Source organism: Cupressus sempervirens, chromosome 6, assembly GCF_028749045.1.
Source record: "Cupressus sempervirens isolate cs-2001-9-10 chromosome 6, ASM2874904v1, whole genome shotgun sequence".
In the NCBI taxonomy this organism is placed as follows: domain Eukaryota; kingdom Viridiplantae; phylum Streptophyta; class Pinopsida; order Cupressales; family Cupressaceae; genus Cupressus; species Cupressus sempervirens.
This window is the reverse complement of record NC_143123.1, coordinates 342,052,251-342,196,429: the sequence shown is the minus strand read 5'-3', so window position 1 is coordinate 342,196,429 and position 144,179 is coordinate 342,052,251. Positions and strand designations below refer to the sequence as shown.

Genomic DNA, 144,179 nt, shown 5'->3' with positions numbered 1-144,179 from the left:
GAGGCCTTGAAAAAGGTGTTTGAAGGCTTGAAAAGCTAGAGGAGGTTGTTTTTGGTCTATCAAACACCACTTACTTATTTTGTGCCACTATTGAGTAGCGATGAAGAAGTGTGATGGATATCTGCGACAATCTAAATGGTGTTTGGATTACCAACATGTCCTTACTTTTCATTACTTGATCAAAATTCTCGTTGTTTTAGGTCTTGACAATTTTAGAGTATCTACAGTGATATCATGGGAAGCACATGTTTCTGATTGCCAAATACAAAACAAATAAGAGAAAAAGGGTGGGATGGTGAAAGAAGTACCCCTACAGTAACAAACTAAACTTGAGCACTTCGGGGAAAGAAACTTGTATTGCCTCCCATACCTTTAAAATACCAAAAATCTAAATATTGGAGGAGAGGGATTTCTAGTCCCTGGAATTTCACAATAGAGAAAAGATGAAATCTTGAGCAAGCATGGTTCCTTTATTTCTTGCTAAATGAAATGATATACCCCTCTAAAGCACACGCTTCATAACTTGGTGAGTAAAAGGAATATGGATCATAGTGAGTTAGGATTTCTAGACCCTAAAAAACTCTTGAAAAATATCTCATAAAGGTTACGCACTACTTTTCTTAATGGTAAGTTCTGGAGTTCTCAAATGCATGAGGAATTTATCCCATTGAGCTTCAAGTTGTTGTATCCTGCATACCCATCCCCTTTTTTTAAAGAAAAAAGTTGGGTCTCCTCTTTTTTGCTTTTTTCCTTCTCTTTGAAGGCATCTTTGTGTGTTTCTGTTCTTCGACCTTTGGGTCTCTATTTCCTTTTTCCTTAATTCAAGGACATCGTCATTTTGTCTTAGTGACAAGGAAAGAAAATCTTTGGCCCCGTGACTAGGATGCCCCTAATATTTTTTGAAAGAAATGGTTGGATTTCAAGTTCCATAGAGCCTCTTCCACTTGTGTTACTCATGGTGGGAAGGAGTTTATGTGGTCTCAAGTGTGACATGTGGTACCTAAACTTTGAGAGGAGGCAAGTACATTTAGTGTGTTTTAACTGATATAATTACTAGGATATTTAAGACAATAGAAGGTTCTAATTGTTAATTTTTTCTTAGGACATCACTCATGCTCTAAAAGTGCATGCTTCTAGTAAACACCTCATTCACGTGTGTTCATGTCCCCACAGCTCCACTTTTGTGGCTCTGGTTCTTGGTCATGGGCATATTCAGATACAAGGTCACCTCCATCTTCATACTTTTAGGTTGGTAGTTCTCTCTTTCTTTTTGAGTGCTCTTGGTATTTTTTCCTTTTCCTTTCTGATGCTAGAGTGGTTGCCCTCATTTTGCTTTATTTTGGTGTTGGCCACATTTTTTGTTTGCGTTCATGTTTTTTTCTCCTTGTAGGGTAGGGACTTCAATTCTATTCTTGTTCTATAGGCGTGGATAAGCTTTGTCTTGTTAAATACCTTTAATATTGTGAATTTAGGTTACCATGGTGACCAAAATTCACATCGTTGATAACATTTTGCAAGGATGGGTTCCTATCATTTTCTTTTTTGGGTCATGTAGGTTCATCCTTCTAGGTGGTTTTGAGCTTCAACTCTACTAGAAAGCTTGGCTCATTCCTTGTGTATGTGTCGATGACATCTTAGGGATGCCCCTGGGCATACGTTATGGGTGTCCATTTATGTTCGATCGAATGTGATTTTTCTCCATCTCTATTGGTTTTCATCCCTAGTTTTGGCATGGGGTGGGATCCCATATGTCTGATGTTACTTTTTCAATTTGGCCAAGAATTCACAAGCATTCTTTCATGTGTTCCTTGGTCTCAAATTCTTCAATTTGGGTTAAGTCAAGACAAGTTGTTCGAATCGCCTCTCTACATGTGGCCTCGACTCTGGCCAAGTGGTGGTGTCCTATTGACATTGCAATAATGATGCCTCCATGGTCTTTGGTGGTTAAGCGCAATGGCTTACCCCTCCACCACTTGCCAAAAAGGCCTAACGCTTCCCCTAGTTGGGCACCCTGTGTCACCATAGTAAATATGTTGTTTTTAAATGCTTGACACATCATAAGTACACAACATTAGATGGTCCTATGTGTCACATGAGTTAATATTAAATAATCATCTTTTTTATGACATTAGTACAACTTGAAATTTATCATCAACATTGCCATAAATTTTTTTGAGAAACATGATTGAAGTTTCTAGAAATAATATGATTCAAAATTCTCTAAGTATAAAATCTGTTTTTATGCTTAATATTGATGTTGTTGAAGTTGATGAAAGATCAACCCCACAGCTTCCAAGATTCACCTGTTGAATATAATTGATTAATTGTGTATTGTCTTTGATGTTACATAAAATTTTATATCATTGCTAGTTAGTGTATACCGAGCACACTCAAGCATTGAAAATAGTTTCGTATGTCTACTAAGCATTCTAGAGTTTTCCTAGTGTAGAAGATAGTATCTACCAAGTTCACTCGATTACCAAAGGAACTTTGCAAATATGCAATGTTAATAGAGTTCACTTGGTTAACATAGGAAAATCATTCCTAAGCTAGTTTCTATCGAGCAAGGTTAGCTAATGAAGGATTTTCTTATTTTGGCATATTGAGTTCAATTGAATTGTCTAGTTTCTACTGAGCAGGGTCAGCTAATGAAGGATTTTCTTATTTTGGCATATTGAGTTCAATTGAATTGTCTATTGGTTCTAGCCAACTAAGAAGATGAATATTAATTATTCTAAGTTATATTCAAGGTGACTTGATAATATGAAAGATATAAATATAAGTTCAAGTTGAGGATTAGAAAGTGAAGCATAGTGGGACATAATTGAAGATTTTAAGATGCTAAGAGGAAGCAAATTATAAGGATAAGGAGGTTATCCTTATTGTGATGCAAAGATACATTCGATCAAGAAGGATCAAGTATACAAGCCAGAATTGAGATTTTTAATCAGCAATTTAGTTGCATCAGGAATCAGGTCATCTCATTGTTACTCTCTAACCATTGTAATAGGGGCTTAACAATTATTTATAAATCCTTTAATAAGGTGAAATTTCTATTGAATTTTATAAAGACCTCTAACAAGCCACTCCTAATAGGGTGACCCCTAACAATGTATTTTGTAACCTTTAACAAGGTTGGCTCCTAATAGGGCTTACTTCAGAAGAGTGAAAATCAGTAACTAGTTAGAATTGGTGGTTTTTCCCAAATTGAGTTTCCATGTTAAATCTTGGTGTCAAGTGTGTTCATGCTATTTATTTTATGTGTTTGGAACTAAGTTAAAGTAATATTAATCATAGATAATAGCTTAAGATTTTCATGTTAAACATTTACTGAGCTATTTCAGTATTTACCGAGTTACAACATTTTGTCTATGTGTTTGCTGAGCTTCAGTAGAGTTCAATTTTTAGAGAGTTTGTTCTGTACTGACATCTAAGGGATCTGGAATTTATTTTAGTGGTAACCAATTCACCCCTCCCCTCTCAGTTACTCCTCTTATATTTCCAACAATTGGTATTAGAGTGTTTGGAGCTTGCAAAGAAGGTTTTTAGGACCAAAGCTAATGATTAGGATGTCTTACAAAAGAGAGATTCCCACGTTGAACTGAGACAACTTTGCAGCATGGCAAGGACTTATGAAGCTATATTCGGCATATCAGTGATTTAGGTTGTAAGTATCTTGATAATGTATACAAGAATCCTACTAGAACATTATCAGTTGAAGATATTGCTAAAAAGAAAAATTATAACATTATGATGATTGACATTGCTTCTGCTCTTTAATATGTTGAATTTGATGAAGTCAAAAATTGTACTACAACTTATGATATCTGGATTAACCTGAAAGACATCTATGGAGGTGATGATAATGTAAGAAGAGCTAAAGCTAAAAGTCTCAGACGACAATTTGATAAGATGAAGATGAAAACATTGCAAAATATGTTGAGAGAATTAAAGCAAGTGGGAGCACAATCAAAGCATCTAGAGGAGATATTGAGGGCAAAATAGTTGTAAGCAAGGTACTTAGAACCCTTCTTCCTATCTATGCAATTATAGTGTTTGTTATTTAAGAGATGAGATGTGATCCAAATAGAAAAATAACTTTGGATGCTCTAGTTGGAAGATTGATGGATTTTGAGTTGGATAACTATAATAACTATGTCCCTAGTTCCAAAGGTATTAAGTCTACATTTGAAGCCAAACTTTCACTCAAGAAAAGGGGTAAGAAATCAAAGGCCAATCAATCCAAAAAAGAAGAAGAAGAAGAAAGTTTAGACAGTGATCTTGAATTTGTTGAAGCCCTACTTGCAAGAAAATATTCCAAAAGCAAAGGAAAGTACAAAGATAAGATTCCTCTAATCTATTTTTCCTATGAAGAAGTTAGTTGCATTGTTGCAAGGTGCCCAAACAAAGAAGAAAAGGATGAAAAATAAAAGTAATAAGTACAAAGGCAAGAATGAATCCAAAAACTACAAGGACTACAAGGACAAAGGTAATAAATCTTGTTTTATGGCTAAAGATTCTATTAACAATGAAGATGAAATGGTATATATTATTGTAAAAGATGAATCTAATGATGAATGAGATAAAAGGACATTTATCTCTCATGTTAACAAAAATGATACATGGATTATTGATAGTGGCTTCTCACATCATATGACTATAGAAAAAACAAAGTTTGAACACATGGAACATTATGATGGTGGTAGTGTGAGATTTGGAAACAATGAACCTTGTTGCATAAAGGGAAAAGGATGTATCTCATTAACTAATGAACTTAAATGTGACAATGCTTATTGGGTTGAACGACTAAAGCATAATCTATGGAGTGTGGCATAGTTGAATAACACTGGATTCAAGGTAGATTTTATGAAAGGGAAGGCCAAACTACTAGATGGAAAAGGAAATCTATTTGGATCTGGCAAACAGACAAAAGGTAATCTATTCTATCTTGATCTCAGTGAAAGTTCATGTTGTATTCTCAAGTAGAAGAAAGCTAGTTATGGAAAAAAATATTATGTCATATAAACTTTGATAACCTGGTCAAGATAAGAAAATACAGAAGAGTAAGAGCTATTCCTAGCTTGAGGGAACTTGATATGGGTCCAAGCAAAAATTGTCAAATTGGTAAGATGGGAAAAATTAGTTTCAAAAGCAAGAACTATCATTCTAAAGAAGTCTTAGAGCTTGTATATAAAGACTTATGTGGACATATTGGAATAGAGAGTTACAATAGAGATAAGTTTTTCATTCCTTTTTGTTGATGATTATTCTAGAATGATGATAGTAATGCATCTAAAAGAAAAGTCTGAAGCTTTTCAAAAATTCAAGTGGTATCTAGCAAGAGTAGAAAAAGAAACGAGAAAGAAGCTAAAATGTTTGAGATCAGACAGAGGTGGTGAATTCATTTATTGAAAAAGGAATTAAGAGATAGGTACTAGCCCTTGGAATACCTTAGTGGAATGGTATAACTAGAAGAAAGAACAAATCTGTCATGGATTGTGCAAGAACATTAATGATAGAAAAGAATGTTGCAATAAAATACTCAAAGGAAGCAATTAGTACTGCAGTGCATACCTTGAATAGAGTGTAGTTGAAGAAAGGCTCAAATCAAACTCCTTATGAACTATGGTATGGATACAAACCCAATGTAAGTTACTTGAAAGTATTTGGCAACAAATGTTATATCTTGAAAGAATCTAGGAAAGGTAAATTTGATGTCAAAGGTGATGAAGGCATATTCCTAGGATATCCTATAGAATTAAAGCATAGAAATGTTTGAATTTGTCTACTTATAAAATCATAGAAAGTGCACATGTGAGAATTGATGAGTTTGCAGAAAAGAGTGAAGAAGAAAGCAACAAAGAGCCTGAGGATTACAAAAGATTTGTTTACTATGAACTTGATACTCTGTCAAATCTATATGGAAGAAAGGAGGCCTCACCTCTTGAGTCCCCAAAATCTCCAAAATCTATTGAGTTGCAATCAGCACAACCCAAGTCATAGTCTAAAGGACTCGAGTCATAGTCAGAAGCTACCAAGTTGTTACTAGAACAAACCGAGTCTGATGGATCCGAGTCACAAACAGTGGGACCTGAGCTTATCGTAGAAGATCATGAAGAAATTAGTGAAACAAACTCCAAATCCAAAGTACCTATGCTAGCAAGGTATGTTAAAAGGCATCATGCACCTAATCAAATCATTGAAGACAAGTCAGATGGAACAATGACAAGAAACAAATTGAAAGGTACATGTTTACTTGTTTAATTTGAACCTAGAAATGTTAAAGATGCTTTGGATAATGAAATTTGGATTGAAGAAATGAATGAAGAAATAGAACAAATAGAGAAGAACAAAACTTGGACTCTTGTTCCTAGAGCTAAGGATAAAAATGTAATTGGCACAATGTGGGTTTTCAAAAATAAGCTAAATGAAGATGGACAAGTTTCTAGAAACCAAGCAAGGTTAGTGTGTAAAGGTTATTCTCAAGAAGAAGGTATTGATTATGGTGAAACTTTTGCTCTTGTTGCAAGATTAGAAGGTGTTAAAACTTTACTAGCATATGCAGCATACACAGGATTTAAGGTTTATCAAATGGATGTAAAATTTGCATTCTCGAATGGAATTCTTGATGAGGACGTCTACATAGAACAAAGTGAAGGTTTTGTAGATCCTAGAAAAAGAGATATGATCTGCAAATTACACAAAGTATTATATGGTCTCAAGAAAGTTCCTAGAGCTTCGTATGAAAGACTTCATAACTTCTTAATACATATTGGTTTTCAAAGAACAAATGATAACAATATTCTATATATCAAAGAAGGACCAAATAAGAAGATTGTGTTGGCAAAAATATTCGTGGATGACACTTTATTCACAGGAAATGATGACTTGTGCAATGCATTTTTAGAAGAAATGAGTCAATAATTTGAGATGTCTATGTTTGGAGAAATAAAATTCTTTGTTGGATCGTAGATCCAACAAAAGAAAGATGGTATCTACATTACTCAATCTAAATATATAAAGGAGATACTAAAGAAATTTGGAATGGAAGACTCAAGACCAGTTGGAACCCTTATGTCTACTAGACATGAGCTTTCCAAAAATGATGATTCCAAAGAGGTAGATCAAACCACATACAAATCATTGATTGGAAAATTGCAGTACGTAGTGCATACAAGGCCTGATATTGCGTTAGCAATCGGTATGGTGGCAAGATTCTCAACGAATCCCAAAGAAAATCACATGATGGCAATTAAAAGAATCATGAGATATTTGAAAGGTACTGAAGACTATGATTTATGGTACAAAATAGGAGGTAATATGGATTTAAAAGTAATCATAGATGCTGATCGGACAGGAAGTATTAATGACAAAAAGGGCATTAGTGGTGGAGCATTCTTTCTTGATAAAAGACTAGTGTCTTGGACAAGCAAGAAACATAATTGTGTTTCTCAGTCCATAGCAGAGGCAAAATATGTGTCAACAACAGTTAATTGTTCTAATATTATTTGGTTCAAATAATTGTTGGCAGGTATCAAGATAAAGATCAAGGATCCAGTGGTTATATACTATGATAACACCAGTGCAATTAATATATCAAAAAATTCAGTGATGCATACCAAAACAAAACACATTGCTATAAAATATCATTTTTTGATAGAATTGGTACAAGATAAAGAAGATTGGAATATGTGAATACTAAAGAAAAAATTACAGACATATTCACCAAGTCATTACCTAAGGATGCATCCTTGTATCTAAGAGGTAAGCTAGGGGTCATTCCCTTATTTGAAGCTCACTAAATAAAGTATACTGATGCATCAACCAAAACATGTTGAAGATCAATCAGTTGGTGGAGTATTGACAAAGGGCATATTGCAAATGAATCAATACATGAGGTACATTGATATTCACTAAATATTGTCTTTGGCATGAGATGTCAAAGATGGAGAAGTTTGATGTCATATCTCATATCTTATAGAAATTTTATAAAGAAAAAGAGAGAGATGTCAATTAGGGAGAATGAACTTGGTCTAATATCAAAGACAAAGTTTGCAATTAGAAGAAGATATTGAAGACAAAAGTTTTTTGACAAAGGGAGAAATTGGAGGCAGAAGGAGTTCACATTGATAGAGGGAGTTCTCATGGATGAGAATAAGAATGAAACTAAGATATATTCCTTACTTTATTCTTGCTCTAAAAAATTCATTGCATTATGACATGTTGTGTTACCATCAATGCCAAAGAGGGAGATTGTTGAACACAATTGATTAATTGTGTATTATCTTTGATGTTACACAAATGTCATATCATTGCCAATTAGTGTATGTTGAGCTCACTCGGGCATTGAAGATAGTTTCCTGTGTCTACTGAGCATTCCAAAGTTTACCTAGTTTAGAAGATAGTGTCTACTGAGTTCACTCAGTTTCCAAAGGAACTTTGTGAATATGCAGCGTTAACCGAGTTCACCTGGTTAACATAGGAAAATCATTCCTAAGTTAGTGTCTATCGAGCAAGGTCAGCTAACAAATAATTTTTTTATTTTGGCATATTGAGTTTAATTGAATTGTCTATTGGTTCTAGCCGACTAAGAAGATGAATATTAATTATTCTAAGTTGTATTCAAGTTGACTTGACAATATGAAAGATATAAATATAAGGTCAAGTTGAGGATTAGAAAATGAAGCATACTAGAACATAATTTAAGATTTGATGATGCCAAGAGGAAGTGAATTAGAAGGATAAGCAGGTTATCCTTGCTGTGATGCAAAAATACATTCGATCAAGAAGGATCAAGTATACAATCTAGAATTAAGATCTGTAATTAGCAATTCAATTGCATTAGGAATCAAGTCATCTCATTGTTACTCTCTAACCATTGTAGCAGTGATTGAATCTCTTAATAGAGTTGGCTTAACAATTATTTATAAATCCTCTAACAAGGTGGCATTTCTATCGAATTGTCTAAAGACCTCTAACAAGGCCACTCCTAACAAGGTGATTAAATCCTCTAATAGGGTCACACCTAACAGTGTGTTTTATAACCTTTAGTAGGGTTAGCTCCTAACAGGGCTCACTTTAGATGAGTGAAAATTAGTGACTAGTTGCAATTGGTGGTTTTTCCCAAATTGGGTTTCCACGTTAAATCTTGGTGTCAAGTGTGTTCATGCTATTTCTCTTATGTGTTTGCAAATAAGTTAAAGTAATATTAATCATAGATAATATCTTAAGATTTTCATGTTAAGTATTTACCAAGCTATTTCAGTATTTACCAAGTCACTACATTTTGTCTGTGTTTATTGAGCTTCAGTAGAGTTCAATTTTGATAAAGTTTATTTGGTACTGACATCTAAGGGATCTGGGATTTATTTTAGTGGTAACTGATTCACCCCTCCCCTCTTAATTACTCCTTTTATATTTCCAACATCACCTACATGCAAACACCCATCACAAAAAGATAGAAGCAAAAGCTATGTGGGCTGAAATTTCGAGATCCATAGATGAGACATTCTTGATGAGCAAAAAGAGAAATTGTTATTTATCAAAAGTGAATGAATTATTACAAAGAGATCAAAATCTTAAAATTAAAACTTAGATTGCATGACAATAATTAATAAAAGAATTAATTATTATATGCCCAAAGTTTAGCTTAAGTAAGCTAGAGATAATAAGTGACTTAATAATTAAATCAATATGATTTAATTAATAATAAAATACTTTATTACTACAACATCTCCCCTTAAGATAAACTTAAGAAGTAGCTAAAAACCTAAAAATTACTTTTAAAAATAAATTTGGGTCCTAAGAATGAGGCTTGATGAGATACCCAAGCACAACCAGATCTCTGAAAATAAGAGAAATAGAGATAAAATAATGAATACATAACTCACTCCATCAAACCAAGAAACCAACACAACCAACACAACCCCTCTATAATGCTAAGAGGTAAGACATGAACACAAAAATTGAATGCAATATATCCTCTACAAAGAAGAACCATGAACATCGATAGTGCAAAAGAAGTGCAAACACCTATAATGGCATGTGTCATCGACACATCATGAGGTTAATGTCATGGAAGGAACACTCAGTTGATAAAGGAAGATGGTAAATATGGACAACATGAAACCCCCCAAAGCACTTTATAATGTAGTGTGAGTACAACAAAACACAAAGATGTGCAAGATCCTAAAATGTAATAGAGTGGCACTTTATCTTAGTGCATTTGCAAGAATGTATACAATAGATGTCTAATTAGACCAGAAGAGACATAAGAATTATAGAATAGATAGTACAACCCATAATGAATCATCTGAAGCAAAAAAATCAATCCTCAAACCTTTCCAATGATATAAAGAACTCCCAAATCAGAGTTCGAATGCTCAAGATATGTCTCCCAAAGTGCAAAATAGAACCCCTAACTTTGAGAGCATTAAAAGCCATCAAAATTGAATAATACCTAAACTACTGTGATAGGAAAAAACCAACTTTTCGATGATATCTTGTTTGCAAACAAAAAACCCCTTATGCCTCAGATATGAGAAAAAATGTGAAGGTAGGTCCAAACAAATTCTGAATGGAAAGTAGAGGTGAAATGCCTCAGTTTCTGTGCTAACATGCATCAATTTTCATGCGAAAGTACATTGGTTTCTATGCAAAAGTGCCTCAGTTCCTATGCTAATATACCTCAATTTCTATACCAACTCGTCAAAGTTCTTGTGCAAACATGTCTTGGTTTCTATGCCAACATGCACAAATTGCCTCAATTTTTATGCCAAAAATCTAAGTTTTTGTGCAAATGTGCCTTGATTTCTATGCCAACATCCACATATCACCTTGATTTTTATGCCAAAAAGCTTGATTTTTTGTACAAATATACCTCAATTACTATGCCAATATGCATAGATTGCCTTAATTTTTGTATGAGAAATCTCGATTTCCATGCTAAAATATATAGATCACAACCTCAAGAAACATGCCCAATTTGAGAGTTTTTTTTTGCCTTAGATTCCCATAGTATTCAAATTGTATGCAACTTATATGAAAATAGGGTTTTTGGGCACTACAAGCTCAACAGTGAGGTCCATTTTTTTCTCAAACTGCACTGAAAATCAATGACCCCCTAAATTCAATACAAAAAACCTCTGAAAAATGAAACCCTTTGAAATAAAAAATATTGATCTGAAAGCCAAGCCAGACCTCTCATAAAAAGAATAGGGGAATGAAGATTCAGAGCTCTGATACCATGTTGAAGTTGATGAAAGATTAACCCCATAGCTCCCTATAATCACCTACATGCAAACACTTATCCCAGAAAGAGAGAAATAAAAGTTGTGGAGGTTGGAATTTCTAGATCCACAAATGAGACATTCTTAATAAGCAAAAAGAAAAATTGATATTTATCAGAAGTGAATGAATTATTACAAAGAGATCAATCCTTATAAAGGAGATAAAAACCCTAAAAAGTGAAGCCTAGGTTGCATGATAATAAGTAATAAAAAAATAAATTATTATATGCCCGAAGTTTAGCTTAAGTAAGCTAGAGATAATAAGTGATTTAATTAATAAGAAAATACTTTATTACTCTAACAGATGCAATATTATAGATTTTTTGAACATCAGCTCACCCTTGCCAAGTATGCTTTCACTTGATTTCGAGCCTCAAGTTTTTGGATTCTCCCATATGATTGCTCATCCTATGAATACGACAGGAGGATCCAAAACCCCAAGCCTGATAGACACATCTTGATACTTGGTAAGATTATGAAATACTTAGATACTAATACATGTCTTGCTCATGTAGGTAGTCATGAAATCATCTAGTGAGTTTGCAAGAGCATGGAATATAGAGACCTCCATGAGAGGGATCAAAGTAGAGGAAGACTATGAAGGTGTTGGAGTTACAAATGGGAAACATATACTTCCGAGAGGGGGGTGGGGAGTGAATCAGAAGTATTAATCTTTAGCCAATAAAACTTTTAATTTAAAACAATGCATACCTTAACACATTGAAATAACATGTAAAGTAAATGCATCCACGTAAACACTTGACACTAGACATGATTACCCAGAAACCCTCCAAATGAGAACGTAAAACTTTGGTGGGGATGACACCCACAATTCTCCACTACTGCAACAATAAAGTGTCACCTATTAAGGTTACATATTTTGACCATTTTCATGATCTACCCTATGAAAGGCCTGCATTGTTAAAGGCTTACAAAGGATTGTTAGATCCCACCCTGTTAAACTATTTTGAAACACTCTATTAGAAGTGTGCCTGGTTAAAAGACTTTTAGAACATTCACTTGGAATGTCACCCTATTAAAGGATTTTACAATGATTGTTAAATCAACCTTATTCTAAAGGATTTCACCCTAATGATAAAGTTGTTAGAAAGTAATAGTAGAATGTTTGATCTAATAACTTACAACTTTGCCTTGATGATTTCCTATTACAGTTCTATCCATCTTGATCCTCTTGATTTGTTATAACAATGCTGAATCACTTTTCCTATGTTCTGCGAACTGATTTTGCAATTCTTTTACACTTCTAAGTCACCTTGAACACTTTCAAATAAATTCACTCCTTTTATCCCTTCAATTCTTCACTTGCATCACTTCCTCATACATACATACATACATAATTATGGGGCTTCATCTTCCTTATAAAAAAAATTGGTGGCTTAGGGTTAGGTATGAATTTATGACCGAGATTCATTCATTTTCCCACTTAATCCCGTCTAATTTTTTGATTGGTTGCATGTTGATTGCATAAGAAAATCAAATAGATTCAATCTTATCTTCAAAGCTTCAAGATCTATCCATAAGTTAGCATAAAAATGGTTTACAAAGTTGTTTGTGCCATTACAAACAACTAGGTCCATTCTGTGTTACTCAGCACTTGATAATATTGGTGCTTGACACTTATTATAATTCTATTTGACTCAGCACCTGAACTTGCTTGGCATCAACTATATGCTTAGCACTTGAATTACTTAGCACATGAGTGACTCAGTACTCATTGCAACTCGGCATCTATACATATTATACTCGGCATGTGTTACTAGCTCGACATGAAATTAGTAAATATCTTAAGTGTGTTGACACTTAATTGTCAAAACCAAACTAAGATCAACAATCTCCCCTTTGACATGAGTGCCTAAAATACTTAACTATATATAAAAAAACTAATTTCTTTGAGTATAATATATACACAGTTTGACATATATACAACACTTCAAAATTTTCAAAACTCTGTAATAGACTCACATACCTCAAAATTTTGCTCAAATTTTTGTAACTCCCTTTGAGTTAATGTGTCTGCTTTGTATTGAAAATCTCTTCTCTTCTCTAAGTAGATTTGCTTCATGTTGATACTCTTTGTCTTCAAAAACACTGACACTCTGTTTCTATCTGATACACTCTATTTCTACTCTTTTGTTGTTTGCTCCCCCTTTATTTTCTCTCCCCCTTTCAAGTTGTCTCCCCCTGTATACTAATACTCTTTATCTATCCCCTTGCATACTTATCTCCCCCTTTATTTGTTATTATCTCCCCCTTTTTTGACACTGATGTCAAAGGGTCTATACACTGATTGTGTATTTGTCCACAAAGTTCTTGTGAACTTCCATTATAATCTGTAGAGTAGCATCCTAGTTGTCTAATGCAACATCTAAGGACTTTATTTGGATAGTTGTCTCTACTGCAATGTGAACTAGTTCGTCTAAAGTTGAAAGATTAGGATCTTTCTTTAACACTATTCCTATATAAGCTAGTTCCTTTTGGAGTATTCCCATATGAGGGGTAAGGGAGGCTTGTATATTAATCAACTTGGCTCTTATATTAGCCTCTTCTGCTATTAACATAGCTAGTTGATTTTATGTTTGAAGCATTGAATGAAAATGTTTCTCACTCTAAGTTGGGTTCTTAGGTAATTGCATACCTAAGAGTTTTAAATTGGTCTCCAGGATCAGAATCCTATGGCTTGTTTCTTGTGTGAAAAGTGTGGGATCACACAATTTTGTGTACAATGAGAATATGTTCTCAAGTACTTTCTTCACTTTCTCAATTTTGGTAGCCAATTCAACTTGTGGTAGTGTTATTTCACTAGATATTTTCTCACTAACTTTCCCTTGAAATTTCTTCTTAGACCATTCCATAAGTTTAGTATTAGTATCCTTGTCTTCATTAGTCACCTATTCCATAATTTTTTATAGTTGTTCTAATATGGGCTTGGATTCTTCAGGTTTTTGCAAGCTAAAGGCATCCAAAAAGATGTCCTTAATCTCTTGTAATACTTGCCTTTGTTTATACTCTTTTTTGAGTATTTCTTGGGTTTTCTTTCTCTCCAAGGCTTCTTGCATTATACTTATCTGTTCTAATGTCATGGTTGCATAGTCATATTTAGGTATCACTATCTTTTCATCTAAAATTTCATCACCATAGTGAAATACCTTGGCAACCTTGGATGAGCTGGAGCCTGGTGCTGAAATCTGCAGTGGTATTGCATCAATGCTCGGCCTTTGAAGGACTTTTTTTGGAGAGCCAAATGTTGGTAAATTTACCAGTGTTTATATGGCTTCTTGCTCCTTCTCCTTGGGTGTGTCCTTTTCTTCATTCTTGTCTTGATTAATTGTTAATATTTGATCCACTCCTTATATTTGTGTATCAGGTACATATATCTCTATCTATCTTGTTTGTGCTTCTAAAGTTTTCTCCTCTTGAGCAGTCTATGTCTATTGTTCAACTATGACAACTTGTGCAGTAGTATCAACCTTTGTAGATGTATCATCTAATGTTTGCACTAAAGTTGACCACTAGTAGTTGAAGGGATGACATAAGGTGGTTCTTGTGTATTCACCTTGTCCCTTGTTATATCAGCTACTACTTTTTGAAGTTCATCCACACTAACCAACACTGGGTTCTCACATAATCTAGCTTGTAGTGTGGTTTGGTCAAGGATCTTCTTTAGATCCTCTATAGTGAATGGGTTGATTTTTTGAGGTGAACTATCAAGAACATCCTTTACTTTTATAGTTTTTTTAGGTGTTTTTGTGTCATGTGGAGGGCTCATAGCTAGAATTTGTGTGTCTTACACACTCTATTATGTTTGCTGCTCTTCAGCTATTGCCATTTCATCTTACCTCTTTGGTGTATCCTCTACAGTGGTGTTTTACTTTTCTTTTGCTATCTCTTCTTCCTTGTCCTCATCCTCCTCATTATTTCTACCCTCAAAGGGATCTGTTTCTCCTACTTTAATTGTAGTCAAGCCATATATCAATTTCTACATTTGTGTAGATTTCTTAGCAACATCCTCAATTTTGTTTTGTAGAATGTTGAACGCCCTGTATTTTGGTGCAAATCTGCTACCATATTTCTTATTGGCCTTGGTAATTTGTCCCTTTGACAACTCTGGCATCACTTGTGCTAATGTTGATTCCCTCATTTCTTCCTCCATGTTTAGGAAATAATTCCACTTATTCTCAATAATTATATACAATTCCTTTGACATTGTATTATCCAATTCAAGAGGAGTGTTCTTGAATTTTGCCATCATGGCATACAATGACTCTTCTATCATATTCTGGTCTTCTCTACCAAGTTTTTCAAAATTAATACCTTTTAATCCTGTTAAGTTTGCATTATCTCTAATATTATCACAAATATTTTCAAGATCAGATTTAGGTGCATGACTTACCGCTCTAAATTGACTTGTATCCTTAGACTCTATCTTCTCATCACCTGTCTCTGGTTGTGCTACATACTTTCTTCTTGGATTCTTCTACACTGGACTAGTCTATTTAGTAACCTTAGTTTTCTCTTTTGCTTGCTCCTTGGCTTTTTGAGTAGTTTTTCTTGTAGTGGCTCTTGTTGCTAGAGCTGTAGGCTTTGTTGCACTTGGTTTGACAACCCTTTTTGCCTTTGGTTTAGCTGCAGGTTGTGCCTTAGCTTTCCTCTTCTTTGGTTCAGGCTTTGTTGGTGCTTCCTTGGCTTCTTCTTCCTGATCTTCACCCATGCCTTGGGTTAAAGCAAGAGGTCCTTGACCTTGCACTTCTTCTTCCTCTTCATCATCTTCATCATCTTCTTCATTATTATCTCCTACACCTTCTCCAAACTTAGCCTTCAGTTTCCTCACCATTTTGTCCTTCTTTTTCAAAGTTGAGGTTGTCTTCAATTCTATTTCAACCTTTGACTTCACAACATCATAATTACCAAAATTTTTGGCACTTTTGTCAATTTCTTCTACAAGGAGTGTAGTGATAGCAACCGAGGCTTCATCAACGTTAATTTCATATCCTAGAGGCCTTAGCCATTTAACTCTAGGTACAATAGCCTGGATGAAAGTGTAGTCAATGTCTACAAGGAAACAAATATCATTGTAGTGTTGCTCAACTAAGGAAATAGGAATCCTCAACCTTTGTTTCATAGACTTCTTAAAGTCTTCAAAATAACTTGTCATTACTAATTCAAAATTTTCTTCTGGCATTTGTTCAATATACTCATTAATTTGAACTACAACTGACCTATTGGTCTTCCATCCTATTTTTCCAAAAGATGGAAACTCATTTTGTACATAGAAAAATATACATACTAGTATTGAACCAAATTTACATTAAGCACTCTTTGACTTTCTTATTGCTCCTAAGTTTTCCATTATCTTCTGCATTTGGAGTTCTGCGAGATCATAGGTATGATCTTTCTTGACAATCTTATAGCCGACATCAACTACTATACAGGGAACACTATTTAGTCTGCTTGACTGATAGAATTTATGTGAAATGACCCTGATGGAAAAGTCAAGAAGTGGATCTGTAACAATGTCAATAGTCAGTCCATGCTTGTTCCACTTAGCCACTATGTTTCTCTCAATTACCTCTTTGGACTCGCTCCTCAATGTCTTGGGCTGATCTAGGGTTGGGTATCTAGTAACCCTATGTACAATTCTCTTCAAAATTTTGATAGGTCCACCCTCTAACCATAAAAATCCATCATGTATTATACTCAGAACTATTTTGATCCACTCGATTTTGAAAATTGTTGGGAAATCTAGGGCACGGGTTAAGCCCTTTCTCTCTACAATCTTGAATTCCTCCTTTAATACACCATTTTCACACAATTCATCATATGCTTGTTTGATTTCCATGTCTCCAATGCCTCCTACCTTGCAATTATAGCACTTTCTTACATCTTGTACCATTACAACCTTAGGCGGAATCATAGATAACACTTCGGCTGGGTCATTTTTATAAGCGACTTCTGGTATAGCCTTGAAATTTGGTTGTTTAACCTCATTGCTAACTAATTGAGCGTCAAACACCTCTTTCTCTTTCACAGTTCTTAAACTTGATGCCATTTTGACAATCTAGGGTTTTAACAAATATGAAACTACATAGCTCAACAAATGAAGAATACCTTTAAAATTGATGGACTGATGCTTGATCTTCACTGTGATCTATGTAAATGCTTTAATCTTGCTTGTGAATCACTTCTTCACTCTACTTGCTCTTGCTCTGAATTCATAATGATGAAAAATATGTGAAATTTGACCTTATACCTTTTCAAAATATAACATTTATTGCATGATGCATGTATAGTTGTAAACTCGACTTCAATACAATTTCTGTTTCCGTAGGCATTCATTGATTTTTACCATCACTCGATAGCTACTATTGACTTGACTCCAACTGACTTTGGCTGACAGCTTGGCACATACTAGTATTTTACTTGGCAATTGAAGATGACTTTTCTCACTTGGTAGTAATGTGAAAACTTAAAGAGTTGACCTTGGATTTTCCTTATTATCTTGCATCTTTCTTCACGCTAATATACCTTTTTCAGTACTAACTTCTTTTGGAACTAATCTATGATGAAACATTTTAAATATTAGTCCCTCATACCTCTTTTTAGCTTAATTTGATGAGGTGTGACCACTTGACCTATTAGGTGAAGTGATCCCTTCATTTGATGTGCTACATCCATCTTTCTTCTTCCATGTTTTTTTCATCTTTCCTCTGGTGTGTTCAACATCTACCTTGCCTTTTCCTTTGTTGAACTTTGAATTAGGTGCCTTTGAACTTGTTGGACAATGCTTGCTAATGTGACTAGTCTTTAAATAGCTAAAGCATGTAATTTGACTCAACCATTTGTTGTACTTACCACTAAAGTGTGTTCTTATGCAATTCTCAGGGATGTGTCCATACTCTTGACAATAATGATAGCTATGTCTTTTATTGTAATCCTAGTTATAGGAGTTTTCACAACTTCTTACCTTTATTGGCTTACTTAATGACCATGTGGACTTGGATCTGCATTCAAAGGCTCTGTGTCCAAACTTTTGACAATTGTAGTAGTGTCCTTCAAATTTTGGTGCATGCATGGTTCTAGTTCTACATTCATGTGCTTGATGACCTTGTTTGTTGCACATGTGACAATGAGTCATGTTCTTTGGCTTAGCATTCTAACTAGCATTCTTACTCCTACAAACATTGGTTGTATGTCCTTTCTTACCACAATGATGGCAAGTAGGTTTAGAGTTCTTACCTTTATTGTTCCTTTCCTCGGTAGGTTTGGATGATTCTCCTTCTTTAATGCTTATGTAGCCCAATCTTGATGTATCTTTATTGGATCTAGGGGATTTTAGTAGTTGCTCAAAGTACTTGATGGCTTCATTTGGCTTGTTGAAACTTTTAGCAAACTCCTTTTCTCTTTTCAAGTCATTCTGCAATTTTAGTGTGGTTATTTCAAGATCTTTGACATTCAACTCATGATGAGCATTCATCATTTAGCTTAAGGTGTCCAATTGCATGTTTGAGATCCTAGATAGCTCTGCTGACTTTTCCTCCAATATGTTTGCCAAAATTCTTTTGTCTTCTTCAATCATGGCCCTGTCTTCTATAGCTTTCTTCTTTTGTTTAGTCACCTCACATAGTAGTATAGTTTGTGATTCTTGTTCCAACTTGAGATTTTTGATTTCTTCAGCTTGTGTTCTATTCTTTTCCATCAGATCTGCAATTGCTGCATCGAATTCACTAGAGTTACCATTTGCAAATAATTTTGTGTTGTCAATCTCTTTGTATTGTGTGTCATTTTCTACTATAGCAATCTCTTTCCTTCTCTTTAGAAAACTCCTCAAAGCAACTCTGGCTTTATTCAGTTGTTGTAGTATGATATGTATCTCAATCTCCTGGTTTTCAATGGTCTTTCCCAACTTGCAAAATTCCATTTCAAGATCTTTTCTCCAAGCTGTAAAGCTTCTTCTCTTGAGAACTCAGCTTTGATACCAATTGTTGGAGTTACAAATGGGAAACATATACTTCTGAGAGAAGGGGGGGGGGGAGTGAATTAGAAGTATTAATCTTTAACCAATAAAATTTTTAATTTTAAACAATGCATGCCTTAACACATTGAAATAACATGTAAAGTAAATGCATCCACATAAACACTTGACACTAGATATGATTACCCAAAAACTCTCCAAATGAGAAGGTAAAACTGGGGTGGGGATGACACCCACAATTCTCCACTACTACAACAATAAAGTGTCACCTGTTAAGGTTACATAGTTTGACCATTTTCATGATCTGCCTTGTGAAAGGCCTGCCTTGTTAAAGGCTTACAAAGGATTGTTAGATCCCACCTTGTTAAAGGATTCTGAAACACCCTGTTAGAAGTGTGCCTGGTTAAATGACTTTCAGAACATTCACTTGGAATGTCACCATGTTAAAGGATTTTACAATGACTGTTAAATCAACCTTAGTCCAAAGGATTTCACTTTGATGATACAGTTGTTAGAAAGTAACAGTAGAATGTTTGATCTGATAACTTACAACTTCACCTTACTAATTTCATATCATAGTTCTGTCTATCTTGATCCTCTTGATCTATTATAACAATGTTGTATCACTTTTCCTTTGTTCTACGAACTGATTCTACAATTCTTTTACATTTCTAAGTCACCTTGAACACATCCACATCAATTCACCCCTTTTCTCCTTTCAGTTCTTCACTCGCATCACTTCCTCATATATACATACATATTGAATTATGGGGATTCATCTTCCTTAAAAAAACTTTTGGTAGCTTAGGGCTAGGTATGAATCTATGACTAAGATTCATTCATTCTCCCACTTAATCCCTTCCAATTTTTTGATTGGTTACATGTTGATTGCATAGGAAAACCAAATAGATTCGATCTTATCTTCAAATCTTCAAGACCTATCCATAAGTCGACATAAAAATGGTTTACAAAGTTGTTTGTGCCATCACAAACAACTAGGTCCATTATGTGTTACTCGACACTTGATAATACTAATGCTCGACACTTATTATAATTCTATCTGACTCGACACCTAAAATTGCTCGACATCAATTGTATGCTCAACACTTGAATTACTCGGCACATGAGTGACTCAACACTCATTGCAACTCAACATCTATACATATTATACTTAGCATGTGTTACTAGCTCGACATGAACTTAGTAAATATCTTAAGTGTGTTGACACTCAATTGTCAAAACCAAACTAAGATCATGAGGAAAGGAGGGAAGTATGATGTGTTGCTAGAATTAACATACCCTCTTGGAAAATGATTAATGCGAACATCAAAAGGTGGACAAAATTATAGGCACTATACAAAGCTCTTAGGTAGGAAAAGAAAGGCAACAATTTGATAGACTTAGTCCAGAGATGTTCTAGGTGCTTAATGTTGGAATGTATAGATGGATGGGATGTTCAAGGTGGGGGAGGGGGGGGTGGGTGAATCAATATCCACAAAATTTTACCTTATACCAATTTTCTGTGAATTCCTTTCTTCCTTTGTCACTTGATAGATACTAAACACATATCACATTGCTTGAAAAATAAAGTAACATGAACTAATCTAATGATCTTCAATCATAACCACATAAACATAATTCGTCACACATGACACAATCTTTATGGTATCATAGAAACCCTTGGCCAGAGGAAAAACTGTGGTGGGGATGAAACCCACAAATCCATTACTACTACAGTAAGAGGTTGCTTGGTTAGGGCTACAATGTTTAGTCACTTCTGGTGTCTTACTCTGTTAGGAGTATACAATAAGATTAGTTAGCTCTACCTTTTAAAAGGATTTTTACAACACTCTTTAAGTGTGTACTTGGTTAAGAGATTCATAGTAGAATGTTAGGTCTACCTCTTTCAAGGATTTTTAACCACTACAATGATAAGAAAGTAGCAGTATCTGATATGTGAAAATAACAACTTACTTTGCTTGATTAGACCTCTCTTCTGCTCAATATCATGTATCACCTCTTGTGACTGATATTTCTAATCCTCTTTTACTCCATACAATTTTTGACCTTTGTTGCGTTCATCTCTATCCTCTATCATACAAGTCTTCTCTCTTCTACTTACCTCTCTATCTCAACTAACAACAACATAAATCTATTCTAGATTGGTCATTTCATAGTTTTCATTTATCTTTTCGATCTCTAAGCTAATTAGGGTTTTGGAACCCTCTAGAATTCATCACAAGTTAAAATCAATGCTTCTAGAATCACCCAACCTTTCCCTCCTTTTCATCCTTATTGTCATTGGTTGGCTCTACCTTGTAGTCATCAAAAATAAATTCACATACTTCAAGAAATCTTCTCAAATCTTTTTCTTGAACAATGTAAATCATTTTTATCACTCAGTAAGATCATGCCACATTAGATTTTGTGCCAAATCAAACTCTTAAGTAGTCTATGTTTCACTTGGTAGGTATTTTATTCATCATGTTGTAGCTTGGTGAAAACTTTTCTTGTGTATAACTATTCTTGCTTAGTAGTCTTTATTTGACTTGATGAGTTTTCAGTTGCTCGGGAATCACATAACTCAGTTTTAGATTACAGTAAAAGTAGGTTTTGAAGGGACCCCAAAACCCTTTAACAAAAAGCAGAAAGATAAAGTATTATAGCCCAACCAGGTAAAACCTGCAAGAAACTGTAGAACAATATCAAAATCAGGTTTTACAGGGACCTAAAACCACTAGAAGAGTCCAAGAACAAACTAACCTAGGTTTTTACAGGGACCTGGAACCACAAACAGTCAAAATGAAAAAAACCAAAAACCAGGACCAAAGACCCCAACCAGTAACCAGACCAGACAGAAACTAATCCAGGGAACCCGACCCAGAGCCACTATTGCAGCTCCAAGATCATTTTAATAGCTTCCTTACCAATTGATGCAGTCTCTTGAATGATGTCAGCAGCTGAAGCATCAGCAACTTTCATTGCACTCTTCCTCGAGCTCTGCCTTGTTCTTTTGCTCGGACCCTCAGCTGAAGTGATATCTTCATTAACCCGTCCAAATTAGAGCTTAAATCCCCGGCGTCAATATCTTCCTCAACCTCAGGGTTAATATTCTCATGGCTTTCTGATTTCTTAGTCTCAGACTCGTCATCCTCATGTTTTTGAGAAGCCGAGGGTTTCAAATTCAGGGCTTTATCTTTACCTTTAATAGAGTCACCCTTCTTACTCTTAATGGAGTCCTTCTTCTTGTCCTTAGAGGGAGTAGAGGCAATGTGTTTATTTTTACAATACCTCTCAATAAGAAGAATCAACCCTTCATGTAAAATGGGTCTGGACTCCTTCTTCTTATGAGCTTCTAAACTATAAAGCAAAGAAAACCGCAAAAAGAAGGGGAAAGATATTCTATCTTTGTGTCTGAAGTGATTTAAAAAAACAAAGTGGCATTTATGAACTCTTTTACTTCTTCCATCAAGTATGAAATACTCATGGATACAACAAAGAACATCCCTCTAGATCTCCTTTATCTGATGCACATCGAAGAAATCACCACTCTTTTCTAGTTGCTTCTCCTCGTCTTCCATTTTCGAAAACTTTTTGTAGGTTGCATTTGAAATACTAGTTTGCTTGGTGAATTTTATGCCCGCCATGGAGAGGCCCGTGATCTCTACAATAAAATCCTCCGTAAGTTTCACAGTAACACCATGGAGAGTGACTTTGTCATTGGACTAGTTCTTAAAGAAAGTCGTAGTGATGTGTGGCTTAAAACCATTGAGTTGCTCCATATAACAAGTCACATTTCCTTTCTGTAGAATTTTCCAAACATCCTCATGAGCCTTCCAAGCATCACATTTTTTTGGTTCCTGCTTGCGTAGTTCGCCCCCCATCTACAGAGAATTGAGAACGCACTCAAACCAGAGTAACCAGACGTAGAGAGTGAAAGGGTTAAAATGAGAACTATTTTTCATCCCATCAAAAGAGACTTCCTTTTTCGGAGATACGTGCGAAAACCACATCGCATTCATTTGAGTGTACTTCCTTGGGGAAGAAAATCTGGCAATAATATGCTCACTCCACGAAATCATTAACTTTCTAATCTTTACAAATCTTTCCCACTTGCGCATGGATGGCTTCATAATGAATAATTGCTTTGAGATCAACTTGGTTAGTTAATTCATCAGTCCACCTCACCTTTTGCCCTGTTAGGATAGCATAGTTGACAATCCAATCAGCAACACCGTTGGCCTCCCGAAAGGTATGGGATATGACAACTTTTTCAAATTTTTGAATAAGGTAGTTGATCTCCTTGATTGTGGCCTCTATCGACCATGAGATATAACTTTTATTATTCAAGATATTCACAATATTTAGAGAGTCACCTTCCAACCATAAATTCAGACATCCCAAATCCACGGCAATTTTCATAGTATAAAGGGCAGCCGTTGCTTCAACAATGTGACTATTAGTCCTGCCTATGGGGATTGCTATAGCATCTTTAACATTTCCCCGATGATCTCTCAACACACCTCCACAACCCGCACTTCCCGGGTTTCCCTTAGCAGCACCATCAAAGTTTCCTTTAATCCAACCATAATATGCATATTAACTAACTTTTTCTCACTAAATTGAAACACATTTCTTATGAATATTAATAAGAATAACACCTAAGGCTTAGAGGATTGGTTGCACCCATAGAGCAAGAAAAGTTAAGACAAAACAAGGTAATAGAGAAGTTAGTTTAGAGACACAATTCCATGATCATTAGCTAAGATGATCTTGTGGGAGATCATGAAATACCTTTTACTTAGCCTGTGGAAGGTTTCCTTTTCTATATCTATGCCTCCCTATTGATTACATAGAACACTAACACTTGAGAAACTACACTACAAGTGTAAATCTTCATTTAAGAAGATCTAAGGCCTACTTGAGATGTTAGTCTAGGGAAGATCACTATTCTCTCTCTAATCACACCACAACATTCTACAATGTAAAAACCTTGGGTCGGGGACTCCTCTTCTCTATACCCAACTCTACAAGTTTTTGCTTCACAACAACTAGTATCGAAAACATCAGACCCCAAATCACACTCTTTAATTCCTTGTTTTCTTATGATGGGGAGTGTTGAAGATCCTCTAGAACCAACCACCAATCATTATAAAGAGGTGTCAGACCTTTTAAGTTGATATGTGTAGGAAATGGACAACTACGAAAGGCCTTTCACTTGCACATTTCCCTACACATCTACAATGCATGCAAGGTCATCAAAGATGATGGAGTGCTCTTATCATCCGGCTGGTGCCCCAAGGAGATAACTGATAGGATCCTAATAGAGGAAGCACGTGGAGATCACCTTTGGGATTCAATATCCTTGGAAGATCCCCTCTTTCTTTCCTTGTCTCTTTCTATCCCTTTCATAGTTATGGAATAAATATAATATATGTCATAGGTAGCTCCTGCATGTAAATGATTATAAATATCTATAATTAAGGTAGTCGATAGATAAGTTAGGGTTAGGGTTTTGTCTTCTTCCCTAAGCTATAAATATTTGTCTATAAGTAGGAAGAAGGCTGACTTTTGAAGGGTAGGTAGAATTGATGATTTTATTGCCCATTTACTACTATTATACTATTTGATGGAATTAATGGAAGCATGCATTATGTTTGAAGTATTATGTGTTTTACCTAGTGTTTATTAGTTTTTTTAAGTTGTATTTTTAATAAGAAAATCTTAGAGTAATGCTGTGAGATTCATTTATCTTCAAAAATAGTGTGATCTTTTCTACTTTGTTATTATTACCTTCCTTAGCTTGGATAAAATTTGAATGACTTCATTTACTTCAATATTAGCTTCATTTGCAACACTTGTTAATGTGAGATTGATTGATTGAGCATATATTCAAGTAGTTCTGCTATTTAAGCATGCATTGTTGATAATAGTGATAGCAAAGGTAGATTATAGATAGATTAAATATCTAACACTTAGGCTCTTTATTTTCTTGTTTTTTGGTTTTTATTTTTCCTAGTTCCTTTTGAGATAATTATATAATGATGTTCAGTGACCCAATGCTTAACCAAACCCCGATGGAAGTAAACAACCAACATATTGCCATAATATAAATAACGATCACCTCCTCATCCAAATTTGCCTATTCTTGCATGACCATGATCCAATTTCCAAGAGCTTGGATATGGGAATGTCTTCATCTCCACTCTTTTAGGCGATATTGACTGAACACTCAATGTTCGATGACGATTGTTACTCTATTGGTAGGGTATGAAGCAAAGTCCCAAAAACACATCTGTCATCTTGTTGAGGTATGATATGATACTTTTATGTAATAGAAACATGCATAATTAAGAGGTTTTATGTGGAGAATTCCAAGTATCCCTTGACACAACATTATCCTTGTTGAACATGGACTATCACAAATCATTTAGAAAATCGACCCTTTTTTACAACTTGTACTAATTGATGTGTAATATTGTAATAGTTTTGAAGCCCAATCACTGTCTCTATTTAGTAACTATCATCTCTTTGTACTATAGAATCATTTCATCTTCTGTATTGACTTGTGATGGTTAAGAAGTGTTTTGAGCCTCTTTGGACAATGAGTATGAATATTGAATGGCGTTGTGCATTGCAATTACTTGAATAAAAGAGAACCCCCTGCTTGCAAACTGGATGTCGTTTATTTGGATGAACTACTATAAATCTTTGTTTTTCTATTTGAGTATTAAGTGTGTGTGTGTTTATTTTTTGGTTTTGTTTTTAATCCACAACTTTCAAACTCAACAATTGACATCATAGCCGATTTGGCTTGAGCAAAGATGGAGGAAGAAGATGATGAAGCTGATTTTTTTATTAAAGAATTTATTGAAAATTTAGACTTGACTAAAGAGGAGGATGCTGAAGCAGGTGAGGATGAAGTTGAGGAGGTTGAAGCCAATACTCAAGAGGATTATGAAAAGGAAAAAAATTGTGAGGTTGAAGGAAGAAAATTTCCTACTCACAAACCAACTATTTTGTATAGACCAAAAGTTGGAGGTTTTGTGTCATATAATGAATATTGAAAAAGAAACTTTGAGAAAGAGTGGGATTTTTTTGAACAAACTTTGTTTCAAGAAGAGGAAGGTGATATGATTTTGACACAAGACAATTTTCTCACAAAAATGTACGTCTTGTTGATAGAGATGTTTCCCCTTGGTGGAATGAAACCATAAGAGGATTCAATGTGCTAGGCGGTCGTAGATATCAGAAGCATAGGGACTGTAGAGCTCAAGAAGGTCAGAAAGAGCCCTAGGTTCAAGGGTGTGCATGACCCAAAAGCCTTTGACAAGTATAAGAATAAGGTCTTTGATGATTTATTATTGTAGATTCTAGAAGTAGAGGCATAGTGGAATTTATTGATTGTAGGTTCTTCTCCCACACCTTCAAATCAAGGAGTTGGGTGTCATTGTGTTGTGAATGATGGGCATTGTGGTGGGTAGGTATTAAGGTTCTATGGGGAGCAATTATTCAATACCTTGGTAGAGGAGCTACATGAACTTCCTAATGAAGAGAAATGGGACTACAACAAGCTGAAATGGGTGAAAGTTGGAGAAGATTGTCATGATTTACAAAGTTCCCATGTGGCAACAATCATATTGGTCATAAATCTTGATTGGAATAATGTGTTGGAGGAGTTCCATGACATTGGAAGTGTACCATGAAGGAGGATTTTCATGATATAGAATTTACAAGGTATGAAGAAGAGGGCAACGAAGACAATGAAGATTATAGAAATCAAAATGAAAGAGATGTTGAGGCAGGTGTAAATGTTGTTGCTCGGGAGAAAAATGAAGATTTGGATTTGTTAAGCAATGTGAGGGCTATCCATCCTTATTCCACCAAGGTTTGCAAGTTGAGCCTTGGGAGTTCATTATTTGTTTGGTACTAAAGGGGAGCTTGGTGTTTGTGGTGATTGACTCGAGGACATCCTTCTTTGCTAAAGATAGTACTTTACATCATATGGTAAAGATAAATGCTTATGATAGTTTAAGTCCTCCACAACTTGTTTGTATATTTGGGTGGTTTGGTCGCCTCCAGGGTCTGAGTGAGGAAACTTCACAATTAGGAGAATTTATTCATGATCTACGTAGGGTTGTAGAGAAAGGGAGGACAAGAGAGTGTTGTTTGAAGGACTATTCTATGGATGGAGGAAAGTATTTTGAGTCTATAGAAAGTAGTAAATTTTAATATGGACTAATGTGCTAGATTGTGCTTGAGTTTCTTGTAAGAGAAGATATTTTTGCCTTTGAGTTGAGTTGGAGAAGATTCATTCAGAGTGTGCTGGAACAAAGCCTGGAAATGTTGAGATCTTCTCAAGACCTACTTGCATGTGATCAATTTTTTTAAAAAGTGGAGGATATTTTTGTGCAACTCTTCTCGTAGCATTGATTGAACTTCAAGTGGAAAATTGTAATGGTTCTTAAACCCAATCATTGTCTTTATTTTGTAATTGCCACTCCTTTGTATTATAGAATCATTTTATCCTCCATATTGAATAACAATGATTAAGAAGTGTTTTGTGCTTCTTTAGTCGGTGAATAGTTAGTATAAATATTAAAATACAAATATTAAATAATATTGTGCATTATAATTAATTGAATAAATACAATCCCTTACTTGAAAAATGAATGTAGTTCATTTGACTGAACATATTTTTTAAGATTTTTTTTTTCATTTCAGCTTTTAGACAACATATAACTTCCTACGTACCCAAAAGAAGAAGAAAGACGTGCCACTAAACATCCTACATACAAAAGGGGTTTCTAAAAGATAGAAATCTACATAGACACACGTGGTAGTCCAGATGACAATAAAAACCATAATCTACTTGTATTTGAGCGTAGCAGGGTGCCCAGAACTACTTGAAGGTTTGCCAAGTACGCTGGCTCTAAATGGCGATCTCAAGCTTTTCGTCTACGGGCAGGTCTCTTGCAACCCATATTTCCAATCACTCCATGTCATCACCACACACAACAACTTCAAAATTTCATAGCAGTCTTCCGTTCGCCCGGACAACTCCTTTCACCATACAGAAAATTACTGTAAATTGTAAAGCTACAACCCAGACGGGACCGATAGAGGGGAAGTATGCCGTTGCAGATACACAAATTGTTCAGCTCCAGCCCTCGGCAACGCAAGTTGTGAAGGAATTCTACGCTAAGATTAATAACCATGAAGTGGAATCGTTAGAAGATCTTATAGCAGAGAATTGCGTGTATGAGGACCTCGTATTTCCCCAGCCTTTCATGGGCAGGAAGGTAATTTTCTGTCCTTAATGTATTAAATTAACTTTCAGTCTCATGGGAAGTTAATCTAATGAGCTGGGTTTTGATCATATTAGTGGATTTCATGTCTTATGTATGCAATTAGTATTATGACATTTTACTTTAGGGCTTTGAAGAACTTATTCATGGTGACGTTTTATGAATTTACTAATTTTAGACCTTCTAGTGAACTCCAAGACGACTGGAATAGCCTTATTCCTTCCGTCGTTTCTTGCTTTCACCTTCCCATCTTGTTCTATTACCTAGTGCTTTATTTGCTTGAATTGCAATTCCTGCCACTTAGCACTCTCTGTTCCACTATACCTATTGCTTAGAACCTTTGAAATCTATAAAAAATATCTTTTTCCAAGGATCTTACGCTATTGATAGTTGAGAATTGCTCTATTTGTCAAATACATTGCTTCCCACAATGGGGAAAATAGGAGTGGGAAGTCGTTTCTATGTTTAGAAAATAATGACCGAATCTCTACGATTTGTAAGTAGGTTGTTTTAATAGAAGTTGGCTAACAGTTTTGGAAATATTTACCTTTTGGCAATCGATTTATGAAAAAACCCCCAAAAGTAGCTAGCAAATTAGTGAACGAAGAAATCAGTAAGATATTTTTCTGTCACATTAGTAGTGTTTGAAAAAACAAGCTGCTAATAAGCAATGAAATCTTATATAGGTAACCGTAATAGTAATATTCCATTAGTCGTGGAGTGTGTCTTCTAAAAACCCTCCTCTGGGAAAACATTGCTTCACAGTGGTGGTGTTCGAGAAAGCAAGCTGCTCGCAAGCAATTCAATTTATAGCATTAAATATTAATTTGCAAAAGCCTTGTGGAGTGGGTCACCAAGAAATCCTCCTTTGTGATTTTGATGCATGAGCATTCTTGGTGAGGTGGTAATGTTGCAAATGTGGTAATGTTGCATTGCTGAAAAAACACAGCAAATAGTAATCAAAACAAAAAGACGGTTCTTCTATTTCTTGTTGTTCCTTTCTTCCTTGATATGGAATTGTGAGTTTGTGAGAAGTCAACTCTAAGGCTTCTATGATCGCCACTACTTTAGCAATCAAGAAACCTCCTTTTGATGAACTTTGCTAAACACTTTTACCTGTGCTGATATTTTGTCAAACAATTGGTCTAGCCAAGTCAAGGTTAGAAGCTGAGAGGAACTTTTTCTTGAGTCCAAGTGCATCGTCCACGCTACTTGGATACCTTCATCTGGTCATCAACAAGTAAATATATTCCCATCACTAAACCCCATGTAATGTCCTACTTGGGAGCCCTTGGAAAACAAGGATAAAACATACGCTAACATATTTTTTGTTTGTTAAATAAAGTATAGATATAGGCATAAACCAATCATAATGATCGCATGTAGAAGACTTAACCAACTAACCAACCATTCCCAAATGTACCATTACTTTCAAATGCATATACAAGTTCCTAGATGACTAACCATTCAAGTTCATTTTTGGCTAAAACACACAAACACCGTGACAACTTTCCTAACCATCTCAAAAGTTTCCAATAGTTGTTTTGTTCTAGGATGGGAAGATACAACTTCCAATGGGTATCCCAAAAACAAAATCGAAAACTTCAAAAAAGTCTGGAAGTGCTCATTGTCGAATGTGCGCTAATGTCAAAACAATATCGTGCGATAAAACTCCAGAAGGAGTGTGGTAAAATACTTTATTGCACGTTATGATGCTCCAAAAGGTGAGAAACTTCACTAGTAAGTGAGGCAATAAAATACACCACTATGCACGATAGAATGCACTCCAACATTTCATTGTCCGATAAGATGTCCTAACTGTGCGCAATAGAATGTTATCTTGCATTTCATCATTCAATACAAAGCACCTAATGAGTGCGATACAATGTCTTGACAATCGAGGAAACAAGCACGAAAGCCAAAAGTGAAAAGAAACCTCCACATCAATGAGTACCAAATATGCACAAATCGATGAGATAAGCACTCGATCATACCTTAAATAGCTATACAATGTATAATCAGCTAAATCATCTAACTAACAAGATACATGAAAATCTTAGTACAATAAGGATCCACACCAAGAGTGCAAGTATAAAAGTGAAATCAAGAGGATAAGAGGAGGGATAAGTCAACTAGATCCTGCATCTGGAAGAGGGCCATCCCTATTGTCGATCCTTAGTAGTGGTACAGGTAGCAACGCCTTCCAACCATGTGGAACCCGTAGGCCCACCCTACGGTGCACATGGAGATAATGACCCAACCACAATCACAAAAGACAAAGGTATCCAAGGCTAATACACACGCCAAACAGTGCATGACACAAATACTCAATGATCATGAATGCAATGCAATACATCAAGTCACTAGCAATACACACTAGAGGATAACTGTGTAGGGACTCTAGTGGAGTGTAATCGCTTGGCTCATACAGCCCAAGTTGCATATAGTGGTATGGCAAATCAACTCTCTCGGAGGCTACAAACCACATGATGGAACTCAAAGTTTTGGCAAAATTTAGAGTCCCAAGTACCATGAATAGGGAAAAATCTTCATATTCACTCTATGTAATCCTTGTCTTCAAATGTGTTCCTGCCATTCTAAATCCTAGAAGCCAATTTGATGTATGCACACGGTGGTCAATTTTCAGATCTTACCCACTACTTATGTTCAAACAATAAAAGTCATGATCAGAAGGATGTGGAAAAGGAAGTTGGTTTATTTATGCATGCATTCCGGCACTATACAGAAGTACTTGATATCACATGATGAGGATATTACCATCAATGTCTAAGCTACAATGAAAGGTATGTTAGCAAGTTTAATGATAAGGTATTTATAGACAGGAATGTTATATAAATGATTGACCAAGGTGAAATCAGAGAAGATAAAGTCTATGACATGGAAGTATAATCCATAATACAGTGAAACTAATACAACAGAGATGATGACAATAAGATGAGTACAGCTCTTATATTGGCAATCATGAGGATCCAAGATAACGGACAGACCACTCAGTTCTTAATCTATTTACTAAATATATGACTCTGGAATCAAGTACAGCATTAGATGCAGCAGGGCTCATCAAGCAACAGATTGTTGAAACAGAACACCAAATGAGATCCCTGTTTGAGCAAACGAATTTTTCACCAAAGCCAGAATGGGTAATATAACTGCTCTTCAAATTACAGATCAATTTATTTTCTACAACCAAAGAAAAGGAGTGACTGAATCTAGAAGGACATAAAAATTATGTTTGATGTGGGGCTGCTTGTCTTTCAAGCATTAATCTACGGGCTACAGCGATAACAGTAATATTAAGGTCAATTCTCCATTGGAGGTTGTCAAGACAAAATGCACACTTATGAACATAAACCAGTACGTCTCAATGGAAGAGGATTGTAGGAGACCTGAAATGAACATGCTCACTCAGCATTGACATGCCTACGTCAATTCCTTAATACTGAATATTTTGGTGGATAATGTCAAAGAATGAAATGAAAGAGTTAGAAAATAATGATACGCGGAGGAAGAAAACATTGATTGCAGATTATAGATATGTGCCTACTGTCAAAATGAACGTGCATAGAGAATGAAAAGAATTTGTTTGAGATTGTATACAAACTATTGAAAGCATGGGGGAGAATGTTGAAATGAGACAGCATCCTCTATTTTTGTATATGTCATCTTTGGTGCATAAAAGCTGAAAAAGCCATAAGGAAAACGATGCAGCAATGACTAAAAAACAAATGAGCAGCCTACAAGAGTTCTCCGTAATCCACAATAGAACAGCAGCATGTCTGAATTATATGACTTGTTTCAAAGGGATGAGATCTCAATGAAAGATCAAGTTAGACACAATCAATTGAATGATTAATCTGTCATAAAGAAAATGGTTGAACAATAGCAAACGTAAAGAATATGTCAATAGCGAACATGGTTCATGTAAATAGATGAAGGCAATAATGACAACAATCTTCATGGCAAATGATGACCATCCACATCAGAACATCTGTAGGAAAAGAAAGGAAGAATATCGACCAAGGAATTATGATGAAGGACCACGCAGCACTACCACACAGAATGTTATTCAAACAAGCATCCACGTCCCATAGAATGGAACGCACAGGTCATTGGGAGTCTCGACTCTCTATACTTTGTAAAACAATTGACAAATTGCGAAGTCACCATTGTTTCCCAGTGAAGCGATAACAATAGTTTATTATCAAACACACCCGACAATTATTTTCAAAGGGGTATGATTTTAGAATTTATAAGGTATGATCTTCTATATTCAAAATATAAATAGAAGATGGTCTTCTGAGAAAAAACAAGACATATTTAAAAAAAAAAGGTTTTTGAAGAAAAAGTATTTTACATTTACTTGTAAGGAGGAATAATGAGTGAAAATATGACTTTGTAATATAAATTTATTTATTATATTTTAATGATAAATAAAAGCCTTTTTGCCTTTTTTATTTAAAAGGCATGGAGACTTAAATTGTAGTTGATTCATCCTCTGTAATCATCTTTAAATTCTATAAGCAATTTAAATGTCAAATAAGTGGACTAGATCATTTATGGCATATTAAACTCGATCATCCTAGATATAGTGAAATATCAAATTGTTTCCATATCTAGGTCCAATTTGTCTCCCTACCATAGGAGTCAAAGTTCAATTTGGACTATTCTAAAATTGTGTACATATGTTTGATCTGTTGCATTTGGATTATTAAATTGTTGACAGTATAAGTGTGTAGAATTTTATATAGTTGTACGTAAAAATCTTCATTGTAGTGGATTTTGTTGCTTGAATAAGCAAAGGCACCGATCTTTTTGAATTATTGAAGATCGGGTTTATAAATGAAGTCAAAAAATCTATATGTTCCTTCTTACAAGCATCAAATCCATTATTGACTAATATTATACAAAAATTCATTCAATTCAAACATTCAGCATTCAACATGTAATTGATCGAGTTGTAGGGCTTTGCCAACCGAAGAACTCACCAAAGCTTAAATTCTCTATAGAAAAGCCTTGAACGAAGCAGTTAGTGTTTGAGGTGAAGGTCTACCTGCTTGGGTGTAGTGGAGCCTGAAGTGCAGGGGAATCAAGGTCATTCCTCTTCCTTGGCTAGAACTGATTGAGGAATCCTATTGGAGAATTGGCAAGCTGTTGGATTTCTAATCTGTGGTTTTGGGAACCAACAGATTGGCAACTCTGTTGGGGAGAGTTGCTTGCAACAAGCGTTGTGAAGTTACCTAGAATATTAGATTTTGCAGACTGGGATTAGTAAGTAGTTGTATTAGTTTTGTTTCGAATTGTACTCTATTGGAAGGAAGGACCCGGAAGATCAACTCAATCAATACATTCCTTGAAAGAGGTGGCGACTCTATTCAATAAAGTTTTCAGTTGGTAGCTCTGCTGAGGGAGAAGACTCAGAAGGAGATGATGGATAGTTTTTCCAAATGTACCGATCATTTCAAAGAAAGCCTTTTATTCTAGATGGCATCAGGCCATTGGATTTCAGCAAGTTTGGTTATGAGCCTAGCAGGTTATCCCCAAAACTTTCACAACTTGTACCAAAGTTCCATGGAGACTGGGATGAATTGGCAATTTGGCATTTGGATGCGTTGTTATACATTCATAGAGGACTATGAGATTTGCGCAGAGGATTAAGTGATGAAGTTGTTTGTTAGAACATTGAGGGCCCGTTTGGTAATAGGAATATGAGTGGAATAGGCATATGTAAATTCTTAAAATTTTGAATTCTTTGTTTGGGTGCACTAAAACGGAATTGCGAATAGGAATACGTATTCCAATTTTGGCCCAAAAATGAGCATTTGTTATTCCACCAAAATAGGTGGAATTGGAATACATATTCCTATTCCATTTTTATCTATTTTAGAAAACATAAATTTTTGGGTCCGTGAATTCCCCATCAAATTCTGTATAACAAACGAATTTTCTTAATAGAAAAAGAAATAACTAATAACTGATTTCAAGTAGAAATGAAATTAATCACTCAATTAACTTTCGAACATAAGATCCATTTTATGAGATATTAACAGAAATAACGATTAATTGAATAATGACTAACTGAATAATGAATAACTGAAATAACGATTAACTGAAATAGCAATTAACTAAAATAACGTTTAACTGAAATAATGATTAATTGAAATAACGTTTAATTGAAATAACGATTAATTGAAATAACGATTTCCTAACATTCCTTGTAAACAATTAAAGTAGATTACTGCCATTTTACTATACTATAAGAGGAAACAAAAACATAGCAAGGATATAGAAAGAACATATTAAAAAGTAGCTGGTGAGTCTTTAACTAGTTGTGCAAGCCTTGGCATTCGGGTAAGAGGAGAAATATTGACTTAGGCTTCACCTCCCAACCTCGGATTGTTGCAAGATTGTTGGAAGCATTAATGCTGATGATATTCCTATAGGGGAGTATTGTAGATATGTTACTATGATGGTATGTTACATTCATGACTGAGTTTGTCATTGATGTCAACATAGTAGTTTTCTATGGTATCTGACAGAAGAACAACGGAAAGATCAAGTTGGTACGGACTACTAATTGAGTATTCTAACTATCCGAGGTTATGGGAGATACTTTTGAGTATCTAGTATATGCAGTTAATGTGAGAAGAAGAAATGATAAGTCTGAAAGAAGTTATGTAAGTTTTGGTGATGTTTGCTCTGAGATAGAGTTTACAGAGGCATGTTCTGGTAAACTTGTTATATCTCTTAGTAGAATTGTTATTCTGAGAATTGAGGTTGAGGATATGAAGAGAACATATTGATGATGACGTGGTTAAGTTCGCTCGTCATAATATTGTGTGTACGAAAAGATATTCAAGTTGCAAGGCGGAAGATTAATGTTATCACTAAGTGTAATGTGTTCTTAATGTGGTCCTATAATGATTAATTGAGAAAGTCTAACAATCGACTCAAGGAATTGTTTTGAGGACGTGGTATAAAGGAAGGACATTTTCCTTTATCATGGATACAAGGAAATGATATGAAAAGTAATTGTGTAAGTAGTACAAGTGCGGAATGCGAAGTTGAGCAGAGTAGAGTAGAAGTGAAGGAAACTTCATTTGCGAGGTTTTGTTGAGTGATCCAAGGTTTGATATTTGGAGACAAGGTCTGACAGTGATTGATTCGGTTAACATAACAAAGGAAAGAAGAACATAATAGTAAATTGCATGTTTGAGTAGTGAGCTCTTCTTGTAGTTGAAATTGCATGTTTGAGCAGTGGGCTTATCTTGCATACATTGTACTACAACTCCTAACAGGGATTCAAAGTCTCCTAATAGAGACTCTATGTACTAAATGTTGTAATAGACTCCTAATAGGGTCCATCCTCTAATAAGGAATATTTATATTAGTACATCATCTTCACTGGGGTTTTCTCTCTAATCAAGGGTTTCCCTAGTTAAGATATCCAGTGTAATTGTCTATGTGCATCTTATTATGGTTGCTGTTTACTTTGGTTGAATGGTTAAGTTTGTTTACAAAAGATAAATGTATTAATTGTTGGATAACTGATTCACCCCCCCACCTCTCAATTATCTTGGTGGACTATTGTTTCTAACAATTGGTATTAGAGCATCAGGTCCTTGAAGATAAAGTTTAACAACTTTGGGAGATCTATGGTGAACATATTTAGGAAAGATAGTCCTACATCTGACAGAAGAAATTTCGACACCAGACTGATGGAAATTCTTGGCGAATTATCAAATTTGTGTAACGAGTAGAATATTGAGTTTTTAGATCCAGAATCCTTCTGTTGTATACAAGGGAATAGTAGCACAAGCGAAGATAGATCCAGATTAGAAGAAGACATAGAGATAGAAGGTGGTATTGATCTACTTACAAAGAGAGAACCAGAAGGAATGAAATTTTTTGTTTTTTATACATGTAAAGAGTTTGGTCATTTTTCAAGTAAATGTCCTAAGAGATTGAGAAAAGCTAGAAAGAGTTTACTTTCGAATAAAGTTGAAGAATTTAGAGAAAGTATGGAAAGATCCTTGAAAGACTGTGTAAATGAGTCTAGACTGGTTAATGAAAAGCAAGTATCAGAAGAAACAACTTTGGTAACCATTATGAAAGGTGTAAATGTGAGAATTGATGAGAAATTCAGGATACAAGAGAGAATAGTTGATTACAATTAAGATGATGATGTTGCTACTAAGCCAAGGGATGATGAGGTATTTCTTGAGACTAATAATGATTTGCAGAATGAAGGAGAGCCAAGGTAGGAACAAAGCTTGGAACCTTCAGTAGAGCCAAGAGTTGAGATAGCAACTCCTACTTCAGGAAAGAACATGATAAAGAATCACCCATCCGAGCAGATCATCAGAAGTAAAGATAAAGGTGTGATGACAAGAAGCAGAGTCAATGAAGAACTATGTTTGATATCTCAAGTTGAACCTAAAAATGTAGATGAAGCATGTAAAGATGATTATTGGAAACAAGCCATGAAAGAGGAATTGGATTAGATAGTAAAGAATGAGACATGGGAATTGGTTCCTAGACTAACAGACAGGAATGTGATAGGAACTAAATGGGTATTTAGGAAAAAGATGAATGAACAAGGTGAAGTTGTAAGGAACAAAGCAAGATTGGTATGTAAAAGTTACTCACAGTAAGAAGGAATAGATTATGAGAAGACCTATGCTCTAGTGGCTAGAATAAAAGTAGTAAGATAATTCTTAGCCTATGCAACACGAAAGAAATTCAAAGTGTATCAGATGGATGTCAAGTTAACATTTCTTAATGGAGAACTTGAAGAAGATTGAGCAGTCTGAAGGTTATCCTTTGATAGATGACAAGGACATAGTATGTAGATTGAGGAAAGCATTGTATGGCTTGAAGCAAGCACCTAGAACTTGGTATGCAAGGTTGGACAAGCATTTGACAAAGCTTGGATATAGCAAAAGTATGGTAGATAGTAATCTCTGTTGGAAAGAAATTGATGATGGTTTGATGATTTTGGTAATATTTGTTGATGATATCATATTTGGAGGAAATGATGAAGAAAGTGAGAAGTTTGCAGAAGAGATGAAGAAAGAATTTGAAATGAGTATGATAGGAGAGATGAAATAGTTTCTAGGATTACAGATTGTACAAAATAAAGAAGGAATCTTTATTTCTTAGACTAAGTACTTGAAGGATTTACTGAAAAGGTTTGGCTTGAAAACATGCAAATCCGTTGGAACACCTATGGTAACTGAACACAAGTTATCTACAAAGGATGAGACACTTAGTGTTGAGTAGAAGAAGTACAGATCTATGATTTGAGGATTGCAATCTTTGACTCACACAAGGCCGGATATAGCAAATGCAGTTGGAATTGTTGCAAGATTCCAAGTTGATCCCAAAGAAGCACATTATGCAGTAGTTAAAAGGATATTTAGATATCTGAAGGGAACATTTAAGTTTAGTTTATGGTATGAGAGATCTAATGATTTTAATTTAAGTGCTTATACTGATGCTGATTGGGTAGACAGTATGGATGATAGAAAGAGCACCAGTGGTGGAGCCTTCTTTCTTGGAGGAAGATTGGTTTCTTGTTAAAGCAAGAAGTAGGATTGTACATCACAAAGTACAGCGGAAGCAGAATATGTTGTAGCAACAAACAATTGTAACTAAGTTGTTTGGATGAAGTAGATGCCGAAGGATATAAGGATAGAAATCAATGAACCTGTTGTCATACATTGTGACAACACAAGCACGGTAAATATGTCTAAGAATCCATTGTTGCATTCAAGGACTAAGCACATTTCTATTAAGTATCACATGTTGAGAGAGAAAGTTACAGAAAAGGAAATCAGGTTGGAGTATGTGAGCACTAAAGAGCAGATTGTAGATATATTCACTAAGCCTCTTCCCAAAGAGACTTTTGAGTATTTGCGAGGTATGCTTGGGGTTATGCCCCTTCCTACATCAGAGTAGAAGATGCACGAATGCATCAGTCCACTGTAATAGAGCACCATTGTTGTCTGGACTGAATGTTGATGCTTTTGTATGGGGGAGTATTTGTGATGGACAGTCATCTAGGGCTCTTGTTAGATATTGTTTTGAACGGTGTCTTTGGACACTTGAGCTAAGTAAGAATCAATTGTTGCAGAGTTTGATGTAGTAAAGTTAGTTGCTGAAACCTTTGACATTGATGTCAATGGGGGAGAAGTTAGGCATGAAAAACAACATGTACAACATGATAGTTGGAGAAGTTCGGCATAAGTATAGTATGATCGGAAGAAGTACAACATATAATGACAATTTGACAGAAAGCACATTGAGGTATATCAATGAGTGAGAATGATTGATGAAAAGGATTTGAAAAGAAAGATGAATAGTCTTTTTGTTGGTATTCTTGGAACTAGATGTTTTTCATTTATGTTGCCATCAATGCCAAAGGGGGAGATTGTTGCAAGCATGAATGTTGATGATATTCCTATGGGGGAGTATTGTAGATATTTTACTATGATGGTATGTTACATTCATGACTGAGTTTGTCATTGATGTCAACATAGCAGTTTTTTGTGTTATCTGACAGAAGAATAACAGAAAGATCAAGTTAGTACGAATGACTAGTTGAGTATTCCAACTATCGGAGGTTATGGGAGATACTTCTGAGTATGTAGTATATGCAGTTAACGTCGGAAGAAGAAATGATAAGTCTGGAAGAAGTTATGTAAGTTCTGGTGATGTCTGTTATGAGATAGAGTTTACAGAGGCATGTTCTGGTAAACCTTTTATATCTATTAGTAGAATTGTTATTTTGAGAATCGAGGTTGAGGATATGAAGAGAACATATTGGTGATGACGTGGCTAAGTTCACTCATCATAATATTGCGTGTACGGAAAGATATTCAAGTTGCAAGGCAGAAGATTAATGTTATCGCTAAGTGTAATGTGTTCTTAATGTAGTCCTATAATGATTAATTGAGAAGGTCTAATAGCTGACTTAGGGAATTGTTTTGAGTACACAGTATAAAGGAAGGGCATTTTCCTTTATCATGGATACATGGAAATGACATGAAAAGTAATTGTGTAAGCAGTACGAGTGCGGAATGCGAAGCTGAGCAGAGTAGAGTGGAAGTGAAGGAAACTTCATTGGCGAGGTTTTGTCGAGTGATCCGAGGTTTGATATTAGGATCCGAGGTTCGTGACTTGGCCTACAAGGTCTGACAGTGATTGGTTCGATTGATAGAACAAAGGAAATAAGAATATAATAGTAAATTGCATGTTTGAGCAGTAAACTCTTCTTGTAGTTGAAATTGCATGTTTGAGCAGTGGTCTCATCTTGCATACATTGTACCACAACTCCTAACAGGGTTGGCACAACTCCTAATAAGGTTGGAATCTCCTAACAAGGATTCAAAGTCTCCTAATAGGGACTCTATGAACTAAATGTTGTAATAGACTCCTAACATGGTCCATCATCTAACAAGAAATATTTATATTAGTACATCATTTTGTGGGCATCATCCTCAATGGGGTTTGCCCTCTGATCAAGGGTTTCCCTAGTTAACATATCTAGTGTAATTGTCTATGTGCATCTTATTATGGTTGCTGTTTACTTCGGTTGAATGGTTAAGTTTGTTTAAAGAAGATAAATGTATTCATTGTTGGATAACTGATTCATCCCCCCCTTCAGTTATCTTGGTGGACTATTGTTTCTAACACAAACCATATCCATCCCCACACAATTTTTTGACAAGAAAGACCCTCCCTACCCCGGCCGGGATCAGGCTTGGGGCACTACTACTCTAGCCTCCTGAGCAATACTGGTGTTTAGAATGTCCGCACAATTATGGACGGACATGTCTGAATAACTGGCACTACTGACATCATGTGATCTTAAGAAGACAAACGTGCCTTTAACGACCTTGGCCAAGGGTTTGAGATGGGTTTCTATTACCTGATCACCACTGCTCGACCTGACAATAGGAAACGATATAAATGGACATGTGTGAGCTATCATATGATTCATTTAAAAAAAATTATATAAGTATGTTATGTCATAACTAAATTTATTTTCATGTTATTACAAATTTCTCTCTCACCTCTTCACCCTTTTCCTTGGCCATACAACCGGGTGAGTCCCAGGTGTATATAATCTTAGAGTATCCAACTCTTTTGCAAAGCCCCAATAGGGGTAGAAACCTTGCAATTTTCAGTATATCAAATAATAGAGAATGATCTTAATAAGCTTGCAAGGATATACATTCTGATATACTAGAGTAGAACAAAGATGTATAACTTATCATGTACAATTGGTCTTGACTCAATACGAAAATATTAGACTCATTGATAATACAATACAAAATTTCATGGATGTACTTCCTTCTGCTATAGTCTTGAATGTAGGATTAAAAGGATGAACGTGTATCATTCGAAAAGGAAGATGACCACTTAACTTGGTCTGATTCAATCAAAGTAATGTGAATCGGAATCGGATCGGAATCGGCAAGGCCGAATTGAATTGTGAATCGGCAATGAATCGGCAATGAATTGGCAAATTTGAAAAAACCCTTACATTTAAAGATTTTAACAATTTAAAACTTATTTCATGCTCCCTTTATTGAATATAACTTAAACACACTATAACATCATCAAATAGAAGTTAAAACTTTACATAAACATAGAAGTTTGGAACATAAAATCCATCACATACATAAGTATGTTATCTAAAATGTAAATTGTAGGCTAGCTGAAGTAAATAGAAATCAAATGATCATAATGATTTAAATCATAGAATGTATGTAAGATGATCCATAAGACATCAAATCATAAATGTATGTAAGAATCTAAGATGAAGATCCATGAAAGTTTGAAACATATGTCTATCAATGATTTAGTATCAATATTTGTAAACAAAATATAAAAACAAGGCTCCAGCTCAAGCCTCAGGCTCATAGTCATCATCATCCTCAACATTATCCTCAAGCTCAGCCTCAGCCTCAGCGTCAGCCTCAGAGTATCCAGTTTGCCTAGTAGCAAGGCGTCTAATGTAGGTCCTAGAGGACTGCCGAGCCATATCTCCCGCATGTAAGATGGGCTCATGAACGTCGCTAGGGCCTGTGTTTGTGTGTGCACGTGTGCGTCTACCAATGCCTGAAGAACGTGCTCTAGCTGCCTCAACCTCCATATCCACCTGGTCGACCCACACAGGGTCTTCCTCAGTGAAGACTAGATCCACAACCTCTGTGAGCCACTCTGATTCTGGATCAATCTCCTCCAGAATGATTGGAGAGGAGTCAGTGCCCAAAATCTGTCTGATCCTACGGAGGTTGTAATGAACAAAGACAAGATCATTCAACCTCTGCACTGTCAACCTGTTTGTCCTCTTTGAATGGATGTGCTCGAACATGGACCAACTGCACTCACATCCAGAAGCGCTGCTTGGCTGACTCAGAATACGGATGGCAATTTTTTGAAGTGTTGGGGTTGTGGCCTCAAACATTTGCCACCATCTATCTGAAATAAGGGAAAATAAAAACAATTAGTCTCATTTGCAAATTACAAGTCAACTCTAAAATTACATAATCAACTTTAAGTTTAAAATCTAGATTCATGAACATTGAATATATTATTTAATTTTTACCTGGCTGTAGTGTTATCTGAGCATTTATGGCCATCCTGCTAGAGAAAAGTGGCCCCTCTTTATTGTTGAACTGGTCTAGCTCACCAATCACAGCAGCGCTATCTTCATCGCTACTCAACCTTTGAATCACTGTGTATAAGCCAGTGAGAACCTCCGCATCTGCCTTGAACTTAGGACGGAAATGAAATGCTGGATTCAGATAGTAAGCTGCTGCATGGATGGGTTGATGGAGCTGATTCTGTCATCTCCTCTCGATGATGTCCCAAATAGGGCCATACCTCTCCTACACTCCTGCATATTGGGCTCTGATGGCCTCTTTGGCCCTATCCATGCCCTCATAAATGTAGCCCATAGAGGGCTTCTCCCCATCAGCAGTTCGTAGCAAAGCTACAAGGGGCTCAGTGACCTACATTTAAAGTAAAACAAAAAATTTGAGTGAAAACTTAAATATAAAATAATATAACTTAAAGTAAAAGTAAAATACTAAATGTTAAATTGCAATAAATTTACCTTAAGGATTTCTCTAGTGGGTTTCCAAAAACCATCATTATCAAATATGCAATCCGCCACATCTATCCCTACAGTGGTCGTAGCATAGGAAGAGGAAATCCACTCCCGCCCAATAAACATGCTCCTCAATTCATCCCTTAATGTCAACAAGGACCGCAGGGTGATGAAATTCGAGGCAAACCTCGTGATACCTGGGCGAGCTAACTCCTTGCCTTCTGTGTACTTCCTCATTGTGCTAAGGACAAATGAATGATTATAAATGAATTTACATATTTTTTTTCCCTTTCCACACATGACTTGACAAACTCAAGTTTGCCAATTTCCTCCAACATGAGGTTAATGCAGTGTGCCGCACAAGGGGACTAAAATATGGTGGGGTGCCTCTCCATCAAATGTTTACCTACAACAATTTTAAGTCAACTAGAAATTCAAATTTCAAAATTCAAATAAATTTATTTTCAAAACTTGAAAAGTTAAAAGTTTACCTTCAGCAATATAACTTGTTGCATTATCCGTCACCACCTGGATCACATTTTGTTCTCCCACTTCTGCTATGACTTCTTCAATAGCCTCACATAAGTATGTGGCATTTTTTATATGTGCGGAAGCATCAATGGATTTGATGAACATGGTATATCCTACAAGTAACAAAACAACGAATTATAATATTAAATGGATCATTAACAAATTAGCATTCAACAAATCAAAATTTACAATTATGTATGTAAGAAAGTAGAATGATCAATCACCTCCACAGGATACAAGAAAATTGAGGAGTGTTCTATTCCTCCTATCTATCCAACCATCAAACATGATGGTGCAACCCTTTGCAATCCACTCCTTTCGGTTCTCCTCGAGCTCAACCCTCATGTCCTCTACCATCTCATCCAAGAGGTATCCGCTCAACTTAGCCTCAGTTGGGGCTTTAAACCCCGGACCACAAATAGCAACTGCATCTATCATGTTCTGCCAATAAGGAGCCCTGTCACAAATAAAAATTTAGATGTCAAAGACTCAAATTATAAAACAAGTAGATATAATTAAAGTTTTACTTTTACTTTTAATTTTAACTTTAAAAAAAACAAAGAAAAAATAATCAATTACTTGGCTGCAATAAATGGAATGTTGCAAAAGTACCAAAATTTGCATATCTCCTTTCTGGCAGCATCATGAATCTCCTTGTTCAAACCCATGCCCTCAAGCGTGGGTTGGAACCAGGAGTAGTGCGGGGCACAAAGTAACTATTTATTTTGTTTTTCCGTACTCTAGGCTGCAATAGGTTGGTGTGGGACTTTGTCTTAGTATGTGACCGACTAGCAGTAGCACTAGCATGAGTAGAAGAACTAGGATAAAAAGGAGGCCTAGAAGAAGCCTCTCCAACACAACCTACGGATGCGGAAGCTGATGCAGATGTAGATGTGAATGTGGTTGCGGATGCGGGAACATGGGAGCCAATACCCCTTAACCCTTCAAGTTGCATTTTCCTATTCGCTTTGCCTTTTTCAATTTTTTCTAATGCCATTAAGCAAGTGCATTTTGCCTCAGGAGTTTGGTGAGTGCAAATTGTAACATTGTGTCCAGGTATAGCAGCAATGTGGTATTTCAATCTATAAATACCTCTAGAAGTTATTTTTTCTTTACAAAACATACATTTTGTTTGATATTTGGTTCTTCCAGGAAACTCTTCGTTATATTTCCAACATTCATCTTTTTTGCCCATTGCGAATTTGCGAAAAATGGAAGCAAAGGCTGCTGCAATAATTTTTTTAATGTAAAATATCAAAGTTTGAAGTTAATAAAAGCTACAAAACAACAAACCCTAGTTTGCAACTTAGTAAAAATAAAGAACATTCAAGATCTAAACTAAAAATCTTGAAAACTATAAAAATTTAACAAAAAATGCATTACACTAAAAATTTAACAAAAAATGCATAATACACTAACATGCAAAAAAAAAAAAGAGCACTTACCTCTTGCAAATGAGTTGAGGAGTGTTGATATTGGCTCCTTAATGCTCCCAATGCAATTGATGGCCTCCCCAAATGGACTGCTAATCTCTTTGGTGCTCTTCCTTCTTGCCGGTTAGAAACTTATGGCTTTTCGTTTCTCTTCTTCTCTCTCACTTTTTCTCTCTTCTACTCATGCTTAACAAATAGAAGGCCTTTCAGGGTTATAACAAAGAGAATAGGTAAAAAAGAAAGTAAAAAAAAGAAGTTATTTTTTTTAAATTTACAAGTCCATACTTTTCATGCTGCGGCTGATTTCTTGGCGATTTAGGCGATTTTTTTGGTGAATCGCCGATACAAGCGATTCGGGCAATTCACTCGATGAAATTGGCGATGGTGATTCCCGACACCAAAAAAATTGCCATCTACGAATCTGATCGCTGAATCGGCGATTCACGTGATTTCAGCACGATTCTCGTTACTATGGATTGAATGGAAATGTGAGCCTTGGCTTGACAACCGGTTCCCTCACAGAAGTAATCCGTATGCAATTTCCAGAATAAATATGATTTTCCACCTTCAGCAAGGGGTAAGAACATGAAAGAAGTAATGTAGAAAATGCAGAGGTAAATCGTGTGGAGAACAAAATTCATGTCTTTGGCTTCTCTCGACTTCCAAATATATAGAGGCATTCGATATATCAAAGGCTTCCAAGAACCGGTTCCCTCACAGAAGTAATCCGTGAAGTAATCCGTATATAGAGGCATTCGATATACAGAAGTAATTCATGTCTTTGGCTTCTCTCGACTTCCAAATATATAGAGGCATTCGATATATCAAAGGCTTCCAAGAACCGGTTCCCTCACAGAAGTAATGCTAAACAACCGGTTCCCTCGCAAAAGTAATCCGTATGCAATTTCCAGAATAAATATGATTTCCCACCTTCAGCAAGGGGGTCGAACATGAAAGAAGTAATGTAGAAAATGCAGAGGTAAATCGTGTGGAGAACAAAATTCATGTCTTTGGCTTCTCTCGACTTCCAAATATATAGAGGCATTCGATATATCAAAGGCTTCCAAGAAGTCATAACTCTTAGAGAGTTAAAACATTTGTCTTCTTGAAACACCGATATCATATGCCAAGTTTACATTTCGGCCTCTTATAAAGAAATGAATAAATATGGAAAAGAACTTGAAGGTTATAAATCAAAGGATAATTTACAAACGTAATTATCTACTTGCACTTAAATGTATTTTATTAAGATGACATCATATTATATGTTTATCCAAAGTCGTATCTTTTAAATATGTATATCTAAATACATGCTTCATTTGGAAGACTATTTTATTTTCTTGTACACACATTTAAATGTACATATTAATTAGATAGAATCTTGTATAAAATAATACTATGGTGTCACCTTTATTTCTATAGCTATGTGTACGTACATAAATATGTATTGTAATAAAGTGATGGAAATGTCAGCCATAAGCCGTTAAAGGTATGTACTTTAATTAAATTAAAATCATTAATGTTTTTAATGTTTATCTGATAGCTCATACGTGTCCAAATGATTGTACCTTGCTATACAAGTCGCTAGGTCCTTACCAAGATAGTTAGAGGTCATACCTATCGATCAGATAAATGGACTAAGGTAGTACCCCATTCCGTAGATCCCGTTAAGCAATGCTTCTCCCTTTTGTCTATTGAGTGCTCTTGCAATCACCCGTGCAACAATTTTCTACAATATTACCAAGTTCCATGATAAATCCACAATGACATTTAACATTGATATTTAACACGGAATTTAGTTAATAACCATAATTCCAAGACCAAGCAACTGCTAACTACTATCATCATCATATGAAAAATAATGGATAATGACCATCCTCATTAAAAGTTAAACCATTTCATAGGATACAACGGTTATATTTAACTACCCTTTTCACATGAATAGAAAAGAAAACCATTCAACTTAACGGCTATAATAATTTAAATTAGGTCAAAATTTGGGATGTAACATTCCAACTGAACCAAACAAGAATAGGAATACGTATTCTTAGTTTCTATTCTAGAATACATATTCCTATTCCCATATTCTTATTCTCGCAGCCAAATGGACCTTGAGAAGGACAATGCAAGATAGGCGTATGAATCATTGTCCACACAATGTATCTCATCCTGGAAACAATTTGAACAATGGTTCCTATATGAATTTCATGATGCAAGCGAAGAAGATAACATGTGTTATGAACGATATGAAGGCCAAAATTGCAGCATGGAAGAAAATCTTGACATGTCTCTGCTTGATGCCTTTTTCGGTTTAGAGAGATTTGAAGGGGAGTCTTCGACGCATTTGTGCATGAGGATGACAAACACTTATCATAAGATACAATTAGACATCATGCCCCCATACATGGAATTTATAAAGATTTTTTTTGAGTTGGGAGCCTCACCAAGTGACCCCGATTTGAAGCTTCTTTTTCAGATATTGGAAGAAGGTGATGGAGATAAAGAAAGATACATTGAAGTGTTGCAAGAACATAATAATCTTTCAGATTTGAATGTAGAAGAAGTTATTGGTTAGTCTAAAAGAGAATCTGCCCATGATGATACGACAGTGAATGTAAAAATGAGGAAGAAGATTCTCTGAGTGTGGAAGAAATTTCAGCCTTGTTAGATATAGAGTATTAGAAACATATTGAGAAAAGTTGTCCAATATTTTTCTCAATTCACTATGGTGAGCAAGCTGATGGATCAGTTCATTCTCAAGGGGTACTGGATGAAGGAGATGGTAATTTACAGCAATCGTATAGTGAAGATGAAATATAAATGCATACAACATGTGAATAGGAGGAAGTTTCAGATGAAAGCTCTCATGAAAGTATGCTTGAATTCTCTATGTTCCTGAATCCGTTGTTTGAAGAGGAAGCAAATGAAGCTACATCTGATTTCTCTGTGTTGTTGAATCCATTGTTTGAAGAAGAGTCCTAATTTGGAAGTTGATGAAATTCATTCAGAAGATGAGACATCTTTTGATTCATCCTATGAGCCAGAAGTACAACAAACATGTGAAGATGGGATTGAATCAGCCAAGCACAATGAGGTAATCATATGAGCATGATTCTGAAAATTATCTAAGTAGATGTGATTTATCTTCAAATTCTTTTTGTGAAGAGAAACAATGTCTACAGTATGAAGACAGGGCAGAATGTGTGCAAATGGAAAATCAAACAAAGGAGACTCATTTTGATGTCGGTATGACTTATCAAATACATAAGGATCTTCTATTCAGCAAAGACAAGAGTGCACCTGGTGACTTCTCAAAGGAAAGACATAAATCAGATCCTAAAGACTATATTGATAAAGTAAAGCCAATAAGTATTATTTGTAAGGATGATACACCTGATACAAGTCTGAAATGTGGGCAGCAGATTGAAATGATGAAGGGAAAGTATACCATGATCAGGAGGAAGGAGTTGTTACATGATCAGAATCAGGTGTTTAATAGAGGAAAGAATCAATGTTCATTTTGGGGGGCCTGGGGCCACCCAATTTTACCGTGCATCATGTTAAGCATGGATGCAGGGTCTGCTTCTCCAGAGATAGCTGGAGTCTCATTATGCCCACAAGGGGCATATGTCCCAAAAAGAGCTACTGTCCCAAGTGCCATGAATAGGGGAGAATGTTCAAATTCTCTATTTGCAATCCTCGTCTTCAAATTTGTTCCTGCCATCCTAAATCCTTGAAGCCAATTTGATGTATGCACACGGTAATGTTTTTAGGATCCCTGATAGAGTTATACAGAAGATTCAGGTATTATCTGGTTGAAGAAATAATGCTCTGAATATTTGATATGTATTGTTGTGAATAGTTCAACACACACACACACACATATATGACTGTATTTCAGAATTCCTTGTAACTGGTATGTAGCAGATCTTCCTTGTAATAGGTAGGCAGCAGATTATATAAATTTGCTGCAGGAGGTACTAAACATGTTGAAGACTTGGTATTGTTCACTCCGCAGCAACTCATACTAAGTATATGGGCAGGAGTCATGTCTATGTAGATATATGACTCTATGTGGCTAGGGTCATGACCCTAAGTGGACACAACCCGACATAATTGTGCCTTTTCAAATACTCTGCTGATATGTAATCGCAGATCAGAATTTATGCCTGATAGGTATTAAGGAAAATACTTCATTTGTTATATGAGTTTATAATAAATATATATATGAAAGAATTTCTAATACATATATAATATGTACTTCACTTCTACTGAAGCTACATTTTAATGCACACAGTGGTCAATTTTCAGATCTTACCCACTACTTATGTTCAAACAATAAAAGTCACGATGAGAAGGATGTGGAAAAGGAAGTTGGTTCATTTATGCATGCATTCTGGCACTATACAGAAGTATCCGATATCAAATGATGAGGATATTACCATCAATGTCTAAGCTACAATGAAAGGTATGTTAGCAAGTTTAATGATAAGGTATTTATAGTCAGGAATGTTATATAGATGATTAACCAAGGTGAAATCAGAGAAGATAAAGTCTATGACATGTAAGTCATGAATACACAATACAATGAAACTAATTCATTAGAGATGATGACAATAAGATGAGTATAGCTCTTATATTGGCAATCACGAGGATTCAAGATACCGGACAGACCAATCAGCTCTTAATCTATTTACTAAATATATGACTCTGGAATCAAGCACAGCAGTAGATGCAGCAGGGCTTATCAAGCAACAGATTGTTGAAACAGAACACCAAATGAGATCCCTGTTTGAGCAAAAGAATTTTTCACCAAAGCTAGAATGGTTAATATAACTGCTCTTCAAATTACAGATCAATTTATTTTCTACAGCAAAAGAAAAGGAGTGACTGAATCTAAGAGGACATAAAAATTATGTTCAATGTGGGGCTGCTTGTTTTTCAAGCATTAATCTATGGGCTACAGCGATAACAGTAATATTAAGGTCAATTCTCCATTGGAGGTTGTCAAGACAAAATGCACACTTATGACCATAAACAAATACGTCTCAATGGAAGATGATTGTAGGAGACCTGAAATCAACATGCTTACTCGTCATTGACATGCCTATGTCAATTCCTTAATACTTAATATTTTGGTGGATAATGTCAAATAATGAAATGAAAGAGTTAGAAAATAATAATACACGGAGGAAGAAAACATTGATCGCAGATTATAGATATGTGCCTAGTGTCAAAATGAACGTGCATAGAGAATGAAAAGAATTTGTTTGAGATTGTATACAAACTATCGAAAGCATGGGGAAGAATGTTGAAATGAGACAGCATCCTCTATTTTTGTATATGTCATCTTTGGTGCGTAAAAGCTGAAAAAGCCATAAGGAAAACGATGCAGCAATGACTAAAAAACAAATGAGCAGCCTACAAGAGTTCTGCGTAATCCATAATAGAGCAGCAGCATGTCTGAATTATAGGACTTGTTTCAAAGGGATGAGATCTCGATGAAAGATCAAGTCAGACACAATCTTGAATGATTAATCTGTCAGAAAGAAAATGGTGGAACAATAGTGAATGTAAAAAACACATCAATAGTGAACATGGTTCATGTAAATAGATGAAGGCAATAACGACAACAATCTTCATGGAAAACGATGACCATCCACGTCATAACATCCATAGGAAAAGAAACAAAGGATATCGACCAGGGAATTATGAAGGAACACGCAGCACTACCACACAGAATGTTATTTGAAGCAGCATCCACGTTACATAGAATGGAACACACAGGTCATTGGGGGTCTCTATACTTTGTAAAATAATGAACAAATTGTCAAGTCACCGTCGTTTCTCAGTGAAGCGGCAACAATAGTTTTTTATCAAGTAGACCCAACAATTATTTTCAGAGGGTGCAATTATTTTCAAAGGGGTATCATTTTAGAATTTATAAGGTCATGATCTTCTATATTCAAAATATAAATAGAAGATGGGTATTTTGAGAAAAACAAGACATACTTAAAAAAAAGCATTTGAAGAAAAAGTATTTTACATTTACATATAAAAAGGAATAAGGAGTGAAATGATGACTTTGTAATATAAATTTATCTATCATATTTTAATGATAAATAAAAGCCTTTTTGCTTTTTGTTTATTTAAAAGACATGGAGATTTAAACCATAGTTGATTCATCCTTAATAATCATCTTGAAATTCCGTAAGCAATGTAAATGTTAGATAAGCGGACTGGGTCATTTATGGCATTTTAAACTCAATCATCTTAGATATAGTGAAATATCAAATTGTTTCCATATCTATGGCCAGTTTGACTCCCTACAATAGGAGCTAAAGTTCAATCTTCACTAGTTTTAAATTGCATATATATATATATATATATTTGATCTAGCGCGTCTGGATTATTAAATTCTTGACAATATAAGTGCGTAGCAATTTATAAAATTGTACATAAAAATCTTCATTGTAGTTGACTCTATTGCCCGAATAAGCAAAGGCATTGGTCTTTTGAATCATTGAAGTATTATTATTGGGTTTATATTTGAAGTCAAAAAATCTATATCTTCCTTATTACAAGCTTCAAATCCATTATTGACAAATATTATACAAAACATTCATCATTCAACTTGTAATTGATGGAGTTGAAGGAATTTGCCAACCTAAGAACTCACCAAAGTTTAAATTCGCTATAGAAAAGCCTTGAACGAAGCAGTCAACGTTTGAGGTGAAGGTCTACCCATCTGGGTGTAGGAGCCTAAAGTACAAGGGAATCAAGGTCATTCCTGTTTGTTGGCCAGAACTGATTGAAAAATCCTGTTGGAGAATTGTCAAGCTCTTGGATTTCCAATTTGTGGTTTTGGGAACCAACACTGCGCACCAACTTTTGAAGAAGAATGACTACTGTCTAGAGATACCATCTTTTCATCAACTCCATCGAGATGCACAACTACCAGTTGGATGGGTAAATCTCATATTTTAAATTAAAATTTATTATTATCCCATTTTTATTAATTGGTTATCACTTTCTAGAACCTCTCCACGTTACCTTGTTGATCACTTCTAGGCTGGGGAACCCTAGAGTAGCTACTCTATGCGTCTACCCATACATACCCTTTCTTGTTATACAATGAGTGCCATAAGGCAATGCGAATTCCCAACCCAACCCCCAAATAAATAATCACTCTATTGGTCCAAATCCAGGAGCTCGGGGCTTGCAAGATCCTACCATAGGCACACTCAGAAAGTACTTCAAACTTCTAAGCTCCGCCAATTTCAAGGGAGAAAGATTTGAAATGAATTATTAGGATTTGTTTCATGTGGCTTAAAAAGAAAAATGCTCTAGTAATTAAAGCATTTATCATTACAAGTACTGGTATTAAACTCAAAATAACAGTAGTTCTCCAGTCTGTTCAATTTTAATATTCAACATTTTACTGTTTCTGGGTGCTTCTGTCATGTTTTTTTTTTGGAAAACTTGTTGTGAAAACTGATCAAATGGGGAAAAAAAGGAAATTAGAGTCGGAAAGATTGGAATTGAGTAGAGAATTGGAATAGTGGTTGCAGCGAGTAGGATGGCTAAATTTTCTCAAAATGTATGAGGGTTTTGATGAAGAATTGGTAAATGAATTTTTGCAGAAATTTCATGTTAGTGCTACCAAATTCTGTGGTCGAATCATTCATGTTACCATGGAAATTATAAGTGGACTCTTTGGTATTCTAGTAGAAGGAGAAATAATTACCAAGCGGACCACAAATTTGGAAGAGTTGGTTGACCAATTCTATAATGCTCAGGGGAATGATAAAATGCCAGAATTGGTCAAGAGCAATGGTAATACTAAAGGGGTCAATAGAGTATCATTGTATGAACCATTGCAAGCTCTACTAATGGTGCTAATGCAATACTTCACTTGTGAAGGCCAGTATGCAATGTTGCTTCGCCCTAGTTTGAAAATGTTGTACCATTACAGTTTGGTGAACATAGGCCTGAATTAAGGGTGAACATAGGCCTGAATTAAGGGTGAACCTACCAGAATTTCTCTTTCATCAATTGTCAACTATAATTCCTAAAGCCAAGATAAAACAAAAAGAGGTAAGATATCAATCCCTCGTTCATTTGATTCTAAAGTATTAGTTTGTAAAAAATGGCGTGGGAGAAGAATCTTGGTATAAATTCTTAATAGGGGAAGGTAGTGGTAGTATTCTTGAGGTCAAGAAAGTAAAACGGGAATCCAAAGTTCAGTTGAAACAAAAACCTAGGGTTCAAGAAACAAAAACCTAAAACCCAAGTAAAATGCAAATCTAGGGTTGAAGGATTGAAGGTGCCTAAATTTAGAAAGAATCATAAGCAAAATTTGAAGAAAGAAATACCTATTGTAACTTGGCATTCTCCTAGGTTTCTTTCTACTGAAGCAAAGCCTACAAAGGTGGATACCCTATCTAGGAAGAAATAGAAAACTCCTAGTAAAAAGAAGAAACTTGTTGAGGATAGAGCTGGGCAAGAACAAAAAGGAACAAAAAAACTTGAGCAAAATTATCCAACCATGGAGCAATTCAATGAAACAATAGGAGTCACACAAGAACCTCCTACTGAGGGAAATATTCTTGAAAAAAAGCATTCGAAAAAGGGAACGAAAGAATCTTTTCAAGAATCCCCACATGTAGTTGGAAGTCTTCAGACGAATCCACAAAAACCATCTGAAGACAAAATACATGAAATTCATGACTGTAATATTAATCAAATAGATGATTAGGAACCTTCTGGCTCTATCCTTGATTTTCCAATTCATGATAATTCAAATGAGAATGAAATTCATGTTGATGAAAATTTGAGTTCTGGAGAAGAAAGTGCAGAAGTAGAATTTGAAGCACCAAAAGAAGTTGAAGATGAGGAGTTGTTTCAGCGAAGAGAAGGTAAAGAGATATTGCAAGATGAGGAAATATTGCAAATGCCAGTGAGAAAATTTTTGAATGAGGAAGAAATGCAGTTAAGAGAATCCATTCTTCTCTCACAAAAAGAGAAAGAAATTGAGGAAGAAAGAAGAATAAGAGATATCATGCATGCTCAGATGCTTGAAAAGAACATCAACTTCAACAACAAATTGAAAATTTGGAGAACCAAGATAAATTGAAGGATGAACAATTGAACACATTGAAAGGAGTTGCTTTTGTTAAACATGAACTTGCAGATATCAAGTTAGGATACGATTATCAAGTACAAGTGTTGAGACAAGAATTGCAAACTGCTTGGGAATTGATTGATCAACAACCATCTACCTCTACAACTCCACCTAGATATAGGCACCAAAATGAGGAATTACAACAATAATTGGAGCAGACCATTAAAGAAAGGGATAAAGCTAAACGTAGGGTAGAACAGGTAATACAAATTGCTTTACATATGAATTGTTTAAAGAAACCTTCAAGAATGTGTTATGTTTTTCTCAGAGAGCAATTCCTGCTTTGGCAAATTAATCAGACCAGCCTAAAAAGGAAATTGGACTATGAAGGCTGACTATACTAACAATTTTCCAACAATTCGCCATTCTATGTGAATTTTATTTGCATGTGTTTTTGCTGGGTCATCATCATTGTTCTTTTCTCAATTTATATGTTGGTGAGTTACAACTTCGAGCATTCATTTCTTTTATGCAAAATCAAAAAGAATTGGATGGCAAAAATGATAGATTTCTTCAAATGCAAGGATGAGTCTTCTTGTACAACATGAATACCCAAAAACACTCCCTTTCAAAATGGACTTCAATGAAATTGCATAAATTGGTGATACAACTAAAATGTGTAGGCATATTCTACAACAATTTGTTCCGGATTACAGAGATGTAGTCAATTGTCTCACATTCCAAGCTTGTAGTGGTATAAGAGAGAGGTATGACTCTATTCCACCTAGAATCAGACGAAGAGAACCAATGTCCCCTCACAATTTCATTTGGTCACAAACAAGAGCGAGGGAGATTTGTAGTATTATTGGAGTACAACAGACTAGATGGGTTGGAATGCTATTCAAACCCCCTTTGATCATTTGTCTTGCTCCCAGATTTAATTCACCAAACAGGTTAGATGGAGACAACTTGAGAGACTGGAGAAATGATATTATCATAACCAATGGTTATCAACATGACAAAGCATATCTTGCATATAATTTCAGGGAAATGTGTCTGAGTTTCTATATGGAAGAAGAGAATAGGAACTTGCCAGATCCACTATTTTGGGGACATTGTTTAGCTCAGGGCGGGGAGAAAATGATGAGCATTAGTTAATACATCTTTTATTCCTATTTTCAGTAACCCAAAAAACATCTTTTGAATATTAATATGTGTAAATAATAAGACTTATATGCATTTATACTTAGATTATTGACTCTTAAAGTTAATTTTGAATCAATGAACTAATGTTGATATTCGAGTGATAATGCATATTTTGTTCTTATCGATTTAAATAGATTTTGTGAATTTGTGGCATTATTATGCATTTTACCATTTATGAGATGCTCACATATTTGAAGACAAGATATTTAGAAAGATGCTGAACTTTATGCACAAGAAGTTCTACATAAGTGATGTTTGAATGACAGAACTAGAAGAATACAATAAGATTGACTAAAGAAGAATTGCCCATTTCATGGGTAATTGACATGTATTTGATATATTCGGTCCACTTGTTTCTTCTACTTCATTATTGTAAATAACAAAACTCATAGTTTTGTTTTGTTTTGTTTTGGTCAATTTCAAACATTTGGATTGTTGTTTTGTTTTTCAAATAAGGAATACTATATATATTCCATCACTACTATGTTTTTGAATATGCACGTCTGTAATGGTCTACTTAGTAACAAGGAGCTGTTTAAAAGTATGATAGTTTAGGAAGCTAGTTGGTAGTTTTGTTAGTATTTTACAGCCAGTAAGTTGTTTTCAGATTCAACATTAAAGCTTGGATAATTGAAGGAATTACTTGGATCTTATTTGTGTTTGAATTCATTGAATCTGGGAGTCATTATGCTCATATGAATCTGGATGTCAATTTAGATTCTATCACCGTGATTTTTAGAAAGTTTGTTATTTTCAATTGTAGAAATCATTTCAATTCTTGTTAATTCAAGATGTGTTAAAAGTAGGGATACTATTTGTTTGAACAGTTTTTAGTAGATAAAGACATAGTTAAGAGTTTAAAAGAAATTGTTTAGATTAGATTATTCGTTGCATTTGTTAAAGTAAAAGCATTTTGCTTATTAACTAGTTAAGTTATACCATCTTTAGTAAAATGTTGTTTTGGATAGATTAAATTGAATTCTTGTTGTTATTCTCTGATTGCTAAATAGGAAAGGAACATGTTATAAATCTATTCTAGGATTCGAATTGGGAGTAAGTGAGAACTTAAATTTTTTTGTTAGATTAGATTAGAACAAAAGAGTTCCGGATTACTCCAGATAACTTCAAAATAACAAGTTAGTCACTATTTATAGTGCAAAAATCCCCCAATCATTGAGTCTCTCTTCGGATGATCCTTATAGTAGACAGCCTTGTACACACCTTGGTCGAGATTTGAATTAAAAATTAAATGATGCAATTTGACAATGCAATGATATTCCAAATCAATAGGAATGATATTGGCTTAGTATGCAAGGGCGAAAATCAATCTCTTGGTGCCCATTGCTGAGGATATAGGTACACAATTAGATCCTGTAATCAAGGTGAACGTAGTTGGTACTTGTTTAGTAAACAACGAACAAGAAGTGTGGATGCTCAATATATAAATAGCCTAAGCACAAATAGGCAAAAGTCACATGAAGGAGAACATGACACCATGTAGATCTTGCAAACAAGTGACTATGACTTTGTTTCCACTTCGTACTAGCACCAACAGGCAATCCACACATAGCAGTGGTGCAATACAACATAACAACATATAATCATATTATAAAGCATTTAAACTAATTCATTCTCAGGCATTTGAGCATATATCTACTAAAGGTAAAAGACAAATATCCATAACATAAAAGCATAATAAAAATGAAACCAAATGAACATCTTCCACATTCAAATATAATCTATAATCCTAAACTGGAATACAGATAACCATTTCTCGATTATTCTAAGTATTTGTTAATCGAAATGAATTACTAAACTACTCAACAACATACATGGCATAATACTTTGTAAAACCCTAGGCAGTCATCCTGAAGCAACATCAATAACCTCAAATGTAAAATACACCAGATAACATCATAAGGCACCATTATACAAATATGGTCAAAAACCACTAACAAGATGATCAAACATATAAGTCGACACTACTGCAGGACCTAGAATCAGGTGTAGTAGTCCAATGTGTCACACAATGCAACGACTATATATACCTAAAGGGCAATCATGGAATAATATCATGACACCATGCAAATCCAAGTAACCACTGACACACATCTCAGTGGAACCATAGAATACATCATAAGCCTTGTTAGACATAAAGAATAATTAGTCATTGTTAGACAACGTAATAACACTCAAATCACCCCAAGGGTGTAGGCCACTCACAGGTCCCAAAATGATCACTCTGAAAGCAAGAAGATCAAGGTCACATCCATCAAGATGGCATGAAAAATGTAAACAAGAGAGGCACTACGCCCCATGTGCAAAATTTATTTGAAAGTATATAGTGCACTTTGGCTTTGATAAAGTAGAAAAAACAGGAAATTGCTTTTCTTGATGTTACTCTTGTTGGGAGACAGAAAAGGGGGCAGAGAAGAATATAGGGCACACATAAGAGCAATTAAAGGCAGTTTTTGGGTGCAAATTGAGGAAAAAATTGCCATAAAAGGGACCTGTTAGCATTCTTAAAATGAAGAGGGATATTGTAGAGGGGGATATATGGAAGTAAGAGGAGGAGCCAATGATCAATTTTCAGTTGAAAAACCATGAATAGTTGCAGTGAAAATGAAGGAAAAATAAAAAATTTCTCTTCACAAGGGTGTTTTAGGACAAATTCTTGAACATGAAGGATATAGGGTGTGGCAAACATCCAAAAAAAAAAAATTCCATCTGAGTTTTTTGTTTTATAGGAGAATCAAATTAGTTCAATGTTTCAAACAACGATAATGCCTAAAGTTGAGGTTAGCTATTCAATGAAATGCCTGAAAATTAGTTATTTCTTTCTCACTCACTGAATGACTGCATTCCAGTTGGAGTAGTTTGACATCTACAGGTTCAGAGAGTTGTCAGTAACAGTTACAAGATCTTTTTTTTGTTCTTACATGATTCCAGGTGTTGTTTGTATGGCTTTTAAAGGTGAAAATTGTCCTTATCTTTGTAAATGAATGAAAAGCATCTCAATTATTTTTAATTGCTTTTGTTAAGTTGTTTTAGCTGCAAAGTAAGGCTGTCATTTATTTGATAACCCCACCTTTACTTCCCCAGAGAGTAATCGACACAACTTTATACCCAATGGTTATAGGTTGTGAAGAATACAATGAAAGAGTAATTTCCACTAATAAAAGTTCGGTAGAGAAGGAAAAAAACAGAAAAGGAGATTGGGGAGAATGCAGGCCTTGGTGGTGATATTATTTTAGAAAGAATTTAAGGATGAAGTGGGGGCACACAAAACTCCATTTTTGGGAATTTAGATCCCATAGAGAATCTAATGTTTTAGTACTAGAATGTAGCAGTTTGTTCTTGCACTATATTTAGTGCCTAGCTGTAGATAGGAATGCATGGATTTGTGAGCGAAGAATACAATGAAAGAGTATTTTCCAGTAATAAAAGTTGGGTAGAGAAGGGAAAAAACAGAAAAAGAGATTGGGGAGAATGCAGGCCTTGGTGATATTATTTTAGGAAGAATTTAAGGATGAAGTGGAGGCACAATTTAGATCCCATAGAGAATCTAATGTTTTAGTACTACAATGTAGCAGTTTGTTCTTGCACTATATTTAGTGCCTAGCTGTAGATAGGAATGGATGGATTTGTGAGCATGTATGGGAATAGTTATAATCATGCATTAGTTGTATTTAGAATAGAATGGACATGCAATTGGCTGTTAGTTTACAAGCAATATTGCTTTACTTATAATTTACGCATGATTTTATTTATAGTTTATATGGTGGTAGGGGATAGGTGCCTATATTGGGCTCAATTATAGAGTTGTAAACATAGATAGTACAGTGTAGAGGGTGGTTGCATAAAGATAGGGTAAGATAGAGTACATGTATGTAGAGATGTTTGATTGATAGATGTTCATGCTTTGAGTGTATGGATCAAAATCTTCACAAACACAATATATCTGAGTGTAGGTCAGTAGAGAATTGAGACTATTGGACTCATCATATTTTGGGTGAGTGATGTAGGAGCACCCACACTAAATGATGAATCACTAAGGTCCTAAGAACACCTAGATTAGGTTAGATCAATCAAATAGGCATCTAGACCAAATTGTAAGACCTAGTACCTGTTAGAAACAATAGTCCACCAAGATAATTGAGAGAGGTGGGGCAGTGAATCAGTTATCCAACAATTAAAATATTTATCTTCTTTAAACAAACTTAACCATTCAACCAAAGTAAACAACAATCATAATAAGATGTACATAGACAATTACACCAGATATGTTAACTAGGGAAACCCTTGATCAAAGGGAAAACCTTGGTGGAAATGATGCCCGAAGATGATGTACTAATATAAATATTCCTTGTTAGAGGATGGACCCTGTTAGGAGTCTATTACAACATTTCGTACATAGGAGTCTTTGTTAGGAGACTTCGAATCCCCTGTTAGGAGATTCCAACCTTGTTAGGAGTTGTGGTACAATGTGCAAGAAGAGCCCACTGCCCAAACATGCAATTTCAACTATAAGAAGAGCTCACTGCTCAAACATGCAATTTATTGTTATGTTCTTCTTTCCTTTGTTTTGTCAACCGAACCAATCACTGTCAGACCTTGTAGATTAGGTCAGGAACCTTAGATCCAAATATCAAACCTCAGATCACTCAGCAAAACCTCGGCAATGAATTTTCCTTCACTTTCGCTCTGCTCTGCTCAACTTCGCATTTCGCTCTCTCTGCTGCTTATAATTACTTCTTGTTAATCCAAATCCATCATGTATGATAAAGGAAAATGTCCTTCCTTTATACCTAGTCCATAAAACAATTCCTTGAGTCGGCTGTTTGACCTTCTCAATTAATAATTATAGGACCACATTAAGAACACGTTACACTTAGTGATAACATTAATCTTCTGCCTTGCAACTTAAATATCTTTCCATACACATAATATCATGACGAGCGAACTTAGCCATGTCATCACTAACATGTCTTCTTAACATCCTCAACCTCGATTCTCAGAATAACAACCTCGATTCTGCTAAGAGATATAACAAGGTTACCAAAGCATGCCTCTGTAAACTCTATCTCAGAACATACATCACCGGAACTTACATAACTTCTTCCAGACTTATCATTTCTCCATTCGACGTTAAATGTATATACTAGATACTCAGAAGTATCTCCCATAACCTTGGATAGTTAGAATACTCAACTAGCCGTCCGTACCAACTTGATCTTTCCGCTATTCTTTTGTCAGATACCATAGAAGACTGCTATGTTGACATCAATGACAAACTCAGTCATGAATGTCATCATAGTAGCACATCTACAATACTCCCTCAATAGGAATATCGTCAACATTCATGCTTCCAGCAGTACCAAGATTGGCAATGTTATAAGCCCTTGGTCAATTATGGTCAGACATGGTCAAAAGGGCCTAGAATCTTAGGATTTTGATTTATTTCTTGTTTTATCATGTTTAGGACCTATTTGGGTCAGTTGGACTAAGTTTTATTAGTTCTAGTTGCAAGTTTGCAAAAATTGCACAAATTGCAAAAAGTGCTAAGAAGTTGTCAAGCAACCTTAGCAACTTTTTGCAAAATAATGTAAAACCTTCCCGAAAGGCCATAACAAGTCTGAAATGTTGTTATGACCATTGGAAGGCCTATAGTAAGCCCTTTTAGGCAGGTGATAGGCAGAGATAATGTACTTTTCAACTTTCAACCAATAAAATACGCTGTTTTTACTGCAATCAGCCTGCTGTCCTGCATTGTACGGATTCATCTGGTGTTCAAACTTACATTTTTGGATAGGTGGATGAAGTAGCTGTCCAATACATTTGGTTTAAAGCCTCCCTCTATCTCCTAACTCAAGTTATTGTCATTTTTGTATAGGTGGGTTCGGATTTCTTGCTAACCTAGGGTTTTGAAGGATTTTCAAGCATAGAGAAGGATTTCACCATTGAAATCCAATGGCCATTGGTGAAATCCTAGCATTTGTAATGTACTTTAAGATGAAAGTGGTTTAGGAATGTACGTGCAGGGTTCCATTAGAAATTTGATGCCCTAGGCATGCAAGTCCCATGTGCATGCTAGGAAAAGGATGCAACATCTCCCACAACTTCAACTAGACTTGGCATCAAGGCTTGAAATCAAGTTTTAACTTGTCTAGGGTTGCCCTCACATGTTCCTATCATTGGTTTGCAGGATGGAGTCCTAGAACTTGTACTCCCTTTGTAAATGAAGGCCTAATTGCCCTAATTGCCTAAGTGAGAAAGTGGACAAAAATCCATTTGTTTGTGTCATCAAAACTTGGCGCCTTAGTATGTTTTGTAAGTCCCAAAAGGGTGTCCAAAACAATAATTTGTATTCTGGGTTGTGTGGAGATGTTTCCTTCTAAGTTTGATTTACATCTAAAAGGGCTACTAGCCTTTTGAGTGATTCAACAAAGCAACCATATGCTAGAAGTTGCATAGTTGGCTTTTAACCATTGGATCATTCCATCATTGACCTAAATAGACCGTTTCCATGGGTATGGGTCTCCCTTGGTCATTTCATGAAGTTTAGGGTTGTTTTACCAAATTGTGTCAATTTGTGCATTGTGGACAACTTGTGATAAGTTGTCTCGTTCATAGGGCTCCCTAATGATTAGGGTTTTCCTTGTTTGGATGCAGGGTTGTGATCATCTTACCAAGATATTTGGTTGAAGGACTTCTGTGAAGAGGGTTTTTGGACCAGTTGATCATCCATTGATCAATCCCACTAGGCTTCATTGCATCAGTGAGACAGAAGAAGATGCTAGTACATTAACAATCCAATTGCTTAGCCTTTGGAATTTAGCATGCAACCAAAAATAACCGCTAACATTTTGGTTCTATTTGCTAGGACCCTCTCGACGGTTGCATAGTATTATGTAAGAGAAAACCAATAGAGCTTGAGTCAACATTCTTGAGAAGTGCTATATTTAGTCAATATTTTACAAAGATTGTTTTTGGTCTTTAAGTTTGGAGTAGTTACATCTTGCATAAGATGTGCGATGAAAGGACAATGGTTCGGTCCCATATTAAAGAGCAAACAAGGAGGCCAATAGTTCGAATGTAGAATGAATGGAGCACAAAAAGAAGTGGAATGAAAGGAAAGGAGTTACTCTTGCAAATGTTTTGGAAGAACAATCCTAAAGGCGTAGAGCGCACCCAGCAAGTGACAGATTGTTAGTAGTTGGGATGGAGAAGATCACATTTTCATGTTCAAATTTGTGTTGGGAGATTTGTGGAACTTGGTACAAGAGGATGACATAATAGACTGAGAGATGAAGTACATTGTGCACCAATGGTTTGACTCTAAGTTTATAGTTCTCATCAAAGGGGATGAGGCAATCCAGGACTTGCTACTACCATTCAGTATGAATCTTTTATCTAGGACATAGTTTAGCAATAATCAAGAAACACTATCATTTGAAAGACATAGGTTAAGATAATACATAAAAGAAATGAAGGTACAAGTGGATCCATAGTAGGTGGTATTTCCCAAAACCACAGGTTGAAATGCTATGAGTCTTGCAAACTCAATGCTGGGATTTCAACTGGTTATGGCCAACTTGACAGAAGTAATCAATCTGATCCAAGTCCTTTGCACTTCTAGCTCTGCAAGGCCAAGGCGGGTGTGCCTACTCCTGAACCAATCTCTTAAGTCCAAGGAGTTTTATAGCAGATAATCTGATCGCAAGTGCAACAAACTTCTTCCGAATGGGAAGAGATCCAGATGACCTTTAGTATGACAACTTAAACAATATGTATGAATACTTGTAATTGTCTTTGTCGAAGGTATAAATGCCTGGATATAACAGAATTTAATAGTTTGTAACATTAAATGAATACTTTTTTGAAAAGGAAACCCAAAAATAAATCAGTAACTCCAAGCTGTAAATCAAAGAGTATATACTTATGGTTATAAAGATCAGTGCCTTATTTTCCTTAAGGCAATAGAGTCAACAGCAATGCAGGTTTTCAAATACAACTTTGTAGGATGGTGTGCAGTGACATATATCATCAATTGTTTCAAATTCCAGAATGTAGAAAACTTGATTGTATATGCAATTTAAAGTTAGTATGTCTGAATTTTAACATCCATGGAGGGAAGATCAGTCAAACCAGAATAGGGAAACACAAATATTTCACCATAAACCAGATATTTGAACTCCAAATGCCACAAGAGATCTACAGTTTCTGATATTTCAATAACAATCTGCCAGTTCCTAGCAATTTCAAAGGATTGACCTGTTTTGTATTATAATTCTATGCTATGAAATAATAAAAAATACTACACCCTATGTATATAATGCCACGATAGTATATACGCTTCAGTTAAAAAAAGTTGTTCCCTTGAAGATCATCCCATGTCTCCTGTTTCTCCAATTTGCTTGTTTATATAAAAATATTTGCTGATAACAATATATTAAATGTATTTTGTTTTTAAAATATGTTTTTTCAAAATTATTGGCGTCTTGTTTATCTTTTGCATCTTATATTTATATGACACCAATGAGTCACTCGGTTATATCCAACTGACGTGACTTTTCAAAATAGAAAACTAATCAGTTTATTATATCCGTAGTATGATTGTTTAATATAATCAAGAATCTTAGTTGCCAATGGCTTCAGAATTAGCATGTGCAGATGCATTTAGGATTATGGACTCAGAAAAGGTGATGATTGAATATTGAATTGTAACTATTATTCCTCCTCCTCCACCATAACTCACTTGTGCTACTCTTGCATGACACTTGGCAACATGATTATTATATGGAAGTGCTCAGTATCATTTTTTGCTGGATGACACTTGCAAGTATGAAAGACTTCTCAATGAATGCTCATTTTGAGATTCTTTGCAGATTTTGCGTGCTGAAGATGTGCTCTGGTTTGCTTATGTATATTTCTGATGAAATATCTTCATTTGCATCACATATGTTAGTATTTTCTGTGGATTACATCTTGCAGATACATCCTCATACAATGCCTAGGCTATCTTCCCAATATTTTCTTGACTTGCGTGGCCCTGTTATATTCACTCTTTCAATACTATGATATTTTCCTGGTTTCTTTGCATGTCTTTCCAAGCTATAAATTTTGGATAGCATGTTAGAATGGCTAAAGCCTAATAGTAGTCATCTCCGAACACAATATTGCATAGAAAGAGGAATACTTCCCATCTGGGCACAACTTCATTCATAGACTGATTAATATTAATCAAACCTTTAGTGATTCAGGAAAATTTCAGTGATTGCATAACAGGCTTCTAGTATGCACACAACACCCCTTGTATTTTGTAAATTATAGGATCGGATATTAATCTTTAAGTTCTTAATGACATGTCTGATATCAGGCCACTCTGTAATAATATTCATTTTCAACATTATTGCCTACAAAATAAAAACAAAAAGATGTTAAGTAGAGTAAAATGTTTGAACGTAAGGAGAAAATAATGTCATTTAATGATTGGGAAATAATGGTTTATGTTGAGTCCCTGATTTATCTGATGTGAAAATAAGACCTAAGGATATGGAAAATAGATATCAAAAACTTGTCCAAATGCAAAATAAAAAATATAAGTTATAGGAAGAGGATTAGAGATGACGCTTAAATGGAGATCGTAATTTGCCAAAATTAGGACTCCACCAGTGGCTCTTGTTGGGGACATGTGCTCCTTGTGGGCACGACAAGCTTCCCAATTTTCTCTAGGTGAAACAGACCTACACAAAGACAAAACAAAACCAACAATCAGTTCATTTAGTAATGTTAGATTTATGAAATAAAAATATGTAAAGGAAAAAGAACAAGTGAAAAGAAAACATCCGGAGTATCTTTATGAGAAAAATGGCTTTAAATATTGCCCATGGATAGGAAACTCTTGCATGTTTCTATCCATATCCTGCAGAAAATATGAGTACTCTCTTGCCTTTTCCAGAATGATGATTGGCCCTAACCATAAGGCCTCAAACTTACTGTGTTTACCCTCTCTTGATCTTCATAGAAACTTAATCATAACTTTGCTTGTGGATGTCCTAGTAGGTATAGCTTCTACCCATTTAGTAAAATAATTCATTGCTACCAAGATCCAGCTAAGTCCCCCACTTGACTTGCCGTTTATTTCTCCTATAAAGTCAATCCCCCACATCTGAAAATGTTCTTCCATTTGCAAAGTTCTTAGGGGAAGGGCACCATCATACTTCAATTTTCTGAAGAACTTTTGACAAGCCTCACTTTTTCTTACATAAGAATGACAATCTTTGAAGAGCTGTGGCCAATAATATCCTGCATGTAAAATTTTGTGTGCCATTGTTTTGGCTGAGATGTGACCACTGCAAACTCCTTCGTGCATCTCTTTAAGATTGGTTTCAGCTTGATATGTATCTAAGCAAAAAAGCAAAGCCCCATCTCTATTTCTCCAATAAAGGTCACCCTGAATTAAGACATGTTTTGCAGCTTGAAGCTTAATGGTTCTCTTGTGGTTATCATTCAAGTTATCATTACATTTCATGTCTTAAATAAAAAATTATATCACAATACTAGGGGCGCCTTTCAATACTGACTTTTGTGTGCTCAAGATTGACCTGGTTTACTGCGCTGCCTTGAGATTTGCATTCGCCATGAGTTTGGCTAGGCCCTGTCCTCTTACCAAATTTGTGATTTGGATATCACTGTTAAACTCCTGAATTTGATTTACCCATCTGCACCTTCCATTAGTTTCTGATTGTCTGAAGATGTCTTTGATGGCCGCTTTAGGTACATATGTGACTACTTTTTCTCTAACTAGGTAAGGCCTGAACGATTTAATTGCCTTAATGAGTGTGTAGGCTTGTCTTTCAGTAATATCATAATTTAGTTCGACTGCTTACAAACACTTGCTGAAGAAAGCAATTGGTTGTTCATGGCCCTCTTGATTCTTCTGAAGCATAATTGCTGCTATGTTATGGTAAAATGCGAAATAAAAAATCTGAAATGGTTTTTTGAAGTTAGGAGATTTAAGAATTGGAGCCTCTTTGATGACTTTCTTTATTGTTGCAAATGCCTTTATGACTTCATTTTCCGTGTTAGCTTAGCCCCCATTTTTCAGCATCTTAGCAATTAGCTTAATGATTTCTGCAAAATTAGAGACACCTTCTCACAAAATTGATTTGACCGAAGAAGGACTGGATAGCTTTTACTGTCTTGGGTATATGAATATTATCAATAGCAGCCACTGTTTCTGGGTCAATCCTAACACCTTCCTTAGACATGATGGCTTTCTTTATTGCTGCAAATGCCTCTATGGCTTCATTGTTCCATGTTAGCTTAGCCGCTTTTTTAAGGATCTTAGCAATTGGCTTAATGATTTCTTCAAAGTTAGAGACACCTCCTCACAAAATTGATTTGCTGAAGAAAGACTGGATAGCTTTTACTGTCTTGGGTATTTGAATATTATCAATTGTAGCCACTCTTTCTGGGTCAATTCTAACACCTTCCTTAGACACAAAATGTTATATAAGTTTCCCTTATGTAACTCCAAAATGACACTTTTTGGGATTAAGAGATATTCCATACTCGAGGGCTCTTATAAAGATTTTCTCTAAGTGTCCACAATGGTCCTTTGCTTTCTTGGAGTAAGCAGTAAGGTCATCCTGATATACAACCAAGATAAAATCTATTAACCCTTCAAAGGCTACATCCATCGCTCTTTGAAAAGTAGCCCTTGTGTTAGTCAAAACAAAAGGCATCCTGGCATAAACACAAGTACACCTAGGAGTAGTGAATGCTTTGTTATATTGCTTAGACTCCTTGACTTTGACTTGGTTGTATCCCGAGAAACCATCCATCATGGATAGTAACTCATTTCCAATTATCTTTTGCAACAAATCACCATATTGGGTAATGCATAGTTATCCTTTAGAGATGACACATTAAGGTTTCTAAAATCAAAGCATAATCTAATGTCACCATTTTTCTTGCTAACAGGGATGAGATTAGACACCCAAGTTGAATGCCTAATAGGCTTAATAATTCCTACATCTCTTAGCTTATGAAATATCCCAGATGGATATTGACCCGATTTCTTCCTCACGATAACATTCAGAACATAAACATATGAAGTTGCATTATAAAAACCCAGTAATATTAACCATAGGAAATATTCCAATAGATGTTAATAGATATTTAACCCGTTCTCTCTCAAAATAATATTAAGAATTCAAGCATATGAAAACGCGTTAGAAAACAACAGTATAAAACCAGTAAACTCATAAAATTCCTTAAAACATGTGATTGCATTATACAACAACAATACAATAACCAACCTTCAAAATCCAATCTTAAGTTTTACAATCAGATTGGAACACTAAGAGAAGAACTTGTACGCACATGTGAGACGCTTGAGGTGATGTCTCCACGGACAATGGGTTTGCATCCACTGTCTACCGGCACGAGGGGTTACATCCTCACACTGGCTGAAAGCTAAAGCTTTTTGAATAACTCTCGCAAGAGAGAAACTGAAATCTGAATCATAAATCAAGCATGCCAAATGAATGAGTCTCTTCTCCTTTTATCTTCACAGCTGTGACTCTTTGACTCCCTTCCTGGCTTTTCGTCTTATCTCTCTTTGTCACTTTTAGCCCACTTTATAATATTAAATTTACCTTTTATAATTTGAATCCACACTCTCAAAGTCAATTTTAATATTATATGAATATGTCTTTAACTTTTATAATCTCCCAATAAGGGGACATTACAGCTTAACTAACTCTTCCTTCATCTTAGGAGCTAAGGTTGGATTAATAGGCCTTTGTCTTTGCCTAAAGGGTTTAGCATCAGGCTTTAAAGGTGTTTCATGTCGAAACAAATCCTCTCTATAGGCCTTCAATTCATCACAACTCTAAGCAAAGACATGCCTATATTTTTTTAACAAAGAAATTAGAGTGGACCTTATTTTAGAGGATAACTTCTTACCAATGAAAGCATCCTTAGGAGTATGCTCAATTCCAAGCTTAATTTTCTTAACATCACTTTGAATTTAGTGGGTTTGCTAGGCTTCAAACTTTCTTGCTCATAGAAAATCCTTTCTAATGCTACCAAATCTTTAGGTATCTTATTTGTTTTGAGCTGAACCACCTCTTTGCCAAATAAGATTTCTTCACCCTCTTTGCCAATCTATATTTAATCATTAATCATAAAAAGTTCTTTATATATATTTGTGTGTGTGTGTGTGTGTAGAAATATCCTTTAAATTAAATAATTTGACATTATTAAATGTAAGAGGATTAGTTAATGTGTAACAAGATAGTGAATATAGATTAAAGTGTATCTTTGAACTAGATATCTATCTATATTGCATTGGAATGATCTTATATTATGTAGAATTATTTATTAGTCTTGAGTATTTTATTGAACTAATCAATGAAGTCTCTCTCTTATTTGTTTTCTTATTGTTTTTTTGTATAAACTATAAGAGCTATGTGCTTGATCTTTTCCTCTAAGAATGTTATTACAGAAAGAGGGAGATTGAGATCTAGAGGGCTGAAAATTCATTAGAGGCAACTCTGAAAGAGGGAGCAATTAGAGGATGTGATTCAGTCAACTCTCGGTGATCTCAGTCATATTGATTCAAAAAGTGAGGATGCTTAAATTTTCAGTCATTGGAGAAGATTAATGTGTTGGAAGATGGATATAGAATAGTGTTCCAGGACTCTACGAGTCCGAGGCAGAGGCAACCTTTCCGAGGCAAATGGCCTCTGGAATCTGACTCGGCCGAGTCCTAGCAAAGTCCATGTGGACTCGCTGAGTCCAAGGACTCTGCCAAGTCCCAACCCCAGGACTCCCCAATTTTTTAAATTTAAAAAGATAGAAGTTTCTGGAAGGTGTTTTTTTTCAATGTATATGAATTTTGAAAATGATGTTGTGGTATGTCAGGAATTTATTAAGTATTGAATCGTAAATCGTAAACTGTCAACTTTATATTATGTTATTCAGTTTTTTTCCTTCAAAAATTCGCTGTTATACTTATATGGTCTATGCAAAATTGTGTATGAGTGTTATGTGGCTTCCATTTATCTCAATTATTGTGTATTTGATGTTAGTTGACTAAATGATGCATGAAAAAATCGTTAAATCCTTAAAAATCTTTGAATTTCATGGGTTTTTCGGTTTTGCTGAGTCCTTGCCGAGCCTTGGCTAAGTCCGAGTCCGATTTGACTTTCCGAGTCAAAGGTAAGTCCGAGTCCCATAACCATGGTATAGAACTAGAGTAGAAACACAAGGATCATTACGAGAGGACTGAATAGGAATATAATTCATCTATAAATGGAAGTGTTCTTTTCAAAGCTATTGAACTAGAGTATTTTGATAGTTCAAATTAAGCATGTGGGAATTCTACATTGTGGGGGTTGAATGATACCTTAACCAATGTTTCATTCTCCATTGGAGGCATTTTCTGATTTGATGTATATGGACCTTCATTGAAACAACTTGTATCAAGGATGTTAATGTACATATAAGTATCAAAGAAGTTGTAATCAGACTGCATAACGTGAGTCTCTTGAAGAAAATATCTTTGATGATTGAGATTATGAGTATCCTTCTATATTAAGAGGGAGTATGACACTTTTTCAAAGACAACAGAGGAGCTTAGAAGATTAATACTCAGAGGGAGTCTAGAAATACATATGTATGACTATATGACTTTGATGGGCCTACTTTTGAGTGCATCATGAGGAAGTATTTACTTATCATCAGAAAGTCAGAAGATTGATATCAGATTTAGAGAGAGTCCAAGAGGCATCCTTGGGTGAAGAAAGTCTCAAAGGGAGTAACTACAAGACCTGACTTCCAAGGATCATTGTTTAGAAGGATAAATTTTGAGATGCAATCCTTTGTGGATGATATCTTCTCTATAAGGGGAAATTCTACATGAACTTCCTTGTAATGTGCTCTCCTCTATGAAAGAGAAGTCTGAGGTGAAAATCCTTGTTCCACCCTCTAGTAGTAGCTATGGTGGTTCATGATGGATATCATGTAAGTTACTACATGATGTTGTTATGATATGTAATGGAAGGTGACGATCTTTCATTGACATATATAAACAAAAGGTAACCATTGTAAGGTAACGATCTTATAAATGGTAGACCTATTATCATGACAGACTTCATTAAATTATTGTCCGAGAGTGGTGGAAATCATGATAACGAATAGATAGAAGGTAACCATTGTAAGGTGGCGATCTTATAAATGGTAGACTTGTTATAATGGCTCTTTGGGCTGGATTTTGCCGGACACCATGATAAACAACTTGTTATGGTTTTTTTGGGCCAGATCTTGTCGGACACCATATAGACCACACTTAAGGTGGTGTTTTTAAAGTTATGAAAATTGCTTCAATTGTGTGTTATGAAAGGTGAGAAATTTAGTCTCATAGTGAATTGAATATCATACTGAGATGATATCTTTTTTTATTCTTGAGAGCATAATATGTTCTATAGGGAGTATTGAGGTTGTAGCTTCTGTTGGATTGATTTTATCATGAGTTACCTTGTTGATGGTAAAGATAAATATCTTATATATATTATATATGTAACATAATATATATTATATATGTAATATAATATATATTATATATATTATGTACATTACATATTATTATATAATAATATATAACATATTACATATATTATTAAAGATGAGTTAATACATATGGTTATTTATAGTATATTAACTAATGATGATTAACTATAGAGACATGTCTCATGTCTCTTCATGAGACATGTCTCCTCTCATATTTATGAGTATTGAAATCTGCATTTGGAAGACATCAATCTCATTGGCAATGTTAGTACATTTGTAGAAAATGATCCATGTTACTGAACACTTGGTTCTCTTTCAATTTGAACATCTTTCCCACCATCTGGTATAGTGGCATAGGATAAGTCAAGTTGGACCTGTCCTCCAACCAGATTTGACCATTGTCTAGATAACTTAATACCAACAACAGGAACTGATCTATTATCCATTGGATAACAGTTTCCATAGGGTGTATCAACTTTTAAACCAATTTCTTTTATTACATTAGAAGACATAATATTTACCGTTGCTCTAGAATCGATCATGCAATTCTTAACTAATTTATTGTTAATCAATGAAGTTAAATAAAAGGGATCAACTTGATTTGGATCTTTATTTAATGTGGTCCCTAAATATACAGTAAGAGGTTCCTTGTTATACCTTTTATCATTTTCATCAATCAAATTTTCTATACTAGACAGAGTCTTCATAGTCTCCTTATAATCAAGCAATTTCATTATTTCCATTAGCGGGACAAAAAACTAAACTTGAGATAATGCATGACTCCTAAAAGAGTGACAATTGGAAACTTGCTTACCTGAGTTCTACTTGATTAATGGCTTGGTTAACTTGGGAGGCTGAAATGTGTCTACCTATTTGCCTTGAATTTGGTTACTAATCTTGCTATGGAATTTTGGCAAATATACCAGTAGGATTGCCCTGATTTGCTTCTGTAATCTTGTTCCTTTGTTGATATGTGTGTTTAGCCTACTCAATGACTGCAATAGTATAGGCTCTCTTTTCTTCGTTGGTCAGCCTTCTTAAAGTAGGTATCTCATCTTCATCTGAAAACACTTGTTGTACATGATGTTGCTGATCCATCCTCCTTTAGTAAGAATCCGAGATATGTTGTTCATCTGAATAATCTTCATCATCTCTACCCTATATAGGCTCAGAAGACAAAGCAGTTATAGTATGTTGATCTTCCATCTCTTGATTTTTCTTCTTCTAAAATAGACTGGGCAAGAACGCAATGATCAAATGCATGAGGTAATCTACAAACTTTACACCATGACCCATCTTCAATCATGTTGACCCCTTTTAAAGGATCAAGAGTATCCTTAACATAACTAAGCCTTTTTGGTTTCCTATCTTTCCAATTTGTGTGATAGGGCATATCTTGTAATCTCGGTGTATCATTTCTCTGGAATGGTGGTCTTTCATTATTGTTTTGCCTCATTTTCAAATCTTTCATCATATCCATGATTTCCTTTAGTTCATCCTTTTTTTGGGGCTCTAGGGCCATACAACTGCACATCATCCCTTTTGCTTACCTTGCCAGCTGCCTTTCTATCGTTATCTATTGTCATGACTATCTTGAAAGCTTGCTGTAGAGAACTAGGTCTATGAGATCTTATCTCGTAGTGACTCTTGCTATCAAAGGCTTAGAGATAAAAATCAATTAGGAAAAGATCAACCGGCCTTACCTATCTTAGGATTATGTTTGATACGTTACTGAACCTTTTGTTGAATTCTGAAACTGATTCGTTCATATTCTTTTTAATACTTGTTAGTTCATGTGAAGCAAATGATGTATTGTTATGATCCCCAAACTGCTCTATAAATTGCTCGAAGAAATCACACCATCCAGTTATAGATATATTGGGAAGATTCCTATACCACTCAACCACATCTTGTGTTAAGAATTGCACAAAAAAGTTTCATGAAGACATCTTCATGATCTTCTTCCATTTCTTCAATGATACTTTTTAGATTGATGACATGCTGTTCTGCAGATGCAGTTCCATAATTGGCGAACTTCGGACTAGCGGTTCTTAACTCATTAGAAATTGAATTTGGGCATCCTCTTATCCCATTGAAATCCAATTGTCTATATCTTTTGATAACCACGGGTTGTCTTATGATATGATTTCTTACCCCTTGATTTTGCATTTCATAGCCTAGGTTATTGTGATTAATATTCCACATGCCACTATTGGTTATATTCCCACCATAAGGCTGCCTTAAGTTTTTATAATGAGAATAGCCCACATTGTGTGGAATACCTCCATTTCGCTGTCCTGAATTTCCAGTGTGTTGGTTGTTATCATGATATCTTCCAAAACTCTCATTTTGATTGGCTCTTTCATTCCTATTATCCCCATGATAAAATAAAGGATTCGCATGGCTAGTGGCAAAGAGTGTGTCTAAATTTTTCTTATGAGGAGGATTATACTTAGGTGTTTAAGTTGCCCCCTCTTGATTAAGTTCTCTTCTTTCTTCTCTCCATTTTTGTTGTTCACCATTATTTGTTTTTCTTTGAGGGGATACAAATTTGATTCCTTGATATTCCCATCTTCTCAAGGATATAATCAAGTTGTCTTATAAGTATCGTTGCCATCTTATCTTCTTGATTTGAAAAATCAGCCATTTAAAAAAAAGATTGCATCCCATTGTTGCAAATCCTCATCCTTTTCCTCTTCCATCCTTGTTATCTCACATTGAGGTTCGTGCTCAGCAATAGGAATTTGGAACATCTTCCTTTTGAGGACTATTATGATCTGAATTAATTCGTTCATTATGGCTTCTAACATGCTAATTTCCAGCAGCCAATTAATCCATTACTAAATGTAATACATTTACAATCTTAACCGAATGAAAGGAGTGACAGTTATAACAGTTACTCTACACATTCACAAGAGGGGGAATTACGAGTTTAACTATAACTTACAACTCATAAACTGAAAATTAAAATAACATTTCTAATTTAGGCTCACATGAAATAAAGTTAAAACTACCACATCTATTTTGTTTCCAACTTATGATTATTTAGTGTAACAAAATCCTGATATCTAATGTAAAGAAATAACAGAATTTAATTACATATCTACTTATATCAAATGAAATGCAAGAACATGACGTAAGTACCTAAGAAACTGTAGATAATGTCCCTATGTTGTGCAAGCCTTGGCATCTAGAAGAGAAGACAAGCATTGCCATGGGCTTAACCTCCCAACTGTGGATTCAATATACCTACACAATCTCTCTACCAAGAAATACCCTCCCTACCCATGGGATTAGACTTGGGACACCATTGTCCTGCCACTAAGCATCTTGGTGTTAAGTGTCGGCTAGTCAGCTAACAAGGCTGTGAAAATCTTCCATCAACCTATCTTCTAACTGCTAGCACTTTGACCTCTAGTGATCACAACGACAATCATGCCACTAACCTACCTTAGCCAAGGATTTAGATGGGCAATATATATAAGCCCGATCTCCCACCGCTCGACTTGACAACAAGAATTATACAAGGACTACCATGAGCTGACCTAGTTATTTAAATATAATTATTTTTACTGATTTATGTTTACTTTTTCATGCAAGAGTATTTCCATTCTCACCCTTCATCTTGACCATGCTGCTCCTCATGGATGAATTCCTGGGTAATTCCATAAGTGAAAATTGGTTATTGAATATAAACACCACCATCTCATTATGCCCAATTTGGCCTATGGCATTACAGATGAAACATATAATTCTTTTCAGATTGTTCCAACATCATACAGGTGATGCACTCATCTTAGAGGTATAACAATACCTCTTTATGAACTGACACTCTTTGGCAGAGATTAATTAAAAATGCACAATCATACTTGGAATTGTCTTCATTGACATATCCTTTCCATCAGCATGATGGTACATTCTTATATTGATACAGGGGAAAACCAAAAGAATATATGCACAGGTTGTGAATCATTCCAAACATTGGATTAATGAAAGATATCGATGCCTTCTTTTGATAGGCCAATCAGATAAATCTATTGCTTGAATTCTAAAAAGCACAAATATAAACAGAGTATAAATCATGACCTGAAAATTGTAAAGTTTGACATGAGCACTGTATGTAATTAATCAAGGCTGGATATGGTTGTGGCACTCCTGTGCAATTGCAAGGCTTCATCCTGTAGATGAACATTGGTAGTCTAGCCAATAAATCGGCTCACTTAGAGCAATCGATGGAATTTGAATATACACTAGCTTTGGAATAAGAGTAGAAGCTATGGAAGAACAAATGAATCACGACAAGAAGTAGAGTGTAGAAATCGAACTGTAGATGGAAATTGGAGAGGTAATAATAAACCCATTGTGAGTGGTGAGCATAGAATGTAAAGGCTTATCAAATGCATGCCCAATTACGCTAGAAGTTTGAGGTGGCAAGGTGTTCAACAAAGCCATTGGTTCAAAAGTATAATAAATTATAAGGAACCATTTAACAATTATAAGGCCCCATGGAATATGAATTATGAAAGGTGGCCACACATGAAATAATATTAATCCATAGCCAAGATGAAAGAATAATAATAGCTTCACCCTCTTAATGTTTTAATATAAAGACATCGTCATAGTTACCTATACTCATATGTGTATGTAGTAATGTACGCATATATGCCTGAAACCTAAACATATTATTTTATGTTTACGTTCAAAATAAGCGTAAACATTTTAATTGACTTATGCAAATATACATATTTATGTACGTCCATGTATGAGTATATATAGGTTTCATGGTGTCGTTATATTAAAACATGCTTTACACAACAAAAGGTTCTCAACTTATAAAGGGAACAAATTTTGTTAATGCTTAGAGATTTTTCCTTAATTATTTAATGCTATATGATAACTAGTTAGGTCATGGTAGTCCAAGGTTTACTCTTGCTTGCCAAGCTATCTATCCTTAGTCAAGGTAGTTAGATTCCATACCTAATGGTCCGTCAGTGGATTTGGTGCCCCATTCCTAACTCTTGTTTTGGCAATACTTCCCCCCATTCTTCGTGCTCCTGCAAAAAGGAAAGGTCCTAGAGTAATAACATATTTCCATGATTTCAAAATATCAAAATATCACAATCATTTTTGATTTCCATAGTATTCATATTCAATTTCAAGCATAACGATTAACTAACATGTCATATGAAATTCAAGAATAACGATTAACTAACATGTCATATGAAATAATAACGAACAAGCAAAATTCCATTTCAGATGATCAAATATTTCAACAACTTTAACGATCAATTGACTTTACTTCAATTCTCAACGGCTATGAGATTATTTTAATTTAGGGGAACATTTGGGATGTAACATATCCTCCCCCTTGTGTTTCGTCTTCCTTGATGGACTTTGCAAGACAAAGCAAACATTGTAACTAAAACATACATAAATCCATAGCGCATTTAATTTAGAGTGCATAGTTAAGGTACTTAGAAAAAATATGTGGGAACTTCTGTATGAGTTGATGGTCGTCATCATTAAAAGAACAGATAAATGGGTAGAATGGACGAAAGCAGGGCATAAGAGAACTAGTGCCCCACCCTTGGCCTCCAAGCCCACATAGGCTTCCCTTGTTATTGCTCCTAGTTTTTCTTCCATTACCTGTATCTCAACAGGCCCCACATAAACTACTAGCAAAGGGGACCAACCTCCAGAGAAACACATCTCCATTCAGTCTACTTGCGGAGGTGGTCTTGATCCGAACATCAGAGCAACAAAGGAAGCAAAGAAAGACAAATATGCAGGAGAAGAGGAGCAGGATGTTGAGAAAGAGAAAGGTGCAAGTGTGGAGGTAATGAACCTCGATGGACCCGATGGGAACCAACCTTATGAGGGGCTCGATGGAGACTCACGACAACAAGAGACCTCTCAAAGCCAAGAAGGCCAAGGTAAGGCCCTAATGTTGGAACTTCTATTGCTAAAAGTGATTTTTTCCCTTTCTCTTCGAAGCAAAAACATTCCCTCCATAGCGAGGAAGCTTTTCGATGTGGACTCCCTCTTGTCTTCACTCAATGTCCTGGTTGCTGAATCATGGATTGAGAATACCCTAGAAAAGAAGAAGAGAAGGGTAGAAGAGAGTGCCCCCTCCAAGGATCTAATCACTCAGGCGACCAATCCACCTTCCCAACTCAAAAAGCCTAGAAGGCTTGCACCCTGGCAGCTTTAGGGAGAGATGATACTATAGGGCATATTGTTATGGAGATAGTCTAAGTCCAAGGGGAGGGAGAACTAGCATCCCTTGCTCCCACAAATGTTATATTCAAACACATGATATGGGTCCTCCTCGACAGGACACTATGGTGGGAATGTGGAAATTCACCAATCAACAGGTGGAAGAGAAGTTGGGAGAATTGAAGCTATCCAAAACCTACGTAAAGACATCCAACAAGGAGCTCTCTGAGTACATGAGGCAATTACTCATGCAACTCGCGATCTTGCAAGGAAAGCCTTCTACTTCTAGGTCCTTCGATCCATTGATAGAGGAAAGTAAGGCCTTGATCGCTAGATTACAAGAGGAGAGACACTTTGGATAGATTGGATGAGGATGGATTGAGGACACAAAGATAAGGGGATTGCCAATAATCGAGAAGCTTGACGGTCTTTGTAAAGAAGCTTTGACGCTGGGAGAGGTTATCTTTACTGACCTTGAGGCATTGAAAACGGATGCCAATAAATACAAGGAATGCACATCATTACTACAAGAGGTCATAAGTTTCAAGGTCGAAAATGCCGTCAATTTGGGGATATTGAAAACAGGTCAAGAGCACATGATGCAGTCGCTCGAATTCAAGAGGGAAAACACCCTTAGGGTTGAGAAGCATTTGAGGAATGTGTATGAAATTGTGAAGAAGGAAGAAGAAATAGCCTACAAATATCTTAGCAGTTTGCATACAGTCTCATGTAAGCAAGAGTAGAGAGGTTGTGGATATTTAACATATGAAGACCTCGTATGAAGACTACATCGATGAGGTAGTCCTTCCCTCCAATTTCCAAGTTTCCGAACTTCACATGTTAATTGCCTTGGATGGAATGTTGGCTAAAGCTTCAGAGAAAATGCAAGCATGGTCCGGCGTGCTAAAAAAATTAGCAAAAGACCATGAATGATGGATGATATGTTCAGAGTCTTCAGACAATGTGCTAGTCCCCGTTGGCGACGGTCTAGTAGTTATCTTGGCAGCCATGAAAGCCCATCAATCTAGCCAATAAAACGCCAAAGGGAGCCAGTGAAGGGAACGTTGGCACTTACGCTTCCGCTTCTTGACATTTGTAATCATTGCTTTGCTAGAACTATATGTGTCTCTCTCTCCTCCCCTCTCTCTTTTTGCTTCTTGACAAATGTAATTTCATAACGACCGGAAGGTAAAGGGCCTATATGTATCATTTTGAAATGGAATGGAAAGGATCGACAAGTTCTGTGGTGTGAATTCTCCCCATGTTGTTGAGACAACTGAGTTAGTCTTGAGGATTTCTATCAGAATTTGTTGTTCATTAGTTTAGTTATCATTTTGTTTTGCATGTGATGAATGGGGTGCTAGTTGAATTGGATGGTGTCAGATTTTGGCAAAGTAGAAGCTTTCTTTATATCTGAAGACTAATAGGTAATCTGAGTATTGCTGCATTTCAGTTACTTTTTCTTTCATTGCTTTGTTGCATCTTTAGTAATCAATCAATTATGTTATGTGAACCATGTGTGTAGAAGCACTGTAGTTGCATGTGAAAGTAAAAAAAGGAGTTTAAGGCTTAACTCATTCACAGTTGTGGGTGGGATATAATTCAGTTGCAGACCAATTTTATGCCTGAACTTTTTATAGATATGGAAGGTTTGGTTATTCCCTCTTGTGCTCTTGGGTTAAGAGCACACCCTTGCTAAATAGGGATTGAAACAAATTCATTGCAAATTATACAACATAAGGGAGCTGTACCTTACAATTGAGAGGGAATCTTGCAACGACATAGCCGAGGCTTTCCAACTATTGGGAGCACTTGTTCTTTGTTATTTTAACATCAAGAGTGAAACATAGGGAAACATTTGAGGAAGACAATCTGTTAACCAACACATAGGAATCTCACAAGATTCAGTGACAAAAGTCCATACCAATCAATTCACCTGCCAATAGAGATAATATCATAGATAGTGAAATTAGATGGACATAATCAATAAAGAGAACCCAAAATGACTCAATTGAGAAGACAAGTTGATTAGTTGGAGATAATTGCATAATGTTCTAAAGGGGAAATTAGGCAAAGAAGAAATTCACCATCAACAAAGGAGAATCTTCATCTTTGTATGCATAGTTATAAGGAGATTAATCAAAAAGAGCAATTAGACAAAAGTTTTTAGTATTTCAAATATAGGAGAGAATATACACAAATTATGGTATAGTCTTGAGGACATCATTTGGGAGCCACCATCAGATCTTGAGACAGATCAACATCTTCATATGCATACAAATCAGACTCTATAACAGAAACTTAAGAAAGTTACAATCATCCATAGTTATTTTCGATTTCAAATGTTCCCTTTTTAAATATATTGCAATTCAGTGGATATTCTCCATAGAAGGGGACCTTACACCATTCCTACTATAATGGCCTGACAGAAGTGGTAACTAGAAGCCTTCAAAATTTCTTGTTATGTCTTCTAGTTGGCAAAGAAGCTAACTGGGATTTTGTCCTAGCACAAGCTAAATTCGCCCCTAACAATTTGGTTAGTAGGAGCATAAGAAGGCATATTTTTCAGATTATGTATGGGTATGTTGAAAGAGGTGTAACTGAGTTGCATGGTGGACATGAACATGCATAGTGTGAAGTAGACGAATTCACAGAATAGATGAATGGAGTGCAAGAGCAAGTGCAGAAACAACTCAAGCAAAACAGCCCCAGATAGAAAGAGCATTCTGATTTGAAAGAAAAAGAATTGGGATTTTAAGTTAGTGGCTTGGTTCTTGCTCATTTAAGGAGAAAGTGTTTTTCAAAAAGGACCTACAAGAAGTGGAAAACGATTGGGCCAAGGAAATGAAACAATTTTTAACAAATGCATATGAGATAAAATTGCTGGATATAGTAGATGTTTCTGATCTTCAATTTTTTTTGATTCGCACATTTTCCATGAAGGTCAACCAAGTGAAAAGATTGCTGGTTCAGATGTGCAACATCCAAATTGGAGCTAGTGGTTAGTTGAAGAAGAAAGACAAAATGTTAAATCAATCATCAACCCATCAATCAGACATATGGCAAAAACAATTCTGTGATTTTTTGTCCACAAGAGCAATCTAGGACAAACTTTGATATCATGAAGGATAAAGAGTTTAGAAGGATTGAGAAAGAACCGATAGTCAATTGCATCCAGGTTCTTCATTTTAGAGGAGACTGAATCATGTTCCACAGCAATAATGCCTAAAGTTAAGGGTAACTGTTTGATTTAATGCCTGAGAAGAGTTTGGTTGTCCTTGCTTGGTGTGTGTATTGCATTCTGGTTGGAGAAGTTTGTCATCTAGAAGTCTGATTGGCAGAACCTTCTCATGTGCTGTTCTTCTTGGTTTTTTATTCCTAAGCTTGCTTTGTATGCATCTCAAAGGCAAAAATTTCATTATACATGGAAATAAATTTCAACCATCTCTGTCTTTTTAATTTCTTTTCATGACACATTTAATGATAAGTTAATTAAGGATTTCATAAATAAAACATGGAACCTGGCTGCGCCAGATTTGTATTAGTTCACATTGGGAGTGTTTCAGGACACAAGCTGCTAAGAATTGTGCTTGTTCCCAACAAAATTTTGTGGTGATATTAGTAAGAACTCCCATATTATGAACTGGGTCACACATAATTCTTGTTTGCATGTGGAACTCTTTATTTGGGATGCGAGTTTTGGGTTTTGAGAAGGTCATCTCTAACTAGAGGATTTGGTAGGAGTTAAAAATTGGGCATTTCTGTTCATGAGATTTTAGATATAAATTGTCCACAAGTCCTTTATCTCCACGTATGCTCCTTGACAATGTGAGGATATATAAATCTGTTATTGATTAATTTATGAGGAGATTTGTTGAGCAGGCTGCCTTTGTAATAATACATTGCAACAGAATGCTTACAATTGCATCATTTAAAATTTGGGATGTGAGTTTCAGGTTTCGAGGTCATCTCTAACCAGAGGATTTGATAGGAGTTAAAAATTGGGCATTTCTGTTCATGAGATTTTAGATATAAAATTTCCACGTCCTTTATCTCCATGTATGCTCCTTGACAATGTGAGGATATATAAATCTGTTATTGATTAATTTATGAGGAGATTTGTTGAGCAGGCCGCCTTTATAATAATACATTGGAACAGAATCCTTACAATTGCATCATTTAAAACTTTTTTATTAATTATTGTTTTTCTTTTATATCTTCTCTAACAGTCAGTGCAGTTCTGTGTGATTTGTAAAGCATCATATCTGGACTGTCTATCCAAGAAACTGTTGATTTTTACTAATTCCTTGGTTGCATTTTATTCAATAATTTAAGAGCATTGAAAGGCTTAGTAGTTCCCTTGAAGGATCTGTGGTTTATAAGCATTACATTTGTGCTACATTACTCATAGTTAGTTCTTTAGTCCTTCTCTGCTTATTTTTTCATCTATTCTTGATTTGGGAATGCAAGAGCCTTCTTTGTGATGAGATGTTTAACACTAGTGCAGGACATTCTCGACTTTTTTAAGAGGTTCACTGATGCTGTGAGTACAGACTTGCAATTTGTGATTGATGATATCACCAGTCAGGATGCATCTGCTGTTGGAGTAACATGGCACCTTGGTAGGAAATAAGAAGTAATTGTAAAATGTTTAAGGAACTCCAAGAATCACACCGATTTTCCTAGGAGATGTATTTGTGTTTTGGTTTCTTAAATATTTACCTCCATTCTCTTTTTTGTTTTCCCTCATAAAATAAAAAAAGTTAGATGACTAATTAAAGTTGAAACTTGGTGAAGCTGATATACTTCTGCTTTAATTTATAGCATATTTTATTACTTACTGATTGGCCTCAGAGTGGAGAGGAAAAACTTTTCCATTCAGCAAGGGATGCAGTTTTTATCGTTGTGAAATATTCGAAGGAAAACGGAAGATAATGTGAGTGTAGCCTGTTTCTAGTTTTGTTCTTGCAGTTGAATGTTGACAAATCCTTAGATTTAAATGGCATTTTATAATTTGCTAGTCAATTTAAATCCACCTTCCAAAATTTCTTGTGAACATTACCTGTTGGAGCTTTTGTCTTTCTAGCAGAGGTGCTATTTAAGAGGAGTTAAAAGTCGCATAGCATTTCTCAAGCAACTTTTGTATTTGCAGTTATGGAAGAGATAGTGTCGAGCCTGCTACAAAGCCTGGTGATCTGGCACTGGTACATATAGATCTGTATACATTATTTTTGCTGCAGCATTTAAAAACCAATAAAGAAAAACTGAACAACTTGAAAGTGTACATATTGATTCTGTGTTCCAATCTTTTAGTTTAAGTTCCAACTCATCCTTAATACTTTTGACAGGTTGCTATTAAAGCAGTAACATCATTGTTGGAGCGATTTCCTGTGCTAGCTGAAAGGTTTTGACAGTATTCTTGTAAGCATCCCTAATGAAGTTCCTGCTGACGACCTATTCTATGTAATATATGTTATGTTAGCTCTTTGTTTATAACTTTGAAAAAGTACTTCTGAGAAATCTAAGTTGTTTGTGGATGTTTTTAACTATTCACGTGTGTAAAATATTTTTCCAGATTTACATCACAGTTTCAGTCTTTATATGAGAATATATGGACCAGATAATGTAAATCCATTTATGTCTTGAACACTTGTGACTGATCACTGCAAGTGAGAAAATGAATTCCCCTCTCCTCAAACCCCCCTGCCTGTCACCTACCCTAAAAATTATAATATAAAGAAGAAAATATTATATTTTATGGCCTGCATAAGAATTTGTTTACATCTGTAAAATACCCGTAGTCAATCTCAGATGGCGTTTAGAATTTAAATCTCTATTCCACCTCTACTTTGTCAGAAGGTATATAAGCCATAACAATTACAGTTCCTATAGATGGGTATTAGACAAAAATAATGAGTATATAAAGTTTAAATGCATTTTAATTTAAAACCAATCAATCCAATTATCTTTGATATGAAGTTTTTTTTCCATCATTTTCACAACAATTTGTAAACATGAAGTAATTTATAAAGCTACAATTGTAACTATAAATTGCCAGTACTTTTGCCACTGCCACTGGTGCCTCAATGGTCCCAATATCTACTGCTATTGCCTCAATGGTTCCACCTGATCTTGCTTTTGGGGTGGTTGGTTCTGAGGTTTCTGTGCCCATGTTTTGAAGGTGTGCCTGTCTCAGTTGTTTGCACCTGTGCTACTTCTAGTGCGAGGGTTTCAGTTGACTTGGGGCTTGCTGGTTGTGGTGCTTCTTCACCTATTCTCATTGGGCACACTTTTGGGAATTTTTTCCCCGGGTCTGATAATGTTGTGAAGAGCAGGTCCCCATTTTGGCAGGGATCCTAGTAATAGTATTACCTGGATGATTGTCCGCCAATGTAGGAGATATTTTTCTTCAGATTCTCATTCTCTTCCCTACGTTGTGGTGAGTTGTCTACCCACTCTTGATGTGAGTTAGCAGTTTTTCTTTTCCTAGTTTTTAATGGTCTGCTCTTGACCTTCATGTAAATGGCCTTTTTTGTTCCTCTTTGGAAGGGCCGACACCCTTGTTTTGCTGTTGAATATAAAAAACAATTATAACTACACCATGATTATAGCAGGTTTGTGAGACTGGAATTGAGAAAATAAAGCAATAAATTTCAAGGGCATGTAAATATCACCTAATGATTTAATCACCTCTACAATATTAGGGATTGAATTTTTTGGAAATGCTAAAAGTATCAAGTATTTATCATCCAATGGTTATGTAGTAGTGAACAAGATTCATCTCTCTATAGTACCATAGTTTTGTAGCTCTGTGTAAGATGCACATGCTACTTAAGTAATATATTTGTGGGGATATTTTTTTGATTTTTCCTTAGTGCTTGTGTCAAAAATTTGATACATGCACCATTAATAGTTATTATTAGAGTATTGTAATGTTACTTTAATGGCCATCTTAGTTTTTGATTAAGGAAAACATGTTTTGAAGGGTGCTTGAAACCCTGTACAAAGCTTAGGATTTTCAATAAGCACAGAACCAAAGATGGATTCGGTTACCCTCTAGGAAAAGAGGTGACCATGGTGACAAAACCTATCACCAACAAAAAGGAGCCAAAGAATCCAACAATGGGCTCCATCTTCTAAACCTAGGCACAACAAGGGAGCTCACGATTTGCCCTTTGATTTAGAGACTCCCTTGCCTGACTTGAGAAACATATCTAGTGGAGGAAGAGAGGGCTTAGACTTCTTTCTTTTTACTGCAACCCATCCATCCTCCACCCTTGCTGCCTCACCAAGCCAATCCCCAGAATAAGAAGAGAGGAGGCCAGGGGAGGCAGAAGCACCCAACATGGCCATCTTAATTAGTTTTTAGTTTATTAGGTAGTTTTTATTTCCATCTTTAGTTCACGATTGTTTTTTTTAGATATATTGTCTTTGTAAATTAATACAAGGAGTTTTCATCTCCTTTCTTTAACACAACTACAATAGCACCAATTCACCATAACATGGTGTCAGAGCAGGGCGATGAGATTTCATAAAATTTGGCGAACCTCTTTTGTTTTAGAAGTTTTTCCATTGGAATAAAAAACATTAGGTATTTTCGTAAATTTGTGGTTTGTCTTCAAAGATTTTTGCTAGAGATGACAAGCTTGCTTGAGGGTTTTGATCCTGAAAGTCCGATTTTCGAGGTTTTCTTCTACTTGCATGTTTGTCACATGTGCTGTTTCACCATGCAAAATCTCATGTTTTAATGTGTGAAGATATTTTTGATGGGTTTTCCCAAAATTTTCCCTCGATTTTTTTTTCGATTTTGTAATTCGCAAAGTTGTGTGGGATTCTTTTGTGGGTTTATAATTTATTTCTCAAAAATTATCTCTTGGGTTTTACTATTTTTCGTAAAAACAAAGATTTGTGTTGTCTTGTTTGCGTCTCAGATTTGGTTTGGTTTTGTTTGATTTTTTGCCTTAAAAATCATACTGGGTTTTGATCAAATTTTTACTTGAAAATTTGTTTTGGGTTTTGGTTGATTTTTCTCCTTGAAAGGCTTTTTGCAATCTATTTTGGAGCATCATGATCACTTGCAAAGTTTGGAGGGATTGACGATTTTTCATCAAAATCGTGCTAGTTGTTCTTAGTTTGTCTGTCTCCGAGGAAGAGCATCTTGCATCTTTATTTTCCAACCCGGCTTTTGTGATGATTTCTGTTTAGATGTTTTGCTGATTCTGAGAGGGTTAGTAGCAGAGTTAGTGACAAACTCTTGTCTTTTGTTGCAAAGCATTTTGAAAAAAGGGACATCGTAATCTGTTCGTTTTTGGGCAGATTCTGGCTTCTTGGTGATTTACATTTTGTAGATCTATAGAGGGTCTCAACAACAACAAAAAGATTTGGAGAATTTGTGATCAGAAGACGTTTGTTAGACATTGAACATTAAGGGAGGGTAGTGAAATACTGGAATGTTTCTTTAATGGTCATCTTACTTACTCTTTAGTTTATTAAGTAGTTCTATTTCTGTCTTTAGTCCACGATTGTTTCTTCTAGAAATATCATTTTTGTAAATCTATACAAAGAGTTTTCATCTCCTTTGTTTGATACAACTAAAACAACATCAATTTACCATAACAATTATTGCAAAAACATTCATCAAAAAATATTATTTAAATTTTTTCGTAAATGTGTTTCACATTTAATGACTAGAATACCGATTGAATAATCAATTGTAGAGCAAGATTGATATAATAAAAAAATAATGTGGATACAAATTGCACAAAAGATGTTTTCAGACATACAACCTTGTAGGGAAATAAGAGTGTGTCACATGATTTTCTTGCATCAACGGAAAGTTTTTTAGAACACACAAAATCGAAGAATGATATGTTTTTATCAAATTACATTAAGGTGTTTGGCTCTAACACTTATAAGATACTATAGGCATGCATCAATGAAAATTTCAACACCTACATGTAAACACCTTTTTTTGTAGTCAATATGGAAGGGTCCATTTGGTTTTACAATTATGTATGAAGACCTCAATTTGTAGGGGACCAATGTGATTTGGCTTATGAAGGGGGAGGCCATGCTCTCTGAAAGTGATGTATTGCATGGAGATAAGGTGATTGATCATGGCCTAAAACTGATCCATTTTTATTCAGTTGGTATATAGAATCTCGCAATGCTTTATCGAGGAGGACTCCATGCATTAGGGAGATACATGGTAGTTTGAGAATGAACACTTGCAAGGGCATTTTGCCTAGATCAAGGAAGTTATAGTAACTTGTGGCTTACAATTTAGAAGGGGCTCCTCGTAGTGTTATTTTGCATCTTCTAGTAGTTGCTACACATTGAGGATTCTTATCTTTGATAGTTATGAAAGATACGTGGTAATCCACTCCTTGGATGTGATTTATTATGTAGTCATGGCTTGTACTAGTGTAGTTTTGATTGCTTTTGAAGTTTGACCTTGAATTTGAGGCTTTTCCCTTCTCGTAAGTTTGCAATGCATCCTTGAATATAGTGTTATTGATATTGGAGGACCCTAGACGAGTTTCAACTTCTACTAGACCTTGATTGATTAGATCTTGAATGATATTTTTAAATTGGAAGCATCAAGTACCATTAAGTTCTAATACATTGATGGTAACTAAAGTCATTGTTATTCCATGAATGCAATTTGATTGTCAATTCATTCAATAAATTAGTTTGTGAAATTTCATTGGACACAAGAGGGGGGAAGCTTGTTCATGCCACCACAAGAGGAGCACTAAATGACATACTTGAGTGCAAATTCCAAGAGGGGGAAGCTTGTTTGTGCCATCACAAGAGGAGCTCTAAATGACACACTTGATTGTAAATTCCTTGGCATTCCTAATTTTCACATTGTTTGTTGCCCCTTAAACGTAATTGATGTTTTGTTGCTTGTTTGAGGTTGTGATATAGAGTCCAATAGGGGATTGCAATCTTGTTGAAACCTTGGGGGATGGGGAATTTGTAAATTTAGGTGTCACCTTGTGTTCTTTTCCGCAAAAACATGTGTATCGTCAGTTGTGCAACAAGATATAGTGATCATGAGTTCATGTTTATAAGATTTGGTTGTTCCATGTGTGCACTAGTTGTGGATTCAATAATATTTTATGCTTTGGATCCTAGGAGTAATCTTGCTCCATGTTGAGCAAGCAATGTAATGTTCCTCAATACAAGTTATTCCAAGGCTTTTCTATCCCATTTTGTTTGTTTTGTGTTGTCGGACACTTGCTATAGGAAGGTTGTCTTGTCGACATCTTATAACTTGTGAGTGATTATAGTTGCATTGTGTGAAGGTTGGCTCTTCAAACTCTCTTGTTTTCTCCTAGCCACTTGATAATTTGTTTCTACCATATTGATACTTAGGTGTTTGTTTTCTAGAAATTTTTAGGGGATGAGCAATGCAATTAATGCTATGACAACTAAAGCCGATGTTTTTTGGGAAATTTTTGGGAATTTAAAATGCACATGCAACGGTATGAACATTATGTTTTGAGATTTTCAAATTTCAAAAACTTTGGAATAGCTAACTTATGAAACAAACCTAATTGATGAAGAGCATAATTAAGACCTTAAATATCAAAAGTATACATGATGGAGATTGATAATTTTTTACCCATTATAGATTGGTGAATTAGGGTTTCAATATTTTGATGATGTTGATTATAAAAATAGCTAAGGAGGTTTAGACCTAACAATAACTAAGGATTGATCTAAAATTCAATCATTGAGTTTTCACAATTTATATTTTGAAAGGCGTGCACACTTGATGGAAGTGAGATTTACATGAAAAGATTGTTAGATTTAGGATCTCTGCAAATGTAGTAACATTGTGATAATTCTATGTGTTTCAATTGTAGATTTCCAAGATATATAAATATATCTTCAAGAGGCATGTCTTGTGAAGAGACATGTCTCTCTCTCTCTCTCTCTCTCTCTCTCTATATATATATATATATATATATATATATATATATATATATATATATATATATATATATATATAGATTAGAGTATGTCTAATTAATGATTGCCAGTAACCACAGAAGGATTAACTCTAGGACAATTCAATCCGACAGAAGCTACAATTTAACACTCCCTCTTAGCTCAGGAGGATTGTCATAGGATACATTATCACAATAATCTTAGAATGTCATATTAAAGACATCAATATATATTTATCACACTAGATGTTTTGCTTTGATAATACAAGAAGTCTTAATCATATCATAGTTGTGATCTTCTTGTTTATAGTAGACATCGCTTCATGAAATGTATCAGTATAAACATGCCAACAATATCTGATTCTAACAATGATATGTATATCAATTGTTTTCTACCACAGCTATGACTTAGATACAATTGAGGCTATCTCAACACTCCCTCTTTAGCAATGAGGGTTTGAAACATCTTCATACTACTAGGTATGAGTAACACTCAAATGTAGCTGATAGAATATCCACTAGTAGTTTCAATATATAGAATTGCTAACATCCTTAATACTCCCTCTTAATTAGGGAAGATTGATATATAACACATTATGCTCGAGTATATGAAAAGATATGATCTTAGAATGATATTCTTAAAATGACATATTAAGAATATCAATATAAATCCATCAACACACACATGTATATATCAACATATGGAATTTAATTCAATTAACTATGAGGCTAACTTCCTCATCACTCCCTCTTTAGCAAGATGGAAATTAGAATTAATTTAAAACAACTTACACAATAAAGTGTTATCATTACAGTGTTTGGTGAGGTTTAACCAAAGATTCAAAACACAATGGATTTTCATGGTGCATGGCAAAATCCAGCCCGAAGAACCATGAAGGTTATCAATGTGTCCAGCAAAATTCGGCCCGAAGAACAAGGATAACCCTAACTTCAAAAACAATGGATTCTCATGGTGTCGAACAAGATCCAGCTCGAAGAACCATGAAGGTTATCTGTGTGTTCGGCAAGATTCGGCTCGAAGAACAAATATAACCCAACTTCAACCATTGTTTGAAGATAGATCAACTATAAATAAAGTCGTCACTTTATAATAGGATCAGAAACACAAGAAAGGTCATCACCTTTCACAAGAAAAGTAGTCACTTTTCACAAAATAAGCTTGCAAGCAAATAATTTTATATTCATGAATATATAGTTTAATAAATGCATTTACAACAATGTAATACCAAGTTTATCTCTGAAGTACACATTTTCAACTTTGCAATAGGCTTGGTAAAAATATCAACATTTTGCTCATTTGTACTGATATAACTCATCCTTGTGGTAAGTGCACCGGCATCACAAGGTCAGATGACATTAAGTCATTGAGCATTTTCTACAAGAGTAGATTTATCACTGTATGCATATAATCATCAACCATATGATGTTAGTCAATAAGTGCATAAGAAACAAAAATATTAATCATATTAAGTTTACCTCTGAAGTGATATGGTCTACTCCCTTTGAATAAAAAATTAATCTTTTCAACTTTTAGGTGATAAGTCAATACTCTCTCATGATGTACATAGAGGTAGGCCCATTAAAATCATGAAGTCATAGCCATGTATTTCTAGACTCCCTCTGATTATAAATCCTCTGAGCTCCAACGTTATCTTAGAAGAAGTGTCACACTCCCTCTTAATAAAGAAGGATACTCATAATCTCGATCATCATGGATATTTGCTTCAAGATCCTCACTTTATCCATCTTTATCATCATAAGACTGATGAATTCTAGACCACAACTTCTTTGGAGCTACTTCATAAGATTGAGTTGGCACAATATGCCTAATGTACCATCCTACTTTTCTTGCAAGATCATCTTTAGATACAAAGGAAAAGATCAAGGGAAATAGCTCATATAGTACATATAGAATTACAAATAGGAGAGAGAGTACAAGGAGTTAAACTAATATAAGATTACTTATTTGCACATGAAGATTCAAGAATAGTCTTTAGAGATTGGAACATCTCCTCTCTACATAAGGTTCAAGTGGGAATGAAACATTGCCTATTTATTCCCCCCTCAATGTAAAATTTCCACTCTTCCATCAACATTTTAGGGTGATAGTATCTATTTAGTGATACTTAGTTCTCATGAGCGATCATTTCATCCGATGCAATTGTATCTTCAGAAATGTAATGAAGTTTTGTTTCCATGAATGATCCTTGTAGTTTCCTTAGAGAATATTTCTCACTTTTCACTTTAATATGTATTAGGGTTTGCCTTGATTTTAAGGAGATCGTACTCTTTAGAATACATATTTCCACTATTTGCTCTCTCATTCAAGGTTGTCTCTAATGAAAATGTTAGGCTCCCTCTTAATCTCAATCTCCTTCTTCCTGCACTAAAATTCTTTGAGGAAAAAACTCAAAGCACATATTTCTTATAATATGTATTGAAATTAGAAATAAGAATAATTCTACATACCAATAATAATTATTTTAATAAAATATAGATAAATATATAGTTGAACATATATACATATATTCAATCTTCTATATATATTTTACTTTATATTTTCCTTACTAATTTCACCTAAAATGATCACAAAAATAAATTGAAATAAAAAAATACCTCTCTCTCTCTCTCTCTCTCGCATCAAATTATAAATTATCTCAATATGCCTCAAACTAGAGAAATGCCAATATTATCCTTTGGAATTTCTACAAACTCCACCTTTTCTTAATCACCAAATCCATCTCTAAATCATATTAATTTCCATCCTTGATTAATTTGTCCACTAATGTGTCATTGGTGTTATATATGTGAATGGAGTTTTATAAATCAAATCTTGTCTTCCTATGCCTTTGATTGTAGTACATCATCATCATTCGACATTATGTATGCTTGTGTTTGTGATTCCTAGTTGGGAATTCATATTGGAGTGCAATTTCAGAGGTGAGACATCCTGCCTAAATTGTTATTTCTCCAATTGGGTACACTCACTTCATGACCTTATTGGACTAATACCAACGATATATCCTTTTGTAGTTCCGCGATATCAAGCTTCATCATTCACAATGATCTCTCTCCTTGTTCAACATTCATATTATAGTGATTACTTGCTGTCATATCTTGTTTCATAATCGGGGATCAGACATCTCATGCTCAGTGTCCATCATTGGATTCGTAGGTGACAATACCTTGTGAAGTACAAAAGATTATCTTTGCAACAACCATGTTCATAGCCTTAGATCCGATTCTAATTACGATATCATAATTTACCTTGGACTGGCAGATGCTTTGTGGACTCGAGAGTAGGTAATGTTGACGGATTATATCTACATGTTTTTCTTCTCTTCATCACGCTTGTATTCCTTGGACTTTCACTGAATTTTCTTAAAAAAAGGTTGGAATAGTATTAGGGAAAGGCCCAGACTCATCATTGTTTACATCATTATGGCAATGCACTTCACAATTTGTACTGGGAATTGGAAGTGGCAGAGGAGAAATCCCTGATCCCCTCCGAACTACCTTATTCCCATCTATAATAAGAAGTTGCCTTTGTTTTTGCTTTATCCTTTGCGTTCCACATGAGATACAACTACTATCGCTAATTTCATAATTTATGAGATAGCTCTTGAGGGAAGACATAGGTTTATTAATCGCCGCCCTTAAAACCCTTCCTCTTCCTCTAAATCAAGAGGATCCTCTTTTCCAAGAACCATATCTTCTCCCACAACCAAATTCACCTACAAAATTGTTTGCAAACACAAGAGAGTTATCTCCAAAATGACGTTCTTGGAGAATCTCTTCCTCTTATTCTTTCCCCCAATGGATCTTTATCATTTGCTAGACTAGGGCTGCTGTAGACTTGGGCAGCTTCATTTTTGATAACTTGCGACTTGGAGCTAGAATTAGATTGTTCTTTGTCTGAGGATAACGGAGGACAAGTTCCTCCATTACTCCCAAACTTAATAGGATTCACATTATTCTCTACTTGATATGTGGAAGAATTAGGAACATTTCTTGTTCTGTTTCTTCTACTGAGTCTAGGTCCCAAATTTCCATCATCGATTTGTTCCTTGTTTCGATTGGTCTTGTTCCAATAATTGGCTAAATAACTAGACCCTGCAGCCGCTACAACCATCCACATTTCCATTTTTCAACCCAAGTCATGCCTCAAATGGCCCATGCAGAGCTAATCAACTAACAATTTTCGTTTGGATTTCTTCCTCTCCATGGCCACATATGCAACCATAAAATGCTATTATTCTTCAACAGGAAGACCAAAATCGCTTGCCAAACAGTTCCTACAAAACCCTAAATTTGATGCCAAAATCGTAAATTTGCGTACCAGAAATTGCCCACAAATACAACTCCCAAACAATTTCTAGCATTTTTGTGATACGAGTTGTTTATGATAATAATTGGAAGGAATGAATGTATACCAATGTCGGATATGTTTTGTTTGCCTTATCATCTACCAAATCGGGTAAACAAAGCTCTGAATGACACAGCTTTGAACCACATACCTTACGATTCATTTTTTTTTCCTTTTTAATTGAAAATAAAAAATTCTCAAAACAAACTTGAAGAACCTTCAATTCCAAGGGTTCCAAGGAACTGCAGGTAGGATTAGACATTTTTTTGAAGCTTGATAATTTAATCTACACTATATATATTGTTTAGACTTTTAGACTAATTTAATTTTTACACTTGCAGTCTAGCTCTGATACCATGTTAGATTTAGGATCTCTGCAAATGTAATAACATTGTGATAATTCTATGTGTTTCAATTGCAGATTTCCAAGATATATAAATATATCTTCAAGAGGCATGTCTTGCGAAGAGACATGTCTCTATGGTTATATATATATATATATATATATATATATATATATATATATATATATATACATATATATATATATATATATATATATATCATTAATTAAAACATTATAACATATCTATATTATATATAATATACATACATATATCTATATATGTACATATACATACATATATATGTATATGTACATATATATACATATATATGTATATGTACACATATCTATTAGAGTATGTCTAATTAATGATTCCCAATAACCACAGAAGGAATAACTCTAGGACAATTCAATCCAACAGAAGCTACAACTTAACAAAGATAACACTAGAATCAAGAATTGAAATAGACAATGCAAGACCTAGGTTAAACTATGCAAATTAATCCTAATGAAGACAATGATGGACTTAAGACAAAAAAGTGAGGGACTAAGTGCTAAGATATAGGTAATGCAAGCTAAATGGAACCTTGGGTCAATGATGAAACCTAATTGGAAAAGGTAAGCTAACAAACAAATACTTAGACAAGATGCAGAGGATAATACAAAGTTTTGAACTAAGATGATAATTGTGAGATCCTGTGTCGATCCGTCATGGAAAAGTTGATAGTTTCATATTTCGACTTTATTACTTGCATTATGTTGATACATATAAACCTATCAAACATGAACATCATATATTTAAACATATTATGTGATAACTCTGTTATTATTTGTTAGGGCTATGATGCTATTGGACACACTTCATTTGCCTGGTATTAATGGATTGAGAAGATTCTTATGTGGTATTGCATTATAGATGTCATAAATTGATTTCCTTATTACATTGGTATTTCATTATAAGGATTAAGGTATGATTATATTATGCACATGGATCTTAGTTTTAAAATGAACTGAGTGATAAATAGAGATAGCATGATGTTTTGTTTTCCCACATGTTCTACAAATGTATGTTTTCTTGTATAAGATGGAATTGTAGATCATGGTCTTACTTATTGATGGATATTATGAACATGATTATTCTTGTTGATAGTATTAATTATTAATGTTGAATTCATTCATAGTTTTTCTTGGACTACTGATGCTTTGATCTAGTGTGTAGGGGATTAACCAACTAACCAAATTGGAGAATCACGTTTGAGCTAATTTGAATCTATGATGCCAAGGAGTCGTCAAATGAAGAGACATAAACATCATTATATTGTGTTTAATTTGTAAATGTGGGTTGAAGTATGAATTCTATAAATCTATTTTTATGTTTAGTATTTTGTTTCCATTTCAAATGGATATTCATGAGGAGTTGTGATGGGGAATTGTTGTAGTGTCAATTGACACGTGTAAGTGAAGTGTAAATGACATGTCCAAACAAGGATTATACAAATGAAACCTAACTTATATTGGTAACCCTATGTATCACCTATGAAAACCCCATTATTCAATGACCCATGAGTTGAGTCAAACCACTTGAACCCGCAGCTAAGTTAGAAGTGGGTTTTTGGAGGGTTATGTGGGACCCTAGGAGGCAATTAGGGCCAAAATAACCTGCCTTTCTCATGGTATCTTCGATTGGTGATAGGAAGTGCCTTGATTCTACCTCAATCCCTCTAAAATCTCCCAACAAGTCTTCTAAGCCCTTAAATGGCTTTTCTAGGCTTGGCTCAAGCTTATCAAGTATTCACCTTAAACAGTGCTTCCTATCTTTGTTTGCTCTCACTCACAAATACCCTTGCTCCCTCGAGGCTCAAGGTGCTTTGCCTACCTAATTTCTTGAACTTACCTGTAGGGGTGTGGAGGCTTTCATTTTGATTGCAAATTGGCTTGGATAGGTTTTTATACACATCTGTACTGAATTCTTTCTTAGTGATCTCATAGTTTTTCTTATAACTCCTAGTAGCCTTTCTAGGTCACAATTAGGCCACCTATCTTAGTTTTTAGGCCTTTTTCTCACAAATCTCATAAGGACCTATCAAACTAACTCCCAATCTAAATGCCCTTTTGGATGGCATGCAAGATTTTTGAGGTCTCTTGTTTTGACAACCTTCGTAAAATACCAAACCCGAAAATGAGGGTTTATAAGGGTTTTGGTGGCTAAGAACTCTATATGCAAACTTTGGATTTAAAACCTAACAAAATGGATTGTCACCAACTTGATCTTGGAACGTGAACTTCTCAAGACGTCTCTCTTTCATGTCCAATAGGAATTTTGCACTTTGGTCTCCACCCCTACAAGTTTCCATTAACTGATTTCCTTTGCTACCTAGCTGGGTTATACAACAACTCGCCTAGGGCTTGTAGTTAAAAATAGAAAATTGATGCACTTGACTCTAAATCTTTGAGGAACTATAATACAAGGTATCCACTTCCATTGCCCAAAGAGCCACACATTTTCAGTGGTGGCGAATGGAGTTAGACATAATTTTGCTTCCTACTATCTTGTTATGGTTAGGAAACGATAGTGGGAAAACTTATTTAACCTACCCTATCAAAACTTGACACAAGAACTTGAAACTATGTACAAAGTTGCAAGACAATTCGATCTAACTGAAACACACAAAAAGAACCACGACTCAATCCATGTTTACATAGATGTTGTAGTTGCAAAGCCATCTACAATCAAAACATGAACTTTCTTATTCACTTTTCAAAATTTTACCATCTAACCGTACAATGGCCTTGGAATAGACTTAAATATGTTATTTCTACTTTTTTTAACCAACTCTAGGTTGGGCATAACTAATTTGTCATGTTCTTCACAACTATGCAAAAGTTGTTCAAAATGCAAAGTTGTCAACATGATAACTTTTGCAACTTTTGACAACTCAATACATACTATGGCTTCGTTGCCTTGCCTCAGTGTGAAATGATGCCCAATGGCTTTCTAAGACTCCTTAGATCCCATATAAGCCATTCTAGGCCTTTGACCAATATTATGACTTTTTGGCCACCCTTAGCCAAATTGGCTAATTCTTACCCATATATGACAACTTTTGGGCTTATCTTGCCTCACTTCCCAACTTGATCATGCAAACACCTAGAAAACTTAAAAACACACATTTTGGCTACTTACCTAGCCCTTGTTACATAGCTTGACTCACTCTTGAGTCCACAACGAAAATTGGACTAGGAATCAAGTCCATCCTAGGGTGGTTCTGCACCAGTTGGGGGGTGTTTTCTAGCCAAAAAGGATGTGCATACCTTATTTATGAGCCTTCAAAGAGGGTACCTTTGAAGAGTGATGAAATTTGGAGTATAAAAAAGCCATAATTCATGCCATACCCTTAGTCTTCATCCCAATTATGAGGGGGGAGGGAGAAGGATAAGGAGGAGTTATGAGGGAAGGAAATCCGTACCTCATTTATGAGAGTTAGATGGGAGATGAAAGACCCCTTTTTAGGGAGAATTTGGTGATATTTTTGGGTATTCGCCCACTTCCAAACTTGGAGACAACTAGGAGCTATAAAGATTTTGAGGGAGTTGTGTGAAGAACTGGTGGGAAGTCTTAAGGGAGCTCTTTTACGAATTTCATTGCCTTAATTTTGGATCATAGGTTGGTTATTTCACTTTCCTTATTGTATAATTTGCATGTTGTGTGTTTTGTAGAAAGATGTTGTAAGAGTGTAATGTTACATTTGCAATGTATACATAGTGTTTGACGATTGATTGAAACGAGTTCTTGTGAAGTCTGTTGTTGTAAATGTAATTGTAATCTTATGTATTTGTGTTGTTATGAGTCTTGTTATGTTGGGTGTATAAGTGGCACTCACCCTTGGGAGGGTAGAGTAGGCTGGGTGAAGGGCATTTGACAAACCATCATGTGCAGAACCTCTCCTTGTGTAGGAGAGAGGAAAAACATGGATGAATGGGCTTCATGTTGCTGAAGTTGTCTTGAGGTTCTTGGGGGTAATAAGGGTTAATGTGAATGGAAACTAAAAATGGGAGTCGATAGTATGTTTGGCCTTGTTGAAGGAAAATCTAATATGTTTAACTTTTAGCTTTCTCGAGGTGCGTACTTGGTCCACCTTCACCCTATTATGGGTCTCAGATAGACCATTGTGTAAGAGCCTTGGATGGGAGTTATGTGTTCTATTTATATTGTAATATCTATTGTGTGTGTGAGATTGGTTGTCACACACTTAAACTTGGTTCTCCAAGCTCGGGGGTGGCCTCATAAGAGGCCTAGGTTGGGAGGTGAGCTTCCCATGGTTAAGATTTGTTTCATTACAGGTTTTGTGAAGATTTGAGTCAAGGGGAAATGTGGAAAAACAACCATGTAATTTGGTCATTTCATATTAGCAAGTTTACTTGAAGAATTTTCTTTAAAGTCATGTAAATGAATGTATTGTAAAATGTAATGTGTATTCTTTGTAGGTTGTCGCCTAGAAGAGAGCATGAAGGTCTCATATTTGTTTGCATTGTTGTAAGGGGAAGATAATGACTATCTGCAAGCAAAATTGTAACCCTTGTTGTAGAAAAATATTTTCTATGAAACATTGTAAGTTCACTTCAAAAGATGTATTGTTATCTTGTTGTAACTTCCTTAAAGTGGAAATAGGAATTTAATTGTCTTTTTTAGTAGACACATTATAATGCATTTATTTTAATGATAAAAATATGCTTTATTTAATTATCTTAGATTTGGTATAGTTGTTATCTTAAAACATATGCAAAAAATAAATTTATATTCTATAACATGCTAGTTTTTTTTTTTTAAATTTCAAAAATTTCAATTGAAAACCTAAAAAATATATATTGTTATTTTCTAAAGAGAAAAAATAAGAGGCAATATTTGATATAATTGCATATTTAAGTGCATGTAATATAAAAAATATAGTGTCATATTCATTTTACTTATCAAGTTGTATTTAGTCAAAGGAAGAAGGCTTACATTAAAAAATCATTCATTATTATGAGTGTTGTTGGACGTCTTAGGACTCCACAGGGCTTATCTGACTTCATTCAAAGTTCTATCAATGTTAAGTAGGGTTACCCTCTTTCGCCTACGCTTTTCACTTCCTTTTTCACTTTGATTACCTTTGCTATGGGAACCAAGTGGCCTCGGTGCTCATCCATGGATACTCACACTAGATCAAGGAGACCATGCAGAGATCACTTGCACCAGCAACGACAGTGTAGCTCCTCTACCCAGTGTCGGATTCAAATTTCTCTGCACAAAGCTAGCCATCCTTTTGTTTTGAGTTACTTTTCCATGGTTACGAACCACTATATTTGCGGTTTGGTAACCCTCCTCTTGTTGTTTTTCCTCTCTCTTTTCTTCTTGTTCTGCTTGTTTCTATTTTGTTTTGCTGTACTCAGACACTGTTTGGTGGTCTGAGTGCCTTCTAGCCCCTATTTGTATTCTCAGTCCCTTAGACCTGTTTGTGGTTTCCTGTTGGACATTAATATATTATCTTATGTTATCTTATATTATATGAGTTTTGTGAAGTAAATGTAGCAAGAAAATAAAGACATTTTTTTAATTATAAGGCTAGGAAATTCAGAAGTTAAAAAAAAAAAATTATTTGTTAGCATGAAATAATAAATATTACATTATTTTTATAAATAAATGTTAGAATATAAATATGATAATATTCAGTCATTAGATCCTGAAACTTAGATATTAATCACTACAAAATATATTGAGATATTATTTTACTATTTATTATTAAATCTAATATTTGTGGTAACATTTTTTTAGAAATATTATAATTTGTGAAATCTAATTTTTTGTGGCAACTAGAATGTAGAAATATTATAAGAAGTGTATTTTATCTGGAAAAATTTGATTTCTATGGCAATTTGTATTTAGAAAGAATATAAGATTTGCATCCTATAAAATTTGATTTTTGTGGCAAATTTTATATTAAAATATTTTAAAAATTTATATTTTGAGTAAATTTGATTTTGTGTCAAATTGTATATAGCAAGATTTTTTTTGGGTTCAGTAAGAAGCTGAAGCCAAGATTAATGATTATGTATTTTTTAATTAATTATTATTATTTATTTATTTAACTAAAGACTCACAATTTACCATTATGTTATAGGCCCTTGCGTAATTGTATATAGCAACATTATAAAACCAGTATTTTAAGGAAATAATAAATATAGTTTTTAAAATTTGTATACGTATGTGTGTGTGTATGTTAATATAAGCAAGTTTATAGCATAATCTTTCATTCCCACAGGTGGAAAGTTTTAGAAGACTACATTGATCAAGTAGATACCTATACAGGGAAGGCAGTTTGGAGAGATCCTTGTCTCCTTCCAATATCAGAAGAAAGCAAAGACTCTTACCGGTTCCTACTAAAGGAAATAATAGTTTACATGTCAAATCAACATGATTTTGACATTTGGTCTCTTGCTAAAGATGGGAGATATTCAATCAAGATGCGTTATAAGACTTGCATAAAATTGAAGGATGCTAGGCCCCAACGTAGAGCATTTAAATTTTGTTGGACTGCTTCTGTCCTGCTAAAGGTAGGATGCTTTGCATGGTTAGCTCTAAAAAGAAGAATTGTAATGACTGACAAATTCTTTAAATTGAACATAGTGCAACCTTCTCATTGTGTCCAATGCAACTCAGTGATGGAAACAATCGATTGCCTCCTTTTGTAGTGCCAGTTTGCACAACAATGCTGGTCTCATATGCTACTGTAACTCAATATATGCATGCCACTACTGACAACATTATGGGACATTTTCCAAAGCTAGACAATCCTTTTTCATCATTCTTTCTTTTCATGTATTTGGACTTGCACTCCACCTTCAGTTTTTTGGGCTATTTGGTGGGGAAGAAACAAACATATTTTCAAGAAAGACTCATCCCCAATCAAAGCTATTTTGAAATCAATGCATCTTCATTTGCAAAAGTTGCTACTTCCCATGCTAGAAATACTAAGGAGCACCTTGTAATAACTTCTTGGGACATTGCATTAGCCAACATCTAGGATGACCTTCAATCTCCTTCAAATCTATTCAACATGCCTATTTATCAAAAATACAAGCACAAGAAGGGTGTGAAGTGGTCCCCTTCGGTTGAAAAGCCATCAAGCTAAACTTCAATGGGTGTTCTCGTGGTAACCCTGGTGCATCTAGTATTAGGGCTTGTATGAGGGATCACAATAGGGCTTTAATTGTAGTTATGACACAACCAATACTTTTGGGAACAAATAACATGGCAGAAGTTTAGACCCTGCTCCAAGGTTTGCCCATGGTGAAGAAATCAAAGATTGAGAATCTTCGCATTGAAGGTGATTCAATGGTTTTCATGAAAGCTTATATCAGCAGGTCATCTAGGAGTTGGAAGAATGCATACATCCTCCACCGTGCTTGGGTCCTAATTGATTCATTCTCCTCAGTCTCGTCCTCTCATACGCTTCGTGAAGAAAATGGTATGTCAGACACTCTTGCAAACATTGCATGTGATAAGATATCCTTGGATTCACCAACTTCAAGAGTAACCCATTCTAACATCATCGTCTTCAAGAAGCAATTAATTTGGATAAATTAGGTTTGGATCTCTATTGTCCTTTGTAATGCATTGACCCATTAATCTTTCAAATGCTAAATTTGTAGTGTTAGAGCTACTCATTCCCACTGCCTTATAGATGGACTTAGTTGACCTACTACCGGTTGTTTTCTCCCTCACAAATTTGGCAATTGGTTGTCTCCATATGTCTAAGCTGTGACTCAAATAGTTTCAAAATGCGTTTGGTTGGACACATCCACTTGCAAGGTTATGTTTGGTAGACTTCATCTATTTGCTACCAGTTGTTGTTACTCCTTCCTACATTTCTCCGCCTTCACAAGATTGTGGATGCTATCTGATGTGGAACCGGTTATGTTTCCCTTAGTCAAATTGTGAATGACTAATTGGCCCATTTGTTGTACTAATTGTCACTTAATGAGCTCAATTAATTCTCCAACATATGCTATATTCACTATATATCTTGCTGTAGGTACATTGGGGTATGTGTGGTGCTGATAAGTTGAAATAGCTTAGCTTGCTTATATGTCCATAAATGCGAAGTTGCTCATATATGCATGGTACATATCAGTCCGTTAATTCTCTTTTATTTCATAAATGTTGAAGTTGGTTAGCATGTGGGTAATGGCTTTTCACTTCAACATAGTACATTGTTCATTAATATGCATTCCTAGAGTGTCATGCTTCAATCAATTCATCTTTCTCCATATTGTCATCCTGTGTGAATTTCTTTATATTCATATTTGCTAGATAACATTCACACCCACTTGTCTTTTTCCCCTTTCCAAATATAGACTACTACCCAAGGAATATAGAATTCGGCTCCAGATTGCTAAGTGGGAAAGGCCATATTTTGGACACCCAACTTTCTTAGGTGTTCTTATGCTTGTGCCCATTTTGCTCCAGTGCCATTAAGTGCATTATTGGGGAGGAAGTGATTGCTCCATCCGAAAAGAGATTCATATTCCCATCACAATTGGTCTCAATTTTCCTTTCCTGTATCATGGACTTTGTATAGTGTGGGGAGTCCCTTGAACATATTATCAAATTTACAATTTGTTTATAGATTAGGGTCAACATTGACGAGCTTATCAAACAATATGATATTTTGTGTGATAGTGCATTGGTTTCTAGCATTCTCTCATGGGATCCCTTGAAAGATAGGTGGGAGGTCAAGCACATTATAGATGACATGAAAAGTTCCATCTGAATTCACCACATCCTCCCACTTCAACCCATAATGCAAAATGTGGGTCAGGTGCTCCCCTTTGAGATGCATATTGCTAGCTCTTCCAAGCTTCAGGGTGTTCTAACCATTCTTGGTCATGAAATTCACCTTCAACCTTTCACTTGGTCGAGAGTTACTTCATGTGACTTTTGTGCTATAGACACCGACTTTTTTCATCCTAACATTGTAGTGGGACTCCTAATGAAAATCTAGTAGACTAGTTATTTTGTCAATCGGTTGGCTTTTCATCATAATGCTATTCCTGATTTGTCTATGTCTTTCTCTAGATTGAAGATAGTTGATGATTCTTAGGTACGCCCAATGGTTCCCATGGAAGAGTAAGTTGGCCCCAAAGTTAATTTTTCTCTCAAGATTGGTTTTTCACACTCTTCTTGTCACCTTTGTATTTTGATGCTAGGACGTCTCCCATTTTGCCTATTGTTGGGTGCCCCCAGTTTGTTCATTCCACTTTAGGGATAAAAGGGATAAGGTTATGATGGTTCTTTCAATTCTTGTCCACTAGTTTTCTATCAGTTTCTGGGACTTTGTGCTATTGTCATCATTTCTTGTGTGGTTTTTGGTTCTACACTCTAGTTTGATGTTGTGGCTACCATTTGCGATCTTTATTACCTTTGCAACTTGTTTGGATTTTGTCTCCACTCTACATAGGGACTTTGATCTTGCATTCTGGTCATGCATTGAGTTTACCAGTTGTAGTAACTAATGCTTTTGCAACTAGTTATTTTCTTGCGATCAATCATTGGTTCAATCTCAATTGTTCTTTTTTGTGTTAAATTGTTAAACCTTTTGAAAATGGGACGACTTGTACTCACTTCATCTCATACCCCTTTTAGAACCTTTTTTTTGTGGGGTACTTGTATTAGGTCTACATTCTATAGCCTTGTGATTAGATTGTTGCTAGGAGCTTGACATTATTGATTGTTGCCCATGGTATAAGGGCATTTCAAAGTTCTTGTTCTACCCTTCTGTTTGTTTGATAAGTGGCTCTTTTCTCTTGCAACTTACCCTTATGGATTTCCTTAAATGCCCATAACTATGTAATCTTTTGTTTGGTAGGGATTGAGGGTTTTCTTGTTGGCTCTTTCCCTCATGAACCTTGAATCAATGTTATTCATTAATATATCAATGGCTTGCCACTTTTGCAAAAGAGAGAGTTTATAATAATATATATATATTATATATCATAACTTTATATATATATATATATATATATATATATATATATATATATATATATATATATATATATATATATATATATATATATATGTTGGCAATATGGCCAATTAGATGTCTAAAGTGTTGTCATTTATGGCAACATGTATTCAATATTTCATTTATGTATTTAGAGTTAGAAAATTGTCTAAGTGTTTTATGTATTTAGAGTTAGAAAATTGTCTAAGTGTTAGACACTTTGCAACAATACAGAAACAAATGTGATGTGTACGAATGACACGCTTCAAGTTAGCTCATGGATAGTTGAGGATAGCTATATGACAATATCATAATGATGTAGGTCAATGCGTAGATGTGTACAAACGATACGACGTGAGTCATAGTTGATTTACCAGTTCAGGTATCAAACATGATAGAATAGAGCATAACAAAAATATGAGTTGTATGACTTAGGGAATTATTTTGGTGATAGAATAATTTCTAAGTCATGATGACCAACATTATAGATATTAATCCCTACATGATTTTATATCAAGTCTAGCATGTGAAGATCTGAAGGCCAACTAAGCAAAGATTTACTAATTTGTGAGATATAAGTAAAGATATCATCTTGTGAAAATAAGATGAAAAAGATGTGTGACATTAGAACTATTGTGAATATAGCTTGAAAGATATGGGGGCCTTATGTGATATGAAATTTGATGTATGATCAGATGAAGTGGGAGTTTCAGTAGTGAGAAAGTAATGCATGTATACCTATACTTGTGAAGAACTTGATTGCTTATTGCATGTTAGGGAAGTGGGCTCTTCTTGCATACATTGTATTTGATCTACCAAGTCCTAATAGGGTTGAAACAACTCCTAATAGGGTTGAGGCTTTTAACAGGGCTTAGTCCTCTAACAAGGACTCGAGACACTATATGTACTTCATAGACTCCTAATAGGGTCAACATCCTTAACATGATTCTTTTGTTTAGTGAATCATCTAGTAGGTATCATCCCCATCGGAGTTTTCCCTTGGCCAAGGTTTTCCTAGTTAACAAATAATGGTGTTATGAGTTCTCTTTGTGTATGATTATATTTACTATTCAACATAGTTGGTTTACTTTTATATGCAAGTTATAAAGTAATTAACAATATTCAGTTGTGGGAAAAAGTTTGTAGAATACTGATTCACCCCCCTCTCAGTATTATCTATTTCTAACAATTGGTATTAGAGCCCAGTTACTCCGAAGATGCTTAAAAACTTGAGTAAGATCCTTATGGATATGGAACAATTAAAGAGAAATCTTGAAGAAGCTCTTGAGCAGATTGACCTTCTTACAAAGAAAAGAGATAACCTAAAAGATAGATATGAAGATGCAAAAGTTTACATTGGCAAACTAAAAGACAAGATTGATGATTTGAAATTAGTTAATGAATCAAATGTGCAGACTAGTGACAATGATTAAGTAGGAAATCTTAAGAAAGAACATGAGATATTGAAGCATGAGTTGAAAATTGTTGAACTTAAGCCGAGCCTTAAGAAAAATGATAGTAAGAATGAATCTGATATGAAATGTGAGAACATAGACCTTAGATCCTAGTTGAGTCAAGCAACATCTGAATTAGATTCTATCAAGATAGAACATGCTGAGCTCAAAAAATACAATACCATTGGGAAAGGAGAGTTGACATAGGCTAAACAACAGTTAGAGAAACTTTATACGAGTAGGGAGAAAATTGATGAGAAAAAATATTTTCAAAGACCCTCTTATGGAAAAACAGGTCTTGGATATCTTATTGGAGAAAAGTCAGCCAAGAAAGTTGAAATTAGGAAAGAACCAGATCCAGTTGTAGAAACTCCTAAAGAAATTGATTAGAATAAGATCGAGTCATCTAAAGGAGTTGAAATAGTGTATTTGTCTGAGAAATTTGATGTACCTAATATAACAGAAGAAGTTGATCAACCTAAGCAAGTTGAATCACCCAAGGAAGTTAGACATGAATTCAGAGGTAAATGTTTCATATGCAATAAAGTTGGTCATATGAAAAGAGATTGCAGAGGTGAGTCTTTCAAACCTATTACTAATTTTTGTTGTTATGATTGTCATCGCTATGGACATAAAGCAGTAGATTGTAAGAAATCTAAGTTTGATATTAATAATGCATATAGTAGAATGTTTAGGAATACTGACCCTGCAGGTAATGAAAGAGGAAGATCACATGGTCAATCAAATGATGGTGAAAGATCTAATGATGAAAGAAAAAAATTTGTATGCTATAAATATAACAATCTTGGACATAATGTAAGGAATTGTAGAGCATCTGATAGTCAGAATGGAACCAATAAGAGGAGGAATGCACTTGTATGTCAATTATGCAATAATGTTGGACACGCAACAAAATTTTGCAGAATGGACAAAAAGAACTTCAACAATAACATAAATGATAGAAGGAACAATAACATAAATGATAGAAGAAATAATAATGCAGAAAGTGACAACAGTGAAAAGGAAGCAATCAAGGAACATGTTGATGAATTCAAAGAAGCATTTGTGAAAGCCTGTAATCTAGAGAGTTCTTATACAGTGTTGGAAGAACAATAATTTGATGTACCTAAAGGGAAATTGAAGTCAAAAGTTGTTTGTGACTTATCCTATCTAAATTAAGCATTTCTAGCAAAGATAGAGCATCAGTTAATCATAACTAATGTTAAAGAGCGAATTAGAAATTGCATAGTTAACATCAGGTAGAAGACATAGAGAGGAAGCTATGGTCAAGTTCACAATCTTAGATATGATCACAAGAAGTTGTAAGACAAAAAAAACAAGTTTATTGGTAGATGCACATTTAATGCAAAGTCCGATTTGAAGTGATTTAAAGATTACAAACAAGATTGCGAGTACCATTTGATCATGTGAATAGTTTAGAGTGACTTAAGAGCGATTTGACATCGATCTCAAGTGCGAAGAAAGGTGTTTGAAGTGCAAAGTTACAGAAGCCCTAAATGAGATATTTTAAGGTATTTTACGAAGTTTGAATTAAATTTCTAGTGTATACAATTAAGAATTATGGCAAGTGAGATAGTATATGATGTAAGTGATAGGCCAAGGTATAAGTTCAAGAAGCATCCATTTGTTTCTTTAGTGGATGATCTGTTAGGAGCATTTTCACAAATCCCTTTGAATGTGCTTCATGTAGAGGATGTTCGAAGTTACATTCATTGCAAGCTTGAAAGAATTTGAGATGAGGACATATATAAGGATTTAGGAGCCATGTGTAACAATGACCTAACCCTTAAATTTGAGTACACACACCTAAGTGAGCTGAATTTGATTAGGTATATGTTCTCCATGGAGTTTGACAATCATGAGTGGACTAGAATCATTTTGAGTAGAGTTCATGATGAGATGTTTTGGATACGTGATGTACCAGTCACAATTGACAATGACCTAATTGACAAGGTCATAGGTCTAAGCAATGAAGAATGAAACCCAACGAATGATAGAAATGTGAGAAAGATAGTTGAGACAAACTTGTACACCAGATTTGATGGAAGAAACATGAAATTTGATATGATTCAAGATAAAGGAGTTAAATTATTGAGAAAAATTCTTGGATATAAACTAAATCACAGTTCTAGAGTGAACTTAGTGCTAGTAGGATTCATGCATGCAACATATGTGATTGCTGTAGAGAAAGAAAGGTAAATATGTGTGAGATTGTCAAAACACGACTGTTGGACAACATTGCAAAGATAAAGAAGACCAAGAATGTAGTCTTTAGATTTGAATCTTTGTTGACACATATGTTCTTCTATGTAGCCAAGCAATTCCCTGGAATGACAACTTGAGATAATGATGGATGAACTATGAAGGTAGTAGCACAATGTTACAGGGTGAGATTGGAAAATGTCAAAGATAGTGATATTGCTAGAATGATGAAGAAATTCTAGTCTAAGATGAAATAGAGATATAGAGTCCCTCTCTCCATGGTGGAAAAGTATAAAGATGAGATATTCTTTATGGTGGAAACTAATAATACTTGTATGGAAGCAATAGAACGAAGGGTAAAATTCATTGAACCTATGGGTTATGAAATGAGTGAAGAACTCATAGAAGGGTATGCACAGATCATACTATAGTCAAAGAAGGACATTGAATGCCCTAGATAGGGTACCTATGAGGGGAAGGTAAGGGAAATTCATTTTGAACTTCATAGAAAGGAAATTAAGAAGAAAGTGGAGAAGAAGATAGGTTCCATCCTCAAGGAATCAGGTACGATTCAAGAGGAGTTTAATGAGATCAAAGGTATTGCACTAAAAATGAAAACTAGTGGATAGATTGAGGTGATAGCAGCAACACCAATTGCTATCACAACACCATCTGAAGGGGTAATAATTATAAAACCCAGTCCACAAACACCCGCACCCTATGCAACAATTGCACAAGTGCAACCAATCAGAGTTCAACGTAATCAACCAAGGAGGCAATCAGAGGATGACACACCTATTGCATAGAGAAAATCTAAGAGATTGGTGAAGAAAAAGTAGGAAATTACACCATCCCCCAAGAAAAGGGTCAAGAAAACCACAAGTGGACTCAAGAATAGAAGAAAGACACTGAAAATCAGTGATTCTAAGGAATATGATGATGGAACTGAGGAGAAACTAGTTGAGCAAGCAACAAAAGAAGGAAGAACACCAATAGGAAAGAAGACATGGAAACAAAGGTAGAAAATCAGAACATGCATATTATTAATGACGATAATTTTGTACAATTCAATAAGTATTATAGTTTGTATAATAATATGGATAGAAGGAAATTAGAGAATTCCATAGCAAGGAATATGGTGGAACAAAAGATTTGATAGTATACAAGGAAAGATCCTAGAAGATCTCTATAGTAGGTTACTAAATAGAAAAGGGAGAGTAGTAGAAGAAGACACCAAGCTAAGAGAGAGCATGGTTAACAAATTGTGTGAAGTCAACACCAAGGAAGACTTGGACAAAATATTGAAAGGCACTGAACCCCTACTAAGGAATACAAGAAGAGCTATTCTTCTTATGGGAGGAAACTATGAGGAAGTAAGGAAAGAAACAAAGGAAGCCATTGTGAAACACGACTTCAATACCTCCAATCATGATGGAGAGTGCACAACCACGATTAGATAGTCCAGTCTATGTGGAAGCCAATACCCCCACTGATGGCGAAAAAGATGCTGAAGAGACACAAAAAGAACGATCATCTCCTCACATACTTATGGGTACTGAATCCATGCAAGTGGATAGTACACACACAACAATATATGCAAAATAAAACCCTTTTATAGCGTATGGAACAACAATTGTTAGCAATATTACTGCCTATAATAGTTCCGATGAAGAAGATGAAGAAGAAGAAAGAAAGAGAAATATAAAGAACAAAATATTAGAAGAAGATGAAAGAAAGAAAATTGCAGAGAAGAAAAGATTGGAAGAAGAAGAAAGGAAGAAATAGGTAGAAGAAGAGAAGAGGAAAGAATAGGAAAAGAAGAAAAAAGAAAAGAAAGAAGAAGAAGAAAAGAGAAAAGAAGTAGAAGAGAAAAAGAAGAAGAAGAATCAAAGAAAGAAGAGGAGAAACAAAAATAAGCTGAGAAAGAAAGAATAGAAGAAGAGAGGAAGAAGGTTGACAAAGAGAATAAGAGCACAAAATTGAAAGTAGTTACACTTGTTCCCACAACAACAACAACAATATTATCTGATGATGATGATGATCAGAAAGGATTGATGAGTTCTTTGAGAAAATTTCTCCAAAAGAATAAATTAGTTAAGTCTTTGGAGAAGACATTATCAGAAGTCTTGGAGAGAATGTATAAGACAGTTCACACAACTGCCACAAATCCAAACTTGCAGACTAAGGCTAGAACTGGTAAAGTCATTTGATGAAGAATTCACAACCTTGTCTAAAATTTCTTTAGTACAAGCATAGACCAAGCATGATGCATCAGTGTTTGATACAATATGCACAAATGTAAAAAATGACATAAAGTCATTAGATGTATGCATCAAGGAATTGAGGAAGAAAATTGATGAAGGTAAGAAGTTGTATGGACAATGCACACTGCCATACAATTACTTGCCAGATTTTGAGAATTGAATCAAGGGTCAAATGAGTGAGCTTCATACACTCATCACCAGGTTGTAGTTTCCAAAGGTCGCCATTGAAGATTTTGGAACTGAAGTAGAGAAGATTCATAATGCAATCAAAGGAATAGAAAATGATAAGGAAAAGGTAATCAAAATATTCTCTACTCTTAGAGAAATTTTGTCACCTAAGATCAACATTTTGTAGAGGTAATCAGGGGAGTGTCTTGTAGCCAAGGTCTCCTATGAAATTTTTTCTTATACTGACTTGAGCGCAGTAGAAGTGACTGTTAGAAATAAATGATAGGCTAAGTTACAAAGAGGAAAGGCGTGAATCAATATTTAATAAAACTTAATCCTTATTTACTAATTAACCCTTCATGAGTATTCTAATCTAATTGCATGCACGAAAAATTGAAAGCATTAAAACATTCATAACACTTTGACACACAATATAGTGACCCAGAAACCTTCCAAATAGAAAGTAAAACTGGGGTGGGAACGATGCCCACAAGCTTTAGTACTACAGTATAGAGTTGGCCTGTTAAAGCTTACAATGATCACTTTTGATGATTTGCCCTGTTAGGAGCAATAAGGACTGCTAGGTCCACTTTGTAAAAGGATTTACAAACATACAATGAAGTATGCACTCGGTAAAGAGATTTACAAAATACTGTTAAGTCTACCTTGTGAAATGATTTAATTGTTCCACCTATTAGGATGAACCAGTGGCTGACCTCTGATCTGCAACTATGATTTGTTGAATGAGATACCCTTTGAGTGTAATGATCACCCTGCTGTAATAGATAAATCTTTGATGCTCCTTATTTTTCTATAGCCTTTTACTTTGCACTTCTATGTTTTTCAATCTACTTACAATACTTCTTTCTTTTTGGATGTGATACAATACATTGCATATATATCAATCCAAATTACAATTCATGAAAGTTGGCTACAATACAAGATTCACCAAAATATACAAAGTTAGCTCAACTATAGGAATTCAAGTTTTGAAGATAAACTCGGTGAGGTTCTGATACTCAAAAACCATTGTAACACTCGACATCATCATGCACTTAGTAGACGTAGAAGCTCAGTCCATACTAATCACTTGCAAGTAGTCTAAACTCGGTCTACACTAGTGACTTGATGAATACTATGAAACTCAACATAGAAATTGAATCACTTGATTCAAACTGCATAGCTTGATCAATGTTATCACTACGAGCTTAATATAAAATGAACCACTTGGTTGACACTATGTGGCTTGGTCAACACTAGATTCACATTACTGAAACTATGAACTCGGTAAGCATTGAAGAACTCAGTTTGCACTGAGAAACTCGATAAACACTAAACAACTTAGTTTACATTGATAATCACCATAAAAATTTCTTGGTGCAAACTGAATACTATTCCTGATACTCAGTAGCAACTATAAAAATTGGTAGAGCCTGAATTACTTGGTTAACATTGTTAACTATACAATAAGCTCAGTAGTTGTTAGCTATTTGATTAAGTGTGTGTGTCACTAATAAACAAACTTGATTGAGATGTCAACAGTGACATCTTATGCACTTTGTGCACTCATTAGTATCTCTGACATAGTTAAGAATAACTAGAAGAAAGAAGTTGAGAGATTGAAACTTGTTTATGTAGACTTCTTTTCTAGAATAACGAGTTCATCAAAAAAAGGCCACACCATTTTTGTATACAATTATGACACCTTTGCCATTGATGTCAAAGGGGGAGAAGTATATGTAAGGAAAATTATATATGTTTATGATGTTTAAGGGAGAAGTATATGTAAGGAAATTGTATATGTATATGTAAGGGGGAGTATACATATATACCATTGTAAGGAGTGATAAGGAATATAATAATCCACCAAAACATGAATAAATTATTTTATGTTTTGAAGCCAATTTTTGTGTACTTACATTTTGTATTCATTTTTATATGGCATCATTTTGGGACTTAGCCAATTTTCTCAAATGTTTCCATCAATGCTAAAGGGGGAGATTGTTGGCAATATGGTTAGTTAGATGTATATTGTGTTTTTATTTATGGAAAAATTTATTCAATATTTCATTTATGTATTTAAGTTAGAAAATTGTGGAGTTAGAAAATTGTCCAAGTGTTAGACAATTTGCAATAGTACAGGGATAGATGCAATGTGTATGAATGAAAAACTTCAAGTTAGCTCATGTGTAGTTGAGGATAACTATATGAAAATTTCATGATGACATAGGTCAATGGGCAGATGTGTACAAACAATATGATGTGAGTTATAGTTGATTTACCAGTTCAGGTATTTAACAAGACAAAACATAGCATATCAGAAATTTGAGTTGTACAACTTAAGGAATTATTTTGGTGAAATTTTTTTTATTAAGTCATGATGGGTTGACATTATAGATATTAATCCCTAAGTGATTTTATATCAAGTTAAGTTTGTGAAGATATGAAGGCCAACTGAGGAGAGATTTACTAATTTGTGAGATGTAAGTAAAGATCTTATCTTGCACAAATAAGATGAAAAAGATGTGTGGCATGCGAACTATTGTGAAGATAGCTTGGAAGATATGCGAGCCTTATGTGATACAAACTCTAATGTATGATCATGTTGGTGTTTTGAAATGCCACGATTTCAAATTATCTTGATGAGAACAAGATACATCTAGGGGCAACACCTTCCCATCTGCAACATACCTTTTTAGACACCAGACCAACTATAAGGCTAGACCCTTCTTCTACTTTAGGCTCTACAAAACCTAGGTGGGTGGACCTATTAGATTCTTCATATGGTACCAGTATTCGAAACATGGATTGAATCTAAACAAAGTAGATTAAACCTGTATATCTTTTGTACTTATGCAAAGATCATAGACATGAAATAGCTAATGAGATGACCTAAGAAATTGATAAGCTAAGTGAGGGAATCCTTTCAGCTCTTAAATGGAAAGGGAAATGGATGATAAAAAATTTGGTTTTAGCAAATCCCCAAATATGCAACAATAACAAGTTGATCCTGTAGCTGATCATTGCCTTATCTATTGGACAATTCCACAAATTACACACATACATCTATGATACCATTGACATATTCCATACATCAAGATATCAAATCTGTCTCATCACTTTGTGAATCACACATCGATGTTCATAAAGGCCTCGTTCTCATGAAATATCCTTCTCAAATAACCAACAACCCTGTCAAATACATCAAGCATTTACTTAGCCCTTTGTTCCAACAACAAAACATATCAGACATACAACCTTACAAAGATGCAAATGGGTCTAAGTTCTTTGTCCCTAAACCACAAAAATTGTAGATTACAAAGATAGGAGATGAGAATTAGAATGAAACTAAGAAGATTCTTGCTCACTTGTATTCATTTATTTGAAAATATACATTCAAGATGCATGCAAACAACTCATGAAACCACTAAATAGATTAGAACTATCTATATTAGCTTAAATACTGCTATTCATACAAGAGAAATATATTAAAGAATGATATCATAGTCATGAAAACATATCAAAAATTGGAACCCTGGTCTCACAATACTAAGAAAATTTAGGATTGGAATCTCTACAATGAATAAAAAAGAGAGATATAGGAAAAAAATGAAATCCTAGATTTGATATGAAAGTGACATGTGTCTACTTGAATCTTCATTCCCTACTATCGTAAAACATCTCTCATCTTTCTATAACTAAAATTTGATATGATTCTCATCATTGTTATGTAACAAACTTGAAATATCTCTTCTTTAATGATGAAAACCCTTGTGTTGCCAAAAATATCTAAAATGCATCTGAAATGCTAATAAGCCATCCACTAAACTAACTTGGAGGTGACAAAATTTTCCCCTAACTGCATTCATAATGCCTCTGATGTTCATTCAGTTCATCATTTCATCAGAACTCAAATCTAAATTGCCCTAACTGAATGAAACTGAAAAAATGGATACCTAAGACAAATCCTTGAATAACATGAACTAATGGCTTCTTGTGTGAAAACAAGCTCCAAAAATGGAAATTTAGTTCTCTCCTAGTTTTGGAAATATATAATATTGTTGTATTGGCGCATCAGAAATGCCCAAAATCTCATTTTGAAAATCAAGCTCCTGTCATTGTTTTCTGGTCTACATTTGTTTCTTTTCAAAAATTTAAAATCTCCTAAAGTTAAAACTTTAGGATATAATCCTTTTGATTTAAAAAGACATGCACATGATTTTATAGAGGAAAATAATAAAATATTGATTTTCTAAATTTTGAAAATTTCTCCTCAATTACCAATCTAGATCAAACTAGGTTTGACTGATTGGACACGTGTCAGCACTGGATTGGTCCATCTCTACATAGTCATCTGACACCTGCCACATGGGTGCCATGTGTCATTGTCATATTGGTCCTTGTTCTACCCTATCTTTTTGGTCCCTTTTCCATTTGGTGGTCTTTGATTGGGTTGCCATGTCACTATCCATGTTAGCACGGTGCCATTTGATTGCATCATAGTGACATCACAACACGTAGCACCTCTGTCCATGTCACCATCTCCACCTCATCAGCCCCACCATGTGGTGCTCAGTCGCTATGTCGCATGACACCTTAGCATAGTGCCATGCCATTGCAACATAGCGACCTTGCACCATATGTCATTACTGCCACATCATCATGTTAGGAAGCGTGCCACATCCAGATTCCTCTACCATGTGTCACATTTTTGTTTGTGCAACTAGAGCCATGTGTCACATTTTGGTTCATCAAGAAGTCCAATCATATCGCCACATCACAACACACATTGGCATGTTTGTTCAAATTTTGGTTTTCTTCCACCAGCCAAGTGGGCCCATAGCGCATGCTTGCCTATGGCTTTAAATGGCAAATGTCTTAAAGATATTTAGATATTGAATGGACTTGTATTTAAACATTACAATATAACCCTGGCCACTCAATGTGGTATTAATCCCTTAAGGCCCTTTTTGTATCAAACATGCAGCTGCCCTGGTTTGACGACATCAACCTGTCAGACAACTTTGAGAGTGGCACGCTTTGAATTGCTATTGATAACTATAAGAATTCTCATTGTGTGTAGTCTACAAAAATGGGGGAAGAAAGTATTCACTAGCAGAAAAATTCAACACAACAACCTCAACTCTAGGAAGGTTAAAGTTAATGTAGCACCATTGCTCCTTATCCATCATAAAACCTTACACAATCCTCTAGTGGAGTTAGCCTGCGATGTCAAAGGAACATGCTTTCAATCTTCCCACGGAGTTTGCTCTTCTCACATGATTCTTTGGCATCTCTTGCTTAGCAAACATTTCCTTTAGTCTGTAGTAGCTTGTGGTTCCCCATCGCATTCTGCCTATAGCAGCTGATGTCAATTTGGGTTCCTCTACCTTTTCTTAATTTTAAAATCGTTCTCTCCACTTGCTCATTGTGATCGCCATCCTCCTCTAATCGAATCTCTCATCGGTGTTGAAATCATTTGAAAATTTGGAAGCCAAGATTTAGAAATCTTAATGTACCTGCCTCACGTTGATTGGAGATTAGACTTATTATGCAATGTTCCCAAAAGATAATCGTACTTGGAAAAGCAGATGAGAGAGTGAGCATATTTCTCATGCATACGAGTGTGTTACTCCAAACCGTCAGTATCATTGGCATTGGTTAGTTTCCTCCGGCTTCGTGGATCACTTTTCAATTTTCTTTGTAAGGATTCCCCATTCATATATAGCAAAGGGTAGAGAACGGTCAAGGTAGCAGATCTCGATGGAATATCTTCCTAGCAAATCACATCAGATTGCCATTAATGTGGGTTGTGAAGAGGAATTTCTCTGGATATTTGTCGAGGGAACTCCCATCTTTTCCTTTGCTTGTTGCTTTCCAAAATAAAAATCCTTCAAAGGGAAACTATATAAGATAGTAATTTCCTTAGCTCAAACATTGATTTGGTAGTTGGAAGTGCCACATCCCATTCTCTTCAAATAGAATCACCATCAAGGAGCACTTTCAACATGGATTGAGGAACCAACATAGTTTAAATAATATCTTCAACAACCTTTGGTGCTTGAATATTAATGCCTTCATTGTTGGATAACAATTCCATTTAACTTTAATGGGTAAGACTCTCAAGACAATCTCTGGTATTATCTATTCCATTTTTTATTGGTCATTTCATGCATAATCCTCTCATCCATTGAATTTGTAGTGATATTGTATGCAATGAAACATTGTAATAATTGGAATCATTGTAACATCTTCTTGACATCCTCAAACTCATAAAGTACTTTACCAATTTGGAATCAGTTGAGCCCCAGAGTGGGTTCGGGTAATTTTTTTTTGAATTCAAACATCTAACATCTCAAACGGACCTACTGAACATCTTACATTGCTTGGATTCAAATTCAAGCACTGATTTGTCATTCAAACTTATTTTAACTCTTTTTTGCCGATTGCCAATTTCATGCCAAAGGGTCCTCTAACTGGCTTTAAAAATTGACAAAAACACTTGATTGAGCTCTAAAAATAGGCACACTGATTCTTTGTTCCACATTCTTGCACCTTTCTAAATCTTGTGCCATGAAAACTTCGGGGTCAAAAGATATTGATTGTCTAAGTTGCCTTCTCAGAACTGCCAACAAGCAAACATGTTAGAAAACTATGAATCACATTCAAATTTGGCTTTGGAAATAGGTCAATTTGATACTTGGGGGAACGGAAATTGGGGCATTAGTTCATTGTCATGAGGAGAGTATAAATATGGGATTTGGTCTCATGACAAAAAAATGGGCACATTTTACAAGTAGTGAAAGTGGGCTACCTGGATTTGCAGAACTGGGAAGATTGGCATAAAAATAATTTTCTCAAATGGAACGGACTTGAGAAAGTGTGCAGATGGATTCGTCAAGACTTGCAAACTGGCACACTTAAAGAATTTTTAGAGTAGAAAACAATGGTACAATCCATTTGATTTCACCTATCAAGGACTTAGAGTTACGACATCCTGAACAAGGGTACCGATCAATCTGCACTTTATGACACCAGTAAAATTTTACAAATTGCATTTGGAATTACGTTCAAAAACTTATCAAACGAATTCTTCATAAGCTCAAATCAGAAACATAACAAGTCTTTGACCTATAGAATTCAATGCAAAAGGAATTTTCTCATTTTGGTCAACTGGGTCAAATTTATAACTGATCAAACAGGGCCTCCCAGAATTCTAAACAATTCACATCAGCACAACAATAATAAAAATCTGCCTTTGAGGGATTCAAAACCTATTCAAAACATGTTTAAATGACTTGAAATCTAAAACATAGGTTCTTTGATATATATATTAAATATTTCCAAAGCGAAGAGTCATGAAACATTAATGGGCATAAGATATTCAATTGCAAACTAGGCCTCCTGTTGTTGTTTGACACTTAGGCAAAAATGCAGATTTGGACATTGCTCAAAACATAACTTCACATAATGACTCAGAATGGAAAGTTATCTTCATGGAATGCATGGATATTCTGATTGCAAGGTCTTAGAAACATTAAACATCTCTTAGGCCTCAAACAAACATCCAAGTACACATGCATTAAATGTGCCTGAAAGGGCTCAAAAGCTTGGAATGGTACTCAAATCAGGAAGGCAATTTTGAGTCCCAACAGAACAGATCAAGTGTGAGTTTTAGTAGTGAGTGAGTATTGTATGTATACCTCTACTTGTGAAGAACTTTATTTCTTATTTCATATTAGGGCAGTGGGCTCTTCTTGCATACATTATATTTGATCTACCAACTCCTAATAAGGTTGAAGCAACTCCTAACGGGTTTGAGGCTTTTAATAGGGCCTACTTCTTTAACAAGGACTCGAGACACTATATGTACTTCATAGACTCCTAATAGGGTCAATTTCCTTAAAAAGATTATTTTGTTTAGTGATTCATCTAATGGGTATCATCCCCACTAGAGTTTTCCCTTGGCCAGGGTTTCCCTAGTTAACAAATAATGGTGTTATGAGTTCTCTTTGTGTATGGTCATATTTACTGTTCAACATTGTTTTTGATAAGAAAAATAGGTTTTAAAGGGAGTCTAAAACCATTTACAAATCATGGAATTTTCAAAGAAGCCCAAACCAAACAAAACTACAGTCCAAAGGTGAAACAGGTCACCCAACACGATATAGTGACCAAGGTGGCATCACAGATAACATAGTACTCATCAGCCACATAAATAGGTTTTAAATGGGCACCTAAAACCCCTAACAGGTTTATAAGGGTACTTGCAACCCTACACGAAACAACTCAAGGTGGAACAGGTCACCAAACAAAAGGTGACCAAGGTGGTAACACATATAAAATATAACACTATAGCTACAAAATTAGGTTTTGACTGGGCTCCTGAAACCCCATGGTGAGACACACTACAAATAACTATAGGCCAAAAGAGCTAGGGGACACTATAGAGGACAACATGCCAAAAGCCAGGAGATCCAAAAAAGGACAACCACTTTAGACTTTCCCTTTTGACCCCTTCTTTTTGGACCATAATGCCATATCAAAAGAGGGATTGGAGGGCTAGACCTTTTTTCCTTTTATTGTGGTCCATCCATCCTCCACCAAACCAACATCCTTCTGCCATTGAAAATCAACACCATCATAGCCAGAACCTGAAACCCCCGAAGCCAAGGAAAATGCCACAGAAGAGGAAGTGACAACAGAAGCCTGAGACAGAATAACAACACCCTGAAAAGGAACTACAAGAGGAGCCACCTTGGAAACACTAGAAAATGGGACAACAAAATCTAGAGATGGATCAGCTACCACCACAGAAGGAGTCGAAGGAGAATCCACCATCAATATGCTAGGAGTGTATGGCATAACAAAGACAACAATCGAGTCCATACCAGAAGACAGACTAGTTGCAACCACAAAAGGAGCCAAAGGAGTGGACAGACTAATAGAGATAGCAACATAATCCACACCAGAAACTAGGGAGGTAGAATCCATAGACGAACCAACAACCAAGGTATAAGAGACAACAATATTAGCCACCACCATAAGGGAAACATGCAGAACAATAAAAGAATCCACCTTCAAAGTATCTTGAGAAGAAACACCCAACCCATCCCCAACAGAGGGAGCTTTCTGAATAGAGTAGTGATCATCCAAAACCCCCTTCCACCAAGAAGGCAACTTATTTGATCTAACCTTTCCAGTGGAGCATCTTGTTGTGAGGTGGCCAGTCTTATGGCATAGTTGACATCTAAATGGGATTCCCTCATAATCAAGAAGCGGATTCCAAGAGCCATTGGGAGAGACCAATTTAATCATTTTTGGGAGCCCCTTAGATACATCTATCTCCAAAAGGATGCATGCATATGTTGTCCGAAACACATTGCAAGATGTAGATTCAACCATCAAAAAATCCCCTAGGGCATCCCCTACAGCCTCCAAAATTGACTTGATCCATAAGTGAAGGAGAAAGTTAGGCAACCTTACTTACAAAGGAATCTTGTTAAATGATTCAGTAGATGAATCAAAATTGACATACCAAGGTTTAGCCATCAAGGGGAACCTCTCCTCTCAGGAGAAACCATGCCTTAGGATGGAATTTCGATCCTCCATAGAAGCAAATTTCACAATGAAAAAGCCCTTTGCCACAAGGAAAATTTGGACAATGCCTGAAACTAAAGGCTCCCAAAATTTGGAAATCCAGGCATGCAGATCCAACAGAAAGGGCCAGAAACCCCTAAAACAAAATATGGCAGTAGTAGAGGAGTAGTCCTCCACTTGAGTAGAAATATCATCAACAATATTAGAGTCAAGAATAATCACATGGTTACTTACTATAATAGGCACAATAGCACGAGTCCTTGGATGCACAACCTGACCACCAAGACCAGCCTCATAGGAAACCACATTAGCACAGGAAATGGCCAAATTGCCCACATCTCTTGTGGAACAAATATCCCCACCAGTAATATGAGAATCCCTAGCCCAAAAAGTCATAGTAGAAACCACATTAGGATCGAAAGCCAGAGCTACTATCATAAAGCCATATGCAAGAGCCAAAGCTAAACATAGGAGCTGAAGCTGAAACTGTTCAACATTGTTGGTTTGCTTTCATATGTAGTTATAAAGTAATTAAAAATATTTAGTTGTGGGAAAAAGTTTGTAGAATACTAATCCACCCCCCTCTCAGTATTATCTATTTCTAAAATATATAATATATTATATAGACTACATTTAAAAACACAAATTTTTAAAGGGTTGAGGCCATGTGTAGCCACTATCACAAAACCTTCAATGAGGGTTGTAAGTGGCAAAGCCACTAGAACAACCTCTGTGAGGACCACAGGTGATAGAGCCACCATGGAACCTTTATAGGGAGAACTGTGGATGACGATGATGCCACTAAGGTAGAGCTATCATACATCTAGAGGAAAAATAAATAAAAAGAGAAGAGGAAAGAAAATCATAGTTCTCCTCAAATATTTGTTTTGTAAAAAGAAAAAACTTAGTATGATGTAAAAAAAATACCAAACCTCCATTAAAAAAATAGATCTATCAAATTTCCATAATTACATCAGATCTATCAAACTCTTATAAAAATAATAGATCTATTAAACCTCTATTTAAAAAAAATCTATCAAACCCCATAAAAAATGGATCTGTCAAACTGCATGATTAACTTGCATGAAGAAGAAGAATATGATAATAGAAAATGAGAAAAATGAATAGGGGATCTTCAAACCTTTATGCTTTAACTTGCAACACAAGAACACAAATTATCATGAAATCGTTAGAGTAAAAAAATAAAAGAGTAGGAAACAAATAAAAAAATGGAAAGAAATGAAAGGAGAATAAGGTTTTCTTTACCTTTCATCTTTTTGGTAACCCTATTTAAGGATGAGGATGTAAAAACAATATATTAATTTATTATGTCATTCAATTTCAAAATAAAGTGTAGACTTAGAACTTTACCATTTGATTTAATGGGTAAAGTGTTTGTTTTTTCAACTTATGAGGGATGTAAATTAAATTGTAATGTGTAGGGGATTTTTAAGATAATGATTTATATTACTTAAATGAGATTTAGTTGAAGAGTAATTTATTAAATAATTTCACTAAGCTGTGGATTAATTAAATAATAAATTCTTAGCATAAAACATTAATCTATTGGTGATTCAAGTGATGTTACTTAAAGTAAGTATTAAGACGATTTTTAAATTGTAAAGTTGAATAATTAAAAGACCCATTTAGTTATTAGAATGTAGTAATTACTTAATCAATAATTAAAATGTGTTAGCATTAGTCTTTTATTAAAATAATATCAATTTACAATATTTAAATAGAAAAGATAATTTTGAAGTAAGTTAATATTCAAATGTTGGATAATTAATAAAGTGAACACCTAGATAAATTGGCTTAAATGCCAAATTTAAGTTAAATTAACAATCAAATAATCAGCCAAGTGACTGACATTATTTAAATGAGTAAATTGGAACACAATTAAACTTTTGAACTTTAATAATTTATCTGTTTGGACCTAAATGATCTATAGGTCTAGATTTGGTAATTGTATAGAACTTCACATGTAATTGCTTTTCAACTTTAGTGAAACCATTCAAGAAAAATCATCATGAAGAGAAGTAGGAACATAGATAGGATGTATTTGTTAGCCCTAAGTAAAAATACTAATAATGTATGTGAAAGAGTCAAATTAGTTATGTTGTCATTGATGTCAAGCCTTAATTGGTAAGACATTATGCTAATTTAGTAGTGTCATATCATTTGATTGATGAAGAGGATTTGAAAAAAATATGCTTGATAAGTACATGGTATTCACTGGGTTGTTGAATGAGTTAGACTATGACAATATAATGTTGGTTTGGTTGTTTTACATGATTTTATTAAGTGTTGAGATTATGTATAAACTTAGTTATTTGATTAGTAAATAAAGATCCTTAATATTAATTGAACTACTATAGTTGTCACTGAGTGTATGGGAGGAAGTGAAGACAGTGCAATATTGCCCAAGAAAAATAATGTTATTTGAGCCTAGTATTGACTGAGTGAGTGTAGTATTAACCAAGTGAGGAAAAGAAAAAAAGTTTGGAAAAGAATTATTCTGAGGTAGACGTTTGATGAAAATAAAGATTGTTTGAGAAGTTTTGAAGATAAGAATGAAGTTAGTGATAAGATCTACAAATGGAAAAATTCAAAGATAATATGATGAAGGAGATTAAATGATTTTAGTTGGAGCACAAAGTTCATGGTAAAGGAGTGATACCCGAGTGTCCACTTTCAATGAACCCGAGCTAGATGAAGATCATATGATTATATTTAAGGGGCAAAACTTCGAGAAAACCGGTGAAGCGACAAAATTTTTTCTATTTTAGGGATGAGTGAAATGTTCATTATTTTTTATCAAGTTGAAGATGGAAGTTGATAGCCAAGGGATAATAACTGAGCATAACTGCATTGCGGAGATCAAGCAAAGGAAGAGCTAAATTGATATATTGGTGAGTGGATCAGCCAGAAGGAAGTAAAAGGAAACAAATGCCATGAAAAAAGGAATGAGACTAAGCAAAAATGCAATCTAACCAAACAAAGTGAGTTGCAATTCTTAACAAATCATTCATTGTTACTTTCTAAAAACTGTAGTAGAAAATCTCTTAACCGAGTGGACCTAACAAGTCTGATTTGTAAATCCATTTGAATGGTAGCATTTAATTGAATATTTTGTAAGTCCTTTAGGGTAGGCTACTCTAGATATTTAAGGAGTGATAAGGTCTAAATGATCTTTGGCCTAAATCCTTGAATAAGGTCACATTTGACAATGTCCATTAACAAGCTTGGCTCTTAGTAGAGCTCACTTTAGAAGAGTCAAATTTTTGTATTTGCAATTCTCGATGGTTTTTTTTCTTTGTAGGGCTTTCACATTAAATACATGTGTCAAATTGTGTGAATGCTTATTGTGTTGCATGTTATATTTTCATGTTTACTATTTATTTCTACAACTTGATATTCATAGAAAGTTTACTTTGATAGTTAGTAGATGAAGTATATGAAGTTAATAGTTTACTGATAAAAGTTTGATTTGATATTATTTGAAAGTTTAGATGTTACTAAGCTAAGTTATTGATTTGTGAAGTTTTAAAAAGTGTTTAAGGACCTATAAGATAACTAGATATTACTGGTTCACCCTTCTCTTAGTTATCTAACAATTGGTATCAGAGCTAAGTGCTTGGAGGATAAAATTTAAAGGGACTTGAGCTAAAAATTGGAAGATGTATAAGAGAGAATTTCCTAAGCTGAACAATGAGAACTTCACACTATGGAAAAAAAGGATGAGATTATACCTGTCAGGCATCAGAGATAATGTATTACATTATTCGGATAATTTGTATGTATCAACTACCCCTCTTATGACCATGTAGTAAATGAGAACAAAACAAGAACACAACAACTTGATGATAGAGATTTCTTCTTCTCTTGTTGATGTTGATTTTGATGATACCAAATACTGCAATAGTGCAAAATAAATGTGGGATAAGCTTATACTTGTTCATAGTGGAGATCAAAATGCATTGAGATAAAATCTGAAAGCCAAGAGGAAAATATGATGAAATGGGGATGAAAGGAGAAAATATTTCCCAATATAGTAACCAAATCAAGGAATTTGTTAGTGCCATCAAAACTGTCAAAGGAGTAAAAAGTGACAAAGAAGTTGCAAGTTAACTACTAAGAATCTTACTGCCTATTTATGCTATCAGAATATTTTCTATTCAAGAATTTAGAAATATGCCTATTAATGTCTTTGTCTTGATGGTTTGGTCGGTAGATTGACTGTTTTTGAATTAAGGGACTTTGATGACAATGTTCCTAAGATTGAAAATGCTTTCAAGTCATCTCTAACTATTGGAAGGTCAAAGAAAGATAAGTGTAGCAAGGATTGGAGTGATTTTGATTCAACTCAAAAAGATGATGAAGATCTTGAAACACTATTGGATTGAAGACCATTGAGAGGCAAAGAGAAATACAAAGGTAAACTACCTCTGATATTTTTTAAGTGTAATGAAGTTGGTCATTTTTGCATCTAGATGTCCTAACAAGAGGAGTGACAAGAATAGAAATAAAGAGAGCAAATATTGAAGGAATAAAGATTCAAAAGACTACAAGGACAAGGTAAATTCATGTTACATTGCTATGGAAGAACAAACCAAGTTAGAATATGATGACGAAAATGAAGATGAGGACGTTGTCTATGTTGTTGTGAAAGAAGATTCGTATTAGGAAACATATGAAGATGAAAATAACCTTATTTATCATGTTGAAAAAAATGATACTTGATTTATTGATAGTGGTTGTTCACATCACGTGATTGGTGATATTGATAAGTTTGATAGCTTAAAAGTATATGATGGTGGAATCATAAAACTTGGAAATGATGTCCCATTTCTTGTGAAAGGTAGAGGCTCATTATTTTTGAATGAAAGGATAAGATGTGATGATACATATTGGGTTCAAGATTTGAAATACAATTTTTTAAGTGTTACAAAGCTGAATGATACAAGCCACCAATTAGAGTTTCAAAATAAAAAAGTGAAGATATTTGATGAAGGGAAGCTGATTGGAATGTGAGAAAAAACATGAGGTAGCTTATTTTACCTCGATCCTACTATAAGTACATTCTTATTTGATAAAGTTGAGGATATTTGGCTATGACATGAGAGACTTTGTCATGTGGACTTTGATAATATGGTCAAAGTGATTAGAAAGAAGAAAGTGAGAGGTTTACCGAGTTTGCGTAAGATCTATAATGTTGTATAAAAAGTGTTAACTTGGTAAAAAGGAAAAGTATAATTTTTCAAGTAAGTCACATTCATTTAATAATTTATTGGATTTGGTTCACACTAACCTCTATGGTCCTATGATAGTTGAGAGTTACTATGGTGATAGATACTTTGTTCTATTTGTTGATGACTATTCAATAATGATGATTGTAATGTTTCTAAAAGTTAAAGTTGATGCATTTTAAATGTTCAAGTGCTATAAAGAAAGAGTTGAGAAAGAAATTGGTAAGCAATCAAAATGCTTGAGATTTGATAGAGGTAGAGAGTTTATGTCTAATGAGTTTATTGAATTTTTTCATGAGAATGGAATTAAAAGACAAGTGTTTGGCCCTAGAACATGTCATACCCAAAAATCAGGGAAAAAACACATGAAATTTTTTTAAAAAAAGTCAATAACCACTAGGTTTACCACACACACATATATATTGAATATGTTATGGGAAGTTAACAAGGAATAAAAGTGGGTTTCGAATTTCATTTCATCAAGATGCACATTTGACATTTGAGCATATTGTATGGGTCTAGAAGACAAAGATCAAGGTGCTACAAGAACACCTATGTCAAGATAACCAAATGGGTTGCATTATGATTAAATTTGTTTAGGTTTGAGTGAGGTTAGGTCCATATAGTTCCTCTTATGACATATTCTTGAAATAAAATCCCTATCATGGTGTGTTTGGGTTTAAAACCTAATTGTTTATTTGGTCATCCTTACTTATCAAATTTGCACTTCACATTATTATGTTTGTGAAATTTCATAAGTTTAATTAGGTTATTACATCATCTTCTATTGGTTTCGAAATGTCGATTCAGACTTCTTGGTGCATTAGTGTGTATCTATTAGGAAGTGCTCTGAAATCTTATTACTTGTTTCTAGTTAATAATGAAAGAACTAATAAACACATCATTTTATTTGATCTATATCATAAGTTCCAATAGCTTTGTTTTAGTACCTTATTCTCATCTCATCCTACTAGTTCAATCTACTAGGAGAGCTAAATCGACACTTATCAGTGAACCTATCATTATATAATTATTAACAAAACCCTTTTAAATATTAATTATTTATCATTAAGACATTTAAAACATACAAAACTGATAACACCTTCTAGCAAACATAATAATCAATAAATCTTTCATGAGAATAATATAATGTTTTTATAATGAGAACAATTCCCTATTTTGTATATATGTACCACATATATGCATACATAAGAAGCATAAGTTACTTTACACACCTCCCCATCACCCTTCAACTCTAACCTTTCACCTACAAACTATTATCCAATCTCTATTAAATAAACTTCATTAAATAAAATAAATTCTAATTCCACTATGCAATCAAATTCCTAATTTTTATTATTATCTATTTTAAGTTAATCAACTGATAAATAATTATCAATCCTTTAGACTATCCTTATTTTTCCTACAACTCCTATCTCAAGAGTTACTCAAATAATATAAGATTCCCTTTTCTAAATAAGTGCACTACTACGCACTCATTATTACTAATCTAAACTTAAAATTCCTATGCAAAAATAATTGAATGACATCAATCAATAATTTAAAACACACTATATAATATTCCAATATCTCTCACTTTACTCCCACACCCTAATCATACTTATTTTAACTTATCTAGCTAAACAAATTGCCCTAACTCCAACTCACAATAATAAAATATCATCCAACCCACTAAAAATATTATTTATTACAATACATACTAATAAATTTTAGACATTCTAATCAATAAATAACTACTAACTTTAAAACTTACTTACCCAAACTAATCACCTATTATCTTCCCTAGCATCCACCTAAGCCCCAGTTGCCAAGTGGTCTGCCCCCAACAATCAAGAATGTTGCCCAAGGAAGGCACATTATCCAAGGCCAAATTGGGAGGCTTCATAGGTGCAGATCCTCTTAAATATTGTAGCAAGGTATGTAAGGAAGAGGAAGGTGCAGGTTTAATAGAAGTCAAACATGAGCTCCATCCACCGATTGAATTAAGTGGGGAACATCCATGCCAAATTCTTATTAAATGCCATACAACATCCTCCCTAGTCCACATCCAAGTATGCATGGAAGAGTGGGCTATGTAGAGGAAGGAGGAAACATTGGCAAGGATAGTGTAGGGTACATGGGGAATCCCCAAGTACGACCAAGTCAACAAAGGAGGGGAGAATTAAAAGATGTAGGTTTGCATCCACCTTTGGAAGGAAGAGAATTTTAGTGGGATGGGGACCACACATGTCCCCTCCCCCTTTCCTTAAATGTTTTCAAATTTATATGATTTAAAAAGAAAAAGAAAAAAAAAAGACTTTTCCCTCCACTTGGTAAACTGATGATGGGTATTTAACATTTACTTGAATGATATTCCTTAATTTTGAATTGGTTTTATATTACCTTATTAAACGCTTATTAAAACTCTTTTATATTGTAAGAGGGAATCTTTTAGGGAATATGCTCTATTGGGAAGTCTTGAGGATGAATTTAATTATTTGCCATACATTTTCTAGAGAGAAAATATGCTCTCCTAGAAAAGTATGGATTTTCATATTACTTGTTTTCTTATTTTATTATCAACTTCAATGTAAGGATTTGGTTCCTCTAAGTTGGGTCATGTTTTGAAATACTAATCAAGATAATACTATCACTTAGGAACTATTCTCCTAATGTTTAATATAGGCTTACTAACTAATAGTATATCCTTTAATCTGTTAAATCAATAAGGTTGAATACTAAGAAATTTATCATATGCAAATGTAGGTTAGTCTAAAGACTAAGTTCTTGATTAAATTTTCACCTGATCTCATATTGAAAATTCACAAACATTCTTATCCTTTCATTTCTCCTCATTTATGCAAGTTGCAAGGAATAATTTTTCACTATAATGTAAATCAACATTTAAACAACCATGTCTTTTATTTATTTCTTTGTGCAACCCCATGAACTTAAAATAACCAAATATATCTAAATTCATTATTGAATCAAAGGTTACAAGAGGTTGGGTTAAGAGGTAAACTAGCTTCTAGAAATAATGTATTTAAAAACACCAATAGAAGTGAAACATATTTGAAAACTTATCATCATACTAGACAATGTGTTCATAAAAATGAAGTCTAAAACATGGAATACATTTCAACAGGTTACAAAGGAAGTTTTAAATTCTTTCCTTCAACACATTAATACAATTCCTTTTCCAATACAAGGATGCAAGATGCAATAAGGGTTTAACAAGGAGAAGTCTCCATAACAATGAACTCAAGAACACCATGAGCATTTTTGAATCGAGTTTTGCTCCATATCAAGGGACTATCCAAGAAATTTGTAAATTTTAATAAAGATAACCATGGAGAGCTCACCTCCCAACAAAGGCCTCAATGTGAGGCCTTGCCCCGAGTTGAGGAGAACCAAAATAAACTAGGTGACAATAAGATACAATCACATTGACACACTCAACAAAAAAATCCCATCCAAAGTTTGCACAATAGATTTCATATTGAACCAAGACTAGGGAGAAGGTGGATTTTTCCAGGTTGGAGATGTCAATCATGAACACAAATCATATGCCTCTTCCAAGGCTAACAAATCATAATGAAATTCCACTCTTTCTTTCCTTATTTCCCATAAACAAAGTTGATTTGTATATACAATTAAGGGCCTATAGAACATTACTTCTCTCCCTCTCCTCATCATGAGAAGAGACTTCAAACTGACCTAGAGTCCAACTAAGTCCTCCTCTTCTACATGAGCATTTATGTCTTGTCCGAGGGTGAGTAATGCCAACACACCCTTAACAATTTTCTCCAAAAAAAAAAAATGAAAACATGAAAGGAAAGGAAATATAAAACCCACAAATATGCATCTAGCACATGTTACAAAAAAAATATGAAATACACACATGCAAAAGATTTACATAAGTAAGCAATGAAAAATGCATGAAGAACATGACAATGAAGAATCCTATCTTCACAAAGGTTATGGAAATGGAATTTTGAGATGAGCTAAATCCTTCTTCCTCCTCAATTACAAGCTTGACTTTTTCTAAATGTAAAGAATGAGTGAACAACCCTTCAACTCTAAAAAAGACCACTAAATAGGCTTCTAAACTCATGAATCCAAAATGGAAATTACTCCAGACTTGACTTAAGCCTTTTATGATCTTCCCACTTGTTCCTACCATCAAGAAGACCTTTTACGAGAAGTGTAAACTTGACTAACCTCATGGAGATGATCAATTTTTGTACAAAAGGGAAAATGAGATAGTTAAGGGGTCATAAAAGTTAACAAAAGGGTCCAGAAGGATGGAAAAGGTTTCCAACCCATACACATACCCCTTGGGCACTTGAATTGCATTAAATTTTGCCTCTAAGATCATTTTATGACCTATATAATTGATATTAAATATTTGATCTTTTAAAACCCTAAGGATGTAACCTTTCCACTAAACCTAATTAGGGTAATTAAGCTAGGTTACCAACTAATTAATCTTAGATTACTAACTTAATCAATCTTTGGATAATTGGTTATATTGCCAATCATAATTAACATGCTGATACACATATATGTATTACGAGTGTCAAGTGACACCATAAGATTCACTGTTATGTAACATTCAACACCTTACAAAATACATAATGATATACACATTTAGATTATGATACAAATAGAATGACTTGAAAACGAGGTTTGAATCACTTTTTGGGATTCAAACATAGTCTTATAGTTTGCACATAGTATCAATTACCAATTCTCTAATATATTCCATGGTTAATTATTCTGCACATTGAATTTGAATATTAGTAGTTTGATAACATTACATTCATATGCTTAAACCAAATTTGCATAATCACATTGATAAAAATATTAAACTTTCATTTAAATAACATTTTTCTCATTTTTGCACTAATATTTGATCATTACTAATCTCATAATTGAATCATCATAACATATTCATCAGTTCCAATTAAAATACCAAAATAATCATTGTAATGCATACGTATACCCAAACATCATAACATCATCAATAAAGCATACTAAACTATTTGAATGCGTATAACCTAATCATCAAGGTACCATAGCTTACATTGTCATCATATGGTGAAACATCTCAAATCATTGTTAGTGAAAAATAATGTTTAAACAATCGAGATAATGTAGTAAGTCTCAAATCATGGAGTATTAAAATATGAATGTATCAATTGATCTCAATTTTCAATAGGATTCCTAAACCATAAAATGCTAATTCATATTCAATATCATAATCATTATACATGAGATAGTCATAGTTTATCTTGATGTCCTCTACAAGTCTTCTAGCGAGAACAATTTCTCTCTACCATTGTGTTGTCATGTTCATATATTCATTCAAATCTCCCATAAAGGTTTTAATAGAGAAAATTCATATTTAAATAAGTACATATGAGGAGGGGTCTTACATCCTCCCCCGCTAGTATTTGACTTCCTTTTGGAAGTCACATAAAGTGAGACGTTCGTCCCAAGATATACATTCATCGGAAGATAGACCTTGTCTAAACTTATACCCAAAATTTAGTCCTATAAAAAGGAACGATTAGTAATTCACATACATACTCTAATGTGACAACATATTTACCTAATTATCCTTACTAATAGCAATTTCAACCCATAATATGACATGGGTACATTTCAAAGGGTCAAACGCTTCCTAAAACATACATTTCACATATATAACACTCTAAATTGGTTAATATACTTATAGAGTCTCTCATAATAATAATGCCATAAGGTGTTTTGAATTCCACATACTCACTCATTGGGGTAATAGTTGTACGAGACTCTCTCAAATAGGGTTTCCTTAAAATGCAACTTGGATCTTTATCAATAGTTAATCACTTTTACTCTGTAGTTTCCATTACGTAATGCTTCCTTGATAGGACACTAAATAAGTCCATTACTACACATGAACCTTTTGCATCCAAGAGTCCATTAGGTTAACTCATAACCCTAACTATTTTTATGTTGGGGTGCAACCCATTACTCATAATAGTTAGGAGATATCCACTAGTCCTATTCTAGGAGTCTTAGGAGAGGGTGGGGCACAAATAATTTCACTAATAACCCTATACCCTAATGCTACACATCCAATTGATTGCTAGGAATTTGGTAGGCCCATCATATGTCACTTTGCCAATATATATACAAAAAAGTTGCCTCAAAATTTAAATTCAAAATCAAGGATGAAACACCTAATGCAATAGTCTAAAACAAAGAATAAAGAGTGACCACAATAGTAAAATTTTAATCAAGAAATAAAGACATGTCCCAAAGACAAACTAGAATCATCAATAATAAATTTGGCTAAACAACCCTACATTACATTGTTGGAAAGAAGAAATGATGAAGGCACAAGCCACAACCAAAATGAATGCAATAGGAAAAAGAGGAATATTATTATCAGTAAAATTTGCTACTACATTTAGTACATGTAAAAAGACTCAAAGAAGTGCCCTATGGGCTTGTAATAGTCAGATCCTGCAGAAAATTCCTCCTCATAGTACCTTCTCTCAAACTCCACTAAGAACTGCCTTTACATTGCCAGAAATGTTCTTAAATAAGCCCCAATTAGGTTTAGGGTTAGGAATAAATTCTAGAATATGCCATTTGGAATCCACTGCCAAAATAGAAGAAGGTTCTAGAAATCATGTTAGAAGTCGGGTGTAAAATTAGAAGAATCCAGAAATGGTAGTCCAACTTACGGGAGGCATAACTTTTGATTTAGGACTCTGATTGATGAATTGTTTACATTTATGAAAAGTTCTTGAAGCACTCTATAGCCCTATGGACCAGCTTTTCTCGTCCTCCATTTTTTGGGCCCGTACAAGATCATTTAGTGCCTCAAATTTGACTCAGAAGTGCTCTTAGGAAGTCTCTAGGCAACTTAAAACTGTAATAACATTCAAACCGTAAAGTCTTTTGACTTGATTCTTTTTTTTGGAGTGTTTTAAATTACAAATATAATCATCCCTCGAACTTATACCCTCTAACTCATCATAATTATGGTTCAATTACAAAATAACCTATTTTTTGCATTGACACGTATCCCAAGGTACTCAAGAACTCTAACCTAGAAAACCAATAGTGGAACTATGAGAGTTGGAATCTTTATTTGACCCAAATGGGTATCCAGAAATGAAAACACCTTAAATGGAAACTAACACTAAGCATATTTTTGGGTGATACAGGATTGCCCTTACACTACTAGATGCTCCTACATCAGACACCCAAGGTAGATTTAAAAGTGACCTTGTCACTTTATAGCTGGTAGAGGGAAACTCAAATGGGAAACCTCCATTACAAATATCCAAGTTGAGTCTTCTATTGGTTGTCCTAGCCACTTCACCAGGTATTCTTCATGTACTGCCTATTTCTGGTACTCTGGCCCACATGACTATCCATAATGTCTTCAATCTCTTCCTTCACCGAACTAAGAATTTAACATGGCTCCAAAATCAACCCCTCATCTACACCATCATCATGATATTTAGTTAATTTTGCAATATTGAAGATAGGAGAATGTGAATCCCATCTGGAAACTCCACCTCATATGCATTTCCTGAGTCATGTTTCTTCAAAATTTTGCAGGGACCAAATTTCTTCATCTTTAACTTGTTGTAGGTATCCACTGGAAATTGTTCCTTCCTCAATTATACCATAACTAGAACCCCTACTCAGAACTCCTTATGTCTCCTCTTTTGATCTACCTTATCCTTATACTATTGGTTCATCTTGGTAATATGTGCATGTACCTCCTCATGTAGATTCTTAACATGTTCAACAAATTCTTTTGCCCCAACACTTGTCCTATACCCTTGCTCCATCTTTCTTAGCTTTGGTGTAATCCTTAAACTATTCCCATACACAATTTGGAATGGTGATCTACCAGTACTCCTATTTACAAAATTATTGTAAGAAAATTATGCTTGTGGTAGAATCAAATCCCATCCCTTGGGCTTAGCTCCCACTAAACATCTTTGCAAATTTCCCAGACTTCTATTTATCACTTCTATTTGTTTGTCAATCTGCGGATGATGTGTAGAACTGAACTTCAATTCCATCCTCAACTTCTTCCACAATGTCCTCCAGAAATACCCCACAAATTTAGTATCTCTATCAGAAAACAATACTCTTTGGGTGACCATGTAGTCTCACCACTTCTTTAAAAAACAAATCTACAATATGTACTGCATCATGAGTCTTATAGCATGGAATGAAATGCACCATCTTGGAGAACCTATCAACCACCACAAATATTGAGTCATTACCCCTTTGTGTCCTCCCAAGGCTTCAATGGAATAGGCAATGGATGATAGAGTCTAGTATTGTGACTAAATCCTTTGGCTGCTTAACATACTTGACAATTCTACACAAACTTCTTCACATCTTGTGACAATTGAGGCCATAAATAATATTCTCTGATAATGGAAATAGTCTTATCTCGACCAAAGTGTCTTGGCATTCCTCCACTATGTTTCTCCTTGATCAAGTTATCCCTCATAGAACTCCTTGGAATACATAATTGATTGCCCTTGAACAACATACCATCCTGAATCAAATAATCTAGCCACTTGGTCCTATCTAGAGTAACAGGTTCTTTACAAGCCTTCCATGCTTCAACAAAATTAGGATCCTTAGGGTATAGATTCTTGAGTTCATCAAACCCAACCACTTCAACCTGCATTACTATCAGCAACAACTATCTCCTACTCAATGCATCTGCTACCCTATTAGACCTTCCACTTCTATGTTTCATCACAAATGTATAGCTTTGCATGAACTCTACCTATTTCAGATGTCTCTAATTCAATTTACCTTGGCTATATGGGTACTACAATGCTTGGTGATCAGTATACAAGACAAGTACTTTTGGCAATAAATAATGCCTCCAATTCTTTAAGGCTTGAACTATTGCATAGAACTCCTGATCATAAACATAATACTTCTTCTTTGCATAATTAAGTTTTTCACTAAAGTAGGCAATAGGCTTACCTTATTGGCTCATTAAAACCCCAATAGCACTACCACTAGCATCACAATCCACCTGGAACACTTTATTGAAATCAAGAAGTGCCAACACAAGTTTCTCTGTCACCTTCTTCTTCAATAATTCAAAACTCCTTGTAGCTCCTATAGTCCACTTGAACTCTTTTCTATCCCTCCTCATTGTTTCAGTTAGGGGTGCACATATGCCACTGAAATTTCTAATGAATCTCCTGTAAAAACTAACTAGGCTATGGAATGACCTCACCTCAGTAGTAGACCTTGGAGTAGGCCATTCCAAGATGGCCTTTACCTTCTTTAAATCCATTTTGAGACCATCAGCTGCTACAACAAACCCCAAATAGACTAACTCCTTTTTTACAAAACTACACTTCTTCAAGTTAATCAACAATTTCTCTTCCCTCAACCTTTCAAGGACACTATGAATGTGCAATAAATTTTCATCCAAAGACTTGCTGAAAATTAAAATATCATCCATATAGACAATAACAAATTTTCCCAAGAATTTCTTTAGTACCTCATTCATAAGTTGCATGAAGGTGCTTGGCATGTTGGTTAGTCCAAAGGGAATGATGAACCACTCATATAGACCGTCCTTGGTCTTGAATGTAGTCTTCCACTCATCTCCCTCTCATATCTGTATCTGGTGATAGCCACTTTTGAGATCTATCCTTGTGAACTATTGAGCTCCACTCAAACTATCTGTAAGAGCATCCATTCTTGGAAAAGGAAACTAATACTTGATGGTTATTCTATTTATAGCCCAAGAGACTATACACATTCTTCACTCTCCATCCTTCTTTGGTGCCAGCACTGTAGGTATTGCACATGGACTCAGGTTCTCTTGAATCAAACCTTTCCTCAATAGCTCTTGAACTTGTCTGTTTAGCTCCTTAGTTTCAGTAGGATTCATCCTATAAGAAACCTTATTAGGAAAAATAGCTCCAAGGATTAAATCTATTTGATGATTGATTTTTCTTACTAGCAACAACCCTTCTTCAACATTATCAGAGATGACATCTCAATACTCACTTAATAGGCCTGAAACTTGAAGTGGAATTTCACTACTACCTTCCTTATCTTTTCTAGGAATCAAAGCATAACACATACGTTGATATTTCATGCCATCCAAAAATTTTCTTCCATCAACAAGATATACCCTAGCACTACTGCATAACTTTTCACCTTCTTTTATCAAGGGTTTCAATTTGTGGCAAACTCCATCCTTTGTCAGAGATTATGTATTTGCATGACCATCATGTACAACATGCCTATCAAACTACCACGACCTTCCCAATAATAAATGCTAAACATCCACTGGAATGATGTTACAAAGAACCTCATCATGGTAAATCCATATCTTGAACTTCACCAGACATTGTTCACTAACCAGGACCTTATGATCATCCTTCACCTAAGAAATTTGATAGGGTTGGGGGTGTTTCTCCCTCTTGAGCTTTAGCTTTGAGACCATCTCTTTTGACACCAAGTTGTCAGTTCTTCCACCATCAACAATCACATCACAACATTTACCTTCGCACTTGCACCTGGTATGAAACAAACTCCTCCTTTGTCCAAGTTTAGTCTCACTACTTAATAAGACCCTTTCATTTACTAGAACCTCTCCTCTTTTTGAATCTTCTAAATATGATGACAATGCATCTTCATCCATATGAGCAACCCTTGCTTGACCATCAACTCTTCTATCTGTCCTTCCTTGGCATTGAGGGCATTCAAAGACTTGATGACCTTCTTTATTGTAATGAAAATAGGTACCATGAAAGAATCCTCTTCTTGAACCTTGTCCACATCCTCTACCTCTTCCTCTTTGATCTTAAAAGTTTTGATTATAGGAGTAGTTGAAACCCTCATTCTTCTGGTTTCAGCTAGTACCCACATCTTCATTTTTCCTCTAATTCTAATTTCGACCTCCAAATGACCTACCACCTCCCCTTACTCCTTGATTGTGCCCTCTTTTCCTTCCATCAAACATTTTTTTTAGCTTCTCCTCAACTCACAAGGAAAATTGGTATGCCTCTTCAATGCTAGTCATTCTAACTAGACTTAACTCCTCCTGAATGCTAGGTCTTAACCCATTAATGTAATGGAAAACCTTCTCCTTGTTTGCTTCTACATGCTCTACCCTAATAAGAACTCAGTAAAATTCCTCTGTATATTCCTGGATATATTTTATTGCTTTCTTTAACCCTTGCATTTTCTTGAACAAATCAAGCTCCTGATAAATAGGAATGAACTGCTTGTTTATTTTGTCCACCATGCGATCCCATCTTGTGATTTTCTACTTTCCTCTTCTATTTCTTTCCAGTTGAATCTCTTGCCACTAGATTTTGGTATTGCCTTTCATTTTGGACTTCACAAACTTAACCCTATCTGGGTCTCTGATATCCTCATACTCAAAATATTCCTCTAGTTCATTGATCCAATCAATCAACTCATTTGGGTTTAGACTTCTTGAAAACATACCCACGTCAATTTTAGGTCTTTTTCCAAACTTAGAAATGATCCTAAAAGCCTCTCCTCTACTTGGTTTAGGACTTCTCCATCTCCTTCCCCTTCTAGCCCAATATTTTCTTCTTCATTTTCTTCCTCACTTTCATTGCCTATGCCAACATTCATCCCTCTACGGATCTTCTCATGCAATGCTTGGACTTGTCTCTGGAGGGCTCTAACCTTAGGAGTAACAATTCTAGCCCTTCCACCATGCTACCTTTGTGGAGGCATCTTCTTGTCTCAAACCCATAACCACACAGTCCTGGTGCAAACTACCTCATAGTCGGTACTCTATCTACACAGTCAGGAAAACTTGGCTCTGATACCACTTGATTAAGGCACAAGCCACAACTAAAATTAATACAATAGGAAAAAGGGGAATATTATTATTAGTAAAATATGCTACTACATTCAGTACATGTAAACAAAATCAATGACATTACCTATGGGCTTACAATAGTTAGATCTTGGAGGAAAGTCCTCACATTACCTTCTCTCAAACTCCAGCAAGAACTGCCTTTACATTGCCAAAAATGTTCTTAAATAAGCCCCATTTAGGTTTAGTGTTAGGAATACATTCTAAAATATGCCATTTGGAATCCACCACCAAAACAGAAGGTTCTAGAAATCATGTTAGAAGCCAATGTAAAATTAGAAGAATCCATAAATGGTAGTCCAACTTTCGGGAGGCATAACTTTTGATTTAAGACTTTGATTGATGAATTGTTTACATTTTGAAAAAGCTCTCGAAGTGCTCTATAGCCCTATGGATAAGATTTTCTCATCATCCATTTTTTGGGCCTATACAAGATCATTTAGTGCCTCAATCTAACTCAAAAGTGGTCTTAGGAAGTCTCTAGGCAACTTAAAATTACAATAACTTTCAAACTGTAAAGCCTTTTGACCTGATTCTTTTTCTGAAGTGTTTTAAATTACAAATATAATCATCCCTCCAACTTATACCATCTAAATCATCATAATTATGGTTCAATTACAAAATAACCCATTTTCTACATTGGCACGTATACTAAGGTGCTAAAAAACTCTAACCTAGAAAACCAATAGTGGAACTATGAGAGTTGGAATCTTTATTTGACCCTAATGGGTATCCAAAAATTAAAAAACTTTAAATAGAAACTAACACTAAGAATATTTTTGGGTGATACATGATTGCCCTTACACCATTAGATGCTCCTACATCAAGAAAATAATATTGAAATACCAAAATATGAAAATAGACAAACAAGGAAATAAATGCAATTACTTAGAAAATTTATATTACTGACATAATTTGGTCATATTAGGATCACTAAGAGAAAGAAGGAATCTTAGGTCTTCCAAATATATTATAGGGATCTTGCATTGAAATTAGATGGTGGTCTAAAGACCATATTGCTCAAATTATGATTGATCCCATATATTGAATACATATCCATCGTTATCGACATCGCCCTATAGTTAGAAATACTGTACTAAGAGGTGCGTTTAGAATAGAAGCCCCATCGTAGTGACAAATGGAAGGATAACTAGAATGAGTTTCCTTTTTCCCTTTTTGTTGTTATAGGGATCTCCTTTCGAAGAACCTAAACATTTGGGGACATTAGTGTCAGTAGAGTTTTACTTTGAGTTGCGGTTACAATACCAAATCTCTTATCCTCAATTCACTATAATTACATACTAGGGAACCTACCCATAATCTTTTTTAGGTCAAATTCACCATAATATATACTAGTTGAAGTTTTTTTTTATCAATCTCACCAAATTTGGTATGATCCTGTATACATATATATCATTGTCCTATATTATTTCATTGGTTACACAAGTTCTAATTATCATTTGAGAATGCATTGAATGCTACTTTTCTTATGAATAATCCATGTTTCATGTCTCCTAGTCATAAATGACTTAAGACTTCATCCTTAGGTTGTAGGTTTGCAACTAGGTAGGTATAAAATCATTATTTGGATGTTGTTAATGTTTACTTATCCAAATGTTAATATTTACTTATTCACTCTTACAATTATCTCCTCACCAAAGGTATAGTTCATCATCACTTTTCTTATCATGCTTTGTGGCTTATAACCCTCTTATTGAACTTAATTTTGAAACTTGAACCTTTATTTCATATTAGGTCGATAATCTCATTCCAACTTTACTTTCTCTATATTGCTGGGTTATAATTGATCCAAAAATTTCAACACTAGGGTCTAAAAGTATTTGCTTGGTAGTCATAATTTAGTATCACTAATGCTTATACAATAAGCCTATTAAATTAATCAATGCACATAAATCGGCTTATAAGTTTATGTTTTCTTTCTTACTAGTTTAATACTATATGTTACATATTTATCACCATTTAATTATGTTCTTACCACCATATTTGAATATATTTATTCCTCAATTACGGTTCCATTACTCATAGTAGAACTAAGATTATTTAATTCTTTGTGTGTTCCTAACTAACTTTCTTATTGAATTATCTTCTCACACTTATAATCCCATCATTCAAGGTTTCCAAAGGTTATTTGCAAATTTCAATTGAGCTCTTGTTTTCTTTCCAAGGATTATTAGAACAAGACATTTTGACCTATAATAGGTTAGAGGTATCTTAAAAGCTTGATAACTTGGTATCCTTTTCAAGTGTTACCTTCCTATTTACTCACCACTCATTTTATCAATTCAATATTTTAATTTGAAGGTACAAAAATAAATTATGAAGATCATAGTTTTTCTTTACTTATGTTGTAATGTCTAAAACAATACCACTCTATTTGATCACTTACATACCTGATACAAACTACAATAATTTTATGAGTGTCATAGTTAGGTTTAGTCTGATGTTTACTAAATATGATGCTACACACTTTCTCTCTGATTAATATGTTATTTACTCATTTCTACTCAAATGATTGAAAGATGTTTTGGGGTCCTTAACTTAGTTTCCCCCCAAGGTGATAGTGTTCACAATAAATTCAAATACTTTATGAGATCATAACCTACCTTAATATAAACGTATCATTTCTGAATCTAATCACTTGTTTCTAGTCATTAGGATTGGGTTACCTATTTATGGTTGACCATTTACAATTGTTAATACCAATTTTAGGTTTTTCTTAGATTTACTCATCCATATCATTGTTTAGAAAGACTACATTACATTAGCTTCTTAAAATTCTACAAGGAGAAATCCCTGCTTTGTATAGTATCAGTTATACTTCTACTCTTAACATGGACCCATTGTTTTCCCAATTATTACGAAATTGGGCTATGATACCAAAATTCCATGCCCAAAAATTGGGGGCAAAAACACACAAACATTTTTTTAATAAAAGTCAATAACCACTAGGTTTATTACACACACACACACACACACACACACATTGAATCTATTATGAGAAGTTGACAAGGAATAAAAGTGGGTTTCAAATTTCATTTCATTAAGATGCAGAGTTGACATTCGAACATACTGCACGAGTTCAAAAGACAAAGGTGAAGGTGCTACAAGAATACCTAGGCTAGGTTACCTAGATGGGTTGTACTAGGATTAAATTTGTTTAGGTTTGAGTGAGGTTAGGTCTATATAATTCCTCTTTTGACATATTCTCAAAATGACATCCCTATCATGATGCATTTGGGTTTAAACCCTAATTGTCAATTTGATTAACCTTACTAATTTCATAAGTTTCATTAGGTTATTGTATCATATTCTATTCATTTCCAAATGTCGGTTTAGACTTCTATGTGCATTACTGTGTATCTATTAAGAAGTTCTCCAGAACCTTAATACTTTTTTCCAATTAATCATGATAGAACTAATTAACACATCATTTTATTCGGTCTCTATCATAAGTTCCAATAGGTTTGGTTCGATACCTTATTCTCATCTCATTCTACTAGTTCAATCTACTAGCAGAGCTAAATCTACACTTATAAGTAAACCTATCATTATACAATTATTAACAAAACCTTTTTAAACATTAATTATTTATCATTAATAAATTTATAAGTGAAACTATCATTAAGAGATTCCCTCTTACAATATAAAATATTTTTAATAAGCTTTTAATAAGGTAATATAAAAACAATTCAAAATTAGGGAACATCATTCAGGTAAATATTAAATACCCTCATCACTGTTGCAAGTGGAGGGAAAAGACTTTAAAAATAAATAAATAATAATATATAAAGTTGAAAATATTTAAGGAAAGGGGATGGATCCATGGTCCCCACCCCGCTCACATTCCCTTCACTCCAAAGGTGGATACAGACTTGCACCTTTTAATTTTTTCCTCCTTTGTTGACTTGGCCTTACTTGGGGATTCCCCATGTACCCCCCACTATCCTTGCCAATGTTTCCTCCTTCCTCTAAACATCCCACTCCTCTATGTGTACTTGGACATGGACTAGGGAGGGTGTAGTATGGTTTTTAATAAGAATTTGGCACGGATGTTCCCCCCTTAATTTGATTTGTGGATGGAGCCCATGTTTGACTTCTATCAAACATGCACCTTCCTCTTCCCTATGTAAATTTTTTCAATATTAAAGAGGATCTACACCTAGGAAGCTACCTAAGTATGCCTTGGATCATGTGCCTTCCTTGGGCAATGTTCTTCACTGATGGGGGAAGCCTACTTGGTAATGGGGCTTAGGTGGATGCTGATGTAGGAGCATTGAGCTTAGATTTGGTAGAGTTATGTTTTTCATGGTTAGAGATGTGTTGGATACACATTGGGGAACCTTGTCCTATGTGCATATAGAGATTAGAGTTATCATGTTAAAGTTTGAGTCATTTTTACCTTGTTGCTAGAGATGTGTTTTCTGGTTTTTGGGTGCTTGTTGCAGGCCATGTAACTATTTTTTCATAATTAATTAGAAGATAAAAATTTTAGGTATTGGAGAGGGCCTAGAGTAATTCATTTTTTCAAAGGTAAAAGTCCTAATTCATTATAAGTTGGGAGATATGACAATTCTCTTGGAGTATCAATTTTTGGTAGTTTGCACAATGGGTTTTTGTGCATGACTTTCTGGATGGATGCATAGATATCCTTAATGAATTAGCCTTTTCACCCTTAAAATTTTGTAGATGACCTAAAGTAATACCTTTAGTTTGAAGCACAAGCTTTAATTCAATCGAGGCTAGGAGATATCATGGTTTTTCTCGGGTATCAATTTTTGGACATTTAATTTCTGTTGGAGGCTGACTTGTGGCTCTTCAAGTATTTAATGTTAGGTTTATTTACTATTTAGAATTTTGGGCCAACTTGTGGCTTATATTGGTATAATTAGGGGTTGTGGTGAGTTATCTAGACAATTATTCATCCATCTTGGAGAAGAGGAGGTGGTAGAGGAGCAAATTTTGAAGAAAGCTAGTAGCTAAGGGTTGGGAAACAAGGAGATTGCTTGGAGGGCTTGCAAGCACAAGTTGAGATCTTCTTTGGAGGTTTCTACTAGAGTGTGGATCTAGACTAGCTAGGTTTTGGATTGGATCTTGAGGGATCTTTTAGAACTATTACTTGCTTTGTATTTAGTTGTAACTGGTAAGGCCTTACAGCCTGACACATTGCATGTAATTAGTTATATCTATGAATAAATTATTGTTACCTGACTTTAAAATCTTGCATTATTGTTTATCTTCCGTTGTATGGTTGTATTAAGCTTGGATGAATGAATAGTTTAATGGGCTCACTATAATTGGTGAAAAATTATTATTAGGGCATTTAGACCTTGAATAAATGATTCACCGCCCCCCCTCCCCCTCCCCCTCCCCCAATTATTCTAAAGAATTCTATAATTTGGTATCAGAGCTTTGCTGCTGACTTAGTTTAAAGGGGCTAGAAGTAGAAAAGATCAAAATGCCTAAGAGAGAAGTTCCCAAGCTCAACAAAGACAACTTTGTTGCATGCAATTTTTTGATGAAGCTACATCTTGGATCCATAGGAGATTATGCCCAAAATTCAATTGTTATTGAACATGTTGATCCAACTGGTACTCTTACTGCAGAAGATTTGAAAAACAAATAGGAACACAATCAAAGAATGCTGGAAATTGCTTTTGCACTCAACTACGCTGAATTTAATGATATCAAAGGATGTGACACTGCATTCAAGATGTGGAAGGCCCTATCAAACATTTATGGAGGAGATCTGAATGTCCAAAGAGCAAAAAGAGAAAGCCTTAGAGAAAAGTTTGATGATATGAAAATGGAGGAAAGTGAGAATGCTGCTCAGTATCCCTCTAGAATAAAGGAAGTGGTAAGTGCAATAAGATGTTTGAGTGGTCAATTAGATGATGATACTGTTAATAGTAATTTCTTAAGAACCTTTCTCCCTATCTATGCTATTAGAGTATCAGCTATACAAGAGCTAAGATGTGTGCCAGGAAACAATCTAAATTTTGAAAGTATAGTGGGTAGACTAACTGCATTTGAGTTATCTAACATTGACAACTATAGACTTGAGAATGCTGAATCTACTTTCAAGGCCAAGCTATCACTAAAAGATGCTGAACAGGTAAAATCAAAGAAGGGAAGAAAGATGAAATATGTATCTAGTGGCAGTAGCACTGATGAGGAAGATGTGGAACAATGAGAAGCATTACTAGCGAGAAGATTTCACAGAGGCAAAGGAAAATTCAAAGGTAAGCTTCCTATCATCTATTTCAATTGCAATGAAGTAGGACATATTACTGCAAGCTGTACACAGAAAAAGGAATACAAGGAAACAAGTACAAATATAGAAGAGAAGATGATAAGAAAGATTACAAAGACAAAGGCAAGAAGTGCTATATTGTTGAAGAGGATTTCAATGATAATGATGATGAAGTTGTTTATGTGGCCATGAAGGACCAGTCTAATGAAGAAGAGCCTACATCACTAGTAACATGTATGAACAAGAATGATAGATGGATCATACACAATGGATGCTCACATCACATGACAAGAGACAAAAGTAAGTTTGTTAACTTTACTCAGTATGATGGAAATAGTGTTAGATTTGGTAATGATTCTCCATGTCAAATCAAAGAAAAGGCTCCATTAAGTTTACAGATAAAATTTCATGTGATAATGCATATTATGTTGAAGGACTAAACTATAATTTTCTGAGTGTCTCATAGTTAGGCAATGTAGGTTGCAAAGTAGAATTTGGAAAGAAAACTACAAAAATCTATGATACTGATAGTAAATTGATAGGAAAAGGAGATCAAACAAGAAGTAATCTATTTTATTTTGATATGGAAAATGCTTCTTGTCTTGCTACAAAATTTGATGATGTATTGTTATGACATAGAAGGCTATGTCATGTCAACTTTGATAATCTGGTCAATATTAGTAAAATGAAAAAAGTCAGAGGTTTACCTAAACTGAAGAAGCCTGACAACATCATGTGCAAATAATGTCAGCTAGGAAAGATAACTAAATCAAGTTTTAAGAGTAAAAACTATACATCTAAAGAAGTACTTGAGTTAGTCCATACTGACTTATGTGGTCCAATAGAAGTACAAAGCTATAAAGGAGATAAATATATAATGTTGTTTATTGATGACTATTCTAGGATGATGACTGTTATGTTCTTAAAGAAAATTTTTGATGCTTTTCAAATGTTTAAGTGGTATGTGGCTAGAGTTGAAAAGGAAACAAGAAAGAGTTTGAAATGCCTGAGATCAGACAGAGGTGGTGAATTCACATCAAATAAATTTGAGACATTTTGCAATGACAAAAAAATCAAGAGACAAACACTAGCTCCTAGAACTCTCCCACATAATGGAATTGCTGAGAGAAGAAATAGATCTATGATTGACTATGCCAGAACATTAATGATGAAAAATAATATTGCTCTAAAATACTAGAGAGAAGCTATAAGTGTGGCTGTTCATACACTGAACCGAGTACAAGTCAAAAAAGGTACTAGTGCCACACCTTTTGAATTATGGTATAGTCACTCACCTGATGTAAAGCATTTCAAAGCATTTGGTTGCAAATTCTTTATTCTTAAAGATGCTAGAAATAAAAAATTTGATGCAAAAAGTGATGAAGGCATATTCTTTGGTTACTCCACTAGAAGTAAAGCATATAAGTGTTTAAATACTAACACTGACAAAATTGTGAAAAGTGCAAATGTAAACTTTGACAAGCATATAGATGTCCAAGTTGAAAAACCAAAGAGAATGGATGACTATAGAACCTTTGTGTATTCTTATGAAGGAATGCCTATTGACGAGGATACTATCAATCAAATTAGGATTCAACAACAAGTTTTAGTTTTAGCCGAGTCACAACTAGTGAATGCCGAGCTGCATTCAGAAGGTGAGTTGTAGAATGAAGAGAATACAAATTTTGGCTTTGAAGTTAGTACACATGAAAGAGATGTAGAAGTACCTGACAACGAAGTGCATAGTGACCTTGAATCTAAAAGATCAAACATGGAAACAAGGACAAAACCAAGATTATCCAAATATGTAATGAAACATCACCCTGCTGAACAGATAATTAGTGACAAAGATGCAAGATCAATGAAAAGAAATAGACTAAGAAATAAATCATGTCTGTTAAGAAAGTTTGAACCTAAAATAGTGTATGATGAATTACAAGATGGTGGCTGGTATAAAGCTATGGAAGAAAAGATTGATCAAATAAAGAAGAGCAAAACCTGGAGTTTGATTCCTAGACCAGTTGACAAGAATGTGATTGGCACCAATTGGGTATTCAGAAACAAGCTAGATGAGAATGGTGAGATTATTAGAAACAAAGCTAGACTAGTATGTAAGGGTTATGCTTAAGAAGAAGGATTAGACTATAGGGAAACATTTTCCCCTATTTCTAGAATGGAAAGAGTAAGAACCTTACTTGCATATGCTGCATATAAAGGTTTTAAAGTCTATCAGATGGATGTAAAGTTTTCTTTTTTGAATGGTATATTGGAAGAGAAACTCTATATTGAACAACTAGAGGGATTTTTTGATGAGAACAATAGGGATATAGTTTGTAAACTACATAAAGTACTCTATGATTTGAAACAAGCACCTAGAGCATGGTATGAGAGACTTCACAAGTATCTAGTGCAAATAGGATTTGAAAGAATTGATGATAATAGCAACATGTACATCAATTAGAAGAAGGTAAG

At 34.8% G+C, this 144,179-nt stretch overlaps 2 protein-coding genes across 3 annotated transcripts; one reads left to right on the top strand and one right to left on the bottom strand.

Annotated features, from left to right (window-relative positions):
* Positions 1-28,162: 28,162 nt before the first annotated feature.
* On the top strand, positions 28,163-82,576 carry LOC149552534 (uncharacterized). 2 transcript variants are annotated; one of them, XR_016352948.1, is made up of 5 exons: positions 28,163-28,580; positions 81,326-81,440; positions 81,673-81,754; positions 81,908-82,022; positions 82,167-82,576. XR_016352948.1 is itself a non-coding variant. In XM_089788117.1 (5 exons), exons 1-5 carry the CDS (start codon positions 28,215-28,217, stop codon positions 82,227-82,229), a joined length of 678 nt encoding a protein of 225 aa, XP_089644243.1. In that variant the 5' UTR covers positions 28,163-28,214; the 3' UTR covers positions 82,230-82,576. The 2 variants fall into 2 exon arrangements, 1 of the variants encoding a protein (XP_089644243.1); XM_089788117.1 differs by having other exon boundaries at positions 81,971-82,022.
* On the bottom strand, positions 43,474-44,132 carry LOC149552535 (uncharacterized). The gene is made up of 2 exons (XM_089789795.1): positions 43,837-44,132; positions 43,474-43,714 (listed from the first exon to the last, which is right to left on the bottom strand). Exons 1-2 carry the CDS (start codon positions 43,923-43,925, stop codon positions 43,474-43,476), a joined length of 330 nt encoding a protein of 109 aa, XP_089645921.1. The 5' UTR covers positions 43,926-44,132.
* Positions 82,577-144,179: the final 61,603 nt, after the last annotated feature.

Excerpts from the sequence above, each read along its gene's own strand:
- LOC149552534 (XM_089788117.1), top strand. The coding sequence starts at position 28,215 with ATGGCGATCTCAAGCTTTTCGTCTACGGGCAGGTCTCTTGCAACCCAT. Across the intron at positions 81,755-81,970 it reads GAAGGAAAACGGAAGATAAT|TTATGGAAGAGATAGTGTCG; the intron begins GTGAGTGTAGCC and ends TTGTATTTGCAG. Across the intron at positions 82,023-82,166 it reads AGCCTGGTGATCTGGCACTG|GTTGCTATTAAAGCAGTAAC; the intron begins GTACATATAGAT and ends TACTTTTGACAG.
- LOC149552535 (XM_089789795.1), bottom strand. The coding sequence starts at position 43,925 with ATGGGTTTGAACAAGGAGATTCATGATGCTGCCAGAAAGGAGATATGC. Across the intron at positions 43,715-43,836 it reads ATTCCATTTATTGCAGCCAA|GGCTCCTTATTGGCAGAACA; the intron begins GTAATTGATTAT and ends TATTTGTGACAG.